Genomic DNA, 144,179 nt, shown 5'->3' with positions numbered 1-144,179 from the left:
CCAACATTTAATATTGTTGAGTACCTAACTGAGAGTGAACTAAATAAGTCATGTGGTGTTTCGTCAATATGCAACTCGTTGCATATTGAGCTCCACTTAATTTGTAGTATTGTTTGTGCACTTTGCCATGCCATGCTTCATTAAACCGGACATGCATCATACTTGGTTGTGCATCATGCCCTGTTTATGTGGTGCTTGTTTACTATGTTGTTTTCTTCTTTCCGGGTGCTTCTCTCGTTAGCTTAGGTTTCGTTACGGAGTTGTGAGGATCTGTTCGACTACATCCGTTTGTCTTCTTCTTGGACTTGTTCTTCTTCTTTGCGGGATCTCAGGCAAGATGACCATACCCTCGAAATCACCTCTATCTTTGCTTGCTAGATGCTCTCTTTTTTGCTATGCCTATGCTATGATACCTACCACTTGCTATATCATGCCTCCCATATTGCTAAGCCAAGCCTCTAACCCACCTTGTCCTAGACAACCGTTGTTTGGCTATATTACCGCTTTGCTCAGCCCCTCTTATAGCGTTGTTAGTTGCAGGTGAAAATTGGAGTTTGTTCCATGTTGGAACATGTTTATTGTTGGGATATCACAATATATCTTATTTACTTAATGCGCCTATATACTTGGTAAAGGGTGGAAGGCTCGGCCTTATGCCTGGTGTTTTGTTCCAATCTTGCCGCCCTAGTTTCCATCATACTGGTGTTATGTTCCTTGATTTTGCGTTCCTTACATGGTTGGGTTATAATGGGAACCGCTTGACAGTTCGCCTTGAATAAAACTCCTCCAGCAAGGCCCAACCTTGGTTTTACCATTTGCCACCTAAGCCTTTTTCCCTTGGGTTCTGCAGACTCAAGTGTCATCTTTATTTTAAACCCCCGGGCCAGTGCTCCTCTGAGTGTTGGTCCAAACTAGAGCACCGTGCAGGGCCATCCCTTGGCAACTTGGGTTACGTCGGCTCCTCTATGCTTAGCTTATCCGGTATGCCCTGAGAACGAGATATGTGCAGCTCCTATCGGGATTTGTCGGCATAGCGGGTGGTCTTGCTGGTCTTGTTTTACCATTGTCGAAATGTCTTGTAACCGGGATTCCGAGTCTGATCGGGTCTTCCTGGGAGAAGGAATATCCTTCGTTGACCGTGAGAGCTTGTGATGGGCTAAGTTGGGACACCCCTGCAGGGTTTTGAACTTTCGAAAGCCGTGCCCACGGTTATGGGCAGATGGGAATTTGTTAATGTCCGGTTGTAGAAAACTTGACACTTAACTTAATTAAAATACATCAATCGCGTGTGTAGCCGTGATGGTCTCTTCTCGGCGGGGTCCGGGAAGTGAACACGGTGTTGGAGTTATGCTTGAACGTTAGTAGTTTCTGGATCACTTCTTGATCACTTCTAGCTCACGACCATGCTTTGCCTTCTCTTCTCGCTCTCATTTGCGTAAGTTAGCCACCATATATGCTAGTGCTTGCTGCAGCTCCACCTCATACCTTTTACCCACCCATAAGCTTAAATAGACTTGATCGCGAGGGTGTGAGATTGCTGAGTCCCCGTGACTCACGGATTACTTCCAAAACCAGTTGCAGGTGCCGATGATACCGTGCAGGTGACGCAACCGAGATCAAGGAGGAGCTTGATGAAGATCGTGTTTGTTATGTTGTTCCGTTTCCAGTTGACTAGTAGTGGAGTCCAGTTGGGGCGATCAGGGATCTTTTGCATTAGGGGTAGTCTTCTTTTATTTTGGTTCCGTAGTCAGACCTTGTTTGTATCTGGTTGAAGTAATGTTATATTCATGTATTGTGTGAAGTGGCGATTGTAAGCCAACTCTGTACCTCTTTCTTATTCAGTACATGGGATGTGTAAAGATTACCCCTCTTGTGACATGCCTACAATGCGGTTATGCCTCTAAGTCGTGCTCCGACACGTGGGAGATATAGCCACATCGTGGGTGTTACAACATGTCACTCTCGATTCATTGCGCATCCCGGTACACCGCCGGAGACTTTCATATAGAGTTATATTTTGTTCTAAGTATCGAGTTGTAATTCTTTAGTTGTAAGTAAATAAAAGTGTGATGATCTTCATTATTAGAGCATTGTCCCATGTGAGGAAATAAAAAAAGAAAAGGACAAAAAAAGAGAAGGCTAAAAAACAAAAAAATTAGAGAAAAAGAGAGAAGGGGCAATGCTACTATCCTTTTACAACACTTGTGCTTCAAAGTAGCACCATGATCTTCATGATAGAAAGTCTCATATGTTTTCAGTTTCATATACTAGTAGGATTTTTTCATTATTGAAGTTGGTTTGTATATTCCAATGATGGGCTTCCTCAAATTGCCCTAGGTCTTCATGAGCAAGTGAGTTGGATACACACCCACTTAGTTTTCTTTTTGAGCTTTCATAAATTTATAGCTCTAGTGCATCCGTTGCATGGAAATCCCTACCCCCTCAAATTGATATCTATTGACGGGCATCTCCACAGCTCGTTGATAGGCCTAGTTGATGTGAGACTATCTCTGATGCGGAGCATCCCACGTTCATCCCCATGTACACTCCGACTACTCTCCAAGCCCCAAGAGGACATATGATGAGACCTCGAACATACGACATTGGACACAAGGTGAAATCGCTCCTCTCTGAACCTTCACTTTCTAGATGTGAGACATGGCTACTACCTCCAACGTTTGTGCTGTGCATGACCTGGAACCAAGAGGGAGAACATGGACAAGACTGTGAGTACACCAAGCGCGCGGAGCAAGAGAAGGAGCTACTCGGAAGCTTCAGCCACCGGACCACCGGACGACGCCGGACGTCCGGCGCCTGGACACTCAGCCTGCCAAAACAACTTCAGCCGAGGCAACCTACAACGCTCGGATGACCGACCGAGACCGGACGTCCGACGACCATCAGTGACCGGATGACCGACAGTCTCCGGAATCCGACGATGGCTATCCCGAGCCAAAACGCCGGACGTCCGACAAGTACCGGACGACCGGAGCCTCGCGAGCCACTGGACGTCCCGCAGTGTAGGACACTTGATGGGTTCTCACACACTTCTCTTATCTCACTTTTGGTGGCACATAGAACTAAGTTCTTCTTTTCGCTCATTGTGGAGGCACTCCATTTGGGCTTGTGGCGCTCACTCTCTTTTTGGTGGTTCGCTCTCTGACTATTCTCTCCACGATGGGTGGTTTGCTTGTCGGCGATCACTTGGCTTGGAGACATAGAGCGAAGTACATACTCCTTTCGTTTCATCTTCAAGATATAGTGGTTTGTTCAGCCATTGTCGATGACACCTCTATCAAATTGTCATGTTCGTCCGAGAAGAAGGTGGCAAACGGTGATTGGAACGACATCACACTCCAAAGTGTCTTCGTAAGCTCCAATTTTGAAGGAGACTTGCACTCTATGCTCGACTTGGATAGTGATAGAGGCAAAGGTGTCCCATCTTTCGATGAGATGGTGGCTATCGTCTGGAGGAAGTCGACTTTGATGATCCGACTACGAACGTGCGAGGACATCGTGCCTTAGCAATCGCTAAACCAACTCCGAGAGGTTATTGACCACGCCGGAGCACAATCAACCTGACCATGAAGGTCTGTTTCCTGCAGGCAAATGAAGAACAAGCAAGAAACTAAGATTGCAATATGGATTTGCGAATATAAGATGAAAGCTTTATTGATGAAGGTGGGGTTCTTTCTTTGACTCCTTTGTCTGGTCGTTGAACACAAACGAAGTACGCGAAGTTGCAGCAATGGCGAACTTTAATCTAAAAAAACCCAAAGTCTAAACGACGCCATAAGGGCTATATATATGGAGGAAGAGGGGGGAATTTCGTGGCCCTTGGCGGAGGGGTCCAAAATCAACCCTAACTCTTGTTTCCCCACACATACGGACTCTAAAAACAGCCTATACTTAAAGTATTTTGAAAATAGATGGGCCTGGCCCAATAATAAGGTGACGCAGCACCTAGAATAGCCTCTGGACAAAATTTATGAAGTGGAATCTTGTATATTTCGTCCAAGGCTTCATGCACTCCTTATGGCGGCTTCAAAGTCCTGAAATAATCACTTATAACTTTGTTCTTGATCCCCTTGCGCATGCCATCATATCCATGCTTGGTCTTTCTCCAATGTTCATCCCTCTTATCCATGCCAGGCCCTTCATTTGTAAGCAAAGCAAATGTATCCAATTTAGGCAGCATCACATTCTCATGAACATTAGAATCATTACCAAGAAATGAAAGTACCCGATAATTCAATTGGCGTGCGCGAGCTCTAGTAATTGGTCCAGTATATATAGCAACAGGGGTTGTGGGTGTAACAAAGGTATTGATGTCCTCATCATCCTCCCCTTCTTGAAATGAAGTCGTCCTGGATGAAAGATCATCTTCCTCACCCAAATAAAGCTTTAAATCTGCAATGTTAAAAGTGGGACTAACCCCAAAATCTACAGGCAGCTCAAGTTTATATGCATTATCATTTATATTCTCTAACAACTTAAAAGGACCATCAACACGTGGCATTAGCTTTGATTTGCGCAAATTAGGAAATCTATCCTTACGCAAATGTAACAAAACAAGATCTCCAGGTGCAAACACAACATGGCTTCTACCCTTATCTCCCGCAAGTTTATATTTAGCATTCATACACTCAATTTTTTCCTTAGTTAACTAATGCATTCTTAAAATCAATTCATCACGTTCTTTAGCATCAAAATTAACCTTCTCTGAAGATGGAAGGAGCAACAAATCAATAGGTGCACGAGGTAGGAAACCATACACAATTTCAAAAGGGCACATCTTAGTAGTAGAATGCAATGAACGGTTATAAGCAAATTCAATATGAGGCAAGCATTCTTCCCACATTTTCTTATTATTCTTCAAAACAGCCCTAAGCATAGTAGACAATGTTCTATTGACTACTTCAGTTTGTCCATCAGTTTGGGGGTGATAAGTAGTACTAAAAAGCAGTTTAGTCCCCAACTTAGCCCATAAACATCTCCAAAAGTGGCTAAGAAATTTAGTATCACGATCTGAAACAATAGTATTTGGCACACCATGCAAGCAAATAATTTCACGAAAGAACAAATCAACAACATTAACAACATCATCGCTTTTATGACATGGTATAAAGTGTGCCATTTTCGAGAACCTATCCACGACAACAAATATGCTATCCCTCCCCTTCTTCGTTCGAGGTAAACCTAAAACAAAGTCCATAGATATATCCTCCCAAGGAACACTAGGTACAGGCAAAGGCATATATAAACCATGAGGATTGAGTCGTGACTTAGCTTTTTGACATGTAGTGCAGCGAGCAACAAAACGCTCGACATCCCGTCTCATCTTTGACCAAAAGAAATGTGTAGCAAGTATATCCTCCCTCTTCTTGACACCAAAGTGTCCCATTAATCCTCCTCCATGCGCCTCCTGCAACAACAAAAGACGAACGGAGCTAGCTGGAATACATAGCTTGTTCGCACGAAACACAAATCCATCGTTAAGAACGAACTTGTTCCAAGTTCTCACTTCCTTGCAATTCTGCAATACATCTTTAAATTCAGCAGCATGCACATATTGATCTTTGATGGTCTCCAAACCAAATATTTTAAAGTCAAGTAGTGAAAGAATAGTATAACAACGAGACAATGCATCAGCAATAACATTTTCTTTACCCTTCTTGTTTTTATTGACATAAGGGAAAGTCTCAATGAATTTAACCCATTTAGCATGTCTACGGTTCAGTTTTGCTTGACTTTTAATGTGTTTCAAAGATTCATGATCAGAATGTATAACAAATTCCTTGGGCCATAAATAATGTTGCCATGTTTCTAAGGTCCGAACAAGAGCACATAATTCTTTATCATAAGTAGATAGTTCAGACTAGGCCCACTCAATTTTTCAGAAAAGTATGCAACAGGTTTGCCATCTTGTAATAACACACCTCCTAATCAAAGTCCACTAGCATCACATTCAAGCTCAAAAGTCTTATTAAAATCAGGAAGTTGGAGTAAAGGAGCATGTGTCAACTTATCTTTCAATACCGTGAAGTCTTCTCCCTGTGCGGTACCCCAAACAAAAGGCACATCCTTCTTTGTAAGCTCGTTGAGAGGTGCAGCGAATGGTGCTGAAATCTCTCACAAGACGCCTATAGAAACCAGCGAGGCCAAGGACACTCCTCACTTGTGAGACCGTTTTGGGCTGCGACCAACTCTCAATAGCTTCAATCTTGGCTTTATCAACTTCAATTCCCTATGGAGTAACAACATAGCCAAGAAAAGATACTCGGTGGCTGCAAAAGGTGCACTTTCCAAGGTTACCAAACAAACGTGCATCACGTAGAGCAATAAAAACATCACGTAAATGTTCCAAATGTTCCTCCAAAGATTTGATATAAATCAATATGTCATCAAAGTAAACTACCACAAATCATCCAATGAAAGCACGTAAAACTTCATTCATTAATCTATTGAAAGTACTAGGTGCATTAGTTAACCCAAAAGGCATGACTAACCACTCATATAATCCAAACTTAGTTTTAAATGTTGTTTTCATTCATCTCCCAATTTCATACAAATTTGATGGTATCCACTACGCAAATCAACTTTGGAGAATATTGTAGAGACACTCAATTCATCAAGCATATCATCTAGCCTAGGAATAGGATGACGATAACGAATAGTAAAATTATTAATGCCTCTACAATCAACGCACATACGCGACGTACCGTCCTTTTTCGGCACTAAAATGATAGGAACATCACAAGGACTAAGGGATTCGTGTATATAACCTTTATCGAGTAGTTCTTGTACTTGATGCATGATCTCCTTCATCTCCTCTGGATTGGTACGGTATGTTGCATGGTTGCGTAATGATGCACCGGGAATTAAGTCAATTTGATGCTCAATCCCTCGTATAGGTGGTAATCCCGGTGGCACGTCTTGTGGAAAGACGTCAGCGAACTCCTACAAAATGTAAGTGACAGCAGGAAGCAAAGAGGAAGGAACATCATCAAATGAAAATAATGTCTCTTTGCACACAAAAGCATAGCAAACAGATTTGCTAAAATCTAGATCTTCAATATCAGATTTGGTGGCAAGTAAACATGCACTCTTGAAGATATAGTGGTTTGTTCAGCCGTTGTGGATGACACCTCTATCAAATTGCCATGGTCGTCCGAGAAGAAGGTGGCAAACGGTCATTGGAACGACATCACACTCCAAAGTGTCTTCATAAGCTCCGATTTTGAAGGAGACTTGCACTCTATGCTCGACTTGAATAGTGATAGAGACAAAGGTGTCCCGTCTTTCGATGAGATGGTGGCTATCGTTTGGAGGAAGTCGACTTTGACGATCCGACTACGAACGTGCGAGGACGTCGCGCCTTAGCAATCGCTAAACCAACTCCGAGAGGTTATTGACCACACCGGAGCACGATCAACCTGACCACGAAGGTTTGTATTCTGCAGGCAAATGAAGAACAAGCAAGAAACTATGATTGAAATCTGGATATTGCGAATATAAGATGAAAGCTTTATTGATCTAGGTGGGGTTCTGTGACGCCTTTGTCTGGTCGTTGAACACAAACAAAGTACGCGGAGTTGCAGCTACGGCGAACTTTAATCTAAACAAAACCCAAAGTCTAAACGATGCCCTAAGGGCTGTATATATGGAGGAAGAGGGGGGAATTTCCTGGCCCTTGGAGGAGGGGTCCGAAATCAACCCTAACTCTTGTTTCCCCACACATACTGACTCTAAAAATAGCCTATACTTCAGTATTTCGAAAATACATGGTCCTGGTGCAATAATAAGGTGACGCAGCACCTAGAATAGCCTCTGGACAAAAATTATGAAGTGGCATCTTGTATATTTCGTCCAAGGCTTCATGCACTCCTTATGGTGGCTTCAAAGTTCTGAAATCATCACTTATAACTCCGTTCTTGATCCCCTTGCGCATGCCATCATCTCCATGCTTGGTCTTGCTCTAGTGTTCATCCGTCTTATCCATGCCAGGCCCTTCATTTGTAAGCAAAACAAATGTATCCAATTTAGGCAGCATCATATTCTCATGAACATTAGAATCATTGCCAAGAAATGAAAGTACCTGATAATTCAATTGGCATGCGCGAGCTCTAGTAATTGGTCCAGTATGTATAGCAACAGGGGATGTGGGTGTAACGATGGTATTGATGTCCTCATCAGATAGTGTAGGAGTCGCTTAGCCATTGAACTTTGTAGGGATGTGGGCGCTTCGTCTTGGGCAATTGGAGCTTGGAGAAAAGTTCTTCACTTGCTAAGTTATGACAACTCCCTCCATCGATGATGACCTTGACGAACCTTCCATTGATGCCGACCTTATATGGCATCTTTCGTATTCTTCTTGTTGATGTTGAAGAGTCAAGATCTTGGAGAAAACGAGAGCGGGACTGGAATCTTCGTCACAAAATACTTGTTCCTCTTCATCGTTCACTTGTCGGTGCATGGTGACTTGCTCAAGTGCTTACGTTTCTCCTTCACTCATGGAGCGTCCACCACAAAATTTTCCTTACCTTTGATGTACTTGATGATATAAGGAAAACACTCAATGAACTCACTCCATTTAGCATGACGCTTGTTCAACTTAGTTTGACCCTTAAGGTATTTAAGCGTTTCATGGTCGGTATGAATGACAAATCCATGAGGGAGAAGATAATGTTCCCATTCATGCAAAACTCGCACTAAAGCATATAACTCTTTGTCATAGATGGGGTAATTGAGTTGTGCTACAGAAAGTTTCTCACTAAAGTAAGCTATGGGACGCTTCACTTACGTTAACACACCTCCTATGCCATTACCACTAGCATCACAATGAATCTTAAAGGGTTTGTCAAGGTTGGGTAATGCAAGCACGGGAGCATGAGTAAGCAAATTCTTATGCTCATTGAAAGCGGTGTCTTGGGATGGTCCCCAAACAAAAGGCGCATTTTTCTTGCTCAAAGCATGCAAAGGTGAAGCAATCGTGCTAAAGTCCTTCAAAAATCTATGATAGAAACCGGCTAAACCAAGGAAGCTATGCACTTGATGCAAGTTGGCTGGTTGTAGCCAAGTTTTAATAGCATTGATCTTAGAGTCATCAACAAGAACACCCTTAGAGGAAACAACAAAACCCAAGAAAATGAGCTTAATAACGTCAAAAAGGAACTTCTCCATGTTAGCATATAGACGCTCTTTTCGAAGAGTTTGCAAAACGGTTCGAACATGGGTGACATGATCTTTGAGAGATTTTCTATAAACAAGGATAACATCTTAGTAGACCACAACAAACTCACCAATGTAAGGGCGAAACACATAATTCCTAACACGCATGAAAGTACCCGGTGCTTTCGATAGACCCATAGGCATGACTAACCACTCATAGAAACCAAACTTTGTTTTGAAAGAGGTTTTCCATTCATCACCCTCTTGTATGCAGATTTGATAGTAACCACTTTTAAGATCAATTTTTGAAAAGATAGTGGCACCACTAAGTTCATCAAGCATACCATCAAGTCGTGGAATGGGATACCTATAGCGAACGGTGATAGCATTGATAGGTCTACAATCGGAGCTCCATCTCGTTCTGGTACAAGAATGACAGGAACGGCACAAGGACTCAAACTTTCACGCACATGTCCATGGTCTATGAGATGCTTTACTTGCCTTTGTATTTCTTTGGTTTCTTCGGGGTTGACTCGGTAGGGAGCTTTGTTTGGAAGAGGTGCTCCGGGGATGAGGTCGATGCGGTGCTCCATGCCTCGTAGTGGAGGAAGTCCCGGAGGTAGCTCATCGGGGAAAACATCTTGGAATTCCTGCAAAAAAGAAGACAACACTAAAGGTAGAGTGTGAGAGGTGTTAGCTTGTGGTGCATCGTCCTTGCACAAAAGGATGTAGTGTATCACAATAGATGGGTTCTCACACACTTCTCTTATCTCACGTTTGGTGGCAAATAGAAATAGGTTCTTCTTTTCCCTCATCGTGGAGGCACTCGATTTGGGCTTGTGGTGCTCACTCTCTTTTTGGTGCTTCGCTCTCTCACTATTCTCTCCATGATGGACGGCTTGCTTGTCGGTGATCACTTGGCTTGGAGACATAGGGAGAAGTACGTACTCCTTTCCTTTCATCTTGAAGATGTAGTGGTTCGTACGGCCTTTGTGGATGACACCTCTATCAAATTGCCATGGGCATCCAAGAAGAAGGAAACTTGTACTCGATGCTCGACTTGGATAGTGCCAGAGTCGCTAAGCCATTGAACTTTGTAGGGATGTGGGTGCTTCGTCTTGGGCAATCGGAGCTTGGAGCAAAGTTCTTCACTTGCTAAGTTATGAAAACTCCCTCCATTGATGATGACCTTGATGGACCTTCCATTGATGTTGTCCTTGGTATGAAAGATATCGAATCTTTGGTCAAACCTTGGAGACAACAAGAGCGGGACTTGAATCTTCATCACAAAATACTTGTCCCTCTTCATCGCTCACTTGCTGATGCATGGCAACTTGCTCAAGCGCTTCCGTTTCTCCTTCACTCATGGAGTCGTATGTACCATCGTCGTTGAGGATCATGGTTCGCTTGTTGGTACACTCAAAGGACTTGTGGCCTCAGCCTCCGCATGTGAAGCATTTGAAGGAACTTGTCTTGACAGTCTCATCGGTTGGGGTAGATGCTGATGAAGCTTTTTTCTTGAAATTGCTTGAAGTAGGAAGATTACTTGAGGCTGTCGAAGTTTTCTTGTAACTCGACTTGTCGACATTGCTTGTAGAAGGCTTTGTTGAGGTAGATGGTGTTGGTATGGTTGAAACTTGGGTGTTGGAGAAACCATATGACTTGGATGAGAACTTGGCATACTTGAAGTCATCTTGCACTTGACGTTCCTCTTTGGTAGTTTGCTCATCAACTTTCGTGACATTAGCTCGTATCATGGCAATCTCCATTTCTTCGTAGTATTCTTCAACTCTCTTGGTTCCTTGGTTGAGGACTTGGAGTTTCTTGAAGAGGTCGCGGTTGTAGTAGGTTGGCACGAAGAGTGCTCTCATGACATCCTTCATTTGCGCCCAAGTAGTGATGGGTGGGTCACCTCTTGCCTCACGACACTCAATGACTTGTTCCCAACAAATGAGGACATAGTCTTGGAACTCAAGGGATGCCATCGCGATCTTCTTCTCTTATTCATAGTTATGCAAACGGAAAAAAAATTCGACCTTCAATGCCCATGAAAGGTACTCTTCGGGATCATTGCTTCCATTGAAATTGGGCATGGTGAACTTTAACTTGCCGTAGCATTGCTCCTCATTGTGTTCGGGTCGGGGATGATGACGTCCTTGATGAGGCGGATCGTCTCTCACAACTTGCTCTTGTCTTGGATGATTTCCATTGTTAACTTGTTCTTTTTGAACTTGATGTTCTTAGCAAGCTTGTGGAGGAACTTGTCATGCTTGACGATGCACGCGAGCTTGGTATATTCATTCGTGAACATCATCACGTAGCGCTTCTTGATGCTCACGAGCTTGTCAGCCTCGGTTGGCTACGGATCGACTTGATTCTTGGAGGGCTTGTTGCACCTCAAGTGCTTGAGCTTCTCGCAATTGTTGCTCTTGACGTTGTGCTTCGGCATCTTTTGCATCTTGGTGTAGGCGCACTCGCTCTTCCTCCTCGTGTTGGCGTTGGTGTTGCCGTTCTCGTGCTTGTGCAAAGGTAGCTTGGTTTTGACAATATCGTTGTTCTTGAAGTTGTTGTCGTTTAGAGGGTTCCAGTTTTCTTGACGATCTTGGTGCGCGGCACGTCAAAGAGTATTGGATGTCGGTGTACTTGAGCCAGAGATTGTGTAGTCGGAGTGTCGACTTGAGTGGCTCCGTCTTGATGAGGACGAAGTGGAAGAAGAGCGATTGAGCAACAAAGCACGAATATCGTCCATTCTCGCATCATTCTCTTGCTTGTGGTCATCGAGCTTGTGGTCAAAGTAATCTCTTATGCATTGCTCGGAGAGTCGCAAATCGGTGGCGAGGTTGTCGATGTGTTCACTCATTGCTTGTTGCTCTTGATGCAAAGCACGTTGTGCACCAAAGAGGTGGCTCTTTGTGACGTAGGAGTTCATTCTCGTCATCTTGCCCAATGAAGAGTCGGTTGTTAGAAGTACTTGGCCTATCCATCATTCCAAGGGAAATATGTGAGTGGGAGAAAGAGAACAATGTATACCAAATGTACCTTGACTGATGTTGAAGATGGATCAAAGATCAGTCCAATGTGGGACAAGGACATAGCACAATTGGTACCAATTCTTGTCGGTTTATCACACCTACACAAGTAAAATCTTATGGTGGAGCTTGGTTAGGATGGTGGCACAAAATTTGATGCAATTGTTAGTGAGCTTCAATAATGTTGGAAAAGATTCGCAAGTTTGCAATGCAACAAGTAGACCAATAGCAAAATATGGTACACGGAAACACGCACGCAAAGAGATAAGTGGGGTCATGCAACCAAGGATGAGCCAAAATGTGGAATCCACGAAAATGCTCTTGTTGCAGAACACTAGAGAGACGCTAGCATGATTGCACAATAGGTGGATACGGAGACTTGTGCACAACCTACTAAGCAAATATGCAACGACTTCTATCCCAACTATGCTCTATGTATGGTATTCCGACGATATGATCCAAGATGATCTAGTATGACAATCTTAATGTTGTATGATGCTATAGTTCTTGCTTAAATGTTTTTTTCTTATCTTTCGTCTTTTGCTTAAAAGCTTGTTTGGCTCTTTGTTGTTTGAGCTCTTTTCTCATGCAATGCTTCACGAACCAAGATAGCAATTGTGTATGCGATGACAACTTTGTGGCACAAGAGATGATACCAAGATATGCACCAATGACATGTATGTATGCTATGGGATGTATGATCACTAATGTGCACAAGTCACGTTGCCGGCAATACTCAAAAGCTAGTCTCGATGGGTAAGATACGCAAAATTGGGCTATGATGGCTATCAATGTAATGGCAAGAATGATGTATGACGATACCAAGATGAGGTTACCGATGCTTGCTTACGGTATGGTGTCAAAATGGTGGAGTGGTTGTTGTTGATGACACGCCCATGGCGAAGATGAGCGGCGGTGATGTTGATGTCGAACCATACCTAAATAGCCGAAACACAATAGGACACGGAACCGCAACTCAAATTCTCAAAACAAAACATGACAAAATTGTCAGAGTTGGTAGTGGTTAGCGATGGTGGTGTATGTGGTATATGGCGGTGCTATACGGAAGTGGTGGTGGTATGCGGAAGTGTATGTGGGCACCGGAACAAAATTTGCATGGAAAACGGGGCGATGGATGGAAGTCATGCTGCCAGGGGCTGGATGTCCGGGCTTGGCGGCCGAATGTCCGGGGCCGGCCGGATGTCCGGGCTATCGGATCCGTGGACGAACTTGATGAACTTCGCATGGAGAGGTCAAATCCGGGGCAAAATTTAGGGGAATTTGTGGATGGAAATTGGGGAAAAGGTGGGGGAAAGCTAGATCTACCTGCGACACATGAAATCCGCGGATCAAATCCAACAAAACTTCATCACACCAACAAATCAGAAAAAATTGGGGGGGCTATTTTTTGTGGGGAATTTTCGAATTAGGGACAAAATCAACAAAACAAGGCTGGAAAACACAACGGGGAGGCTTCGACGTGGCTCTAGATACCAAGATGATGTAGGGTGGAACCCTAGATGGCCGATCTTTCACGAAAGGAGTGGATCCCACCGAGGAACACGAAGAACACGAGGGGAAACACGAGGGAAAACATGAGATAATCACTCAAACCAACAACATAGGGTCACATATATGCTAGCACAAAAGGAGATACAAGATCCAAAGTCAACAAGGGACGATACATGGTAACCGGTTTTTCTCCAGAGGAGGTCTTGATGGGGCCACCGAAGAGGGGGTCTTGAATCCAAGGGGATCTTCTCCGTACAGGTGCCGTGATGAGGACATGGCTACCACAGTTACACCCATATCCCCTGCTGTTTTACCTCTTGGAACAGTTGTTAGAGCTCAGATACGCCAATTAAATTATTAGGTACTTCCGTTTCTTGGTAATGTTTCTAGTGTTCATGAAAATATGATGCTGCCCAACTTAGTCACAGTTGTGTTGCTTACAATTGAAGGGCCTAGCACGGACGAGAAGGTTGATCATTGGAGCATGGTCAAGCACGGAGTTAAAGGTGCGTGCGAAGAGAACAAGAATGAAGGTTCAAGTGGAGATTTCTGGACTTTGAAGCCACCATGATGACATACAAGAAGATGGATGGAATATACAAGATGGCCTGTCATAAATTTGGTGCATAGCTTATTATTGGTGTTGCGCCACCTTATTTTGCGCCAGTCCCATGTAATCTATTTTTAGAGTCCATATTGTAGGGGAAACGACTTAGGAGGTGTTTTTGTCCCACCTTGCCAAGGGTGGACAAAATCCCCTCTATTTTCCTTATAAATATAGCCCTTAAGGCATCGTTTAGACTTGGGTTTTATTTAGTTAAAAGTTAGCCATCGCTGCAACTTCGTGTACTTCATTTGTGTCCAACGACCGGACCAAGACCGCTTATCAAACCCCACTTTTATCAATACTTCATTCATACTCGCAATATTCAGATTGCGTAATCATATTCTTGCTTGTTCTTTGATTGCTTGCAGGAATAGACCTTCGTGGTCGGGTTGATCGTGCTCCAGCGTGGTCAATAACCTCTCGGAGTTGGTTTAGCGATTTCTAAGGCGCAACATCGTGCACGTTTTTAGTTGGATCGTCAAAGTCGTCTCCACCAAATCGATAGTTATCATCTAACCGAAAGATTGGGACACCTCGCCTCTATCAAGTGGTATCAGTTTTTAGGTTGCTCGGTGAGATTTTCCAGTTTTTCATAGTCTAGATTGCATCTGTTCTTCATACTTAGAGTCCAAGAAAAAGCCATAAAAAAGTTAGATTAGTTCATCCGTGTCCCAGATAGTCTAAGCCTTTCGCTATTATCACTTAGTTTTTGCATTGTTGAATTTTCTGTTGCATCGTGTGTCGAGTTGCTTGTTTTAGGTCTAGTCTTTTAGAGCTTCGAGTTCTGGTCATGTTTTGTTCACGTCGCGTCCGCTCACACCATCTTTCACTTTGTTGTCATCATCCATTGCCATTTTATTTCCACCGCCATTGTCGCCATCCATTCGCTCTTGTCGTGCGTCATGCTCAGCTAATTCTATTTTCCATCTTGCATCTGCTGAGTAAAGGAAAAAAACAAGGGTTCAGTACAGATCGAACAGAGATAGAAAATAAAAGGAAAGATATTGAACTAGTATTGTTTGCTTTGAGAACTGTTCAACAATGAAATAGAAGAAAACTTGAGAGGCCAAAAAAATTTGCGTGAGAACAAGTTTTGGTTGATTCTGCCACAAAGTTTCCTTGTTTTACTTTCGTTTCTTGGTAACGATTCTAATGTTCATGAGAATATGATGCTGCCTAAATTGGATACATTTGTTTTGCTTACAAATGAAGGGCCTAGTTTAGACAAGAAAGATGAACCTTGGAGCAAGTTCAACCATGGAGATGATGGCATGTGCAAGGGGATCAAGAACGGAGTTACAAGTGATGATTTCAGGACTTTGAAGCCACCATAAGGAGTGCGTGAAGTCTTGGACGAAATATACAAGATGCTGCTTCATAAATTTTGTCCAGAGGCTATTCTAGGTGCTGCATCACCTTATTATTGGGCAAGGCCCATGTATTTTCGAAATACTTAAGTACAGGCTGTTTTTAGAGTCCGTATGTGTGGGGAAACAAGAGTTAGGGTTGGTTTTGGACCCCTCCTCCAAGGGCCACGAAATCCCCCCCTCTTCCTCCATATATACAGCCCTTAGGGCGTCGTTTAGACTTTGAGTTTTGTTTAGATTAAAGTTTGCTATAGCTACAACTTCGTGTACTTCATTTGTGTTCAACGACCAGACAAAGGCGTCACAGAACCCCACCTTTGATCAATAAAGCTTTCCTCTTATATTCGCAATATCCTGATTGTAATCTTAGTTTCTTGCTTGTTCTTCGTTTGCCTGCAGGAAATAGACCTTCGTGGTCAGGTTCATCATGCTCCGGCGTGGTCAATAACCTCTCGGAGTTGGTTTAGCATTTGCCAAGGCGCGACGTCCTCGCACGTTCGTAGTCGGATCCTCAAAGTCGACTTCCTGCAAAACGATAGCCACCATCTTATCGAAAGACGGGACACCTTTGCTTCTATCATAAAGCTAATTGGGCAATTAAAGAACTCAACTATGACTTTAAACTTGCCGTTGAAAAGAGGTTATTTGATATTAGCTCATTAGATGAATGGAGAACCCAAGCTTATGAAAATGCCAAGTTATTCAAAGAAAAAGTTAAAAGATGGCATGATAAAACAATCCAGAAGCATGAGTTCAAAGTTGCAGAATCTGTTCTTTTGTACAATTTTCGTTTCAGATTCTTTGCAGGAAAACTCCTCTCCAAATGGCAAGGACCCTATGTTATCGAGGAGGTTCATCCATCTGGAGCCATCAAAATAAATAATGTTGAACGTACTAACCCGAAGGTTGTTAATGGGCGACGAATAAAACATTATATCTTATGTACGCCTATTAATGTTACAAGCAATATTATTGTAACATTTGAAAATTTCAATTTGGAATGTTATACACTAGATCATCATTGCATATCATATTTCATTGCATTTTGGTTGATCCTAGAAATTCTACGCAACTCAAGGACCCTCAGAGAGAGTTGGGGATTTCGTTATTTTCATATTTGAGTTTTCTCAAATTTTGAAAATAGGATCGTTTGATTTTATTTATTTCATCTTCAATTATTTCTATTATGAAAATTATGAGAGAGGGAATAAGATGACTTTCCCAAAATAAAGAAATATTGAGGGTTTAAATAAAAAAATCAAATAAGATTTTATTTTGGTTTTATTTGCTATTTTATTTGAATTTAGGAAAAATTGCACGTTTTCAAAATTGCATTTAGAGCCAAAAAAATGTTCATCCTGTTCTAAATATTTTATTTAGACGGAGAATTTTTTTGGCACTTTTAGAATTTTATTTATTTTTCTAGATTTTTTAGTCGCAGCGAAATTGTTTAAAAAAAAGAGACCCCGCGCTGGACTGGGCCATGGGCCCAGCCGAGCGGGCCGGCCCAGCCAGCCGCCGCCACCTCTCGCCGGGTCGGTACCGACCAGCGCCGCCGCCGCCCGAGTCCGGGCAGGACTCCGCCTCCCGAGGCCGACCCGTCCCCCAAGTCGCCTCTCCCCGCCCCTTTATAACCGCCATGCCCCCTGCAGCCCACAACACCGCCGCGGCCGCACGCCCCCAGCGCCGCCGCCGCCTGCCGCCGCCCCGTGCCGCTTGCCGCCGCTGCACGTCGCCCGGAGCCGCCGCCCTGCCGCCTCGCGCCACCCGCCGCCCTGCCGGAGTCTCGCCGGAGCGCCGCCGCCGAGGTAGCCGCTGCCCGGTTTTTGAGAAAAAGTCGTTTCGTTTTTTAAAAAAATCCCTAGTTTTCATTTTTTTATTAAATAGATCGGTTTTTCTCCGGTTTATTTATTTTAAGGAACGCGTTTTTCGTTTAGTTCCTGTTAACGAACGTTCGTTCGTTAACCTGTTCGTCGTTTTTCTTTTTCTCGGATTAAATCCGCGATTTCTCTGATCGCGATTTCTGATCCGAAGTTCGTTTTAGTTTAACTTTTCGCTCGTTTGTCGGAATCAGGCGATTCAAGCGCCTGGAGTTTCGTCTCGAAACCCTCTTTCCGTTTAACCAACCCAAACAAGTTTTTGCCTCAGTAAAATTTGCCCTAGTTTCAGATTAGTAAACGGAGCTTATTTTTTTGCCGTTTGTCTTTCGTTGCTTCGTTCGATTTGATTCTTTTTGCCAACTAGAGTTCTTAAGTTGAACTTTCTGGTTAGATCTCTTATTCGAGTTTTACCTGTGCATTAGAAGAGTACTTATTGTATGCTTGTTTGTTTGGGATATAGTACCCGAAGTGCGCCGCTTGCTACTTCGAATCGCTAGGTTTCACGGATAATCAGCAAGGCAAGTAACACTTTGATCATACTTCCTATTACCCTGTTTTATTGCATTAGATCAATCCCCACACATTGCATGATTAGGATCTAATTAAATTGTAGGTTTGGGAAGTAGTTGAGGTAGTACCTATTACCTGTCATTATCAATCCTTTGGGAGTTACTTTTACGTTTGCTTGTTATGCCATGCTATGCTAGTAGACGTGGATTGGGAGATTGTATCCATGACAGATGTGAGATTGTTAAATAAATGGTTTATCTAAGGTGGCAACTTAAATACACATCTGGGTGGATTGAGGCACCTGGGTATTCCAGCGATTGCCTGTTTTTCTTTTGGGCCGCCACCCAGGCTCAAAGGGATCATGAGATTATTCATACTAGAAACTTCCGTGTGCAGCCACAAGCTACTATGGGCTCTAGCATAGTTGACTAAGTCGTCCGAGCTCTTACAGTGGTAGACTAGCAGATGTAGGGGATGTAGGTTGGTACGGTTTACCCGTTCGTAAGGTGCTAGCGCTTCTGAAAGACTATGTCTCGGTCATCCGTTTCTCAAACACCATGTAGTGCGAGAAATCCAATGGAGGAGATCGAGTCTTGTGGGTAAAAGTGCGCAAACCTCTGCAGAGTGTATAAACTAATCATGGTTAGCCGTGTCCCCGGTTATGGACATCTTGAGTATCTAGTACCTGGATTATCATGTGAATCTCATCATGTTACTCTAAAAATTAATTTTGTTGGGTTTTGTCTTAATGATGATGCTTAATTGGGATTGAGAATGCTGTCAACCATTCTCAATGTTTAACAACTACCATGATAGTTAAATAAATTTTATTCCTTTGCAGTAGGGAAAAATTGGCTTTACGCAAAAATGTACCATAGAGCTTTCCACCAGCCAAATATGCATGTAGTATAGCCTTATTCTTTCATTGCTCTCTATGTGTTACATTGCAAGCAAATTCCATGTGCTGACCCGTTTTGGGCTGCAACGTTAATGTTGCAGACTTTTCAGACGACGATTAAGGTGCCTTTAGGTCGTGGTTCTATACTCAGTGATGCCGTTGGAGTTGATGGACTCACTTATCTTCCAAGCCTTCCGCTGTTATCGTTATTAGATGGCCTTAAGCCATATTTATTGTAATAAGTTCTCTTTTGAGACTCTCGATGTAATAAGTGTGTGATTGCTACTTTGTTATAAATCCTTCAAGTACTGTGTGGTGTCAGCATTACTGATCCAGGGATGACACCTGAGCACAGAGATTGGACCGTTTGAGGTCTGGTCGCTACAATTATCCAAACTATGACATCAGAACAGCACATAAAAGAAACCTTCCGAAACACTCCAAAATCGTTAAAAAGAGGAGGTACGTGATACGGTAAGTAAACGGACTCCAAAAATCAACAAAAATATTTTTTGTCAGTTTTGGAATATTTAAAAAATTAGGAAAATAAGAAACTACCATGAAGTTGACCCTGGTGGGCACAAGACACCAGGGCGCGTGCTCAAGTGGGTTGTGCCCACCTCAGGTACCTTTCGGACTCTGTTTTTCTTCTGTTTGCTTGTTTCCCAAGATAAAATATCTTTATATACCTCCCAACCTATTGACCACCATATCAGAGAGAAATCTCATGTCTTCTTTTCCTTGATGTTTCTGTCCGGTTACTTATCGGCCTCGGATAAGAATATCTTCAAGGATACCTATCCCTATATGTGGTACACTGACGAGGAAGATGAAGATGAACCAGTCCCTCCTCATTTCAAGAACGACAACATGGAGGCGTTATGCAGGATGATAATAAAGCTCGAGACGGAGCATGACGAGTTGAGGGTAGCTAACTCTGTCCTTCGGCGTAAGTTGGAAGAAAGGAAGGACAAACCCTCCACTTCATCACCACCACCTCCTTCTTCATCACCAAAAGAAAATTGAGTATGAATATGGGCACTCCCCTTGGCTTGCGCCAAGCTTGGGGGAGGTGCCCCGGTATCGTATCATCTCCACTATCTTTTGCCTTTAATTATCTTAGTTCGATCCATAGTTATCTTTTGTTTTAGATGAATAAAAGTTTAGATCGATCCTTTCTTTTCGAGAGTTTGCTTAGTGCTCCATCTTTGTAATCGTGTGCGAGATATATAATAAAGTTTAGTTTGAGTTTTGCTTTCTTTACTTTCATGTTCAATAAAAGAAAGGAAATAAATGAAAAAGATCATATGCTAATCTTATGGTAAGTAATAATAGCACATAAGGAAAAGTATAAGTAGAAAATTTTATTGGAGATTGACAAACATAGCATTGGTCAATGACGCAATTCATGAAAGAATTAATAAGGGAAGAGAAGATTCACATGAAAATGCACTATCATGGAAATCTTTTGTGATTGTGAGCCCCCATCATACAATTATATGCCAAAATTGTTGACGTTGCACAAGGAAGACGACGTAATGATTTATGTTTGTTCATATTCACATAGAAGTTATATTGTCATACATCCTTCAACATGTGGTGCTTTCCCCCCATCTTTGCTAGCCAAAAATTCGGCACTAAGTAGAGATACTAATTGTGCATCCAAAACCCTTAAACCCAAATCTTAATTTCAAGAGTCCACCATACCTAACTAAGGATTGAGTAAGATCCTTCAAGTAATTTGTCATCGATGCAATAAGGCAACAGAAATTGCTTCTAAAAGTGTTAGATCATTTAGTGTAAGAGAAAATTGAGTGTTGTGCGAACTTGTGATGGTGAAGAATAAAAGTGATAGACTACATAATAAAGGTCGCTATCACAAGGGGCAATATAATGTGTCATTCTTTTGCACTAAGGGATTGAGCATACAAACAAAAAGTGCATGGAAACCTTTGCTTCCCTCTGTGAAGGGCCTATCTTTTACTTTTGTATATTTACTTTTATGCAAGTGCCAAAGTTCTTCTTTCTATTCCTTTTTATTTTCTCTTTTGGCAAGCATCATGTGGTGAGGAAAGATCTAGGCACATATATGCAGTTGGATATGGGTAGCATGAGTTATTATTGTTGGCATCACCCTTGAGGTGAATACATTGGGAGGAGGAACTATAAGCCCCTATCTTTCTATGTGTCCAGTTGAAATGTTTTGCTCATGTGTATGCGGTGAGTGTTAGCAATCATAGAAGACTATATGATAGTTGAGTATGTGGGCTTGCCTAAAAGCTCCGATACGTGACCCTTCCTGAAAAGATGATGTTGTAGTTGCAAAGTTGACTGAGAACATAGTCTGTTGGTTTCCAATAGTGTTTATGCTTTATACTTCCATGTTGTGATGAATTGCTACTTATTCATGAGAAGTCTGTGATAAAGTTTTCTATTAAAGTTTTTTGCTGTTGTAAGAATTCACATTAAGCTTCTATGTCCGTACACTACTACAGGATGCTGCTAACGCAACACTACGATCAGAGACCCTTCGACGAAACTATGTGCGATGCAATAATCGCAAACGGTGGTGTAAAAAACCGTCAAAAAGGTGCAAAACGTTTGTGATGACGGATGCATTAAACACAGTTCAGATTTTAGTTGCGTGTGTGATGCAGGGCATACGGTTCAGTTCAATTAACTATTTGCGATGAGGAGGAACAAAAGAAACGGGCAGCCAGATGAAGGCGTGTGCGATATACAACATATGGTTCACTCGGATGAATTGTTTGTGATGAGGAGGAACAATAGAAACGGGCAGCTAGATAAAGGTGTGTGCGATTGAGGGCATACACTTCAGAAGGATTAACTGTTTGCGATTAGGCAACAGAACAAAAACAGTCTGCCAGATCAAAGTGTTTGCGATTGATGGCATACACTTCACACGGATGAACAGTTTGCGATTAGCCACAACAAACAAAAATAGTTAGATAGATCAACGTGTGTGCGCTAGACGGGCACACACATTCTAATTAAAAGAAGCGTGCGCGACGGTAATAACGAGCGCACACGGTTGTTGGAACAAGAGGTGTGCTGAGATTGCCTATTGCGGTGCACCCTATGGTGCAAACGCCACGTACACGGCCAAGAAAGTTGCCCATGTTACACCTTCCGGGAATAGTGCCGTACTTAGAACCGTCAATAAATTTTGAGCCTGCGTCGCGTCACATTCCAAATTACTGCCACACTATATTTAATTACAAACCTATTCACGCCGATCAAAACCTAAATGGTAACACACTTAGGAGCGTATTAATACTCATTTATAAATACTACTACTCAAAGATGACTGCACATTCCTCCTCAACTCCTCATCCACAAAAACAAACAAGTCATTCATCATCATTCCCTTGCCTCTGCCATGGTCAGCGTGAGTTCTGGGTCGAGAGATTGCCACCAGGGAGAGGCGAGCATGGAAGCAGAAGCACAAGAGATGTCCCGCCTAGCCACGAAAGCAGCCGACATGTCCCGCCACGCGACCGTAGTAGCACAGAGGTTCCGCCATGCCGTCGAAGCAGTACAGAGGTCCCGACGTGCCGTCGATGCAGCAGACTGGTTCGGCCGCGCCGCAGAAGCAGAAGAGATGTCCCGTCACGCTGCGAATGTAGCAGAGATGTCCTCCCGTGCCACGGCAGCCTGGGAAAATGTCTTGCATGTAGGCGAGGACTCTTATAGGCGCATGCATGCGATCGTCCATAGCCATATGGATCAGATCTCCGGCTGGGCGAGGATGCAGGACGACATGAAAGCCTCTTTTGAACAGGCTACCGGCGTCATCCGGCAACTAAATGAGAGCAATGTGAAGCTCCTGGCCGAGTGCAACCTGCTAAGGGCGAAGATCGTCAGAAGTGTGGAGCAGTACGAGGAGACCACTGCCTTGTTGAAGAGGACCGGCGTCATCGTCGAGAAACTTATGGACGAGAATGCCATGCTTCATATCGAGCACAAAAGGCTTGTGGAGGAATCTGTGGATGCTCTCAAGCAGCATATTGAGGACAAGAAAGAGCTCATCGCTGCTCGCCGCGAAGACTAGTTCCCGCGGCCTATAGCAACGCATCAAGAAAGTAGAGATGAGCGAGCTAGATCATTGGCTTCCTTCTTCTTTTTCCCTTGTGTATTTTGGGCGTTGCCGCATGTGCCTTTTTTTTAATTATGTTCCCAAATATGTAAGACAATTATTATCCACTATCATTGTCCTTATATTCATCATGCTTGCTATAAGTCGCAGTCGATGCTATATAGGTCCGTCGGATCTTACATCAAGATCCGTGCAAAACTATCTTTTCAGATTTTCATTTTTCTCTCTTAAACCTCAGTCTAGTGAGACATAGACACGCCATGAAATAGGGGCTCAGGCGCCATTAATGGAGACGTTGGGAGGGGGGTGTGTGGCGGATAGAGGTCAAAGGGCTCTGCTCTCGATGAGCACGCGCAGGGGTCTGATCGCACCCCTCCTGTACTCAAATAGCTACCTGAGAACCCACAAGTATAGGTGGGGTCAATTGTAGCCTCTTTCGATAAGTAAGAGTGTCGAACCAACGAGGTTCTCAAGGTAGAACACATATTCCCTCAAGTTCTATCGACCACCGATACAACTCTACGCATGCTTAACGTTCGCTTTACCTAGAACAAGTATGAAACTAGAAGTACTTTGTAGGTGTTGTTGGATAGGTTTGCAAGATATTAAAGAGTGCATAAATAAAATGTAAGGGCTGTTTAGATAAAGAAATAACTAAGTTAGTTTTAGTAGAGAGCTTGTTGTCACACAAGAAAGTTATTTGTCCCTAGGCAATCGGTAACTAAACTGGTAATCATTATTGCAATTTTATTTGAGGGAGAGGCATAAGCTAACATACTTTCTCTTCTTGGATCATAAGCACTTATGACTAGAACTCTAGCAAGTATCCGCAACTACTAAAGATCATTAAGGTAAAACCCAACCATATCATTATAAGGCATCAAGTCCTCTTTATTCCCATACGCAAACAACCTACTTACTCGGGTCTGTGTTTCTATCACTCACGCCGCCCACCATAAGAAAATCATGAACATATTGCAAACCCTACAGCGGGGATTCCGCACGCTTGCGCGACACGGAGAGCACCATAGGACAGAACCAATAATAAAACATGCAACTCAAACCAATCACGATCATTAATTAACCCATAGGACAAAACGAATCTACTCAAAGATCATAGGATAGCCATACATCAATGGGAAATAATACATACCATTGAGCACCATGTTTAAGTAGAGATTACAGCGGGTAAAAGAGGGGTTACACCGCTTCATGGAGGAAGGGGGAGAGTTGGTGATGACGGCGGTGAAGTTGTTGGTGTAGATTGCGGTGATGATGATGGCCCCGGCGGCGTTCCGGCGCCACCGGGAGAGAGGGGGGGAGAGCCCCCCTTCTTCTTGTTCTTCCTTGACCTCCTCCCTAGAGGGGAGAAGGGTTTCCCCTCTGGTCCATGGCCACCATGGCGGCGGAGGGGCGAGAGCCCCTCCGAGATTGGACTTGTCTCTCTGTCTCTCTCTATTTCTGCATTCTCGATTCTGGCCTTTCACCGTTTCTTAAATTCCCGGACATCCGTAACTCCGATTGGGCTCAAATTTTAACACAATCTCTATCCGGATATTGGCTTTCTTGAGGCGAAAGAAGGGCACCAACCGCCTTACGGGGTGGCCACGAGGGCCCAGGGCGCGCCCCCCTGCCTCGTGGCCCCCTCGGGCATCGTCTCGCATTGATTCTTCTTCCCAAAAATCACATATATTCCAAAACAAATTCCGTAAGTTTTTTATCCCATCTGGACTCCGTTTGATATGGATTTTCTGCGAAACAATAAGCATGCAACAAACAGGAACTCGCACTGGGCACTGGATCAATTTGTTAGTCCCAAAAATAGTATAAAAAGTTGCCAAAAGTATATGAAAGTTTTATAATATTGTCATGGAACAATAAAAAATTATAGATATGACGGAGACGTATCAGCATCCCCAAGCTTAATTCCTGCTCGTCCTCGAGTAGGTAAATGATAAAAAGCTATTTTTTGATGTTGAATGCTACATAGCATAATCTTGATCATGTAATCTAATCATGGCATGAATATTAAGACACGAGTGATTCAAAGCAATAGTCTATAATTTGACATTAAGACAATAATACTTCGAGCGTACTAATAAAGCAACCATGTCCTCCCAAAATAACATAGCCAAAGAAAGCTCATCCCTGCAAAATCATATAGTTTGGCCATGCTTCATTTTCGTCACACAAAATGCTCCCATCATGCACAACCCCGATGATAAGCCGAGCTATTGGTTCGTACTTTTTAATGCGCTTCAGCCATTTCAACCCTCACGCAATACATGAGCTTGAGCCATGGACGTAGCACTATAGGTGGAATAGAATATGATGATGGAGTTTGTGTGGAGAAGACAAAAAAGGAGAAATTCTCACATCGACGTGGCTAATCAACGGGCTATGGAGATGCCCATCAGTTGATGTCAATGTGAGGAGTAGGGATTGCCATGCAACGGATGCACTAGAGCTATAAGTATATGAAAGCGCAAACTGAAACTAACTGGGTGTGCATCCAACTTGCTTGCTCATGAAGACCTCGGGCATTTGAGGAAACCCATCATCGGAATATACAAGCCAAGTTCTATAATGAAAATTCCCACTAGTATATGAAAGTGATAACTCAATGAGACTCTCTTTATGAAGAACATGGTGCTACTTTGATGCACAAGTGTGGTAAAAGGATAGTAACATTGTCCCTTCTCTCTTTTTCTCTCATTTTTTTGTTTTTTTCTCTTTTTTTGGTGGGATTCTTTCGCCTCTTTTTTTATTTGGGCTTCTTTGGCCTCTTTTATTTTGCTAACCTCACATGGGACAATGTTCTAATAATGATGATAATCACACTTTTATTTACTTACAACTCGATACTAGAACAAAGATATGACTCTCTATGAATGCCACCGACGGTGTGCCGGGATGTGCAATGATCTAGCGTAGCAATGACATAAAAACGGACAAGCCATGAAAACATCATGCTAGCTATCTTACGATCATGCAAAGCAATATGACAATAAATGCTCAAGCCATGTATATGATGATGATGGAAGTTGCATGGCAATATATCTCGGAATGGCTATGGAAATGCCATGATAGGTAGGTATGGTGGATGTTTTGAGGAAGATATAAGGAGGTTTATGTGTGATAGAGCATATCATATCACAGGGTTTGGATGCACCCGCAAAGTTTGCAAAAACTCTCGAGGTGAGAAAGGGCAATTCACGGTACAGAAGAGGCTAGCAATGATGGAAGGGTGAGAGTGTGTATAATCCATGGACTCAACATTAGTCATAAAGAACTCATATTCTTATTGCAAAAATTTATTAGCCCTCGAAGCAAATTACTACTACACATGCCCCTAGGGGGATAGATTGGTAGGAAAAGACCATCGCTCGTCCCCGACCGCCACTCATAAGGAAAGCAATCAAAGAACACCCCATCGCTCGTCACACAACGCTTATCATACGTGCATGCTACGGGACTAGCATACCTCAACACAAGTATTTCTCAATTTCACAACTACCCACTAGCACGAATCTAATATCACCACCTTTATATCGCAAAACTACTGCAAGGAACCAAACATATCATATTCAGTGATCTACAAGTTTTATGTAGGATTTTATGACTAACCATGTGAATGACCAATTCATGTCATCTCTCTAAATAGATATAAGTGAAGCAAGAGAGTTTAATTCTTTCTACAAAAGATGTGCCCACGCTCTAACAAATATAAGTGAAGAAAAAGAGCATTCTATAAATGGTTGTTTTCTATGTGAAGAGAAACAAGCAATCCAAACTACAAATGATATAAGTGAAGCACATGAAGCATTTTAGAAAGCCATACTCAAAAGATATAAGTGAAGTGCAGTCAGCATTCTATAAATCAACCAAAGACTATCTCATACCAGCATGGTGCATAAAATAAAAGTGAAAACTAAATGCAAAATACGCTCCAAGATTTACACATATCGCATGAACGAAACGAATCCGAAAACATATCGATACTTTTTGAAGAAACATGGGATGCCTTCCGGGGTATCCCCAAGCTTAGACGCTTGAGTTTCCTTGAATATTTACTTGGGGTGCCTTGGGCACCCCCAAGCTTGAGCTCTTGCCTCTCCTCCTTATCCTCACATCGAGAGCTCCTCGATCTTCGAACACTTCATCCACACAAAACTCAACAGAAAACTCGCTAAGATCTGTTAGTATAATAAAGCAAATCACTACTATAATACTATTGCAAACCAATTCATATTTTCTTTTTGCACTATAGCTACTATAATATAACTTTTCCATGGCTTAATCCACTGATAGAAATCGATAGTTTCATCAAAACAAGCAAACAATGCATCAAAACAAGCAAACAATGTAGTAATATGAACATTCACCATACCTCTGGTACTCAAAAAATTCTGCACATTTAGGAAAAATAAACAATTTGTATAGAAAGACAGTGCAAAAAGTTTCCGAACCGTTTGATGTTCCAGTAAAAAAAATGTAAAATCGCACACTACAGCTGTAACGCCCTCGATGCGGCTATATCTCCTACGTGTCGCAGCACGACTTAGAGGCATAACCGCATTGAAAGAAATGTCGCAAGTGAGGTAATGTTCACACAACCCAAGTATTACATAAGGGGAAAAGATACATAGTTGGATTACAATCTCCACTTCACACAATTACATGAATAAAGCATTACAACAACCAGATACACACAAGGTCCGACTACGGAACCAAAATAATAGAAGACTACCCCAAAAGCTACACAGATCCCCGATCGACCTGACTGGGATCCACTACTGATCAACTAGAACGAAACAACACAAAGGACAAGATCTTCATCGAGCTCCTCCTTGAGCTTGGTTGCGTCACCTGCTCAGTAACATCGGCACCTACAAACTGGTTTTGGAAGTATCTGTGAGTCACGGGTACTCAGCAATCTCGCACCCTCGCGATCAAGACTATTTAAGCTTATAGGTAGGGTAAAAGGTATGAGGTGAAGCTGCAGCAAGCGACTAGCTTATTTGGCGGCTAACATACGCAAATGAGAGCGAGAAGAGAAGGCAAAAGCACGGTCGAACAACTATGATCAAGAAGTGATCCTAGAACAACCTACGCCAAGCATAACTCCAACACCGTGTTCACTTCCCGGACTCCGCCGAGAAGAGACCATCACGGTTACACACACGGTTGATGTATTTTAATTAAGGTCAACTTCAGTTTTTCTACAACCGGACATTAACAAATTCCCATCTGCCCATAATCGCGGGCATGGCTTTCGAAAGTTCAAAACCCTGCAGGGGTGTCCCAACTTAGCCCATCACAAGCTCTCACGGTCAACAAAGGATATTCCTTCTCCCAAGACATTCTGATCAGACTCGGCATCCAGGTTACAAGACATCTCGAAAATGGTAAAACAAATCCAGCAACACCGCCCGAATGTGCTGACAAATCCCGATAGGAGCTGCACATATCTCGTTCTTAGGGCACACTCAGATGAGACATCCTACGAGTAAAAACCAACCCTCAAGTTGCCCCGAGGTGGCCCCGCAGTCTACTCGGTCGGACCAACACTCAGAGGAGCAGTCCCCCGGGGGGGGGGGTTAAAATAATGATGACCCTCGGGAGCGCGACTCCCAAGGGAAAAAGAGGCTAGGTGGCAAATGGTAAAACCAATGTTGGGCATTGCTGGAGGAGTTTTATTCAAGGTGAACTGTCAAGGGGTTCCCATTATAACCCAACCGTGTAAGGAACGCAAAATCCAGGAACGTAACACCGATATGACGGAAACTAGGGCGGCAAGAGTGGAACAAAACACCAGGCATAAGGCCGAGCCTTCCACCCTTTACCAAGTATATTGATGCATTAATTAGATAAGATATATTGTGATATCCCAACAAAATATCCATGTTCCAAACATGGAACAAGCTCCAATCTTCACCTGCAACTAACAACGCTATAAGAGGGCTGAGCAAAGTGGTAACATAGCCAAACAACTGTTTGCTAGGACAAGGTGGATTAGAGGCTTGGCTTAGAATATGGGAGGCATGATAAGCAAGTGGTAGGTATCGCAACATAGGCATAGCAAAAGAGCGAGCAACTAGCAAGCAAACATAGAAGTGATTTCGAGGGTATGGTCATCTTGCCTGAAATCCCGCAAGGAAGAAGAACGAGTCCATGAAGAAGATAAACGGACAGAGCCGAACGGGTCCTCACGAACGCGACGTTATCAGAACCAACCCGAAGAAGCAACACCGGAAAGAAGCACACAACATAGTAAACAACCAACACACGAACATGGTATGATATGCGAGATGCGGTATGTGATGCATATGCATGATTTGGAAAGGAATGATTCAACCTGGCCTCAACATGGAAATCCAAGAGTGCCACTAGAAAGGTTATGTGATTTCGGCTGAAATCGATATAAAGATCACCGGAATCGGATGCACAGTTTGGAAATGGCAAGCAAAACAAATATGGCACCGGTCTTCGATAATCAGCAAGTAGTCATCTAAATGCATCAAGCTAAATATGCTACAGCACTATAACATGGCAACAAAATAAATGTCAGGTATCCACTCATGAAGCTTGACAAAAGATGAACACTGAGCTATGGCTAATTTATCCATTAACAGGTTCAAACAAGCATGGCAAAAGTGCAAACGATAACAGGTTTCAGACTTAGTGAAATAACATGTCAGGAATTTATTATCAAGAAGCATACTTTGGAGCATGAAAACTATATGCTACATGAACTTAACATGGCAAAGAAAGGCATGGCATGAAGCTACTCAAAGCACTTAACAAAAGTCCCTTAGTGACCTTGAGACAAAAGGGATCAGAGAATACAATTGCAAGCATGTGAACATGGCAAAAACATAAACAGATTCAGACTTAGTGAAAAACTGGAGCATGCAAATCAGTTAACGAGTAGGCATGTTTACGAGCTCGATGCACTCACTACAAAGCATGGCATGACAAACTAAGCATACACTCATCAAGAAGACATGGCATAGGAGCTATAGATGGCAAGAACAACATCACAGCATGCACGGATCAATAGCAACATCCTCGGCAAAATCTCTAAACATGTCAACAATCTGCCAGGATCATTTTATAGCAAAAGTAGAGCTCGATTGACTCAAGCTAGGTTGCTCCATAAATGCAAACAAAGACATGGATGGATAGAGCACCATAATATTAACAAAACATCCTTACTTATCATCCTCAAAAGAGGCACGGATCAGTAGGAAACAACATGAACATATGGCATAACAACAAAAACAGGACAAGGACTTGGTGAAATTCTAAGTCCCCGAAATCAGCATTACCGATTACGCTACTTTGCAAGCTTGTGCTAGTCAGCAAAAATATCATAAAAATATATGGAAAGCACCTCTATAAATATGGCATGGCATATAACAAAACACATGTAGAGCTCAGGGTCATAGTTTGCACACATTAACCATGGCAAAAATGATAAAATGCCATTTGCTGAAACAGATCTGACAAATTCATCACATAGCCCTCTTCCAACAGCACTTCGGGCATCAAGATGAGCTCAAATGAAAATGATGCAATGAGATGAAATGATGTACTCGTCGAGACGAATATTTGGATATGCTACACGCATGAACCGGAGCAACGGTTGATGAGTTATGATGCAATGGAAAAATCCTAAAAATACTGTGATCCGGGGACTCAGCAGATCTCCAGTGAGCATCAAATAATAAAAATCGCATGGGGGCGGAGGATAGCTGGCGCTCACCATTGGGCTGAGCCCGTCTGAGGAGGAGGGAGTTGTGCCGGCTTGCGATGGGCCAGCCCACGCGGGCGCTGCAGGGGAGATGGTTGGCGCGCGTCGTCCTCCTCCCGTGCTCCTCACGGCAGTAGGCCATGGCGGCGGCGCGGAAGAACAAGGGACGCCGGCGCCGGCCGAGGCAAGACGGGGAGGGGCCCCGGTGGATCCGGGCAGATCCGGTGAGGCCGGATACATTCCGGGCGGCGACGGCGGCGCTCATGGCGACGGAGGCACGCGGCGATGAGGAGAAGGCCGGCGGGATCTTGACAAGGCGGCGATGTTCAGCGATGGAGCGCAGGCGGCATGCAGTGGTGACAATGAAGCCACGCGGGGCGCGAGGCGGCACAGCGGCGGATGGGCGGCGTCCCACGGGCGGTGGCGCGAGGTGCGACGAACTTCGGCGGAGTTCCGGCGAGGCGGGCACGGGCGACGGTGGATCCGGGCTCGCGCGGGCCCCGGATGGGCTCCGCGGGCCGCAGAGAGAGAGAGGGCCAGTAGGGTGAGGTGGCGCGCCGTGGTTGGGCGAGGCGGCTGTGGAGCTGACGTGGTGGCGCGCGATTGGTCGGAGTGAGGTGGTAGCGGCGGCAGACATGTCCGGCGTGGGAGGAAGAAACGTCCGGCGGCGCGAGGGAAGAGATCTAGGGTTTGTACTACGCAAAAATTTCGGAGGAGAGCACATATATATAGGTAGAGGGAGCTAGGAGAGTCCAAATGAGGTGCGGTTTTCAGCCACGCGATCATGATCGAACGACCGAGATGATGGAGAGGGTTTAGGTGGGTTTTGGGCCAAATTGGAGGGGTGTTGGGCTGCAACACACACAAGGCCTTTTCGGTCCCTCGGCTAACCGTTGGAGTATCAAACGAAGTTCAAATGGCACGAAACTTGACAGGCGGTCTACCGGTAGTAAACCAAGGCTGCATGACAAGTTTCGGTCCAATCCGAAAACGTTTAACACCCGCACACAAAAAGAGGTAGAAAGGACCACCGGATGGCATAGGAGCGTCGGATTGCAAAACGGACAACGGGGAGAATGCTCGGATGCATGAGACGAACATGTATGCAAATGAAATGCACATGATGACATGATATGCAATGCATGACATGCAAGCAATGACAAGGAAACAACAGCGAATAACTGGAAGACACCTGGCACATCGGTCTCGGGGCGCTACAACACTCCACCACTATGAGGGGATCTCGTCCCGAGATCTAGAATGGCACCGGAGGGACAACGGAAAATAGAGAGAAGAGGTAAAACTAAGTTGCTTCTTTGACAAATGAGTGAAACCAAAGAACCTTGAAAAGTTGAACAACTTGAAAGGAATAATACCACGGAGGTGACCGAAGTTGTAAAACACTCCGCTAGGAATGAGGACCAAGGAAGAACAAATTCGGGCAGTACTCCGATTGAAAATTGATACAAGGCTTGATAGGATGAAAAGGACTTGAGTAGAGGACACAACACTCCGGATAAATGGATAAGCAAAGGAAAGAACATGATCTTTGATAAAAAACGAGATGATGGTTGAAGAAAGAAATATCACCATGCCTCCGGAACGAAAGAATAGAAGTTGGATCGTCGGAACAAAAGAACGGAGAAGAAAATGGCAACTTCTGCCACAAAAGAGCTTGGAAAGCATCCTTGCAATGGAAGGATTGCACGGGGTTGTTGGGAAATCAACAACGAAAAGAATAAGATTGTAGTGGGCTTATGGAGAACATATCAAAACTATGAGGTGAAATTCTGTCACTAACGGGACCAATAGGTTGGATTGATATCAACAAGGAGACGAGAAACTTATTTCACCGGGAAGATAAATAAAGACTTGGGTCCTTTATGAGCACCATAAATAGCAACAATCCTTAGGGAAGGCTTTAGGTGAAATATAACCCATGATAAATCCAATGAAGAGATTGATGGATTTAAAATACATCATTCCTAACAACATGTGACTCATGAAACATGAACTCTAATTATCAAGAATGACATAATACCACCTCCATGATATGGCAGAAAGAATTGTACTCCAGGTTGCAAGATGAAGAATGCTTGAGCTCCTCTGAAAAGAATGTTGATGAACCCTTCAAGAAGGAATTAAATCTTTTGGATGAAACAAGAATAAGAATTACATTATGCTTATCCTTCACCAATTAAATTGATGATAACCAACGGATTTTGTATACTACTTATTCTCGTAGAAAGGGTTAAGATAGATATAACGTCAACTTGAGAAAGGTCTTCAACGAACCACCAGTAGGATAGAAATAACAAATAAATTGATATGATAAACGAAGGAAGAGAATCTTGAATGAACCACCGTAAAAATTGAAAATGAACGAAGAGAAGATAAAGAAACACCTGGAAGAATTATGAAATGAACGAAGATGCTTGAGAGGATTTAGATACATGAGAACAAAGAGATGACGAACTAATTATAGATCAGTTGAACGATGCACCGGTAAGATTGGAGAATGATGACTGACAGCTGAGAATGAATAAGTCTTCTGAAAAGATGGGCTCCGGAGAATCAAATTGAAAAGAATCTTGAATTGCTCCGGATAGGTGAAAAGAAATCTCACAAATGAAAAACAATTATGAGAGGATGGCGGCAAGCTAGAATCACGAATCTTCAATAGAACGGATAAGCATTTAAGAGGAAATCTTCTTCAGTCTTCAAAGTCCAAGAATGACGACGAGAAACACCACCATGAATTATTTAGACACTCCAGAAGAATCAAAAGCGAATAGGTTGAGCCAACGATGAAAAGAAATTGAGAGATCTTGGAGAAACACATCTGACTGATGAAAAATTCATCTTTCGTCACACTTCGAAAAGAATTTCAGAGTAACTCCGGGAAGATTAGAAGAGTCAGGTAAGATCCTGGGAAAAGACCTGTGGGTTAGGGCCCACTCAAAAGATACACCGTTGAAGAAAATTTCTTGAAAAGAGAAATTGCACCGGTTGAATTAAAAGACTTGAATGAGAGAACATCCTCGAAATATCTTGAACAAATGCAGAGTGGAAACATGAATCTTCAAGATATCTTTAGCTCTCCGGAACAATAGAATAGCGAGAAATGAATGAATATGAGGAGCACCGACAAGAGAAGGTATTTGAAACGAGGAAAAAGGGATATGAGATCAACACTAATAGTTTGAATTGGTCCATCGGAGAAGGAAAGAATGAAGAATGATGAACTAGTAGAACATCTTCTTGAGAACCACCGGGTAAGAATATTGACGGAAAAGAATGGAGAGACTTCACATGAATAAAAGGATACTTCTATAAGAAATCTGAGTCTTTGAAGAAAAAAAACAAGGGAGGGTGGGCGGGAAAACAAAGGCAACTTGGAGACGGATGAAACAAACACCGTTGACGAAAAACTGATATTGGATCTTGCAAATGTTGAAATGATCGGATCCACTTGAAGAGAAACACGCCAGTTGAAAAGGATTGACATGACAATCTCGATTATCATGAAGGATTAGTATCCACATAGGAATATGAGAACACCGTTTAGGAAAGGTATCGAATCAACACTTGACTTCGAAGCAACTCGAATACCACAACTCAAAACAAAACAAAGGATTGGCTTGCAGAATAAGCCAGAACAAACATATGATAGAGATTTCGTCCAAAGTTTTCATGGTGGGGCCTACACGGGCTCGATCGTACATCACCATCATGTACAAGGCAGTGCACATGACATAGGAAGCGTCCTCGAGTCGGCATAGCCAAGGACTCTTTAAGACACAACGAGACCACTATAAAACCGACCGTGAATAGGCGGACCACTAGACGTCGAACCCCAATTTCATATCATACATACGTCAGAAAGATATCCTGAGAGCTACTTTAATTCCCACTTATAAACTCCCGAAATTTTCCGGTTATGCAATCAGGTGTTGGGGATACAGGGGAAGCATAATATCGCACCCAAACTAACAAATCCTACATCCAGCTGTATCCATCCTTCAACACATAACCAAGAAACCTCCGGAAATCATTTACCTCAACCTTCGAAAAGCATCCATTATACAAGTTATGGCAATACTCCCGAACTCCCGCCCCAGTACTGGGTGGCGTCGAGGTTATCTCACCAACAACTGCATAAAAGAGATTTTCGATGTCGGCGAAACTAATCTCAGGTATTCCAGAAATGCAACGATAAATTGTGACGACAACACCTCGGAGCTCAACTCCCCGGGACACTGCCACAACCCCTAAATGACAGGAGGCACCAAGAACAATGTTCTTGTCACAAAACCATCAGAACGATTCCAAGATACCCGCGTGATCCTAAATTTCTTTTAGTGAAATTTGAGAAGAGAAGAGTCAAAACTCTACGTCAGGATGCTTCACCAGAACGACGAAGGGACTGAGGAGTAAAAATAATTCTTAACTCTTCGATATATATATAATCCTAAATGACATAAAGCATTTTTCTAGACTCAACAACGCCAACGATTCGATCAAGCAGGGGGCTCCTAAGGTCAGGGAAGGCTCTGATACCAACTTGTAACGCCCTCGATGCGGCTATATCTCCTACGTGTCGAAGCACGACTTAGAGGCATAACCGCATTAAAAGCAATGTCGCAAGTGAGGTAACCTTCACACAACCCAAGTATTACATAAGGGGAAAAGATACATAGTTGGCTTACAATCGCCACTTCACACAAGTACATGAATAAAGCATTACAACAACCAGATACACACAAGGTCCGACTACGGAACCAAAATAAAAGAAGACTACCCCAAAAGCTACACAGATCCCCGATCGACCCGACTGGGCTCCACTACTGATCAACTAGAACGAAACAACACAAAGGACAAGATCTTCATCGAGCTCCTCCTTGTGCTTGGTTGCGACACCTGCTCGGTAACATCAGCACCTGCAAACTGGTTTTGGAAGTATCTGTGAGTCACGGGGACTCAGAAATCTCGCACCCTCGCGATCAAGACTATTTAAGCTTATAGGTAGGGTAAAAGGTATGAGGTGGAGCTGCAGCAAGCGACTAGCTTATTTGGTGGCTAACATATGCAAATGAGAGCGAGAAGAGAAGGCAAAAGCACGGTCGAACAACTATGATCAAGAAGTGATCCTAGAACAACCTACGTCAAGCAAAACTCCAACACCGTGTGCACTTCCTGGACTCCGCCGAGAAGAGACCATCACGATTACACACACGGTTGATGTATTTTAATTAAGGTCAACTTCAGGTTTTCTACAACCGGACATTAACAAATTCCCATCTGCGCATAACCACGGGCACGGCTTTCGAAAGTGCAAAACCCTGCAGGGGTGTCCCAACTTAGCCCATCACAAGCTCTCAAGGTCAACGAAGGACATTCCTTCTCCCAAGAAATTCCGATCAGACTCGGCATCCAGGTTAGAAGACATCTCGACAATGGTAAAACAAGTCCAGCAACACCGCCCGAATGTGCCGACAAATCCCGATAGGAGCTGCACATATCTCGTTCTCAGGGCACACTCAGATGAGACATCCTACGAGTAAAAACCAACCCTCAAGTTGCCCCGAGGTGGCCCCGCAGTCTACACGGTCGGACCAACACTCAGAGGACCACTGGCCTGGGAGGGGGGGTTAAAATAATGATGACCCTCGGGAGCGCGACTCCCAAGGGAAAAAGAGGCTAGGTGGTGAATGGTAAAACCAATGTTGGGCATTGCTGGAGGAGTTTTATTCAAGGCGAACTGTCAAGGGGTTCCCATTATAACCCAACCACGTAAGGAACGCAAAATCCGGGAAGATAACACCGATATGACGGAAACTAGGGCGGCAAGAGTGGAACAAAACCCCAGGCATAAGGCCGAGCCTTCCACCCTTTACCAAGTATATAGATGCATTAATTAGATAAGAGATATTGTGATATCCCAACAAAATATCCATGTTCCAAACATGGAACACGCTCCAATCTTCACCTGCAACTAACATCGCTATAAGAGGGCTGAGCAAAGCGGTAACATAGCCAAACAACGGTTTGCTAGGACAAGGTGGGTTAGATGCTTGGATTAGAATATGGGAGGCATGATAAGAAAGTGGTAGGTATGGCAACATAGGCATAGCAAAAGAGTGAGCAACTAGCAAGCAAAGATAGAAGTGATTTCGAGGGTATGGTCATCTTGCCTGAAATCCCGCAAGGAAGAAGAACGAGTCCATGAAGAAGATAAACAGACGTAGCCAAACGGGTCCTCAGGAACGCGATGTTATCAGAACCAACCTAGAGAAGCAACACCGGAAAGAAGCACACAACATAGTAAACAACCAACACACGAACATAGTATGATATGCGAGATGCGGTATGTGATGCATATGCATGATTTCGAAAGGAATGATTGAACCTGGACTCAACTTGGAAATCCAAGAGTGCCACTGTAAAGGTAAGGTGATTTCGGTTGAAATCGATATAAAGATCACCGGAATCGGATGAACTGTTTGGAAATGGCAAGCAAAATAAATATGGCACCGGTCTGCGATAATCAGCAAGTAGTCATCTAAATGCATCAAGTTAAATATGCTACAGCACTCAAACATGGCAACAAAATACATGGCAGGGATCCATCATGAAGCTTGACAAAAGATGAAAACTGAGCTACGGCTAATTCATCCATTAATAGGTTCAAACAAGCATGGCAAGAGTGCAAATGATAACATGTTTCAGACTTAGTGAAATAACATGTCAGGAATTTATCATCAGGAAGCATACTTTGGAGCATGAAAACTATATGCTACAGGAACTTAACATGGCAAAGCAAGGCATGTCATGAAGCTACTCAAAGCACTTAACAAAAGTCCCTTAGTGACCTTTAGCCAAAAGGGACCAGAGAATACAATTGCAAGCATGTGAACATGGCAAAAACATAAACAGATTCAGACTTAGCGAAAAACTGGAGCATGCAAATCAGTTAACGAGTAGGCATGTTTACGAGCTCGATGCACTCAGTACAAAGAATGGCATGAAAAACTAAGCATACACTCATCAAGAAGACATGGCATAGGAGCTATACATGGCAAGAACAACATCATAGCATGCACGGATCAATAGAAACATCCTCGGCAAAATCGCTAAACATGTCAACAATCTGCCAGGATCATTTTATAGCAAAAGTAGAGCTTGATTGACTCAAGCTAGGTTGCTCCATAAATGCAAACAAAGACATGGATGGATAGAGCACCACAATATTAACAAAACATCCTTACTGATCACCCTCTAAAGAGGCACGGATCAGTAGGAAACAATATGAACATATGGCATAACAACAAAAACAGGACAAGGACTTAGTGAAATTCTAAGTCCCGGAAATCAGCATTACCGATTACGCTACTTTGCAAGCTTGTGCTAGTCACCAAAAATATCACAAAAATACATGGCAAGCACCTCTGTAAAGATGGCATGGCATCTAACAAAACACATGTAGAGCTCAGGGTCATAGCATGCACACATTAATCATGGAAAAAATATGCCATTTGCTGAAACAGATCTGACAAATTCATCACGTAGCCCTCTTCCAACAGCACTTCGAGCATCAAGATGAGCTCAAATGAAAATGATGCAATGATATGAAATGATGTACTCGTCGAGACAAACATTTTGGTATGCTACACGCACGAATCGCACCAACGGTTGATGAGTTATGATGCGATGGAAAAAGCCTAAAAATACTATGATCCGGGGACTCAGCAGATCTCCAGTGAGCGTCAAATAATGAAAGTCGCATGGGGGCGGAGGATAGCTGGCTCCCACCATTGGGCTGAGCCCGTCTGAGTAGGAGGGAGTTGGGCCGGCTTGCGATGGGCCAGCCCACGCGGGCGCTGCAGGGGAGGCAGTTGGCGCACGTCGTCCTCCTCCCGTGCTCCTCACGGCAGTAGGCCATGGCGGCAGCGCGGAAGAACAAGGGACGCCGGCGCCGGCCGAGGCAAGACGGGGAGGGGCCTCGGTGGATCCGGGCAGATCCGGTGAGGCCGGATCCATTCCGGGCGGCGATGGCGGCGCTCATGGCAACGGAGGCACGCGACGATGAGGAGAAGGCCGGCAGGATCTTGATGAGGCGGCGATATTCAGCGATGGAGCGCGGGCGGCATGCAGTGGTGACGATGAAGCCACACGGGGCGCGAGGCGGCACAGCGGTGGATGGGCGGCGTCCCACGGGCGGTGGCGCGAGGTGGGGCGAACTCCGGTGGAGCACCGGCGAGCTCCGGCGGAGTTCCGGCGAGGCGTGCGCGGGCGGCGGTGGATCCAGGCTCGCGCGGACCCCGGATGGGCTCTGCGGGCCGCGGGGAGAGAGAGGGTCGGCAGGGTGAGATGGCGTGCCGTGGTTGGGTGAGGTGGCAGTGGAGCTGACGTGGCGGCGCACGATTGGTCGGAGTGAGGTGGCAGCGGCGGCGGACATGTCCGGCGTGGGAGGAAGAAACGTCCGGCGGTGCGAGGGAAGAGATCTAGGGTTTGTACTACGCAAAAATTTCGGAGAGCACATATATATTGGTAGGGAGGAAGAAACGACCGAGATGATGGAGAGGGTTTAGGTGGGTTTTGGGCCAGATTGGAGGGGTGTTGGGCTGCAACACACACGAGGCCTTTTCGGTCCCTCGGTTAACCATTGGAGTATCAAACGAAGTCCAAATGGCACCAAACTTGACAGGCGGTCTACCGGTAGTAAACCAAGGCCGCATGACAAGTTTCGGTCCAATCTGAAAAGGTTTAACACCCGCACACGAAAAGAGGTAGAAAGGACCACCGGATGGCATAGGAGTGCCGGATTGCAAAACGGACAACGGGGAAAATGCTCGGATGCATGAGACGAACATGTATGCAAATGAAATGCACATGATGACATGATATGCAATGCATGACCCCCAAGCAATGACAAGGCAACAACAGCGAATAACTGGAAGACACCTGACACATCGATCTCGGGGCGCTACAACAGCCAAAGTTTTTGTTCTACACCGCACAAACCAACAAGCAATGTAAACATCCTAAAGGCAAATCTTGGCACATTATTTTTATTACACAAAGGAATTGTACACGGGGATAATTATTTTTGTTGAAAAGTTTTTGTCATCAAGGGTCACAAAGTTTCCATGGGCATGAACGAAGTTCAAGGCTAGCTCCCATTTTAACAATGCTCGTCTTTCTCACTTTCGCTTTTCTTTTTGAAAAAGTTTTAGGTTCCCCTATTTATTTTTTTGTTTTTAAACTTTATAAAAGCACTCAACAGAAATAAATGACTCTCTAAAACATCCGGGTTGTCTCCCTAGCAGCGCTTTCTTTAAAGCCATTAAGCTAGGCATAAGGTGCTCAAGGAATGGATCCACCCGGATCCCAAGGTCTATCAAAGCCAAGTTTAATTAACAATGATTTGTAATTTAGTAGTGAGCACAAAGGAACATATATCATGTAATGACGAAGTCTAACTCTCTTCCTATGCATCGGCATGTCATAAAAGAACAATTCATGCACATAAAGTAAAGGCCAATGCATAGCATAAGAAGTTTCTTGTAATTTTATCATATTGGAAACATAGAGAGGCAGAGATGTAGTTCCTCTCTCATAATAATTGCAAGTAGGAGAAGCAAGCACATGCGTATTACATTCATCAAAATCATCATGTGCAATGGTAAAATGCAACCCATCAATCCTTAATAAGAGCAAACTTCTCCGATATAGTGTAGTTTGGAGAATTCAAAAAGATAATAGGACTATTATGTGTGTGGTGCAATAGCAACAATTTCATGTTTAACATAAGGAACTATAGCAAGTTCATCACCATAAGAATCATTCATATTGGCATCATAGCCACAAGCATAGCAAGCATCAAGTTCATCAAAAAGGGGTATTTCAAAAGAATCAACGGGATCATAACAATCATCATAGCAATCATCCTTCGGTAAGAACGAACGGACATTAAATAATGTATGAGTCAAAGAGTTACTCTCATTAAAAGGTGGGCACGGGTAGCTAATCTGCTCTTCCTCCTTTCGTTCTTCGCTCTCCTCATCATCTTTTTCATCCAATGAGCCCACAGTTTCATCAATTTCTTCTTCCATAGACTCCTGTAAAATATTAGTCTCTTCCTGGACAGCGGAGACTCTCTGAATAAATTCATCAATATCGGAATTTAATTCATGATTATCATAGCAATATTTAAGGATAACTAAATTTTCAGGTCTGTAAATAGCATCATAAAGATTTTCACACTCTTTAAACAAAGATTCAATTTCATAAGCACCCATAAAAGCAACGAATTCTTCTATTTGTTCCACATCATAGTAATCATATATACCATTATCATAAGAAGCCAAGTATTTATCATCATTAAATTTGCATGAAAAGGGAAGGTGTGGAGCCTTCATCCTAGAGCAACAAGTATAATCATATCTCAAGCATAGTTGCCTAGCATACCAATACAACATATAAATTTGATCCCATAATAGTTTCTCTTTTTGAGTCAAGCGATAATCCCTAAAGTATTAACGTTGATCCAATGTGTCTCCCATTACAAAGTTGAATGGGGTTTTCTCAGGATTATCAAAGTAGTACATAATATCTTTCACATAATGAGCATCGAGTGTTTTAGGAGGTTCCCCATCTCCATGTTCCATATCCATAACTAAAGATAGAGAACAACTTAAAACAGCAAATAAAAATTACTTAGTGATAAAGCAAACAAGCACACACGAGAATATTCACCCCACGCTATAACTCCCTGGCAACGGCGCCAGAAAAAGGTCTTGATAACCACAAGTATAGGGGATCAATTGCAGCCTCTTTCGATAAGTAAGAGTGTCGAGCCCAACAAGGAGCTAAATGTAGAACAAATATTCCCTCAAGTTCTATCGACCACCGATACAACTCTACGCACGATTAACGTTCGCTTTACCTAGAACAAGTATGAAACTAGAAGTACTTTGTAGGTGTAGTTGGATAGGTTCGCAAGATAATAAAGAGCGCGTAAATAAAAAGTAGGGGCTGTTTAGATAAAGAAATAACTAAGTTAGTTTTCGTAGAGAGCTTGTTGTCACACAAGAAAGTTATTTGTCTCTAGGCAATCGATAACTAGACCGGTAATCATTATTGCAATTTTATTTGAGGGAGAGGCATAAGCTAACATACTTTCTCTTCTTGGATCATATGCACTTATGATTGGAATTCTAGCAGGCATCCGCAACTACAAAAGATCATTAAGGTTGATGTAGGGTAGGAACCCTAACCGGCCGATCTTTCATGAAAGGAGCACATCCCGTGATGAACACGAAGAACACGAGGATGGAAACGAGGGGAAACACATGGAAAACACAAGATAACACTCAAACCAACAAGTATGATCACACATGCGCTAGATCCATGAACACAAAGGAAGATACAAGATCCACGATCATCTAGGGATGATACAAAGGTAGTCGGTCTTCTCCGAAGGAGGTCTTGAGGTTCTTCCTGTTAAGGGGTCTTGAATCCGCTTGGGGGCTCTTCTCCATAGGAGGCTCAATCTCCGAGGAGAAGGTAACCAAGTGGATGAGCAAAGCTCTCACATGAAATATGAGCTAATCCTTTGCTAACCCGAGCTAGGATGAATAGGGTGTCTATTTATGGTCTTAGTGCAAATGGGGGGCGAAAGGAGAGGGTACATTGCCTTCGGGCCCGAAACTGGACACACCCAGGTACCGGCCGTCCGTTGGGGGCCGGTCGCCCTGTGGCTCACGGGCGGCCAGACGTCCGGTAGTGGCCGGTTTTCTATTGGTTCTGGCTCGGATGTGGACATTGCAGATTTCTGGAAGGGGCCGATTGTCCGGTCACCGGACGTCCAGTGGCGTCAGACTTCCGCTCGTTTGGCTCGGGTGCGGTGTCGCCGGTTGTCTGGTCTGGGCTGGATGTCTGCTCGCTGTAGCTCGACTAGGGCTTCAGGCTCCGGACGTCCGGTCCCGACCGGTAGTCCGATGGCTGGGACTTCTTCTCTAGCTCTCCTTCTTCACGTCCGTCTTGCTCTTCTTCTTCTACTTGCTCCTTAGCTTCTTCATGGCCAACTCCTAGATACCTTAGTATGCACAATGTCTCCGTTTGAGGTAGTAGCCATGTCTCATGTGTATTGAAGTGGAAGTGTGAGAGGAGAGATGTCAGCTTGGTTTCGAGAGCTCTTGCACATGCTCGTGTCATGGGTCCACTAGGCACTTGGTGAGGCGATGGTAGGTCCATGGGGATGACCATGGGATGCTCCGCATCATCTCCCCTCCCTTGGGGAAGATCCATCCTCGGATCGAATTCTTCGTCACCATGGAAGGGCGAGAGGTCCTTGACATTGAAGATATCGCTCACGTTGTACTTGTCGCGGGGGAGGTCGATCTTGTAAGCGTTGTCGTTGTAGCATGCAAGCACCTTGAAGGGTCCATCCGCTCATGCTCGAAGTTTCGACTTGCGTTCTTGGGGAAAGTGGTCCCTGCGAAGGTGTAACCACACAAGATCTCCAATGTTGAATACCATGGGGTGCTTGTTGATGTTGAGCTTGGTCGCAAGTCGTTGTACTTGGTGCTCGATAGTATGTCTTGTCTCTTCATGCACCTTCTTGAGATGTGTCACACGTGCACTTGCGTACAAATTGATGCACTCTTGGAGTGGTAGAGGGAGAATGTCCAATGGGGACAAAGGATTGAATCTGTAGACGACCTCGAAGGGGGACCTGCCAATTGTGGAGTGTCTTGCTCGGTTGTAGGCGAACTCGGCGATAGGTAGGCACTCCTCCCACTCGTTGATGTTCTTGATGAGTACTCGAAGTAGAGCGGAGAGTGTGCGGTTGGTCACCTCCGTTTGGCCGTCGATTTGTGGATGATACGCCGTGGAAAAGAGTAGCTTGATTCCGAGCTTGGCGCATAGGGTCTTCCAAAAATAGCTAAGGAATTTGACGTCGCGGTCCAAGCCGATAGTCTTTGGCACTACATGTAGACACAATATTTCCCTACAAAAGAGATTAGCAACATGTGAAGCATCGTCTATCTTGTTGCAAGGAATAAAATGTGCCATCTTAGGGAAACGGTCCACAACGACAAATACCGAATCCTTTCCATTTCTAGTACTAGGAAATCCAAGTATGAAATCCATGCTAATGTCTTCCCATGGTTCATATGGAATTGGGAGAGGCATGTAAAGGCCATCAGATTGAGCTTTGGTCTTAGTTTGGCGACATGTAGAGCATCGGTTGGTGAAGCGGTTGACGTCGCGAAACATGTTGGGCCAAAAATAGTTCATGGAGAGCGTTCTGAAAGTCTTATCGCATCCAAAATGTCCCATTAAGCCTCCTCCATGAGATTCCTGTAAAAGCAACAAACGAAGAGAAGACTCGGGGATGCAAAGCTTGTTAGCTCTCATAAGATATCCATCTTTGATGTAATAGCGTTGTAACGCCCCGGACACACCCGCCGGTGGTCGTTACTCTTCGCGGGATCTAGACTGGCCCCACATATCAATACTAGTCTTTTCTGCGCACTTTGTCCTCACTCGTGCGCACCCGGGAGCAACTTCCCGGTCGATCACCCATCCTGAAACTACTCCAAGATGAGCACGCTTAACTTTGGAGTTCTTTCCGAATGGGCTCCCGGAAAAGAAGGAATTCCTTATTGATATGAGTAGTCTACCATCCCTAATAATCCAGGCTATCACATACACCCCCACTCAGAGGAACCGAGGTCCTCGTCGGGCCACAGGAACGTTCCCTCTTGGCACATACGTCTATGCATCCAGTCCGGTACATGTGCGCGGAACCCAAGGGAAAAAAGGCTTAGGTGACAAATGGTAAAACCAAGGTTGGGCCTTGCTGGAGGAGTTTTATTCAAGGCGAACTGTCAAGGGGTTCCCATTATAACCCAACCGCGTAAGGAACGCAAAATCAAGGAACATAATACCGGTATGATGGAAACTAGGACGACAAGAGTGGAACAAAACACTAGGCATAAGGCCGAGCTTTCCACCCTTTACCAAGTATATAGATGCATTAAGGTAAACAAGATATAATAATGATATCCCAACAATAAACATGTTCCAACAAGGAACAAACTCCAATCTTCACCTACAACTAACAACACTATAACAGGGGCTGAGCGGAGCGGTAACATAGCCAAACAACGGTTTTCTAGGACAAGGTGGGTTAGAGGTTTGACATGGAAATATGGGAGGCATGATATAGCAAGTGGTAGGTATCGCAACATAGCAAAAGAGCGAGCAACTAGCAAGCAAAGATAGAAGTGATTTCGAGGGTATGGTCATCTTGCCTGCAAAGTTCTCCGAGTTGACGTAAGCTTGATCCTCGTAAGCGTACTCAACGGGTTCCTCGATCATGTACTCGTCTTTCGGCTCTACCCAAGGCAAGAACACAAGCAAAGGAAAACACAATCAACCACAGTGCAATGCGCAAGCAACATGATGCAAAACATGGCATGCTATGCGGGATGTGATATGCAATGCATATGCATGCTCCAGAAGGAAAAGATTGAACTAGGCCTCAACTTGGCAAACCAAGAGTGCCCCTGGAAAGATGAGTTGATTTCGGTCGAAATTGATATAAAGATCACCGGAATCGGATGCACGGTTTGCAAATGGCAAGCAAAACAATAATGGCACTATTCTGCAATAAACAGCACGATACCATCTAGAATGCAACAAGAAACTAAGCTACTGCACTCCAACATAGCAACAAAGCACATGGCAGTGATCTACTCAAGATGCTTGACAAAATATGAACACTGAGCTACGGCTAAATCACACAATAGTAGGTTCAAACAAGCATGGCAAAAAGGCAAAAGGTATCAGGTTCACAAACTTAGTGAAAATAACAACATGCCAGGAATTAACACCAGGAAGCAATGTTTAGAGCAAGATAACAACATGCTACAGGATCAGAACATAGAAACACAAGGCACGGTATGAGAGTACTCAAAGAATATAACAAAAGTCCCTTACTGACCATAAGAAAAAAAGGATCATAAGATATGATGGCACCCACGTAAACATAGCAAGTTCTGTTAACAGATTCAGACTTAGCAGAAAACTGGACATGGCAAAACAGAATTACGTAGGCATGTTTGCAAGCTCGATGCACTCAATACAAGGCATTTCATGACAAGCTAAGCATAAACCCAGTAAGAAGACATGATCAAGCAGATAAACATGGCAAGAACAATCTCATAACATCCATGGATCAACTACAACAACCTTGGCAAAATTGATTAACATGTAAACAATCTGCCAGGAACATTTTATAGAAAAAGTAGAGCAAGATTGAGTCATGCTAGGGTACTCCATAAATGCAAACAAAGACATGGATGGATAGAGCACAACCATATGCCCAAATCATCCTTACTGAACATACTCAAAAGAGGCATGGATCTCTCTGTAGCAACATGAATACATGGCATTGAAATAACAGCAGGGAAATGACTTGGGGAAAATCCAAGTCCATGAAATCAGCAACATCACGAGAGCTACTTTGCATGCTTGTGCTAGTCACCACATTGATCACAAAAATACATGGCATACACCCCTGTAAAGATGGCATGGCATAGCCCAAAACACATGTAGGGTTTAAGTTCATAGGAGGCACACAATAATCGTGGCAAAAATAACAAAAGCTCATAATCTGATAAGAATTAGGAACTAATATTTTATAGCACTCTTGCAATAGCATTTTAGGCATCAAGATGGACTCAAACGAGCATGGTGCAATGGAACAAAGTTAAGTGGACATCCGGACGAACATTTTGATACCTCATATGCACAAAACGGACCACCGAGCAGAGAGTTATAGAATGTTGAACAAGGGAATAAAAATATGAGGATTTGGGACTTAGTAAAAAACAACCTCAGGAAAAGTGGACGCGGAGGATCGGGACAGCGCGGTGCGGGACGGGACAGCGCTTGGATCGGTGGACCCGCGGATCCAGGGTGGAGGGATCCCGACTGGGACTGTTGGAGTCATTGCCGGCAGCGCGCCGGCTCCGACGACGAGCGGGACGACAGAGCGGGGCTCCGGCGAGGTCGCGGTAGGAACAGAGGGCGGCGGCGCGCCGGGATCGACCGGATCGGGGCAAGCACGGTCGCTGGGTGGCAGATCTGGACGGAGGCGGGATGAGGCGGCGAGCTCCTCACACGGCGCCGGCGAGGAAGGATGGCGGTGGGGCGAGGTGCTCCGGCGAGGACGCGGGGCGGCGGAGCGGAGCTTGCGGCGGCGGAGACGTGGAGCCGGGCGGCGGGGCGCGCGAGGGGATGCGGGAGGCGGTGATGGGCCGGGCGGGCCCGCGGCGGGTGGCGGCGGAGGTGCCATGTGGCGCCCTCTAGTTGGCCGCGGGCCGCGGCGCGATTAAGTCCGGTCTGGGACGAACATGTCCGGTGGCGAGAGGGGAAGATCTAGGGTTTCATCTGCGCGAATTTCGGAGGGGAGACACCTATTTATACATAGAAGGAGCTAGGAGAGTCCAAATGAGGTGCGGTTTTCAGCCACGCGATCGTGATCGAACGGCCGAGAGGATGGAGGGGGTTTGGATGGGTTTTGGGACACTTTGGAGGGGTGTTGGGATGCAACACACACAAGGCCTTTACGGTTCCCCGGTTAACCGTTGGAGTAACAAACAAACTCCAAATGGCACGAAACTTGACAGGAGGTCTACCAGTGGTATATCAAGGCTGTTTGGCAAATCTCGGTCCAATCCGAGAACGTTTAGCACCCGCACACGAAAAAGAGGCAAAAGGGGACGCCGGAGGACATAGGAGTGTCGGATCGCAAAACGGACAATGGGGAAAATGCTCGGATGCATGAGACGAACACGTATGCAAATGCGATGCACATGATGACATGATATGAGATGCATGACATGGACAAAATGCAAAATGAAGACAAAACCCAACCACAAGGGAATATCATAACTTAGAGCCAAAAATGGCAAGAGTTGGAATACAAATATGGCAAGTTACATTCGGGGCGTTATAAGCGTTCCCAAGAGGTGTGCGTCAAACACTTGGCATAAGGAGTAGCAAAAGTAGGATCATGCTCATACAAGTCTTTTATATGCTCAAAGCCAATGACATCCAATTCAAGTTGAGTAACAAGCATGCATATGCGGGAAAGGGCATCCGCCACAATGTTTTCCTTACCTTTAATGTACTTGATGACATAAGGAAAAGACTCAATAAATTCACTCCATTTAGCATGACGCTTGTTCAACTTGGTTTGGCCATTAAGATACTTGAGCGTTTCATGATCGGTATGAATGATGAATTCATGAGGGTGAAGATAGTGTTCCCATTCATGCAAAACGTGGACTAAAGCATATAGCTCTTTGTCATATATGGGGTAATTGAGTTGCGCTCTGGAGAGTTTCTCACTAAAGTAAGCTATGGGGCGCTTCTCTTGCATTAACACACCTCCTATGACATTACCACTAGCATCGCAATGAATCTCAAAAGGTTTGTCAAAGTTGGGTAATGCAAGCACGGGAGCATGAGTAAGCAAATTCTTAAGCTCATTGAAAGCGGTATCTTGGGATGGTCCCAAAATAAAAGGCGCATTCTTCTTGCTCAAAGCATGCAAAGGCGAAGCAATGGTGCTAAAATCTTTCACAAAGCAACGATAGAAACCTGCAAAGCCAAGAAAGCTATGCACTTGTTGCAAGTTGGTTGGTTGTGGCCAAGTCTTAATAGCATTGATCTTGGACTCATCAACATGAACACCCTTAGAGGAAAAAACAAAACCCAGGAAAACAAGCTTGTCAATGCCAAAAAGGCATTTCTCCATATTAGCATAGAGATGCTCTTCTCGAAGAGTTTGCAAAACGGTTCGGACATGGGTGACATGCTCTTTGAGAGACTTGCTAGAAACAAGGATATCATCGAACTAGACCACAAAAAACACACCAATGTAAGGGCGAAAGAAATGATTCATAAGACACATAAAGGTACCCGGTGCTTCCAATGGACCCATAGGCATGACTAACCACTCATACAAGCCAAACATGGTTTTGAAAGCGGTTTTCCATTCATCACCCTCTTGGTATTTGATAGTAACCACTCTTAAGATCAATTTTCGAAAATATAGTGTCACCACTAAGTTCATCAAGCATATCATCAAGGCGTGGAATGGGATACCTGTAACGAATGGTGATAGCATTGATAGGTCTACAATCGGAGCATATGCGAAAGCTACCATCTCGTTTTGGCACAAGAATGACCGAGACGGCACAAGCGCTAAAACTTTGACGCACATGTCCATGGTCTATGAGATGCTTTACTTGCCTTTGTATTTCTTTGGTTTCTTCGGGGTTGACGCGGTAGGGAGCTTTGTTCAGTAGCGGTGCTCCAGGGATGAGGTCGATGCGGTGCTCGATGCCTCGTAGTGGAGGAAGTCCCGGAAGTAGCTCGTCGGGGAAAACATTGTGAAATTCCTCCAAAAGAGAAGACAACACTAGAGGAAGAGTGTGAGAGGTGTTAGCTTGTGGTGCATTGTCCTTGCATAAAAGGACGTACTGTTGGACACTAGATGGATACTCACACACTCCTCTTATCTCACTTTTGGTGGAAAATAGGACTAAGTTCTTCTTTTCGCTCATCGTGGAGGTGCTCGAGTTGGGCTTGTGGCGCTCACTCTCTTTTTGGTGGCTCGCTCTCTCACTATTATATCCACGATGGGTGGCTTGCTTGTCGGTGACAACTTGGCTTGGAGACATGGGACGAAGTACGTACTCCTTTCCCTTCATCTTGAAGATGTAGTGGTTCATTCGGCCGTTGTGGATGACTCCTCTATCAAATTGCCATGGGCGTCCAAGGAGGAGGTGGCAAACGGTCATTGGAACGATGTCGCACTCCAAAGTGTCTTCATAGGCACCAATTTTGAAGGAGACTTGTGCTCGATGCTCGACTTGGATAGTGTCGGAGTCGCTAAGCCATTTCACTTTGTATGGGTGTGGGTTCTTCGTCTTGGGCAATTGGAGCTTGGAGCAAAGTTCTTCACTTGCGAGATTATGACAACTCCCTCCATTGATGATGACCTTGACGGAGCGCCCATTGATGCCGGCCTTGGTATGAAAGATAAGGCATCTTTGGTCTTCTTCTTGATGATGTTGTAGAGTCAAGACCTTGGAGACAACACGAGCTGGACTTGAATCTTCATCACAAAATACTTGTTCTTCTTCATTGTTCACTTGCCGGTGCATGGCGACTTGCTCGATAGCATCCATTTCTCCTTCACTCGTTCGCTTGTTGGTGCACTCATAGGACTTGTTGCCTTGGCCTCCGCATGTGAAGCATTTGAAGGAACTCGTTTTGACGGTCTCATCGGTTGGAGTGGATGATGATGAAGCTCTCGGCTTGAAGTTGCTTGTAGTAGGAGGATGACTTGGGGTTGACTAAGCTTTCTTGGAACTCGACTTGTTGACGTTGCTTGTAGAAGGCTCGGTAGACGGTGTTGTAGTCATTGAAGCTTGGGTGTTGGAGAAGCCGTATGACTTGGATGAGAACTTGGCATACTTGAAATCATATTGCACTTGACGTTCCTCTTTTGTATCTTGACGCACTAGCTCGATGAGGTTCGAGTATGGTTGGAAGTCGGCAGTCTTCTTTATAGGATGGTTCAGTCCATTCAAGAAATGTGCCATAGTTTGCTCATCATCTTCTGTGACGTTGGCTCTTATCATGGCAATGTCCATCTCCTTGTGGTATTCTTCAATGCTCTTCATTCCTTGCTTGAGTAGTTGGAGTTTCTTGAAGAGGTCATGGTTCTATTAGGTAGGCACAAAGCGTGCTCTCATGACATCCTTCATTTGTGCCCAAGTAGTGACGGGTGGTTCACCTCTTGCCTATCGGTGCTCGATAACTTGTTCCCACCAAATGGGGACATAGTCTTGGAACTCAAGGGATGCCATTGCGATCTTCTTGTCTTCTTCATAGTTGTGCAAACGGAAGATTTTGTCGACCTTCAATGCCCATGAAAGGTACTCTTTGGGATCGTTGCTTCCGTTGAACTTTTGCATGGTGAACTTGAGCTTGCCATAGCATTGCTATTCATTGTGTTGGGGTTGGGGATGATGACGCCCATGTTGTCGATGATTGTCAAGCTCGTGTTGCTCTTGGTGAGGAGGGTTTTCAACATCATGTTGCTCTTGTTCTGGAGGATTTCCATTGTTGTCATGCTGTTGATCAACTTCATGTTCTTCGCGAGCTTGTGGAGGAGGTTATCGAGCTCGAGGAGGAACTTGAGGAACTTGACGATGCACGCGAGCTTGAAATCTTCGTTCTTGAACTTCTTCGCGAAGTGCTTCTTCATGTTCACGAGCTTGTCGGCCTCGGTTGGCTATGGCTCGACTGGAACCTTGGAGGGCTTGTTGCGCCTCAAGTGCTTGAGCTTCACGGAGTTGTTGTTCTTGGCATTCTGCCTTGGCATCTTGTGCATCTTAGTGTAGACGCGCGTGCTCTTCCTCTTCATGTTGGCGTTGTCGTTGCCGTTCTCATGCTAGCGCAAAAGGCTCTTGGGTTTGGCATTGTCGGTGCTCTTGAGAGTTGGTGTTGCGTAGAGGATTGAGGCTTGCTTGACGATCATTGCGCGCGACACGGCATAGAGTGTTCGATGGCGGTGTACCTGAGCCGGAGAGGGTGAAGTCTGAGTGTCGACTTGAGAGGCTCCTTCTTGAAGGGGACGAAGTGGAAGAAGAGCGGTTGAGCAACAAAGTGCGAATCTCGTCCATCCTTGCGTCATTCTCTTGCTTGTGATCATCAAGCTTGTGGTCGAAGTAGTCCCTTGTACGTTGCTTGGAGAGTCGCAAGTCGGCGGCGAGGTTGTCAACGCATTCACTCATTGCTTGTTGCTCTTGATGCAAAGCACGTTGTGCACCAAAGAGGTGGCTCTTGGTGACGTAGGAGTTCATATTGTTGTCGTGCTCAATGAAGAGTTGGTTGGTCGAAGTAGTTGGCCTATCAATCATTCCAAGATAAAAATGTGAGTGGTAGAAAGGGAAGAACTAATACCAAATGTACCTTAACCGAAGTTGAAAGTGGATCAATGATCACTCCAATGTGGACAAGGAAATTGCACAATTGGTACCAATTCTTGTCGGTTTCTCACACCTACACAAGTAAAAGCTTATGGTGGAGCTTGGTTAGGATCGTGGCACAAAATTTGATGCAATTGTAATTGAGCTTCAATAATGTTGGAGAAGATTCACAAGATTGCAATGCAACAAGGATACCAAGCAATATAATGTACACGGAAACACACATGCAAAACGATAAATGGGGTTGGGCAATCAAGGTTGAGCCAAAATGTGGAATCCACAAAAATGCTCTTGTTGCACAACACTAGAGAGACGCTTGCACGACTGCACAATAGGCGGATACAAAGACTTGTGCACAACCTACTAAGCAAAAATGAAACGACTTCTATCCCAAGTATGCTCTATGCAAGGTGTTTCTATGATATGATCCAAGATGATCTAATATGACAATCTTAATGTTGTATGATGCTATGGTTCTTGCTTAAAAGCTCTTTGCTTATCTTTTGCTTTTGCTTAAAAGCTTGTTTGGCTCTTTGATCTTTGAGCTCTTTTCTCACACAATGCTTGACGAACCAAGATAGCAACTGTGTATGCGATGACAACCTTGTGACACAAGATATGATACCAAGATATGCAACAATGATGTATGTATGCTATGGGAAGTATGATCACTAATGTGCACAAGTCTCATTGCCGGCAATACTCAATGGCTAGTCTCGATGGGTAAGCAACGCAAAGGAGTATGGCTATGATGGCTATCAATGTAATGGCAAGAGTGATATGTCCAATACCAAGGTGAGGTTACCGTTTCTTGCGGACGGCATGGTGTCAACATGGTGTCATGAATACCAAGATGTAGTCGAGGTGGTCATTGTTGATGACGTGTCCATAGCGAAGATGAGCGGCGATGATGTTGATGTCAAACCGTACCTAGATAACCGAAACACAAAAGGATACAGAACCGCAACTCAAAATACCAAAGCTTGAAGTGGCAACACGTGTCGGAGTGTGAAACGGGTAAGAAATGGTGGTGGTATGCGGAAGTGGTGAAGGTCTATAGGTGGTAGGAGTGTGTGTGCGGAAATGTGGGGCGGTGGTGGTGACTAAACTAAAAAAATCAGTTTCGTCAGGTAACTCCGGACGTCCGGTGGTGAGCGGTCGTCCGGTCGTCGGACGTCCGGTGGCGAGCGGACGTCCAGTGCCTGGGCGAAAATCGGGCACGGGATGAATCGCACGTGTACGAGGTGGATGAGGTGAAAATCGTTGAGTCCGGGCGATCTTATGGATCGAAAGGATGGGGCAAGGGGTGAAAAGCTAGATCCACTCAAAACAAAGCAACTCCAGGGATCAAATCCAACAAAATTTCAACACACCAACAAATCACAAAAAAAAAATCGGGATATTTTTGTGGGGAATTTTTGAATTAGGGACAAAAACAACAAAAACTAGGGTAGCAACACAACGGGGAGGCTCTGAAATCGTGATCAACGAGGCTCTTAATACCAAGATGATGTAGGGTAGGAGCCCTAACCGGCCGATCTTTCATGAAACGAGCGGATCCCGCGATGAACATGAAGAACACGAGGATGGAAACGAGGGAAAACACGTGGAAAACACAAGAGAACACTCAAAACAACAAGTAGGATCACACATGCGCTAGATCCATGAACACAAAGGAAGATACAAGATCCACGATCAACTAGGGACGATACAAAGGTAGCCGGTCTTCTCCGAAAGGAGGTCTTGAGGTTCTTCCCGTTAAGGGGTCTTGAATCCACTTGGGGGATCTTCTCCATAGGAGGCGCAATCTCCAAGGAGAAGGTAACCAAGTGGATGAGCAAAGCTCTCACACAAAATATGAGCTAATCCTTTGCTAACCCTAGCTAGGATGAATAGGGTGTCTATTTATAGTCTTAGTGCAAATGGGGGGTGAAAGGAGGCAGTACATGGGCTTCGGGCCCGAAACTAGACACAGCCAGGTACCGGACGTCCGCTGGGGCCGGTCGTCCGGTGGCTCACGGGCGGCCGGACGTCCGGTAGTGGATGGTCGTCCGCTGGTTCTGGCTTGGATATGGACGTTGCGGATTTCTAGAAGGGGCCGGTCGTCTGGTCGTCGGGCATCCGGTGGCGTCGGACTTCCGCTCGTTTGGCTCGGGTGCAGTGTCGCCGGTCGTCCAGTCTGGGCTGGACGTCCGGTCCCGACCGGTCGTCTGGTGGCTGGGACTTCTTCTCCAGCTCTCCTTCTTCACGTCCATCTTCCTTTTCTTCTTCTCCTTGCTACTTAGCTTCTTCATGGCCAACTCCTAGATACCTGAGTATGCACAATGTCTCCTTTTGAGGTAGTAGCCATGTCTCATGTGTATCAAAGTGGAAGTGTCAGAGGAGAGATATCGCCTCGGTTTCGGGAGCTCTTGCATGTTCTCGTGTCATGGGTCCACTAGGCACTTGGTGAGGTGATGGTAGGTCCATGGGGATGACCATGGGATGCTCCGCATGAAAGGTAAAACCAAACCATAGCATTATAAGGCATCAAGTACTCTTTATTCCCATACGCAAACAACCTACTTACTCGGGTCTGTGTTTCTATCAGTAACGCCACCCACCATAAGCTAATCATGAACATATTGCAAACCCTACAGCGGGGATCCCTCATGCTTGCGCGACACGGAGAGCACCATAGGACAACACCAATAATAAGACATGCAACTCAAACCAATCACAATCATCAATTAACCCATAGGACAAAACGGATCTACTCAAACATCATAGGGTAGCTGTCGGTGTCAAAACCGGCGGATCTCGGGTAGGGAGTCCCGAACTATGCGTCTAGGCCAGATGGTAACAGGAGGCAGGGGACACGATGTTTTACCCAGGTTCGGGCCCTCTTGATGGATGTAAAACCCTACGTCCTGCTTGATTAATATTGATGATATGGGTAGTACAAGAGTAGATCTACCACGAGATCAGAGAGGCTAAACCCTAGAAGCTAGCCTATGGTATGATTGTTGTTATGGTTGTTGTTCTATGGACTAAAACCCTTTGGTTTATATAGACATCGGAGAGGGTTAGGGTTACACAAGGTCGGTTACAAAGGAGGAGATATCCATATACGTATTGCCTAGCTTGCCTTCCACGCCAAGTAGAGTCCCATCCGGACATGAGACGAAGTCTTCAATCTTGTATCTTCATAGTCTAACAGTCCGACCAATGTAGATAGTCTGGCTATCCAGAGACCCCCTAATCCAGGACACCCTCAGTAGCCATACATCATTGGGAAATAATATATAGCATTGAGCACCATCTTTAAGTAGAGATTACAGCGGGTAAAAGAGGGGTTACACCGCTGCATGGAGGGGGGAAGAGTTGGTGATGATGGCGGTGAAGTTGTTGGTGTAGATTGCGGTGATGATGATGGCCTCGGCGGCATTCTGGCGCCACCGGGAGAGAGGGGGACAGAGCCCCCCTTCTTCTTCTTCCTTGACCTCCTCCCTAGAGGGGAGAAGGGTTTCCCCTCTTGTCCATGGCCTCCATGGCGGCGGAGGGGCGACAGCCCCTCCGAGATTGGATCTGTCTCTATCTCTCTCTGTTTCTACGTTCTCGATTCTGGCCTTTCACCGTTTCTTAAATTCCCGGAGATCCGTAACTCCGATTGGGCTCAAATTGTAACACGATCTCTATCTAGATATTGGTTTTCTTGAGGCGAAATAGGGGCACCAACCGCCTTATGGGGTGGCCACCAGGGCCCAGTAAACGCCTGATGCCCTGGGGTGCGCCCCCTGCCTCGTGGCCCCCTCGGGCATCGTCTCGCATTGATTATTCTTCCAAAACATCACATATATTCCAAAAAAATCTCCATCAGTTTTTATCCCGTTTGGACTCCGTTTGATATGGATTTTCTGCGAAACAAAAAACATGCAACAAACAGGAATTGGCACTCGGCACTTGGATCAATATGTTAGTCCCAAAAATAGTATAAAAAGTTGCCAAAATTGTATGAAAGTTGTATAATATTGGCATGGAACAATAAAAATTATAGATACAACAGAGACATATCACTACCCTGCACGGCACCTCCTAGCCAATAAAAATGGGGGAGGCGTGTTGGCACGTAATTGGTAAGTAGAATGCCCACGATTTCAATAATACTTGTGTTTTCGATTTGTAACGTGACATCACTTGTTCCAAAATGACTTTCTTGATTGTTAATGTGTGCACCTTCGCAAATCAGACAAAAAAATACCACATCATGTTGGTGCCATGTCATGACACCATGCCAAGTTTCATGATTTTTCAGGCGTGTTTTGGATTTACAGGAATTAAAAAACCAAGTTTCTCGATCTTTCCAGCCGCGCCACGGCGCCAAATTGTTTGAATTTCATTCGCATTTCTTGCATGAAACCTAGAAATTCACCCAATGACACACATGTGATTTTTCAACGAACTTTGGTGCACTGGACCATGTGCTTGTAGTTCAAATTTGAATTATGCACATTAAATGCCCAAAAATTCGATTAATGTATAGAAAGGCCAAACGAACCTGGAATAATTCCAAAATTTAGCACAATACTTCTTTTTTGGTCTAATCTGCCTTTGTAAAAAAATTAAGGCGAGAGAAGGTAGTGTACGTATGTCGTTTCACACACGGAGGTGACACGTTCCCTGTCGGAACCACGAGCCTTCTTGAGAGAAGCTCCAGTTTGCAAGAAGCTTATACCAAAGCTTGTCCCAATTCGTCCAAAAAAATTAACGCAGCATGTTGGTGCCATGTCAAGACACCATGCCAAGTTTCATGATTTTCAGGCGTGTTTTCGATTTACATGAATAAAAAAACCAAGTTTCTCAATCTTTCCGGCCGAGCCACGACGCCCGGATGTTTGAATTTCATTCCCATTTCTTGCATGGGACCTAGAAATTCTCCCAAGGACACACATGTGATTTTTCAACCAACTTTGGTGCACTAGAGCATGTGCTTGTAGTTCAAATTTGAATTATGCACATTAAATGCCCAGAAATTCAATTATTATATAAAAAAGGCCAAACGAACCCGGAATAATTCCAAAATTTAGCACGATACTTCTATTTGGTCTAATATGCGTGTGTAAAAAAATTAAGGCGGGAGAAGGTAATGTACATATGTCGTTTCGCACATGGAGGTGACACGTTCCCTCTTGGAACTACAAGCCTTCTTGAGAGAAGCTCTGATTTGCAAGAAGCTTATACCAAAGCTTGTCTCAATTCGGCCAAAAATATTAACGCAGCATGTTGGTGCCATGTCATGACACCATGCCAAGTTTCATTATTTTTAGGCGTGTTTTGGATTTACATGAATTAAAAAACCAAGTTTCTCTATCTTTCAGGGCGAGCCACGACGCCCAGATGTTTGAATTTCATTCTCATTTCTTGCATGGGACCTATAAATTCACCCACAGACACACATGTGATTTTTCAACAAACTTTGGTGCACTAGAGCATGTGCTTGTTGTTCAAATTGGAATTATGCACATTAAATGCTGAGAAACGGGGACTATGGCGACTCCCATCCTCTCCTCCCACCAGCGCCCATGGCCACTCCCATGATCCCACCCTCCCCACCCAAATCCAACCAGCCAAATCTGTTTCCCCTCCAATGGATCCTTTCAATGATCCACTCTCCATTGCTCATCAACTGGATTTTTCTTTTGGACATCATTTCAGATCTCAGGTTCATGATCTATTTGCCTCGGCAGTCAACCCGGTCTCCCCTTCATCTAGTTTCATCTTGGTGGCTTCTTTTGGAAGATCAAGGTTTAGACTTGATCCATTGAATGTAAGTCTTTCTATCTCATCATGTACCGGTGCTCCCTACGATGCTATCAACGTCACACACATCATTGGCAACGTATTTAGTTTCAAGGTTTGTTCAAAGGAAGTAGGGTTTCATCTTGTCCGTTTGAGATATTTCTGATGCAATATGTTCACATGTTTCTTTCATCTATGGAGCGGTGGAGGCCCTAATTGGATTTATGAAGAGAAAGTCTGGATCAAAGAATAAGAGGCAGAATGGACTCGTGTGACTTATAAAAGGAGGCCTCCTTCTAGACACGTCTTCGTCAACAAAGTTTATCGAAGAATTCTTAATGACATATCATCTGTGCCTCAGCCGAATCAAGGTATCATATCCAATGGCATCAATATTGTTTGGCCTCTTACCGGTGCGAACTCCACCCCGATTGGCAATCTTCAGAAGTCATCAGCGGTATTGGATGATCGTAACAATCGGCCGATCGAGGTACGTAGCTCAACCAACCAAATGCATAGCGGATCATTGGTTGCTGGGACCAACTTAATTTCAAATTGCCACACTGACTTGGGCCCTAATGATCCAACTATGGAGCCCAATGGCGCCAACGCAATCCAGCCCACTTGTGAGCCCGTAAGGGAGTCGTTACACATTCCAAATATTTCACCTGGACTTATATTCTGCATGTAATGCTTGGGATATGGTCATTATCCATTGGGTTGTTGTAACAGTATCAGATGCAAAAAATGTTTTAGTTATAATCACATCACCAGATTTTGTCTCAACAAGAAAAACCGCATGCTGATATATCGGATAAAAAAGTCTGCACCTGTTGAGCACAATAAATCCCAGGAGACCCCCCCCCCCGCCTCCTCGCATTCTACTCCCCTGCCTAGCCTCCACGCTCCACTAGTCACCATCTCCGCCGCCGACAACGCCATGGCCTGCTACCCATGCGACCCATACCCTCACCTCCCCGATGGCACCACATCATTGCTCCGGGTCCTGAACGCATGCAGCGAGGCTATGTCGTCCTCGGCGGTGAGCTTCCTATGGTCTGCGATGAGTGGGCAATCGCTACTCTGGTTCCTGCTATCCCCACTGAAGATTTCCCTGCCGCCAATGCAATGATCACTGAGTATCTTGAAGCCAATGTATGGAGGATTAACTACACCTCTAGATGTGGTATGGGTACTGCTCTGATCCAATTTACAATTGCCTGTTCGAGAGATTTTGCTATCAGTAATAGTCCTTATGATATTGGGGATTCTGTTCTTCGCATCACCAGGCATGATAGGAGTCTGAACTACCGTAGCATCACTTTTACCCATGATGTTTGGCTCATGTTGATCAATTACCCACTTGAATGTTGGGATGTAGGAGTTGTTAGCCGCACCGTCTCTCAATATGGTAGATTTCTGATCTGGAACAAGGACCCGAGAGATAAAACTAGGATTATTGTTAAGGTCAGAGTTATGAATGTGGATACTTTACCTGTCGGCATTGTTGTTCTGTGCAATCTCGACGATGTTGGTATGGTGATTCATGGACTTGTCCCACCTATATACTGTCTCATGAGCTCATTGGCCAACTTGGTGGTGATGAGGATCCTCTACCCCCAATGGAGGAAATGCACATCCTCTCCCGCATGTACATGAGGGTTTTTGGCACGACGAAGTGCTTGGTAACATCCCCATGGAGCAGGTTGTTATCAACCCACACAATGAGCATCTTGGAGCTCCTTATGTGGATGTTCATGTACCTGCTGCTGTTGGCAATGCCGACAATGATCAGAATGAGGAAATTCCCACTGCTGTCATGCCTATTCTTATGCAGGTTGATTCTGCAGCACAAACACTCAATGCCGAGGTGCAGGAGGATCAGATGGATTTCATTCCTCTACCTGATGATGACCCTCAGGATATCCAAGCCAACAACCCAGCTTTTGTGCCTACTAATGTATCTATGGACTATGAGGATGCTCATATCACTGGGAATGTTGAGCCAAACAGCTATATGTCTGACAACATCTCTATTCTTCAGGGCCTCATTGGCAACATTGTGTCCAATGCCCATGACATCTTAGCCAAACTGGGTGGCTCCAAAATTGTCAATGCTAAATGTAACATTGTGGATGTTGAAGGCACTCAGGGTTTCAGCAAGAAGTGTTATCTGCAAACCATCTGTAACATTGTGGATGTTGAGATCACTGAAGAGACATTTGCTGAGGTTTGCAAACCATCTGGGAACAACAAGAGAAATAAGAAAGCAATTGTTGATGAGGCATTTTGGAGAAGGAGCAATAGAATTTCATAAATCAAGATGGGCTTCAAAGACAAATATGTTGCTGTAGTTGCCATACGCAAGGCTGGCACCTCCTATATGCAGCAAACCAAGCAGAGCAAAGTATCTAAGGAAAAGGGGAAAAAAGAAAATGTTGCTATCAATCTTGGGCCAAGATTTGAGGCTGTTGTGATGGACAAAAATGGACCTCCACCTCTTGTGCTACCACTGGAAACTATCCAGGCTATTGGGACAGGTCCTTGCAAGATGGCACCTCATGAAGTGTCATCCTCAGCCCTGAACTACGACAGCTCTAATGATTAGTATGCCTACTCTGCTATGGGGTTTTGACATCTCCCCTAACTGTTGTGTTCTTTGGTTTAATTCCAGTTATCATCAAACTCCCTACTTTATGGTTTATTATGGTATGTGCCTGTGTGCACCTTTGCTTATTTTGGGCTGTAATAAGTACTATGGCATGTGGTTATGTACCACTTCTGATAGACCTTCTTATGTGATCTGTAATGCCAGTTATGCTTGCTGTTACGTTGTCTCTTGCCTCACCTGCCTGTTGATATATATGCCACCTCATATATGTTATTACCTCCCAATGAAGATATCAAAGGAAGTAATCCCTACATGTCATGCTAGCCATGCCATGTTTTACAACTCCTTACACATGTATAATGAGTAGAAGCTGGAATATTCTTAATTGGAATGTTAGAGGGATTAACTCAAATGATAGATGGGATGATATCAGGCTGAAAATTGATGAAAGCTCATGTTGTGTTATGACTTTCCAAGAAACCAAGAGAGAACAATTTGACCTGGCATATATTAGGAATTTTTGCCCTAAAAGGTTTAACCAATACAGTTTCATGCCCTCGGCTGGTAACTCAGATGGTCTGATTACCATCTGGAATGGTAATCTTTTCAAAGGTAGAGAAATATCCAAAGATTTCTTTCAGATTACTATTGAGCTCACATCAAAACTTGATAACACTGTTTACTTCATAACTAATGTTTATGGGCAAACTCTGTTGACGGCAAAACTGAATTTTCCAATTGGCCACTGAATATTAATATCCAACCTATGCAATTGTGGCTCATTGTTGGAGATTTTAATTATATCAGAGGACCTGAGAACAAGAATAAAGGAGGAGGTGACCACAATGATATGATGCACTTCAACAACATCACTATCAATCTTGATCTAGATGAGATCCCACTAAAAGGCAGGCAGTTCACCTGGAGTAATATGCAGGATACTCCTCTTTTGGAAAAGCTTGATTGGATTTTCACCAGTGCTAATTGGACTAGAAAGTTCCCAAATACTCTTGCCACCCCCATGGCAAAACTTTCTCTGATCGTGTCCCTATAAATATTCAGATTGATAGCATGATCCGCAAGTGCCACATATTCAGGTTTGAGGAATTTTGGCTAGACTTTGAAGGTTTTATTGACACTGTCTCTAATTACTGGAATAATTGCATTTTCTATGCTGACCCGACAAAGAACTTGGTGGCTAGGTTTAAGTCCATTAGAAAAGGACTGAAGATTTGGAGAAAACAACTATCACATCTCAATAAAACCATTGAAAACTGTCGCTTCTATGTTAAGCTCCTAGATGGCATTGAAGATCAAAGAGATCTCTTTCAACATGAGAAGAACTTCAGGAAGTTATTGATCAAGCACACTAATAAACCTCTTGAGGCTAAAATAAAATATTGGAGAATTAGAGCCAATATTAGATGGGCTCAGCTGGGTGATGAAAACACCAAATTCTTCCATGCTATTGCCACACATGTTTTCAGAAGTAATTATATTACTTTCCTACTTAACACTGATAACATGATTGTTAATGATCATGAGCAGAAAGCAGCTATTTTGTGGAACTCATTCAAAAACAGGATTGGCACTACTGGCACATCCCAGATGAACTTCAACATTGATCATCTATCTAGATCAATTAATCAAGAGGAGGTGGAACAACCTTTCTGTATCAGAGAAGTGGATGATGTCATTAACTCTATGCCTAATGACAAATCACCTGGACCTGATGGTTTTAATGGCATTTTCATGAAGAAATGCTGGCATATTATTAAAGAGAGTATCTATAAATTTCTTTAGGATTTCCAATCAGGGAGTGTGGATCTTGCTCCAGTTAACACTACTTATATTGCCCTGATCCCTAAGAAAGAAAACCCAGAAACTCCCAATGACTTCAGGCCCATCTCCTTGTTAAGTATGCCTATCAAAATCCTTACTAAGCTACTTGCAAACAAAGTCCAAAAATACATCATTCCTGTGATAAGCAATAATCAATATGGTTTGATCAAAACCAGGAATATTCAGGATTGTCTTGCATGGTCTTTTGAGTACATCCATATGTGCCACAAATCTAAGAAAGAAATTGTCATTTTCAAAGTGGACTTTGAGAAAGCATTTGACAAAATCAACTATGAGGCCATCCTTTTCGTGCTCAAACACCCGGGGTTTGGAGACAAATGGATTAGATGGATCAATAACATCCTGCAGACTGCCTCTGCTTCTGTAATTTTAAATGGTGTACGAGGGAAGAAAATCAAATGCAAATGTAGAGTAAGACAAGGGGACCCTCTCTCACCTCTTTTATTTGTTATTGCTGCTGAATTGCTACAGATCCTGATTAACCAAGCTTGGCACAATGGCCACATCAATACTCCCATTGAGCAACCTGCTTCCATGGCATACCCTATTGTTCAATATGCTGATGACACCTTAATTATTATGGCAGTTGTGCCTCATCAGATTTCACATGTTATGGAGATTTAAAGACATTTTCAGATTTCACTGGCCTACAGGTGAATTTCCACAAATCCTATCTTGTACCCATTAATATCTCTAATGAAAAAGCCAATCAACTTGCCAATATTTTGGGATGTAAAAAAGAAAGAATGCCTTTCACTTATCTGGGGCTGCCAATGGGGTCCACCAGACCAAAAGTTGATGAGTTTATGCCAATGGTTTCAAGATTGGATAAAAGATTATCTGGGATTGCAACAATGATGTCATACTCAGGTAGACTCACTCGCCTCAAGGCTATCATCACTGCACTACCTATATTTGCCATGTGTTGTACCAGGGTGCCCTTCACCATCTTGGATCATTTTGAAAAATCTGGCAGAAGTTTTCTTTGGTATGGTAAGGACATCAATAAATTTGGCAAATGCCTTATCAAATGCGAACAAGTTTGCTTACCCAAAGTTGCTGGTGGTCTTGGTGTTCTAGATCTTAGAGCACACAACAAACCACACTTGACTAAATTCTTACACAAGTTCTTCAATAAAACGGATATCCCATGGGTGCAGCTTATTTGGAGCAAATACTATGGAAATGGTGAGCTACCACAATTCCCAACTAGGATTGGCTCATTTGGGTGGAGAGATTGCTGGTCTATTCTTGACAAATACAAAGACCTCACAATTTGTATTGCTGGCTTTGGTGACACCATTTCTTTATGGCATGACAAATGGAATGACAACCCACTGAAAGGCAGCTTCCCACACCTTACTCCTATGCCATAAACAAACACATCTCTCTCTGGAAGGCTTGCATTGAAACTGAGAATGACTTCTATAACATGTTCCACCTACCTGTATCTTCTGTGGTTGTTCAACAGAGCACTGAGCTCATGGCCCTCATTAATGGTGTGATGAGTAACAATGAACCTGAAATCTGGAAGTTTAAATGGGCCTCTGGACATTACAATGCTAAGAAGGTCTACCATGAATATTTGGGATGCCCTGAGAAAGCTCCTAAACTTTTCCAATGGATTTGGAAGTCTGGTTGCCTTCCTAAACAAAAATTCTTTTTCTGGCTCCTTCTTCTGGACAGATTAAATACCAGAGATCTTCTCACCAGGAAAAACTTCTACATTGAGAGCTCCATATGTGTTTTATGTGATGATGAGCCTAATGAATACATGAAACATCTCTTCTTCTCATGTGACTTTAGCAAAAACTTTGGGTTATCACTTGGCAATCAATGGAACACTGATCTAAACTGCAATGATATGCTCATTGAAACCAGAAACAAAACTCAGATTCAGCCCTTCAAAGAATGCCAAATTGCTGGCTGTTGGACAATCTGGAAACACAGAAACAACATCATTTTTTATAACAAGGAAAGGGACCTGAGTTATTGTATTTCCTGCTTCAAGGAACATTTTGGCACCATCATGAAAAGAGTCAAACCTAGTTTAAAGGAGGGAATGCAAAGCTGGTTGGATTATTTGTGAACATTTCTTCTTTTATGCCCCCTCCTTTGTTGTAATCCATTTGTGTATAACACCCCTCCCCCATATTAATGAGAAAATAGAGTTACAGTAGGGTTTTTACCCTACTGTGTTTGCTCAAAAAAATGCCGAGAAATGAAATTAATGCATAAAAATGCCAAACGTACCAGAAATAATTCCAAATTTAAATACGACACTCATGTACTAAATGTTCACTGTACGTAAATATTCTAGCAATTCAAACACCATCCTTTCCCTCTGTAACACCATTTTGTATTTCAAAACATAATGAAAAAATCAGGTATACCACAAACCATTTACTAGAAAGAATCATGTGGGATGCGATATAAATATCTTGGCGCACTGTCTTGTCTGGTTTATGTAGGAATCTTCCTCGCCTACAGTCCACCGCCCCCGCTTGAACCACACTTGTGCGCCAGTTTCTCGCAGCACCGATCAAAATGTTTTTGCCACCGCGGAAATATCTATCTCCCCGCCCCGCCCTCCCACTAAAATCCACATTTCCACTGTTCCTCCTTGATTTCAAAGCTCGAACCTTCATTGCTACTTACTGGTAGCTCAGCCTCCTCGCCGGCGACCCTTCTTCTTGCAGCCCCGCCTCTTCGCTGGCTACCCTTCTTCTTGCAGCGCCGCCTCCTCGCCGGTGACCCTTCTTCTTGAAGTACTGCCTCCTCGCCGGCGACCCTTCTTCTTGCTGCGCGGCCTCCTCGCCACCGACCCTTCTTCTTGCTACGCGGCCTTCTCGTCACCGATCCTTCTTCTTGCTGCGCGGCCTCGTCAATATGGTTAGGTAATCCACACCACACCGACACCATCCTCCTCCTTTCTCGTCCCACATGCCCCGACCAACGGCGCGACACCTTCTGCCGAAATCATTGTCCCCCTCCTCAAATTAAGCACCGTCCACAACCATTTTGCAGGCAGTATAACGTGGAGCTTAGTAGCATGTGGCCGCACACGCGCACGAGGTCGCTATGGCTGCCATGCGTGCCGACCGCCAGATCTTGGAGGAGCACCCCGTCTTCGAGGCCACCGTCGACACCGCCACGTAGATGTCTACATTAAAATACAACTCATTATGTTTTCTCAAGGCCACCGCCAGGGCCATCTAGTGATTTGTCCTCTATAATGTTAATATGCAAACTTATGTTCAGTTAATAGTTTGGTCCTCTAAAATGTAATGTTCAGTTAACACTTTGGTCCTCTGAAATGTAAAGTTCAATTAATTGGTTGGTCCAACAATTGCTACATTTCATAGTACTGTTCTCAAGCATTCTTTGTGTTGTTAACTGTCTTATCTTCTAGTACATGTTTCTATTCTTTAATGTCGTGCTCAGTTAACTATTTTGGTTCATTTCGTCTCCTGTCCATTTAACTGTTTGGTTCAGTTCTGCAATTTCTTTTTCATTCGTTGTGGGTACAATTTTGTATTGTTATGCATGCGAAATAAATCGAATTTGGGTGTACTCAATACATATTCTACTAATAGTATGGCAAATCTCAGTTAACCTGATCAAGATCTTCCTTATGTATGTTGCAGGGAAACAATGGGAGACACTGCGGTTTACCATCGAGTTTTGTTCAAGCATGGTCCTTTGTCTAATAGCACATTATTTTGTAGTTGCAGGAATCATTCTAATATTTAGGTTTCTTATAGTTTGGTCTTGCACATGTAGGTCCTCCTGAGAGGCTTAGACCCACTGTTCGACCCATTTTGCATATGGGGAAATGAGATGTCCATGAATACCAGTAAAGACAAGAAACTCAGAAAGATTGTTAGGATGAAGAAACTTGCGACGAATAACAGCAAGATCTTTGTTTGCACAATGAAGAAGACATCAGTCAACTATAGGATGGTGCTAACTCTTTTACCTTGTTTTTAGCCCTTGCGCCATTTCAAAATTTATAACAGCGATTTATGCATATCTTTGTTTTCAGTACTTTTCAAAGCAGTTCACCGATGATTACCTCTCAAATCACCTGCATGGTCAAGAGGTGAGGAAGGTATTCATTCAACACCCATGGTCCAATATTGAAGTCTTGCTGAAGAGGACGAAGGTTGGGCGGGCAATTATCCATAGCCACTGGCCTTAAGTTTCAAGGACATTCAACATCACTGAAGGCTCAATATTTGCCATCTACTTCTGCAGTTTCCCAGATGAGATTCATCTATCTATTTACCGTGTATGGTGCTACTTTCCAAAGGTTTTTGATGTTGCATGTGAAACTTGGTGCTATTGTGTAATGACATAACTGAGTGCCAAAGCTATCTGATGTAATTCGATTATAAAATCCTGGTTGCTGTTATATGGATATGAAATATCTGGTGTGTTTTACAAGAAATATCAATTTGATTAGTACATGGATTATCAATAATAGGCTAATTACCCTACTTATTGGGGTTTTCCATTGCAAAAGGTTACTCAGACAACACCGTGGGCGATGAACTCAAACAACCTGCACGGTTTCAAGAAAGTAGGCGTGTTCGATCAACTAACAATCACACACGGCTTCCGATAGAGAACTATTTGCGTTACGCCACCCCGCACAAACGTTTCCACACAAAAAACTGTGTGTGATATACATACGAATGGAAATGATTTTCTGGGATTCACCGTGTGGAATGTACATACGAACGAAAACAATTGGGTTTTGATGCCCCGCCAGATCGCACATGAGCTCATTTTCCCCCAGCCTGTGTCCCAGGAGGGCCTATCCTCGACGGTTTCTGGGTCGTATGGGAAAGACCCCCCTATCGCCCACACTCACTTGGCGACGGTTCCAAACGTCGTCGCGGAAAGGGGTTAAAAACCGTTTTTATAGCATGTCGCTGTACTAGTGGTATTTTGTTTTTATCGACACCTCTCTCTCTCTAAGCATGTGGACATGTTTTTCGATTTTGGTTTTTGCTTGAGGACAAGCGAGGTCTATGCTTGGGGGAGTTGATACGTCCATTTTGCATCATGTTTACCTACTGTTATTTATAATGTTTTTATGCATAATAATGCTTTTCGGAGTAATTCTAATGCCTTTTCTATCATAATATGCAAGGTACACACAAAGAGTAAGAATTCCGGCAACTGGAAATCTGGACCTGAAAAAGCTACGTCAGGCTACCTATTCTGCACAACTCCAAATGAGCTAAAATTCACAAGGAATTTTTATGGAATAAATAAGAAATACTAGAGAAAATAACTACCGGAGGGGGGCCACCTGGTGAGCACAAGACACCAGGGCGCGTCTGGGCCCCCAGGCGCGCCCTGGTGGCTTGTGCTCAGCCCAGCCCACCTCTGGTGCCCATCTTCTGGTATATAAGTGAGTTTGACCTAGAAAAGATAAGAGGATGACTTTTGGGATGAAGCACCGCCGTCTCGAGGTGGAACTGGGGCAGGAGCACTTTTGCCCTCTGGCGGAGCGATTCCTCTAGGGGAACTTCCCTCCCGGAGGGGTAAATCATCGTCATCATCATCACCAACAACTCTCCCATCTTGGGGAGGGCAATCTCCATCAACATCTTCAACAACACCATCTCCTCTCAAACCCTAGTTCATCTCTTGTGTTCAATCTTTGTACCGAAACTATAGATTGGTACTTGTGGGTGACTAGTAGTGTTGATTACTATATGGTTTATTTGTTGGAAGATTATATGTTCGGATCCAATATGCTATTTAATACCCCTCTGATCTTGAGCATGATTATCATTTGTGAGTAGTTACTTTTGTTCTTGAGGTCACGGGAGAAATCTTGTTGCAAGTAATCATGTGAACTTGATATGTGTTCGATATTTTGATGGTATGTATGTTGTGATTCCCTTAGTTGTGTCATGTGAACGTAGACTACATGACACTTCACCATATTTTGGCCTAAGGGAAGGCAATGTGGAGTAGTTATTACATGATGGGTTGCGAGAGTAACAGAAGCTTAAACCCTAGTTTATGCTCTATTCCATAAGGGATCGATTCGATCCAAAAGTTTAATGTTATGGTTAGAATTTATTCTTAATAATTTTCTCATAGTTGCGGATGCTTGCGAGGGGGCTAATCATAAGTAGGAGTTTTGTTCAAGTAATAACAACACCTAAGCACCGATCCACCCACATATCAAATTATGAAAGTAGTGAACACAAATCAAACCAACATGATGAAAGTGACTAAATGAAATTCCCGTGTATCCTCAGGAACACTTTGCTTATCATAAGAGACAGTTTTTGGCTTGTCCTTTGCCTCAAGGATTGGGCGACCTTGCTACACTTTTGTTGCTATTATCATTATTTGCTCATCACAAATTATCTTGCTATCAAACTACTCGTTACTTATAATTTCAGTGCTTGGAGAGAATACCTTGCTGAAAACCACTTGTCATTTCCTTCTTCTCCTCGTTGGGTTCGACACTCTTAGTTATCGAAAGGATTATGATTGATCCCCTATACTTGTGGGTCATCAGTGATCTGACTGGTTGAATGTGATAGGAGTCTTTGACCACTTGAGGTACGTCATAGTTGCCGGAGCAACCATGTCGACTATTGCTCTCAACATCAGCAAAAATCACCAAAGTAGCATTGACCTTCAGGTAATCTTCTGCCTTTTATTCATCATCCTTGTCGGAGCCCTTTTCACTTGTCTAACCATCACGGAACTATTGAATGAGGAGTCCGCACTGTCTAGTGTTGTGCTTGGTAAAATCAGGTTACCATCCTCATCTTTCTTCATGTGGATGGTACACGGTAGATCCAAGACATCTTGACCAAACTGATCTCTTTTCTTCTTAGAAACCCACTGCTCTTTGGCTTTCCCTTTGTACTTGCATTTAGGAGCTACCACTTCGGCTTCTGCTTGACCTGCGGCTTCGAATTTATGTTTTTGCTTCCAACTAGGATTCCCGCCTCGAGTGTCAGGATCTATAGCCTTGCCTTTGGCACTATGGAGTCGGTCCTATTCTTCGCCATTTGCATACTGAGTGGCTATTTCCATCGGTTTAGAGTCATGCCCCGGAGCGGCCAACTTTCAATATGAGCTCCCTATACCAGGCGCCTTCCTTGAAAGCACAAACTGCTTGGTGTTCTGAAACATTCTCCACCACATTGTGAAGCATGGTCCAATGCTTGATATAATCTCTCAAAGTTTCACTCGGCTTCTGGACACAATGTTGCAACTCAGTCAGCCCAGCGAGTCACTTGCAAGTGCCTTCAAAGGTTTAGATAAACACTCGGGCCATGTCTTCCCAACAGTATATGCTAGCAGGAGCCAACTGGTTTAATCGCGCCCTAGCCGAGCCCTCAAGCATCAAGGGCAAGTGCTTCATGGCCACTTCATCATTGCCTCCACCAATCTGCACAGCCACTCGGTAATCCTCTAACCACGTGTCTGGGTTTGACTCACCAGTAAACTTGCTCACTCCTGCAGCCAACCTAAAGTTGGGACGAATCTCAGCAGCTCGAATGGCTCTATTGAAGCACACAGGCCCAGAGACGAACGCTCTGCTTCCACTCGGACGATCTATGTCCAAACCTTCTCGGTTAGCTCTGCCTCTATCAACTAGGCCCTGCACTAGGAATGATGTTGCGTCAAACCCAGGCTCTCGGGGGTCGCCTGGGATCCTCCGCTCGTCACCGTACAAGCACCTATCATCATACCATCGGGATGCGTATGAACCAACCCTCGGAGGGGGTGTAGGCACTCGACAGCGATGGTCATGGTGATATCGAGGACCAAACTGTCCGTGGACTCGATCCAGGTACTGGTCCTGATGATAACCACGATCTTCACCCCGCGGAGGTGATCTTGGGCTGTGAGCAGACTGAACTGTGTCTATCATGACGGACCTGTTGTGAATCCTATTGCACGACTGAGGAACAACCAAATTCTGCTCCCCGTCTGCCCTGAGAAGTGTCCGAATCTGCTCTAGGCCTCTCCCAGCCTCAGAACGGGACGGTTGGATCTAATCTGCGGTACGCGCCGCCGCTGCAACATTCTGGATTGGAGTGCGGTATACCCGATATTCATCGCAAGACCTAGTCAGGAACAATTGCCGCTGCCATTGGCTGGAACTTGGGAGTCGTCTACGAGTGCGCTCGTCGAGTGACTTCTGAAGATTCTCCACGCATGCACGTTCATCGAGGGTGGCTACATGAGCAGCCTCCAAAGCCCGAGCCCAGGCAGTCTCCCCAATGATGGGAGTCTGAAGAGGCTGTTCATCCCTGTGTCGTAGTTCTTCTCTTTGTTCCGCAGTGAGAGCTTGCGGGTAGTACTCGACGTTGCGATGCGACGGGCCATCGCTTTCGCTCCCATTGCAGCTTGGAAATCCTAGTGGGCTACGCCGGGAGCCAACAATGAGGACCTCCGCCGCGGGGTCATTGCTTTCGTAGTCGGAAAGCGTATCCGAGTGGCCAGTCAGCAGATAAAACAAACCATAAAGGTACTCATCGGACTTGATTGCCGCGTTCTGAGGAGTGGCCGACTGATGGGCCACCGTGTGCTTCACCCACCGCTAGAGCCACGAGGTACCAGATCACTTGCGACAACGAGCAAAGGGAAGGGAAGATGCCACCGGAGCCGACCGATACTGAGTGATGGCTGCCGCAAGAGGACACCGCATGCACTTGCATGGAAGTGGGCCGCCCCACGAATGGGAGTGCTTTGATGTCGAGGGGGACTTCCTGGAGCCATGCCGAATCATTGCGATGAAGGTGAGCGTGCCAAGACGAATCTCACGGCCCAAAAACAGTCCACCGCCGAAAACCATGTCAATGTAGATAGACGATCGCAACCTCGTCGGAAGTCGCTTAGATGCCTTGATGTAGGGTAGAACCCTAATCGGCCGATCTTTCACGAAAGGAGCGGATCCCGCGATGAACACGAAGAACACGAGGGGAAAAAGAGGGAAAACACAAGGGAAACACTAGAGAATCACTAAACCGACACAAGAAAGTCACACACGTGCTAGATCCTCGGATACATAAGAGTTCACACGGTACACGGTCAACTACGGACGATACAAGGGTAGCCGGTCTTCTCCATGAGGAGGTCTTGATGTTCTCTCCACGAGGAGGTCTTGAATCCAAAACGATCTTCTCCGAAGAGGCCGCGGTCTCTTACGAGGAGTAGATCCGATGTGGATGAGCAATGTTCTATCTCTCAAATGAGCTAAACCAATGCTAACCCTAGAAAGTTGGACGAGATGGAGTATATATAGTCTTAGTGCAAAAGAGGGGGCGAAGGGGTATATGGTCTGCGGCCCAACATGAAACAACGCACAGGCGTCGGACGTCCGGAGGATCGCGAGGGTCCGGACGTCCGGTGCCTATCGGACGTCCGTAGATTCGGCTCGGGAGGTCTTCGGTCGATCATCCGGTCGGGGTTGGTCGTCCGTGGGGCGTCGGATGTCCGTCTGTTTTGGCTCGGGTGTGGAAGTGTCGGTCGTCCGAAGGAGGCCAGACGTCCGCAGCCTGGAGGTCGTCGTACGTCCGGGGTTCGTCGGTCGTCCGGAGCCTGGAGACTTTGAGCAGCTCTTCTTCTTCATCTCCGTCTTCACATCCATCTTTCTCTTCTTCTTCTCCTTGCTCCTTAGCTTCTCCATGATACCTGAGTATGCACAGTGTGTTCATATGAGGTAGTAGCCATGTCTCATGTGCATCGAAGTGGAAATCTGAGAGGAGTGATGTCACCTCGGTTTCGAGAGCTCTTGCACGTGCTCATGTCATGGGTCCGCTAGGCACTTGGTGAGGCGATGGTAGGTCCATGGGGATGACCTTGGGATGCTCCACATCATCTCCCCTCCCTTGGGGAAGATCCGTCCTCGGATCAAATTCTACATCACCATGGAAGGGAGAGAGATCTTTGACGTTGAAGATGTCGCTCACGGAGTACTTGTCGTGTGGAATGTCGATCTTGTAGGTGTTGTTGTTGTAGTGTGCAAGAACCTTGAAGGGTCCATCTGCTTGTGGTCGAAGCTTGGACTTGAGTTCTTGTGGAAATCGGTCCTTGCGAAGGTGTAGCCACACGAGATCACAAGTGTTGAAGACCATAGGTTGCTTGTTGAAGTTGAGCTTGGTCGCAAGGCATTTAACTTGTTGCTCGATGGTGTTTCTTGTATCTTCATGCACTGTCGGTGTACAAAAAGAGGGGTACACTTTTTGTACCCCTATAACTGTGCACGGGCAGTCTGAGCCACGAGCACCACCACACTGAGCAAGGCAAGGGAGGTGAGCCAAGGTAAGGCCGAAGCTCAGAAGAAGCAGAACTACGCCAAGATCAAGACCACAAAGAGCAAAGGGGACGAAGCAGACCCCCCGGCAAGATCCTTGCCGGGAGGCAGTTTTAGCAAAACCGCAAGACCCTTGCCGTGGCAGCTCGCCCCACACCTACGGGGCAAGGATTTGGGAGGCATCCTCGTGGTGGCTTGGAGATCTTTGTGAAGACATTCAAGATCAGATACACCCTTTAGAAGATGATGATCCCTGACGGGATCCCAGCCAAGCAGGACCACAAGGCCCCCGGCAAGAGCCTTGCCGGGGAAAACAGCAGGCGCCACGGCAAGACGCTTGCCGGGGCCCCGGCAAGGCCCTTGACAAGAACACCTGTAGGGCCACCATCAGGCCCACGCCAGTCAAACCTCTACCGCCGTTCGCATGCAGCTGCCGACCCAACCAGCTGGGCAGGCACCTGCGTGGCGGCATGCAGATCTTTGTGGAGACCCACCACTGCGCCACCTCAGCTGCCTGCCTGCCTACATGGCACTGCGAGCGCCGCTAGCCAGGGCGCGTATCGACACGAGAGGGAGCGGCGACGGACGAGACGGGTCTCTCCCCCGTCCTCGATAAAGCAAGGACACCTGGGCAAGACGCATTAAATGCGCCTTGTCATGTAATGCGAGGGATAACCTCACATCACTGTACCCTTTTTCCACCTCATGTGTGCCACTGTGGCAACCCTTTCCTATAAAAGGAGGCCCGAGGCGACCAGGAGGAGGATTCGGCTTTTTGGAGCTCCTCACACCCCATAGCTAGCTCAAGAACACAGATATACAATCCACCAAAGCAGGAGTAGGGTTTTACACATCTCCGCGACCCGAACATGGATAAACAAACCGTGTGCTATCTATTTGATCCGCTCTTCTCACGATCCCGCGCCCCGCAACCGTAGTAGGGATTCTTGTGATCCCATAGGTGTCGTTCCCACCGACATCTTTGGCACGCCAGGTAGGGGGCGCAGTTGTGAGAATCGGCTTTAGCAGTTAGTTTGACGCTTCTTCATCGTCATGGCGCCCAAGAAGAAGACGACGGTGGCGGTTGGCCCGTCGGAAGCCGGACATCCCGTCCCGACGCGGGCGAGCAGCGGACCGGTCGCAGAAAGGACCTGGGGCGCCGTTCGCGAACACCAACACCGTCCCAGCAGCCGGAGTTTGGGAGGCGGCGATGTTCGTGCGCCTGGTAACGGGCCGCACGCTGCCAAATCCAAAGACGGAGCCAGGCCCACCGCGGGTGGCGCGGGGCCTTCCAAGATCGCTGCCACCCCGCCCGAAGGCGATGCGAGGGCCTCCAAGACTCCCACGCCGGCGCCGACGGCGCGCTCCTCTCAAGAGGCGCGCGACGAACGGCGTAATGACGCCAAAGACCCCGGGCGTCGCCGCAGGAAGAGCCCCGAGCGCCACTCCCGGGAGGTAGAAGACCTGCCCGCTCGCCGAGGCGCTGGTGTAGATGGCATGTGACTGCGGGGTCGTGATAGAGCTCCTTCTGACATGGTCAGAAGTCGAAGCGCGTCGCGATCCGTGCAAGTTTCACTGCCACCAACGCCAGCAGAAGCCCTGGCGCACGCGTAGTTGCTCCTCGATTTTCCTCCCACTACGGGGAAACTCGACAAATGGAGAGCCACTATCCAAAGCCTTGTTGTGGTGGCCAACAAAGACGAACCAAGTCCGGTGGAGCCCCCGGGTCGATGCTCCGACAGAGTCCCACGCACCAGTGGCAGGAAAGCCGGCGGCGCCGCGACCACGGTGCACTCGCCTCCTCCTCGCCCGGTACCGCGGACGCCAGCCCGTCGCGATGTTACGGGTGACGAAATCTCCATAGCGTCATCCGACCCGTGGACCCACTGTGACCAGCGCCAAGTCCTTCGAGAACGAGAACATGAAGACGCTCGAACCACTATCGAGCGCCGGCGCGGAGCGCGCCACCAGTCAGACAGGCGAGCAGGGCCTGCTGTGAACCACCCAGCACAGGAGAGCCCTGGAGGCCTACCTTACGAGGTAGGATGTCCGGCTTTTACCCGTGAGCTGCGGCAGTTCCAGTGGCCCACTCACCGCACATTCAAACCTGACGTGGGCGAAAAGTACAGCGGCAAGACCCACCCGTCCGAGTTCCTCAGCATCTACACCATTGCGTTGCAAGCTGCCGGAGCCCGCGACGATAAGGTGCTTGCGAATTACTTTCCGTTGGCTCTTAAACCCAACGCCATGTCGTGGTTGATGCACTTGCCGGTAGACTCTATTTCCTCCTGGTCGGATTTGTGCCATGAGTTTGTGGGCGCCTTTACTGGAGGCCACCAAGCCCATGGCCAAGCGAGCGACCTGCACGTCATTCCCCAGAAGGGAGGCGAGAGTCTCCGCAAGTATATACAGAGGTTTAGCCGGATACAGTACAATATCCCTGATGTTGACCCTACCGCCATCATCAGCGCGTTCCATCAGAACGTTCGTAACCGCAAGATGCGTGAAGAGCTGGCAATGAACAAGTTGAAAGATGTAGCAGAACTCTATGTTCTTGCTGACAGATGTACCCGGGCTGAAGAGGGAAGGAAGTACCCCGGCGAAGACACCGGCTTGGAAACCGACTCCTCAGATGAAGACACTGCCGCCCCGACGAAGAAGGGCCGGCGCCGCAACAGAAAGCGCAAAGGTAAAGCCGTGCTTGCCGTCGAGGGATCTGGTGACACCGGCTCCACCAAGAAAACCAAGGCAGATGATCCCGGCAAGGAAATTGCCGGATGTGTCGCCTGCCGGGCCTTGGCGGTTGCCGAGAAGCCAGGAAACTCTGACAAGAGATACTGCAAGATCCATCGCACCAAAGGCCATGCTCTCCAAGACTGCCGACAGGTTGAGCTCCTCGCTGAGAAGCAGAGGGCTGAATATGAGAGGCGGGACAAGGAGAAGGGCCAAGATGGTGCTGAGGGGTCCGGCAAGAAGCGTGACGGCCAGGCAGGCCGTCGCGGCAAGGATAAACAAGAGGAGAGGCCCGCCCGGGGCCGTGACAAAAAGCCGGAAGACGACGATCACGAAGAGGACGGCGAATCGGGCGACCAAGAGTTTCAGAAAGCTAGAAAGGCCATGTGCGTCGACGGCGGCGCCTCGCTGCATACTTCTCACCGCCAGCTTAAACAGTGGGCACGAGAGATTACAGCAGTAGAGCCATTGTTTGATGCCCAAAGGCCGCTAAAGTGGTCCAGCACACCTATCATTTTTGACACTAAGGATCACCATGATTGCACTACTGCAGTCGGGTGCTTGCCATTGTTGGTTTCACCAACAATATGCAACCTCAAGGTGACGAAGATGCTAGTCGATGGCGGGGCCGGTCTGAACCTGATCTCGCCTGCCGTGATCGAGAAACTGCAGATTCCTGATGGAGACCTCGAAGAGACGAGCATGTTTCAGGGGGTCAACCCGGGAAGAAGCCAACCTAATGGAAAGGTCACGCTGCCCGTGACTTTTGGAAGCAATCTGAACTACAGGACGGAGAGGATCGTGTTTGATTTTGCCAAGATCCCCTTGCCTTACAACGGGATCCTTGGCCGCCCAGCGCTAGCCAAGTTCATGGCGGCGTCACACTACGCCTACAACACCCTGAAGATGCCAGGACCTGTGACGATTATCACCATCCCCTCTGATAAGAAAGTTGTGCTAATTTGCGCTGACCAACTATACCAGCAAACAGTTGCAGCAGCTGCTGCCACTAGGGCACTTACTCCTGCCACTGGGACCCCGGGAGGGAAGAAGAAGAAGAAGACCGGTGAGACCTCGGACACCCACTCCGGCAAGCGCACCTCTTCGGAGTGTAGCGCTCCCGTCGAGGACGTGCCAAAGAGCTCCACCGGCGGAAACAAGAAGCCCAGGGCCATACCGCTGGGAACCATGAAAGTTTCTGTCAATGAGGACAGCACGGGAGGGGCTTTCACCATAAGCTCCACCCTTGACAACAAATAGGAAGATGCGCTCGTCACCTTCTTGCGGGAGAATGTCGATGTGTTTGCATGGCAACCTTCCGACATCCCCAGCGTTCCTAGGGAGGTGATTGAGCACCACCTTGCTATCTGTCCTCATGCGCGGCCCGTCAAGCAGAAGGTCAGAAAGCAAGCTTTGGAACGACAAGAGTTCATCCAGAGGAGATCCGGAAGCTGGAAGCAGCGGGTTTGGTAAGAGGAGTGCTCCATCCAGCGTGGTTGGCCAATCCGGTCGTAGTGCGCAAGGCTAATGGGAAGTGCAGGCTGTGTATTGATTACACAGATATCAATAAGGCTTGTCCTAAGGACCCCTTCCCATTGCCGCACATCGACCAGATTGTTGAATCCACAGCTGGGTGTGATCTGTTGTCATTCCTCGATGCCTACTCCGGCTACCACCAGATCTTCATGACAAGAGAAGACGAAGAGAAAACAAGATTCATCACCCCATGTGGTACGTATTGTTTCATGTGAATGCCTTTCGGGCTGAAGATTGCTGGTTCGACGTATGCAAGGGCAGTCCAGATTGGTTTTGAACCCCGGCTCCATAGAAATATGGAAGCTTATATGGATGACATAGTGGTCAAAACCAAGGACAGGGCAACCCTCATACCGGATTTGCAAGAAACATTTGCAAACCTACGCAAGATCAACCTCAAGCTGAACCCTGAGAAGTGCATCTTTGGCGTCCCGTCCGGCAAGCTTCTCTGGTTCTTTGTATCACAACGTGGGATAGAGGCCAATCCGGATAAGATCAAAGCTATAGAGCATATTGAAGCACCCAAGCGAATCAAGGATGTGCGTCGGCTTGCTGGTTGCTTCGCCGCCATGGGCAGATTCATTTCCAAGTCTGCCGAGCGCGCCCTTCCCTTTTTCAAGATCCTGAAAAGGCGGGCCCGATGGAGTGGACGCCAAAAGCCGAAGCAGCATTGCAAGATTTGAAGAAGTACCTCTCCTCCGCGCCAACACTAGTTGCGCCTAGACCACAGGAGCCGTTGCTACTATACCTGGCGGCAATGAACCAGGTGGTCAGCACCGCACTAGTGGCGCAGAGAGAGGATGACGATGAGGTAATGGCAGCGACAGAGCCCGACACCACCAATGCAGAGACAACACAGCCAGTTGAAGTGCCGCGGAAGAAGAAAATGATGCAGCACCCGGTCTACTTTGTTAGTTCCCTCCTGCGGGGAGCTAGATCAAGGTACTCCGGCGTGCAAAAACTGCTCTTCGGCCTTCTTATGGCCTCAAGGAAGCTGCGTCCCTACTTCCAGGCACACGAGATCACTGTCGTCACTCGCCTCCCTCTGCAACAGATATTGCACAATCCAGATGCAACGGGAAGAATTGTGGAATGGGCACTGGAGCTGTCCAGCTTTGGCCTCAAGTTTGAAAGTACTTCGACGATTCAGAGCCGAGTCCTGGCGGAGTTCATTGCAGAGTGGACCGCAACCCCTGACGAATAAGCCCAAGAGACTGCTCTCCCTGGCAAGGAGGCAAGTTGCAGTTGGATCATGTACTTTGATGGAGCTTTCTCCTTACACGGCGCCGGGGCTGGCGTACTGCTTGTCGCGCCCACCGGAGAGCACCTCAAGTACGTGATCCAGATGCACTTCCCCAGGGAGGTGTCAACAAACAATACGGCAGAGTACGAAGGGCTGCTTGCCGGTCTTAGGATCACGGCGGACCTTGGAATCAAGAAGCTCGTCGTCACGGGTGACTCGCAGCTCGTCGTCAAGCAAGTCAACAAGGACTACCAGAGCCCGTTGATGAAGGCCTACGTTGATGAAGTGAGAAAGCTGGAAGAGCGTTTCGACGGTATACAGGCTGAATACGTTCCCCGAGCGGAGACCGATATCGCTGATTACCTGTCAAAATGCATTGCTCTCAAGCTACTTGTGGAACCTGGTACCTTTGTGCTCCAGCTAACTCAGCCATCCGTTGATCCATCAACAGAGCAGAACAAGGGGAGGAAATTAGGACCCGGCAAGTACTTTCCCGCCGAGCTCCCCGGAGCCGCCGGCAAGGATGTTGCCGGGGACACTGAGCCCGCCATGGGACGGCTAGCTCCAGCGGAGCGTCAAGCTCTTGCCGTCGAGACAGCCGCCCCGATAGCAGAGGAAATGCCTTTAATCCTCGCCGTCGAGCCTCAGGCTCCAGCGTGGGCACATCATACCGTCTGATTCCTCCAAACAGGGGAACTTCCTGAAGAGCAGGAAGAAGCGGAAAAAGTAGCCCGTCGCTCTACCATGTACTAGTTCGTCGATGACGTCCTGTACAGGAAGAGGCCGAACGGTGTGAAATTGAAGTGTATCCCTCAGGAGGAAGGACTGGAGATGTTGGCAGAGATACACGGAGGCATATGTGGATCCCACATCGGGTCAAGAGCCCTTGCCGGCAAGGCATTTCGGCAGGGCTTCTTCTGGCCCACCGCCCTCCAGGATGCGACGACACTAGTCACCAGGTGTGAAGCGTGTCAGTTTCATTCAAAGAAGCTTCATCAGCCAGCTCAAGCCCTTCAAACCATTCCTCTCTCCTGGCCCTTCTCGGTCTGGGGGCTCGACATACTGGGCCCTTTCCCCTGCGCTGTTGGGGGCTTTGAGTACTTGCACGTTGCAATCGACAAGTTCACAAAGTGGCCGGAGGTGGAGGCAGTGAGGAAGGTCACAACTCAATCAGCCGTCAAGTTCTTCAAGGAACTAGTGTGCCGTTTTGGTGTACCCAACAGGGTCATCACCGACAACGGCACACAGTTCACAAGCCGCACCTTCATGCAATATATCCAAGACCTCGGCAGCAAAGTCTGTTTCGCTTCCGTTGCTCACCCACGAAGCAATGGTCAAGCTAAGAGGGCAAGCGCTGAAGTACTGCGAGGCTTAAGGACCCAGACCTTTGACAGGCTGCACAAGAGTGGAAGGCGCTACATTGATGAGCTGCCGACGGTTCTTTGGTCGATCAAGACGACGCCAAATCGAGCCACCGGCCAGACACCCTTTGCCCTGGTATACGGGGCAGAAGCAGTTCTCCCCACTGAACTCATATACGGGTCACCTCGAGTGCTCGCTTATGATGAGCTTGAGCAAGAGCAACTGCGTCAAGATGACGCAATGCTCCTTGAGGAAGATCGTCTTCGGGCGGCTGTGAGAGCAGCATGCTACCAGCAAGCCTTGCACCGCTACCATAGCCGCAAGGTTCATTCCCGAAGCCTGGAGGAAGGCGACCTTGTTCTTTGGCGCGTTCAATTGGCCAAGAGTTCCAACAAGTTGACGCCAAAGTGGGAAGGCCCTTATCGGGTAATACGAGTCACCAGGCCCAGCGCAGTCCGCCTGGAGACCGAAGATGCCGTTCCGGTGAGTAACTCCTGGAATATTGAGCATCTTCGCAAGTTTTACCCGGGAGGCGCGGCTTGCCGGCCCCCCGACAAGCCACCTTTTGTACAAGCATTGCCGATGATGCATGTAACCCTTTGTACAAAGCCAGGCGCAGACCCTGAGCACAAATAAATGAAGCGCTGGCGCCCTAAGTTATAGCATACATGCTAGGTCGAGTCTCGTCCTTGGTTAGGGTTGATAGTGCTTAGCGGCGACTAACCCCTAGCTTAGAGGTCAAGTGTGCGTCTCTTTGTCTTTCTTTTGTCTTCTTTGGTTCACAGGACACACGGATATCCGTGCCGGACCACTTGGGGAGGAAAAGAAGATGAACAGACCAGCATCTAGCCCCCGGCAAGCCAGCATTGCCGGGGGCTGCACGAGCAAAGATTCACCCATGGCGAACCAGAGTTGCCGGGGGCTGCATCTTCAGATAAGTTCTTCATCCCTTATCATGCATTCCATTATGGACTGAGGTATGTGAAACCTCGTTTTCCCCCAAGCTACCGTGCTCCCATAACTCTAGGCCCTAGGGCTCGTTCTTGGGGCCAAGTTTGGTCGTAGTCGCGGCAGCAAAAGGATGAAACAAGGAGCCAGAACCCGCCTCATCCCTGCCTCCGCCAAAGGCGTGAGGGAGGTCGAGCGAAGTGGTGAGACGGCAAGGCCTGTTGCCGGGCAAGGAAATGTTTATCTTAAAAATATCAAGGATTTACTCCTTGTCGTGGGTTCTACCCACAAACAAATGACCCAGCAAGCATCCCTTTTTCATTAAAAACATTCCACTCAGGTACAGTCCATAGGGAATGAAAAACATGAATGACGGGATTACAAATTTTAAATTCAGCTAAGGCCCGAAGGCTTACAAACTAAAAAGAGATAAGGTGCCCGTAATCCCTTTCTTGTCCCTCTCCTCAGGAGGCAGGTCAAGGAGGCGAAAAGGGAAAAAGGGGCACCTAGGCGAGCTTCGGTGGCAGAAGACACCAAGAGAACATCTCGGTGGCCGTCCGAAGGCTGGATGGTGATGGCGGCGCCGGAAGCAGAGCTCGAAGACGAGGCGGCAGGACGTCAGCACGCGTCGATGGCGTCGGTGCCCGCGTACTCCGACTTGATAGCCTTGCTGCCCGCCCTCTTCCTCTTCCGCAGCCTCCCAACGCCAGCCGCCCAAGGAGACGAGCCCAGGAAGTTCAGGGAGCCAGCAACGCAGATGAGGGGGTCGCCGGTGTCGCACGGAGCGGCACCCGACACCTAATCGGACCCGTCATCCTGCCGCGCACCACCCTCGTCGTCGCTGCTGCTATCCTCCTCGTCACTCCCGCCCGAGGAGGAGTGTTCACTATCAGAAGAGCTCTCCACGCAGCACCTTGCACGGGTCCCGAAGCACCCGAAGAAGTTGACGGAGAGAAGGCCACCCTCCATCAGCTTAAAATGGAGAGTGAGCCCCTCCGTCAAGCGGTGGATATGGGCCAATGTCTTCCATCCCCGACGAAGATACATCACATGAGGGGCGGGGAAATCGACGCGGGCCCGCGTGCCACTGATCACGCAGCCCCTCATGTGCAGCCATAACGACTCCGGCGGATCCAGCTCCATCTCCCGCGCGAATGGAGTCGGGAGACGAAGGCGACGGCGAGGCGGCCGGCGTAGCCTGACGAAGAACTCGCAAGGGTCATCCCCAAAGTGGCCCTCCACGGGGGGAGGAACTGCTGGCGGAGGCGAGGCCGGTGGGCCGCCCCATCCTCCTCTTCCCCGAGCGCCTCGGCCTCGCCCCCTCCCCCTTCCCCTCGCGGCTGGCTCTGCCACCGCGGGTGTGGGAGAAGGAGGGACGCGTTGTCGAGCGGTGACCCTCGCCGCCACCGTTGAAGGACCAGGATTCCCTCTCTCCATGACGGATGGAAGGGGGGAGCAAAAGCTGAAGGAAGGAGGAGATGAAGGAATGCGGGATGCCATCCCCCCTCCCACTCTTTATAAAGGAACGGGGTGGGGGCTCGGCCGCCCCGCTCAGCCAATCAAGACGCGGAAGGCGCAGGGAACTGGGACCGACCCGCCGCCCCAGCCCGCGGCGGCCCAGTTTCCCGCCTCCACCGTTCACCACCCCAAGCGCATGAGAGCCACGTGGCAGGCGTGCAGGACCGAGGCGACGGGTGAGGCGACCTCTCCCCACCCCATGATCGTGGGGAGTGGACGCCTTGAAGACCACACCTTCGCCCCGTTCAGTAAATGGGCCGCGCCTCCAGGCCTCCCTCCGTTTATGGGGAAGCCGCGAACCGCCCCCTTTACTATGACATGACGCATGCATGCAGAGCTCAGCCCCACGCATGCCGCCCACGTCACACATGCCTCCCCACGCCGCGCCATGCGCGGGAAGCATGGGAAGCGCAGCGCGCGAAGAGACTTACCGCGGTAAAAACCGCCTTGCTTGCCCACGCACCGTTTTTGGGCCTAGCCCAACGACGCGGTTGCGCTTACGTGTGGCCCAGGCCCGGGGGCTCCTGTCGGTGTACAAAAAGAGGAGTACACTTTTTGTACCCCTATAACTGTGCACGGGCAGTCTGAGCCATGGGCACCATCACCCTGAGCAAGGCAAGGGAGGTGAGCCAAGGTAAGGCCGAAGCTCAGAAGAAGCAGAACGACACCAAGATCAATACCACAAAGAGAAAAGGGGACGAAGCGGACCCCCGCCCGGCAAGATCCTTGCCTGGAGGCGGTTTTAGCAAACCCGGCAAGACCCTTGCCGTGGCAGCTCGCCCCACACCTACGGAGTGAGTCACCCTTGAGTCCACTGCCCCCATGGGGCAAGGATTCGGGAGACATCCCCGTGGTGGCTTGCAGATCTTTGTGAAAAAATTCAAGATCAGATACACCCTTTAGAAGATGATGATCCCTGGTGGGATCCCAGCCAAGGAGGACCACAAGGCCCCCGGCAAAAGCCTTGCCGGGTAAGACAGCAGGCGCCACGGCAAGACCCTTGCCGGGGCCCCGGCAAGGCCCTTGCGAAGAACACCCGTAGGGCCACCATCAGGCCCACTCCAGTCAAACCTCTACCACCTTTCGCATGCAGCTGCCGACCCAACCATCTGGGCAGGCACCTGCGTGGCGGCATGCAGATCTTTGTGGAGACCGACCACTGCGCCACCGCAGCTGCCTGCCTGCCTACATGGCACCGCGGGCGCCGCTAGCCAGGGCGCGTGTCGACACGAGAAGGAGCGGTGATGGACGAGACGGGTCTCTCCCCCGTCCCCGATAAAGCAAGGACACCTGGGCAAGACACATTAAATGCGCCTTGTCATGTAATGTGAGGGATAACCTCACATCACTGTACCCTTTTTCCACCTCCTGTGTGCCACTGTGGCAACCCCTTTCCTATAAAAGGAGGCCCGAGGGGACCAGGAGGAGGATTCGGCTTTTTGGAGCTCCTCACACCCCATAGCTAGCTCAAGAACACAGATATACAACCCACCAAAGCAGGAGTAGGGTTTTACGCATCCCCACGGCCCGAACCTGGATAAACGAACCGTGTGCTATCTGTTTGATCCGCTCTTCTCACGACCCCGCGCCACACAACCGTAGTAGGGATTCTTGTGATCCCATAGGTGTCGTTCCTATCGATATGCACCTTCTTGAGATGTGTCACACGTGCACTTGCATCCAAATTGATGCGCTCTTGGAGTGGTAGAGGGAGAATGTCCAAAGGGGACAAAGGGTTGAATCCGTAGACGACCTCAAAGGGGGACTTGCCGGTTGTTGATTGTCGTGCTCGGTTGTAGGCGAACTCGGCGATAGGTAGGCACTCCTCCGACTCCTTGATGTTCTTATTGATGAGTACTCGAAGTAGAGCAGAGAGTGTGCGGTTGGTAACTTCTGTTTGGCCGTCGGTTTGTGGATGATACGCCATGGAGAAAAGTAGCTTGATTCCAATCTTGGCGCATAGGGTCTTCCAAAAGTAACTAAGGAACTTGACGTCGCGGTCCGAGACGATCGTCTTTGGCACTCTGTGTAGACACAATATTTCCCTACAAAAGAGAGTAGCAACATGTGAAGCATCGTCTATCTTGTTGCAAGGAATGAAATGTGCCATTTTTGATAAACATTGCACAACGAAAAATATCCAATCCTTCCCATTTCGAGTCCTAGGCAAACCAAGTACAAATTCCATGCTAATGTCTTCCCATGGTTGATATGGAATTGGTAGAGGCATATTAAGGCCATGGGATTGAGCTTTGGACTTAGCTTTGTGACATGTAGAGCATCGGTTGGTGAATCGGTTGACATCGTGAAACATCTTGGGCCAAAAGTAGTTCTTTGAGAGTGTGGCGAACGTCTTGTCTTGTCCAAAATGTCCCATTAAGCCTCCTCCATGAGATTCCTGCAAAAGCAACAAACGAAGAGAAGACTCGGGGATGCAAAGCTTGTTAGCTCCCATAAGATATCCATCTTTGATGTAATAGCGTTCCCAAGAGATATGCGTCAAACACTTGGCATAAGGAGTAGGAAAGGAAGGATCGTGCTCATACAAGTCTTTTATATGCCCAAAGCCAATGACATCCAAATCAAGTTGAGTAACAAGCATGCATATGCGGGAAAGGGCATCCGCCACAATGTTTTCTTTACCTTTAATGTACTTGATGACATAAGGAAAAGACTCAATAAATTCACACCATTTAGCATGACGCTTGTTCAACTTGGTTTGGCCGTTAAGATACTTGAGTGTTTCATGATCGTTATGAATGATAAAATCATGAGGGTGAAGATACTATTCCCATTCATGCAAAACACGGACTAAAGCATATAGCTCTTTGTCATAGATGTGGTAATTGAGTTGCACGCCACAGAGTTTCTCACTAAAGTAAGCTATGGGGCACTTCTCTTGCGTTAACACACCTCCTATGCCATTACCACTAGCATCGCAATGAATCTCAAAGGGTTTGTCAGTTGGGTAATGCAAGCACGGGAGCATGAGTAAGCAAATTCTTAAGCTCATTGAAAGCGGTATCTTGCGATGGTCCCCAAACAAAAGGCGCATTCTTCGGGCTCAAAGCATGCAAAGGCGAAGCAATGGTTCTAAAATCTTTCACAAAGCGTCGATAGAAACCCGCAAGGCCAAGAAAGCTACGCACTTGTTGCAAATTAGTTGGTTGTGGCCAAGCCCTAATAGCATTGATCTTGGACTCATCAACATGAACACCCTTAGAAGAAACAACAAAACCCAAGAAAATGAGCTTGTCAACGCCAAAAAGGCATTTCTCCATATTAGCAAAGAGGTGCTCTTTTCGAAGAGTTTGCAAAACGGTTCGAACATTGGTGACATGATCTCTAAGAGATTTGCTATAAACAAGGATATCATCAAAGTAGACCACAACAAATATACCAATGTAAGGTCAAAAGACATGATTCATAAGATGCATGAAAGTACCCGGTGCTTCCGAAAGACCCATAGGAATGAATAACCACTCATATAACCCAAACTTGGTTTTGAAAGTGGTTTTCCATTCATCACCCTCATGTATGCGGATTTGATAGTAACCACTCTTAAGATCAATTTTGGAAAATATAGTGGCACCACTAAGTTCATCAAGCATATCGTCAAGGCATGGAATGGGATACCTATAAAAAACAGTGATAGCATTGATAGGTCTACAATCGAAGCACATGCGAAAGCTACCGTCTCGTTTTGGCACAAGAACGATCGGGACGGCACAAGGGCTCAAACTTTCACGCACATGTCCATGGTCTATGAGATGCTTTACTTGCCTTTGTATTTCTTTGGTTTCTTCGGGGTTGACACGGTAAGGAGCTTTGTTCGGAAGCGGTGCTCCAGGGATGAGGTCGATGCGGTGCTCAATGCCTCGTAGTGGAGGTAGTCCCGGAGGTAGCTCATCGGGGAAAACATCGTGAAATTCCTGCAAAAGAGAAGACAACACTAGAGGAAGAGTGTGAGAAGTGTTAGTTTGTGGGGCATTGTCCTTGCACACAAGGACGTAGTGTAGGACACTGGATGGGTTCTCACACACTCCTCTTATCTCACTTTTGGTGACAAAAGGACTAAGTTCTTCTTTTCGCTCATCGTGGAGGTGTTCGATTTGGGCTTGTGGCACTCACTCTCTTTTTGGTGGCTCTCTCTCTCACTATGATCTCCGCGATGTGGGCATGTGTTGAGTGCTCCATGCAAGTGGTGAGTGTTTATAGCCGTAGGCTCGGGATTATTAACCAGGTGAATGCATCACTGGCAGAGCGCTTTATTATCCCTAGAGAATGCGCCATTGACAGAGCACACTTGAGGCTAGGTTTAGTTTTTGGAACTTAAATCAGGTGAATGCGTCCTTGATAGAGCGCTCTCTTGTTCCTAGAGAATGCGCCACTGACAGAGCGCACTTGAGAGACTTCTGAAGTTCTTGTCCTGTTTATTTAGAATCTTTGGGTTATCTCGGGCGAGTAAATTAGAAACGGTTGTGAGTTCAGGTAGTGGAGGTAGGTGAAGACTTTCTTCTCCAAATTAACTTGAGTGTTTTGTTTTTCATACTTTACTTGTGGATGTAGGCTTGCTATATCGTATTGTGTGATTTTCCAATACATCCAATGTATTGACCCGTTGTGGCTGTAACTTACCATTTTGCGGGATTTTCAGATGATCAGTGAGATATAGTAGGGTCGTGAGTCTTCACTCAACATTTTCTCGGGTGGGCATTGATGGGACTCATCGTTTGTTTATGCTACATTTCCGCTGTTATTATTGAATAAAGCTAGCTATGCGTTGCTCAGTTTGTAATACTTTATAAATTCTGGATCATTCATTATAGTAAGTGATGCACTTGTTATTTGATATTCGTATGTACTGTGTGTGCTAGCGAGTCGATCCAGGGACTAGCACGGTAAGCATAAAGACATCGAATCTTAATAGGTTCGGGTCATTATAGAGCATGTGCATGTAGTTCAAATTTGAATCATGCACATGAATGCATTGAAAACTCAGTTAATGCATAAAAATGTCCAAAAAAACCCCAAAAAATCACAAAAATTGACACAACACTCCTGTTGTTCTACGTTGACACGAGAAAAATTTGAAAGCAATAAGAGGCAATGGATATCGTTTCGTCCCCAAAGGTGGGACGTTCCCTACCGAAACCATCATGCTTGTTGTGAGAAGCTCTGGTTTGTGAGAAGCATATACCCAAACCTGCCTCAAATGGGACAAATTTTTTAGCACGGCATGTTGATGCCGCTCCATGATAGCATGCCACGTTTCAAGAATTTCAGATGAGTTTTGGATTTACTACAATTTAAAAACAAGGTATCTCAATATTTGCGGTCGAGTGACGGTGGCAGGGTGTTTGACATGCATTCCCGTTTCTTACATGGGACCTAAGCATGCAACCAAGGACACATATTTGAATTGTCAACCAATTTATATGCATTAGAGCATGCACATGTACTTCAAATTTGAATTATGAACATAAATGCATTGAAAACTCAATTAATGCATAAAAATGTCCAAACAAACCCTGAAAAATCCCAAAAATTGACACAACACACATGTTGTTCTAAGTTGACACTAGGAAAAAAATTGAAATCGATAAGAGGCAATGGATATCATTTCGTCCAAAAAGGTGAAATGTTTGTCGACGTCTAGGGAACAGGGGTACCCAGACTTGCCTTCCTATGGCCTAGGGCGTGGCTCCACTAGCGGCCTGGTACGGTCCATCTTCATCAGCAACCATTAAAGACACTTGCGAGGGGCCAAGCCTCGCGAGGCAGACGACGCAAGACCTCCTCAGGGGCAGCCTCCCTAGGCTGGCTCCCGAGGGGCGGAGATATCTATACAAGGGGAACCTTGCGAGCAGTGCATGACGTGAGCCATGACAACCAAGGCCAGGCGGGCGCCAGCGGGCGCATAGTACTTGTTGCTTCTTTGGTGCTAAAGGGGCAAGCCCGGGAGAGGAGTCCCGAGGCATCAGGCAAATGTTTTCATATCTGTGCAACAAGACCAAGACCAGTAGGACGGCAGGACGGAGGTCACCTCAGAGCCCACGACGGCGTCACCAACTGAGCCTTTGGCAGGCGAAGACCACCTTTTGTCAGGATAGCTTGTACTAGTTGCCTCCCTTCAAATTGGCCGTTGTGGGATCCCTTCCCGCCTAATATTTGGGAAGAGGACCAAGGCCTCTATAAATAGGACTAGCCACCACCATAGAATGAGAGAGGATCCAGACCATCCACACACACATGAGCTCATCGAGATCAAGAATAACTCTCCTCAGGAGGTTGTTCATCCCTTGTACTTGTTCATCCTCGGCGTACAAGGCAATCCACCACACCACACTGGAGTAGGATATTACACCACGACGGTGGCCCGAGCCAGTATAAACCCTTGCGTCCCTTGTTCTTCGGGTTCGACGAGTTAGGCATAGAGATCATTGCGAGAGTGGGCTCGCGGGGGAGACAGATCTTCATGCGCACCCAAGTGTTCGAACCTCCAAGGTTTGCCGGAACCCGTAATCTAACATTTGGCGCGTCAGGTAGGGGTGTGCCGAAGTATCGCCCCTCCACCGGCTCAACCTCTCCGTTCTGTCCCCATGGCTAGCGCTGCTCCTCCAACTAGACCGATGGACGCCCGCGATGGTGTCAGGGGTCTTAGGGCCTTTACCCCCGCCTTGTGGCGGCTGCGGTGGCCACTCAAGTTCAGGCCCGAGGTGCCGCCTCGCTACGACGGCACGGCAAATCCGTCGGCCTTCCTGCTGGCATACGGGGAGGCTGTCCTGGAAGCTGGAGCCGACGACAAGGTCATGGCCAACTGGTTCCCCATGGTCCTCGCTGGCACGCCGCGCATCTAATTGCTCAACCTGCTAGAATCCATTGCGGCTTCTTGGGAAGAGCTGTGCGGCATTTTTGTCGCACTCTTCGCGGCACCAGCGCCTGTCGCCGTCGTGGCCCTCCTCGACGGCTCGCAAGTACCACCCGCAGACCGCCACACCAAGCAGTTCTTCCACCAGATCGGCACCGCCTCTATGCAGCCTGGAGCCCCTCCAGGATGGGCGGCGCCCAAGGCCGACCTCACCTTTGACTCAGGGGATCACCCTGCTACCACTACCGGCTCGGGCGCTTTCCCAATGCTCTGCACGCCCACCATCTGCAACGTCGCCATGACCAACACTCTCATCGACAGCGGAGCGGGCCTCAACATGCTCTCCGTGGAAGCTTTCGGCTTGCTTCACGTACCGTACAGCCGGCTCCGCCCCACCAAGCCTTTCTCCAGAGTCGGCAGCGGGTCCACCAGCCCCTGGGGCAAATACACCTTCCGGTCACCTTCGGTACCCGGGACAACTACCGCACCGAGCTCATCGACTTCGACATCGCCCACATCTGCCTCCTGTACAACGCCATCCTTGGGTACCCTGCCTTAGCTCAGTTCATGGCGGTGACTCATCCGGCCTACAACCTCATGAAGATGCCGGGCAGCAGCGGCGTCCTCATCATGGCTGGAGACACCAAGGAAGCTCCGGCGGCCCTCAAGCTTGCCTTCAGGGCCGCGGCGGCGGCGCACCCAGCCGATGAAGCCGCCCCAGGGGCTAAGGAGGCCGCGCTGGCGAAGAAGAAGCAGTTGTTCACTCAACATCGGGCCAAAACGAAGCAAGTGCTGGTCGAGGAAGACGGATCCTCGGGGGCCACCTTCACCATAGGCGCCAACCTCGACCCAGATCAAGAGGAGGCGTTGGTAAAGTTCTTGCGCGCGGACAGGGAGGTATTCGCCTGGGAACCCAAGCAGCTGGTAGGGGTCCCAAGGGGAGTAATCGAGCATGACTTAAGGGTGTGCCCCAATGTGCGCCCTGTGAAGCGGAAGGCGCGACGGCAGTCCACGGAGAAGCAGTCCTTCATCGTCTAGGAAACTTGTAAGCTGGAGGCGGTAGGTGTCATTCACGAGGTTCGATACTCGAAGTGGCTGGCAAATCCCGTCGTTGTGCCCAAGAAGGAAGGGAAGGAACACATGTGTGTCCACTTCACCAACCTCAACAATGCCTGCACCCAAGACCCGTTCACGCTCCCGCACATCGACCAAATCATCGACTCCACCGCCGAGTGCGACCTGTTGTGCTTCCTAGACAAATTCTCGGGCTACCACCAGATCAATATGGCAGTGGAGGACGTGGAGAAGACGACCTTCTTGACCCTGTACGGGGTGTATAGCTACCCATGCATGTCGTTCCGACTACGCACCGCAGGGGCGACCTTCCAGCGGCTGATGCACATCGCCCTGGGCTAGCAGCTTGGGAGGAACGCAGAAGCCTATGTTGATGACATCATGGTAAAATCTAGGGAAGCAAGAACCCTCATTCAGGACTTGGAGGAGACTTTCACCGGCCTGCGCTAGGCGGACCTGCGGCTCTGAAGGTGCTAGTGATCGACTAGAGGGGGGGTGAATAGGCGATTTTTATGAAAGTCTTCAAAACATGGAAGTTTCGAAGACAAACGATAGAAACAAACCTATTACCATGCAGCGGAAGGTAGACTACACTAAGCAAGCCATAGTCAAGTATTCAATGAGATGTAAACACAAAGACTAATAGCAGCTAGGCAGTATAGATCGGGATGGAGAATAGTATGAAGCCAAACAGAACAAGCAGTCACACAGTGAAGACAAATAGATAATGCAAACAGGCAATGACTTCACAAGGACCAATCTGCAAATAAAGAGATGGGAAGAATGGAACCACTGACTCGTTGAAGACAATGATTTGTTGGACCAGTTCCAGTTGCTGTGACAACTGTACGTCTGGTTAGGGAGGCTGAGATTCAACTCAGAAGACCGCGTCTTCACCTTATTCCCCTTGAGCTAAGGACACCTAGTCCTCGCCCAATCACCCTGGTAAGTCTTCAAGGTAGACTTCCAAACCCTCATAGACTTTGTTCACCGGCGATCCACAATGACTCTTGGATGCTCAGAACTCGACGCCTAACCGGCTGGAGGATTCACAGTCCTCAAGTGTAATAAGTCTTCAGATCACACAGACAGGAAGACTTCAGTGATGCCTAACACTCTTTGGCTCTGGGTGTTTAGGGCTTTGTCCTCGCAAGGAATAATCTCTCAAAGGCTTCGAGGTGGGTTGCTCTCAAACGACAAAAGACGTACACTAACTCTAAGCAGCCAACCGTTTATGGTTGTAGGGGTGGGCTATTTATAGCCACTAGGCAACCCAACCTGATTTGTCCGAAATGACCCAGGGTCACTAAGGAACTGACACGTGTTCCAACTGTCAGATTTCAAACACACACAACAACTTTACTTGGCTACAAGCAAAGCTGACTTATCCAGCTCTGGATAAGATTTGCTCTCATTGTCTTCGCTCGAAGACATAGGATTTTGGTTAAGCATCACTTCAGTCATTCTGACTAGTTCACTTGGACCCCACTTAACAGTACGGTGGTTCCTATGACCCAACAAAGAAGAAAAAGAACGACGAAACAACTAAGTCTTCGCGCTCCATAGTCTTCACGCGATGTCTTCTTTTGTCATAGTCTTCAATGTGAATATCTTCACATACCACCTTTGACTTCAATGTCTTCATACAGTTTTAGGGGTCATCTCTGGTAGGAAAACCGAATCAATGAGGGACTTCTACCTGTGTTATCCTGCAGTTCTCACAAACACATTAGTCCCTCAACCAGGTTTGTCGTCAATACTCCAAAACCAACTAGGGGTGGCACTAGATGCACTTACAATCTCCCCCTTTTTGGTGATTGATGACAAACTGGTTGATGTTTTCAACGGGGAATAAAATATGTGAAATTGTAACGGATAGTGTATTGTCTTCATAAGTGGAAAAGGCTCCCCCTGAAGATGTGCATATAAGTAATTTGCTTTTGGAATGCAAATGCACATGGCAGGTTGTACTTGTGGAGATCCTCTTCAACTTATGATGACAATTCATCATGCATGATTTGATATAACGAAGATAATGACATGCATAATGAAAAATGGATGTCTGCAAATATGAACTAAGTGCGGATGTTATCATCACACATGCGGAATTTATCATCGCATCACAGAATAGCAAATAAGTAGCAGACGACCATCGAGTTTAAGTGTTACAACTCAAAGAACCAAATGTATCAAAAAGCGAGAGTTGTAAGCACTTGGCAAAAGTAGCAAAAAGTAAAGCAACCACCCATATGGACCTGCTTGAAGACTATCAACTCATAGGCTTCTCCCCCTTTTGTCAGTAAGGATCAAAAAGGTTTGAAGACATAGAGCGCCTACTCGTTCCCATGAGGTGCAGGCGAGGCAGCAGGGTCATTCTTGAGGTCCGCTGGTGTAGAAGAACTTGGTGCAGTGTCGACACGCGCTGAAGTTAGAGGAGATGAAGTTGCATCATCTTGGTCATCGATGACACTAGCATTCACTGTCGCAGCTGAGGACGAATAGTCAGATTCTTCAAGTCAGGGAGTCCGACGCAAGTGAGCATTCCTTGGAGTAGTTGAGTCAAACTTGAATCTTTCGGTGAAGCCATCGTCCTGCAGATCAGCTTCAACACTAAGCAATGTCAAACCCTTCCAAGACCTCCGACAGGTTTCATGAGTAACAAAGGCATTTTTGGTGGCAAGATTGCGAATGTGATTGACATCCACCAAGAGGCTTTGCATCTGACGCTTAGGACAGTTGTGATGCTTGTCCTGTTTCTGGTGTAGCGCGATGAGAACCTCTCGGTCATTGAGAACACGAGATCGCCTCCGAGGCCTTTGGGCAATGGTGCTTTTAGTGGCGTCAGTTTGAGCGCGAGGGGCACATGTGTTACCAGCCAAGGGATAAACATGAGATACTGCCTGAACTCCTTCAATGGGCTGGGTGAAGCTTTGACGATCAGCATTGTGAAGATAAATGGGATCCTTAGCAGGCTCTGGGTAAATAGCTTCAACAGACAGATCAACCTCTGGCAAGAATACAAGATGATTGCACATAGACGGCTGATAGTTGAAGGCAGAGTGAAGCTTGATAAGACGCATGACCCATGGAGCATAGAACTTCAACCCAAAAATGTCGGAGCCAGATGCATCCAATTTTCTGATGAAAAAGTCTTGAGCATTGAAGCTAATGCCATTGAAGATATAGAAAACCAAAGTCTTCATTGCTCCTTCAAGCTTCGCTGCAGATGAATGTCCTTTGACAGGCCATAGAGTTTTTCTGATGATATGATAAATGGTGTGATGCAAATACTATAGGCTTCAACAAAGAATTCAGGTGGGTAGTCAGTGTCGTGAGGCAAAGGCTTCATCATGCTCAACATTTGGCTCATGTTGGTTTCTGGCTTCTGAAAAATGCTCTCCAAAGAATTCTGGTGTTGTTGACAACCTGGTTCATAATATTCACCAGGAGTGGGCAGGCCTGCGAGCTCAATGATATCAAGAGCTTTGGCTTCATGATGGACATTGCATGCCATCCACTCAAGGACCCAAGTATTTTGATCCCTGTTGTAGCCTCGGATGTGAAGAGTTGCATAGAACTGTAACAGAAGCTCTTCATTCTAGTGTTCCTTGTCTGTGACAAATTGCAGGAGTCTAGTGTCTCTGAAGCAATCCAACGCTTCTTCTAGACAGGGCAGGCCAGCTAGAGCTTCAGTGTAAAGACGCATATGGGGAAATATGCGCCCTTGATTGTATAAGACGCAGGAATAGTACCTGCGCTGCTGATAGCTCTAGAACCGATCCGATGAAATGTGAGGTTTGGTGTAAGGGTTCTTGGCGCTGTTGAAGAAGGTGTTGTGTGCCACGAAGCCATTCACATTGAAGACCCCAGCTGAAGTTGCAGTGCCTGGGAATCTTGGAAGTCTTGGCTTGGGCTTCTGTACTTGAGGTCTATGCTTGACATGATAGTCAAATTGTGGACCCGCAGCAAGTGGAGGAACCAGAATGGGCCATCGGACCATAACAGGCTGACCATGATCAAATGCGAGCTCAATTGTATGAGGTCTTGGAGGGGGTACAGGGGCATTGGCATTGTCGTTGACATGGGCTTCAGGGGCCACATTGGCTTCAGGTGCTTCAATATTGGCTTCGGGCGCTGCACTGGCTTCAGGTGCATGCACTTCTGGCACCGCATTAGCTTCAGGTGCCACATTAACTTCAGCCATGACAACGTCATTGGCTTTAGTGTTGATGTTGGTGGCCACCTCAGTATTGTTAACCTCCACTTCAGGAGCTGGAGGGTCGGACACGTTTTCCTCGAGAACAACATCTTGGTGGGACAGTGGTGTAGCAACTCTTTCTACTTAAACTCTTGGTTCTTCTTCTTCTTCATCGGCTGATGCAGCCAGAATATCTTCAGTCGTTTTGGCTTCAGACTCAAAGACGTTCACAGTTGGAGGGACTTGGGGCCTTGATCCTTTGCGAAGCCTGCGAAATGCTGGCGACGCTTGTGGAGATGGAGTCGGCTAGGCCTCAAAGTCATCGTCATCTCGTGGTTGGGGAGCACTTGGGGTGTCTTGTTGTTGTGGGTGATCAGCCCATGATGCATCCTAAGTAGTTGGCGTCAGAGGACAACCAATGCTGATGAGCTCGCTGTGCGTGAGCACATGCAATGATACCAAATTGTGCTCGATCTGAGGAAGGACTTCATCATCTTCAACATTATCATGAGGACCAATGTCTTCAGCTGCGGTGGGGTCAACAGCTGGATTGTCTTCAGCTTTAGGAGCCTCTCTTGAAGCAGGCTCATGAACTATCAACTAGCGCTCTTGATGTTCGGACGCAGGACGAGCCACAGAGATTGGCTCGACATCAAGGGGCTTTGTGGGAGCATCCCGGTCTCTCTTCTTGGTTTTCCGTTTCTTGGTTGGGGGAGCATCATCAGTGGTGGCTTTGGTCTTGCATTTTCTGGCTTCGGCTTCAGCTGCCCTTATTTTCTTGAGTTTGGAAGCCACTGTGGGGTCCTTAGGCTTCGAGCCTATCATACTGGCTGGGAAGACAATGCAAGGTTCTTCCTGCCTTGATGCTTCTGGTTCTGTCATAGCTGGCTTCTTCTTCTTCTTGGCAGCCATTCTAGGGTCGATGCCTGGTCGCCCCAAAGCCTTGCGCTTTTCAGCTTCATTGTATCCTTGAACACATTTGGCAGCAAGATCCTTCATGCGCTCACGAGAACCTTTGGCTTCTTCGCGTTTCTTGTGGAATGCTTCCTTGAGCTCATGCATCATGACATTGAAGTTTTTAATGTCTTCAACATTTAGCTTGGCCATGTGCTTCTTGAACTGAGCCTTTTCATAATCGATCTTATGCTTCAGCTCAAAAATTTTCTGAGCTAGAGCCAGCTCAGGAGCAATGGCTCCGTGGAAGGCGACGCTGAGGCCAATAGGAAGCTGAAGATCATCAAAGCTGACATTTGGGCTGGCAAACCACTCATCAATAAACTTGTTTAAGATTTCCACATCAAAGAGAGGGAGGTCATTGAAGATTTCCGCCTCTTACATGCCCTTGATCAACTGCTCAAGAGCGTCATCGCCAAGATCATTGTCACTGGACAGATCAATGGCGTCATTTTCATTTCGCAAAACAGCAGCAGAGGTCAGTGCTTGCCAGTGGGTCGTATGGGCTTCTTCACTTTGGCGGGCTTGGAGATGCGTGAAAGATCTTCAGAATGCACACTGTCTTCAGGAGGTGCAGTGGCCAGAGGCTTCACCCGTGAAACCTTTGGTGCAGGGGAAGGCTTCGAAGCTTTAGGTTTCTTTAGCTTCTTTGGCTTCGGTGGTGCAGGCGCTTCGTCAGAATCAGCGTCGTCTGCAGGTTGATCCACGACTGCCCCTTGAACCTTTATGTGAGTGATGACACTTTCTAAGTTATAGAAGGGCCCAACCAGATTGGGTTCAGCTTCGCGTGTGCCGTCAGCACGAGGAGCAAAGGGGCCTGGATTGAAGTCTAATCCCCATGACTTCTTGTTTTCTTTGGCCGAGTTCTTGGCAAACTGGAAGTTGAGCTTGAATAGATTGTCGTCACGGCACCATAGTAATGAAGATGGGTCTGCATCTGCAGGCTGTGGTCTATGGACCATTCAAGGATAGAAGCCTTGTTCAATGGCTTCAGCTCTGGACCTAGGTTGAAGGTTTTTGTACAAGATGTCTCCCCAGGGTCGCTTGATGGCATTCTTCTCAGCATATTCCTGGGTGACGAACCTGTACCTCTACCATTGTTCTGCCCAATATCTTCCAATCCATTGGATTTGGGTTTTCCGCTGATTGAAGTCCTCCTCTGGATCTGTCTTGTACAGCTCATAGAGGTCAGGAGGCAAATCTCTTGAGGTGTTTCCACGACGCTGTCTGCCACCCTTCCTTGCAGACTTCTCTGTTGCCATGAAGTTCAGACTGAAAGGCTTCAACACTATCAAAGTCTTCCGTCTACTAGTCAGACAAGAACTGGCTTCATGAGAATTTATATGATGCTGTAAGAACTCTGCAAATGAATGCAGACTATGAGAACCAAGGGATTCACCCACGGACATGTACCTGTGATAGCATTAAAGGTGCGAGGGAATGGGAAGAGGTCATATGCATTCTCAAAAGATTTTGAAGATAAATCAGTTTAGAAGACATTGACCTCATAGTGCGAAGACATTCACTCATATGTAGAGAGTTGGTTCCAGATTTGTATGAATCCACGAATAAGTACAAGTGAGGAATCTAACTACTTTGTGAAGCATAAGTGAACATACTAGGCATGCTATGAGATGCAGAATGAGATAGATCCAACTTGTGGGAATAGAAACCACTTGTGGTTGAAAAGGATGAATCTATCGGATCAAAAAGACTGTAAAAAGGAGGTTTTATTTACCACATGAGGAACTGCTAGACGGAGTGGGAGAGGAGGCTGAGCAGTTCGATCTTCCGTGCCCTAACTTGGCGATGGAGGACACCTACGGCGACGGCGGAGAAGACGATGTCTGTGGCCGGCGTGAGGACGGCGTCGGTGAGGCCGCGGCAGCTAAGCGCTTCGTCACCGGCATCGTTGAGTGTGAGCGGTGGCGCTAGGGTTTGTGCGAGATTGGAAGAAGAGATAATGACTGGGGTGAGGTGTGTATTTATAGAGACAGGGATGGCACAACGTTATTACGCAGGTGCCCCTGGTGTGGTTCACATCTGAAGGACACGTGGCGATCATGCAACACATTAGAGGTTGTTCCACGTTCCCACGCACGCCTGGATTATCGAGTGGTCGTTCCCACTTCTCCGGGTTTCAGGCAAAAGGATTGAGCATTTAAAAACGGATTTAATGTTTGTCTCTGTATCACCTGCTGACAAGGACACAGCGAAGAGATTCGACAGTTTCAATAGAATGCATATGATTTGGATCGATAGACTTGAGACAGGAGAATAGAATGGTTAGGGTCCGATCACATTCACTTAGTTCAAAAGATTCAAGTGAAGACATAGCTATAAGTGAATGATGTAGAGGACAAAAACTAAATTGAAGATAAACATGAGGACATGTTAACATTGAAGACAAACAAAATGCGAAGACTTTGCAAATGTAACGCCATATGAAAAACACTTCTGAGGGAAGAATTTGGTGGTGGCGTTACCCACCGTATAGGAAGTATTAGACCCAGACACGGCGCACAATTATCATGGCGCTCCGAAGTCAAATTCCACGTTAATGTATTCACACTCAGAATGTAAGTCTTCATTGATTGAAGACATACTTTACTTCGTGTGTTGCACATCTAAGTCATCAACATGCATAAGTGTTAGGATGTGTGCCTGATCGCACGACATTTGAGGATTCCAAGATATTTAGCTCACACCGTAACTTGCAAAACCTCTTCTCATCCAAGTGCTTTGTGAAGATATCTGCCAGTTGCTCTTCAGTGATGACGTGTATGATATCAATATCTTCCTTCATGACATGATCTCTGAGAAAGTGATGACGAATTTCAATGTGCTTTGTCTTCGAGTGCTGAATTGGGTTGTTTGCAATCTTGATGGTGCTTTCGTTGTCGTAGTAGAGTGGAACGTGCTTCAGATGAATGCCATAGTCTTTGAGTGTTTGCTTCATCCATAGAAGCTGAGCGCAACAAGATCCAGCAGCAATGTATTCAGATTTAGCACTAGAGAGAGATACACAGTTCTGCTTCTTTGAAGATCAACATACAAGTGATTGTCCGAGAAAGTGACATGTGCCTGATGTAGACTTGCGATCCACCTTGTCACCAACATAATCAGCATCCGAGAATCCAACTAGATCAAACTCTGAGCCCTTTGGATACCATAATCCTAGTGTTGTGGTGTGAGCCAAATATCAAAGAATTCTCTTCACAGCTAAGTGATGCGATTCCTTTGGTGCCGCTTGGAATCGGGCACACATGCAAACACTAAGCATGGTATGTGGCCTAGATGCACAGAAATAAAGCAAAGAACCAATCATGGAGTGGTATACCTTTTGATCGAACTCTTTACCATTGTCGTCGGGACCCAGATGGTGTTTAGCTGGCATTGGTGTCGTGTAACCTTTGTAGTCTTGCATTCCAAACTTCTTCAGGAAGTCTTTGAGGTATTTCTCTTAAGATATGAAGATGTCATTGCGTTGCTGTCGTATTTGAAGGCCAAGGAAGAACTTCAGTTCACCCATCATGGACATCTGATATTGCTCTTGCATCATATATCCAAACTCATCACTGTATTTCTGGTTGGTGCAGCCGAAGATAATGTCATCCACATATATTTGGCACACAAACAGTTCACCATCATATGTCTTTGTGAAGAGTGCGAGATCCAAAGAACCAAGTTTGAAGCCTTTGCTCTTCAGGAAGTCCTTTAGTCTATCATACCAAGCACGACGGGCTTGTTTGAGGCCATACAGTGCCTTGTTGAGCTTGTAAACCATGTCAGGATGTTTTGGATCTTCAAAGCCAGGCGGTTGTGCAACATACACTTCTTTTTCAATCTTGCCATTGAGAAAAGCGCTCTTCACATCCATTTGATACAGAAGAATGTTATGATGATTTGCATAGGCCAGCAGTATGCGTATAGCTTCAAGCCTAGCCACAGGAGCAAATGTTTCATCGAAGTCAATTCCTTCAACTTGAGTGTATCCTTGAGGAATGAGACGAGCTTTGTTTCTGACAACTTGACCATGCTCATCTTGCTTGTTGCGATATATCCATATAGTGCCTATGATATTGTGCTTACGAGGATTATTCAGCTCAAATTGTTGAAGCTCTTCTTGCATTGCTTGAATCCATTCAGGCTCCATGAAGGCTTCATCAACTTTCTTGGGTTCAGATATTGAGACGAATGCGAAGTGTCTATAGAAATTTGCTAGTTGTGTTGCCCTTGAACGAGTGAGTGGACCAGGTGCATTGATGCTGTCAATTATTCTCTCAATCTGTACTTCATTTGCAACACGAGGATGAACAGGACGAAGATTTTGCTCTTGCTGACCATTGTCATCGTTAGAAGGATTGTCTTCAGGCTGAGCATTGTCTTCAGGTTGATAAGGTGCAGAGATGATGAGTTCCTCTTCAGGCCGAGCTTCAGACGGTATGATTTCTCCAGTTCCCATAAGCTTGATTGATTCACTGGATGGAACTTCATCTAGCACATTTGGCAGGTGCTCTCTTTGCGAGCCGTTAGTCTCATCGAACGACACATCCACATTTTCAACCACTTTATAGTGAAAGAGGTTGAAGACTCTGTAGGAGTGCGAATCCTTTCCGTATCCAAGCATAAAACCTTCATGTGCTTTCGGTGCAAATTTTGAAGTGTGATGTGGATCCTTCATCCAGCACCTGGCACCAAATACTCTGAAGTAACTGACATTTGGCTTCTTACCAGTGAGGAGCTCATAGGATGTTTTGTTCAGAAGCTTGTGAAGATAAACATGGTTGATAATATGGCATGCAGTATCAATGGCTTCAGGACATAACTTTATTGGAGTCTTGTATTCATCGAGCATCGTCCGGGCCATCTCAATAAGTGTTCTGTTCTTGCGTTCCACGATGCCATTCTGCTGCGGTGTGTACGGAGCTAAGAACTCATGAGTGATGCCCAAAATATCAAGATAAGTGTCGAGGCCAGTGTTCTTGAATTCAATGTCATTGTCACTTCTGATGTGCTTGATCTTGACGCCATAGTTGTTCATGGCTCGATTGGAGAAGCGTCTGAAGACATCCTGCACTTCAGTCTTGTAGAGGATTATATGCACCCATGTATATCTTGAATAATCATCAACGACGACGAAGCCATAGAGTCAAGCACTGGTAGTAAGAGTTGAGTAGTGAGTGTGACCGAAGAGGTCCATGTGTAGCAGTTCGAAGGGTTGAGTCGTTGTCAACATTGTCTTAGAGGGATGCTTGGCCCTCGTCATCTTTCAAGCTTCACAGGCACCGCATAGGTGATCCTTCTTGAACTTGATGCCCTCGATGCCTATGACATGCTTCTTGTTTGCAAGAGTGTGCAAGTTCCTCATGCCAGCATGCCCTAGCCTCCGATGACAGAGCCAGCATTATGCAGCTTTTGCTAGAAGACATACGGCAAGCTGTGGTCCTGCTGAGAAATCTACCACGTACAAATCATCTTTCCGATACCCTTCAAAGACTAGAGACTTGTCAGATTCCATTAGAACAAGGCAATGATATTTTCCAAATATCACAATCATGTTTAAATCGCAAAGCATTGAGACAGACATTAAGTTGAAACCAAGGGATTCAACAAGAATCACTTTATCCATGTGTTGATCCCTTGAGATTGCAACTCTACCTAGACCCAATACCTTTCTTTTACCAGTATCAGCAAATGTGTTGTGACTCTTGTCAGATGGATGTAAAGTTGAGTCCATGAGAAGACTTCGCTTGCCAGTCATGTGATTAGTACACCCACTATCAATAATCCATTCTGAAGCAGCTGGTGTCATACCCTACAGTGCAGCTAGGGGGATAGGCTTCACGAAGAGAATTGTGAAGCATAAACATTTGACAGGCAAGTGGATTATGAAAGCTTAGATCGAGGTTAGGACTGATAGGGAAAGTAGCAAGCGACTCTGGAAAAAAATACATAATAAGACCATTTGGGCATTTGATCTTGTGCCCTACAAGATGTTTAAGGTCCCTAGCAATAGCTTCAGATGAATTTGATTTTCAGCTGGAGACCCTTCCCTGCAAAAGAGAGTTAAGATTTCTTAGCCACCCACATCTTCAAGGGTGGCTTCGAAGCAATGAGTCTAAGTGCAGCATCTGAGAAGTTTGGCTTTCAAGCAGAGTAGTTCTTGCAGGAGGGCAATAGTCTTGCAGGAGGGCAATAGTACTCATAAGAATAAGCAGAGTAGTTCTTGGTCTTATGAACATGGCGGTTTCATGAAAAATGCTCATATTCATAGGCCTGAGTATGGTTTCCCTGCAAAATATTTGCGTTAGTGCAACTCAGGTGAGTCCTCTGTCTGTATGAAGCCTTTCGACCATATGAAGCCTGTGGTCTGGGGTTTGTCTTCTTGACTTGTGGTGTCTTGATGACATTCACAGGAACATTCTCCAGACACCTTTTCAGCACCCAGACTTTCTTCATAGGTGGCCCATTCCTGTAGTTAGTACCAATATACTTGGCAAACACTTCACCATTCTGATTCTTAAACAGTTTATGGTTTGCATCAAAGGATTCATCAATAACAATGGGATTAGCACAAGTGAAGCCAGATAGGGTGGATGGATCCACTGAAGGTTCCTTTGCAGCAACCCATGTGGTTTTGGGGTACTGCTCAGGTTTCCAGTAAGATCCATCAGCATTCATTTTCCTTTCGAACCCAACACCCTCTTTCCTAGGGTTTCGGTTCAGGATCTGCCTTTTGAGGACATCACATAGTGTCTGATGCCCTTTGAGACTTTTGTACATCCCTATTTCAAGCAATGTCTTCAACCTAGCATTTTCATCAGCAATAGCAGTGGCATCCTCAGCAGAGGTGTTAGTTACCACATCAATAGTGGAAGATATTGCAATGGTAGCAGCAGTAGAACATCCAACAATAGAAGTAGCGTTGTCACGCTCAATGCATTTAAAACATGGTGGTTCAAATCCTTCCTGAGCAGAACTGATCTGTTTTGTGCGAAGTGACTCGTTTTCCTTTTGAAGATCTTCATGAGCCGCTCTCAATTTCTCAAGATCTTTCTTCCTTTGAAGATAATCATAGGAAAGCTTCTGATGAGTTGTTGAGAGCATTTCATGACAACTTTCAAGTTCCTCATACTTAACGTGAAGATTTTTTATGTCTTCAATTAAGGACTGAGATCGAGTCATTTCAGTGTCTAACAGGTCATCGCTTTTGTCTAACAGTTTTTGAATATGTTCCATAGCTTTATGTTGTTCAGTTGCAATTTTAGCAAGTGTTTTGTAGCTGGGTTTGGAACCACAATCAGAGTCATCTTCACTTGATGTTTGATAGTGAGTAGTGCGTGAGTTTACCTTGGCACCGCGTGCCATGCAGCAGTAGGTGGAAGCGGAGTCGTCCTGGTCATTAGCATCGGCGTCGGTGATGGATTCATTGTCTTCAATGTTGAAGATGGACTTGGCAACGTAGGCTGTAGCCAGACTTGCAATGCCAGAATCAGACTCCTCCTCAGACTCCACCTCCGCCTCCTCAGAAGCAGACTCCTCCTCTGAATCCATTTCCTTGCCAACAAACGCATGAGCCTTGTTAGATGAGCTCTTCTTGTGTGATGAAAACTTGGAAGAAGACTTTGAGTATTTCTTCTTCTTCTTGTCGTCAGAATCATATTCCTTGCTCTTCTTATTCTTCTTCTTCTTCTTCTTCTTCTTGTTCTCATTGTCCCACTGCGGACACTCACAGATGTAGTGGCCAGGTTTCTTGCACTTGTGGCATGTTCTCTTCTTGTAGTCATGAGAAGAAGCTTCATCATTCCTTGAGCTAGATCGTGAGGACTTTCTGAAGCCTTTCTTCTTGGTGAATTTCTAGAACTTCTTCACAAGCATAGCAAGCTCCTTCCCAATGTCTTCAGGATCATCAAAACTACAATCAGAGTCTTCTTCAGATGAGGAAACAGCTTTTGCCTTCAAAGCACGAGTTCACCCATAGATGGGACCGTAGATATCTCTTTTCTTAGAAAGCTGAAACTCATGTGTGTTGAGCCTTTCAAGTATGTCAGACGGATCGAGTGTCTTGAAGTTAGGGCGTTCTTGAATCATCAGGGCTAGGGTGTCAAACGAGCTGTCAAGTGATCTCAGGAGTGTCTTGACGACTTCATGCTTGGTGCTCTCAGTAGCACCGAGGGCTTGAAGCTCATTTGTGATGTCAGTGAGTCGATCAAACGTGAGCTGAACATTCTCATTGTCGTTTCTCTTGAAGCGGTTGAAGAGGTTGCGAAGGACACTAATTCTTTGATCTCTCTGGGTTGAGACGCCTTCGTTGACCTTGGAGAGCCAGTCCCAGACTAGGTTCGATGTTTCCAGAGCACTCACACGGCCATACTGTCCTTTGGTCAGATGACCACAGATGATGTTCTTGGCAGTGGAATCCAGTTGAACAAACTTCTTGACATCAGAAGTGGTCACACCTTCACCAGCCTTGGGGACGCCATTCTTGACGACTTACCGGAGATCGACATCAATGGCTTCAAGATGCATGCGCATCTTATTCTTCCAGTAGGGATATTCAGTTCCACGCAACGGAGACTTTGATTATCCCTGCAGTCGACATAGCTAAAACTCCAGGTGGTTAAACCGAATCACACAGAACAAGGGAGTACCTTGCTCTGATACCAATTTAAAGTGCTAGTGATCAACTAGAGGGGGTGAATAGGCGATTTTATGAAAGTCTTCAAAACATGGAAGTTTCGAAGACAAACGATAGAAACAAACCTATTACCATGCAGCGGAAGGTAGACTACACTAAGCAAGCCATAGTCAAGTATTCAATGAGAAGAAAGCACAAAGACTAATAGCAGCTAGGCAGTATAGATCAGGATGGAGAATAGTACGAAGCCAAAAAAGAACAAGCAGTCACACAGTGAAGACAAATAGATAATGCAAATAGGCAATGACTTCACAAGGAACAATCTGCAAATAAAGAGATGGGAAGAATGGAACCAGTGACTCGTTGAAGACAATGATTTGTTGGACCAGTTCCAGTTGCTGTGACAACTGTACGTCTGGTTAGGGAGGCCGAGATTCAACTCAGAAGACCGCGTCTTCACCTTATTCCCCTTGAGCTAAGGACACCCAGTCCTCGCCCAATCACTCTGGTAAGTCTTCAAGGTAAACTTTCAAACCTTCACAGACTTCGTTCACCGGCGATCCACAATGACTCTTGGATGCTCAGAACTCGACGCCTAACTGGTTGGAGGATTCACAGTCCTCAAGTGTAAGAAGTCTTCAAATCACACAGACAGGAAGACTTCAGTGATGCCTAACATTCTTTGGCTCTGGGTGTTTAGGGGTTTGTCCTCGCAAGGAATTCTCTCTCAAAGGCTTCGAGGTGGGTTGCTCTCAAACGACAAAAGCCGTACACTTACTCTGAGCAGCCAACTGTTTATGGTTGTAGGGGGTGGTCTATTTATAGACACTAGGAAACCCGACCTGATTTGCCCGAAATGACCCTGGGTCACTAAGGAACTGACACGTTTTCCAACGGTCAGATTTCAAACACACACGGCAACTTTACTTGGGCTACAAGCAAAGCTGACTTATCCAGCTCTAGATAAGATTTGCTCTCATTGTCTTCGCTCGAAGACATAGGATTTTGGTTAAGCATCACTTCATTCATTCTGACTAGTTCACTTGGACCCGACTTAACGGTACGGTGGTTCCTATGACCCAACAAAGAAGAAAAAGAACGACAAAACAACTAAGTCTTCGCGCTCCATAGTCTTCACGCGATGTCTTCTTTTGTCATAGTCTTCAATGTGAATGTCTTCACATACCACCTTTGACTTCAATGTCTTCATAAAGTTTTAGGGGTCATCTCTGGTAGGAAAACAGAATCAATGAGGGACTTCTACCTGTGTTATCCTGCAGTTCTCACAAATGCATTAGTCCCTCAACCAGGTTGGTAGTCAATACTCCAAAACCAACTAGGGGTGGCACTAGATGCACTTATAGGCTCAACCCAGAGAAGTGTGTGTTTGGTTTCCCTTCCGGCAAGCTACTGGGCTTCCTCGTGTCGCACCGCGGGTTCGAGGCCAATTCAGAGAAGGTCAAGGCAGTAGAAGACATGAGCCCGCCGCAAACCCTAAAGGAAATGCAGAAGCTCACGGGCCGTGTGACCTCATTGGGGCGCTTCATTTCCAAGTTGGGGGAGCGCCCTGCCATTCTTCAAGATGATGAAGAGGAAGGGCCCGTTCGAATGGACCCCAGAGGCCAACCTGGCATTTCAAGACCTCAAGAGATACTTGACCAGCCCACCAGTGATGGTCGCGCCTCGTCCCCTCGAGCCCCTGGTGCTCTACATGGCTGCCACACCCCACTCTGCCAGCGCGGTGCCTGTGGCTGTCCGGGTGGAGCGCCAGGCCAAGAGCCCGGTGAGCAACGCTGCACCTTCGGTGGGTATGATACGGCACCAAGGCGGCGCCACTGAAGCCACGATGGCATTAGCTAATGATCGGGCCTTGCAAGATGGCACTCCCTGGCCTAAGGAGGCCCCAATGGGCGACTGGGCTCCTGAGGTCCCCCCACCTCAGGAGGCACCACAACGTCAGGAGGACACAGGCTCCATCGACGCTCCCGCCCTCATCCAACACCCAGTATAGTTCATTAGGACTGTGCTACGGGACGCGACAGCACGGTATCCCATGCCGCAGAAGCTCTTACTCACGCTCTTGGTGGCCTCGCGCAAGCTACGCTGTTATTTCCATGGCCACCCAATCAAGGTCGTCTCAGCCTACCCCTTGAGAGGGTGCTCCAGAGCCCCAATGCCGCCGAGAGATTTGCCGAATGGAACATTTAACTACAAGCGTTTCAGTTGGAATTCAGCATGACCAGGGTCATCAAGGGAGCCGCACTCCCCGACTTCGTTGCGAAATGGACCGGCGCTGCGGAGCCCAAAGCGGGCGAGAGCCGATCCCTCTCGCCAGGAGATGAAGCACCGAATTGCTAGGTCATGTACTTTGATGGCACTTTCGCACGGCAAGGAACAAGGGCTGGTGCTGTGCTCATCTCGCCCACCCAAGACAAGTTATACTATGTCGTGCAGCTTTGCTTCCAGCGGGGTGAGAAGGTCTCCGACAACATCGCGAAATATGAGGGGTTGATCGCCGGCCTCAAGGCCGCCGCAGCCTTGGGGGTGAGGTTTCTCACCATCAAGGGTGACTCGTAGCTCCTCGTCAACTTCTCCAACAAGGTGTACGAACCAAGGGACAAGCATATGGAGGCGTACCTCGCGGAGGTGCGCAAGATGGAGAAGCAATTCTAGGGCCTAGAGCTACAACATGTGCCACGCGACACCAACGAGGAGGCTGACAAGATCACCAAGAGGGCGTCAAGGCGTCTACCCCAAGAACATGTTGTCTTCAAAGAGCGACTTTTCAAGCCTTCGGCGACCCCCGTGGCCATGGAGACTACATCATCTCGAGAGGAACTACCCCAGCCACCAGCCTCAGGGGCCCCCGCTTGCAATCCGACCTCGGGAGCACGTCTTCTCCTGACGCTCGAGCCTCAGGAGGGGTGCTGGACCGAGGAGTTCAAGGCATACTTGGTGCAAGGGACGCTGCCGGAGAAGGAGGAGGACGCAGAGTGATAGAGGCGAAGGTGTCCCGATGTTTCGATGAGATAGATATTGTTTTTTGTGGGAGTCGACTTTGACGATCCGACTACGAATGTGCAAAGACATCGCGCCTTAGCAATCGCTAAACCAACTTCTGAGGGTTATTGACCACGCCGGAGCACGATCAACCTGACCACGAGGGTCTATTTCCTGCGAGCAAACGAAGCACAAGCAAGAAACTGAGAATGCAATCAGGATATTGCAAATAAAAGAGGAAAGCTTTATTAATGAAGGTGGGGTTCGACGTCTTGGTCTGGTCATTGGACACAAACGAAGTACGCGAAGTTGCAGCTATGGCAAACTTTTAATCTAAACAAAACCCAAAGTCTAAACGATGCCCTAAGTGATGTATATATGGAGAAGAGAGGGGGGGGGGATTTCGTTGCCCTTGGAGGAGGGGTCCGAAACCAACCCTAACTTTTGTTTCCCCACATATACGGACTCTAAAAACTGCCTATAATCAAGTATTTCGAAATTACATGGGCCTGGCCCAAAAATAAGGTGACGCAGCACCTAGAATAGCCTCTAGAAGAAATTTATGAAGTGGCATCTTGTATATTTTGTCTAAGGCTTCATGCACTCCTTATGTTGCCTTCAAAGTCCTGAAATCATCACTTGTAACTCCGTTCTTGATCCCCTTGTGAATGCCATCATCTCCATGCTTGAACTTGCTCCAAGGTTCATCTTTCTTTTCCAAGCTAGGCCCTTCATTTGTAAGAAAAACAAATGTATCCAATTTAGGTAGCATCATATTCTCATGAACATTAGAATCGTTACCAAGAAACGAAAGTACCTGATACTTCAATTGGCATGCGCGAGCTCTAGTAATTGGTCCAGTATGTATAGTAGTAGGGGCTGTGGGTGTAACAATGATATTGATGTCCTCATCATCCTCCCCTTCTTGAAATGAAGTCGTCCTCGACGAAAGTTGATCATCCTCACCCAAATAAGGCTTCAAATCTGCAATGTTAAAAGTGGGACTAACCCCAAAATCTGCAGGCAGCTCAAGTTTATATGCATTATCATTTATTTTCTCTAACACCTTAAAAGGACCATCAGCACATGGCATTAGCTTTGATTTGCACAAATTAGGAAATCTATCGTTACGCAAATGTAACCAAACAAGATCTCCAGGTGCAAACACAACATGTTTTCTACCCTTATCTCTAGCAAGTTTATATTTAGCATTCATACGGTCAATGTTTTCCTTAGTGAACTCATGCATTTTTAAAATCAATTCAGCATGTTCTTTCGCATCAAAATTAACCTTCTCCGAAGATGGAAGAGGCAACAAATCAATAGGTGCACGAGGTAGGAAACCATACACAATTTCAAAAGGGCACATCTTAGTAGTAGAATGCAATGAACGATTATAAGTAAATTCAATATGATGCAAGCATTCTTCCCACATTTTCTTATTATTCTTCAAAACAGCACTAAGCATAGTAGACAATGTTCTATTGACTACTTCATTTTGTCCATCAGTTTGGGGGTGACAAGTAGTACTAAAAAGCAATTTAGTCCCCAACTTAGCCCATAAACATCTCCAAAAGTGGCTAAGAAATTTAGTATCACGATATGAAACAATAGTATTTGACACACCATGCAAGCGAATAATTTCACAAAAGAATAAATCAGCAACATTAACATCATCATCGCTTTTATGACATGGTATAAAGTGTGCCATTTTCGAGAACCTATCCATGACAACAAATATGCTATCCCTCCACTTCTTTGTTCGAGGTAAACTAAAAAAAGTCCATAGATATATCCTCCCAAGGAACACTAGGTACAGGCAAAGGCATATATAAACCATGAGGATTGAGTCGTGACTTAGCTTTTTGACATGTAGTGCAGCGTGCAACAAAACGCTCAACATCCCATCTCATCTTTGGCCAAAAGAAATGTGTAGCAAGTATATCCTCCATCTTCTTGACGCCAAAGTGTCTCATTAATACTCCTCCATGCGCCTCTTGCAACAACGAAAGACGAACGGAGCTAGCTGGAATGCATAGCTTGTTAGCACGAAACACAAATCCATCTTTAAGAACGAACTTGTTCCAAGTTCTCCCTTCCTTACAATTCTGCAATACATCTTTAAATTCAGCATCATGCACATATTGATCTTTGATGGTCTCCAAACCAAATATTTTAAAGTCAAGTTGTTAAAGCATAGTATAACGACGAGACAATGCATCCGCAATAACATTTTCTTTACCCTTCTTGTGTTTAATGACATAAGGGAAAGTCTCAATGAATTCAACCCATTTAGCATGTCGATGGTTCAGTTTTTCTTGACTTTTAATGTGTTTCAAAGATTCATGATCAGAATGTATAACAAATTCCTTGGGCCATAAATAATGTTGCCATGTTTCTAAGGTCCGAACAAGAGCATATAATTCTTTATCATAAGTAGAATAGTTCAGACTAGGCCCACTCAATTTTTCAGAAAAGTATGCAACAGGTTTGTCGTCTTGTAATAACACACCTCCTAATCCAATTCCACCAGCATCACCTTCAAGCTCAAAAGTCTTATTAAAATCAGGAAGTTGGAGTAAAGGAGCATGTGTCAACTTATCTTTCAATACCGTGAAGGCTTCTTCCTGTGCGGTACCCCAAACAAAAGGCACATCCTTCTTTGTAAGCTTGTTGAGAGGTGCAGCAATGGTGCTGAAATCTCTCACAAAACGCCTATAGAAACCAGCGAGGCCAAGAAAACTCCTCACTTGTGTGACCGTTTTGGGCTGCGGCCAACTCTCAATAGCTTCAATCTTGGCTTTATCAACTTCAATTCCCTGTGGAGTAACAACATAGCCAAGAAAAGATACTCGGTCGGTGCAAAAGGTGCACTTTCCAAGGTTACCAAACAAACGTGCATCACGTAGAGCAATAAAAACCGCACGTAAATGTTCCAAATGTTCCTCCAAAGATTTGCTCAATATGTCATCAAAGTAAACTACTACAAATCATCCAATGAAAGCACATAAAACTTCGTTCATTAATCTCATGAAAGTACTAGGTGCATTAGTTAACCGAAAAGGCTGACTAACCACTCATATAATCCAAACTTAGTTTTAAATGATGTTTTCCATTCATCTCCCAATTTCATACGAATTTGATGGTATCCACTACGCAAATCAACTTTGGAGAATATTATAGAGCCACTCAATTCATCAAGCATATCATCTAGCCTAGGAATAGGATGACGATAACGAAGGTGTCCCGATGTTTCGATGAAATAGATATCGTTTTTTGGGAGTCGACTTTGACGATCTGACTACGAATGTGCGAAGACATCGTGCCTTAGCAATCGCTAAAACAACTTCCAAGTGTTATTGACCATGCCGGAGCACGATCAACCTGGCCACGAGGGTCTATTTCCTGCGAGCAAATGAAGAACAAGCAAGAAACTGAGATTGCAATTAGGATATTGCTAATAAAATAGGAAATCTTTATTAATGAGGCTGGGGTTCTGTGATGTCTTGTTCTGGTCGTTGGACACAAACGAAGTACGCGAATTTGCAGCTATGGCAAACTTTTAATCTAAACAAAACCCAAAGTCCAAACAATGCCCTAAGGGCTGTATATATGGCGAAGAGAGGGGGGGGTCTGTGGCCCTTGGAGGAGGGGTCGGAAACCAACCCTAACTCTTGTTTCCCCACACATACGGACTCTAAACACTGCCGATAATCAAGTCTTTCGAATTACATGGGCCTGGCCCAAAAGTAAGGTGATGCAGCACCTAAAATAGCCTTTGGACGAAATTTATGAAGTGGCATCTTGTATATTTCGTCCAAGGCTTCATCCACTCCTTATGGTGGCTTCAAAGTCCTGAAATCATCACTTGTAACTCCGTTCTTAATCCCCTTGTGCATGCCATCATCTCCATGCTTGAACTTGCTCCAAGGTTCATCTTTCTTGCCCAAGCTAGGCCCTTCATTTGTAAGCAAAACAAATGTATCCAATTTAGGCAGCATCATATTCTGATGAACATTAGAATCGTTACCAAGAAACGAAATTACCTAATAATTCAATTGGCATGCGCAAGCTCTAGTAATTGGTCCAGTATGTATAGCAGCAGGGGCTGTGGGTGTAACAATGGTATTTATATCCTCATCATGGAGCGTGTGGCCCGACGGGCTACGGCATACTGCATACAGGATGGTGAGCTATACAAAAAGCGACCAAATGATGTTTCCTTGCGATGCATCTCCAGGGAGCAAAGGAACGAGCTGCTAGCTAACATACACGGCAGAGTCTGCGGGCACCACTCGTCATCACGTACCTTGGTCGGCAAGGTGTTCCGCAGCGGGTTCTACTGGCCCACGACACTCAAAGACGCGACCGAGCTGGTGAGGTCCTGTGAGGCCTGCCAATTCTATGCCAAGCAAATCCACCAGCCGGCACAGGGCCTCCAGACTATCCCGCTCTCGTGTCCATTCGCGGTCTGGGGGCTACATATCATGGGTCCGTTCTCGCGAGCACCTAGGGGCTACCGCTACCCCCACGTCTCCATCGACAAGTTCACCAAATGGGCAGAGGTGGGGGACGTCCGCAGCATCCAAGCCAGGTCAGCAGTTAAGTTCATCAAGGGCCTCGTGAGCCGGTTCGGCTCACAGTTCACTAGCAATCTCTATAGGACCTATTGTGCTAACATTGGACCTATTGTGGGCACTCCCCTTGTCTTCGCGAGGCGTCCTCGTTTGAGCTCAGGATTCGTGCATCCCCTTTTTAGTCCGTGCCCCACGGGTATCACGACGCGGTGCGTTTGGCCATGACCAACCCATGCCTCAGGCCTCACGCAAGAAGGGATAAGGATTTCTTAACGAGTTTTTGCAGCTTCACGATATCGCTCAAGCCGGCAGCGGGGAAGCACCACGAGGTGCCCAGAGGTCCCCGCCCTCACGAGGTCAAGTCTACCCTAGATACATCAAGCTAAGTTACCCCTCTACACCCGCATAAGGCACATATTTCACAACACTACCTAGAAACAATAAACACACCACAAAAGCAAGATAAACACCATGGTTCATTACGCGCCCTCGCAGGGCCCCATATTCGTTTTTGATGATGCAAGGGGAAAATGAAGGAGGGGACAAGCAAAAGCGGCTCCTACGAAGGGGCTCCTCACGAGGATCGGACCCTCGGACTCAGACAGAGCCCTCCTCGTGCTTCACCGGGGCGCGACAACGGGATGACACGCCACCATCCTTGAAGCGAGCCCGACGGCGTGGCGGCTGGTCGTAGCCGCCACTGCTGGAGCTCTCACCGGAGGAGGAGCAGCCGCAGCTGGGCGAGCCATGGCCGCCACCGAGGGCGAGTTCACCCTCATGCTCACCACGGCCATCGCCAAGGCCAAGCACCTCGCCACCAATGTCATCATCTTCAGGGCCACATCCGGCGCGGCGACCGTTTTCCCTGAACACCCACACGAAAAGGGTCACTACCCCATCAAAGTTGAAGTGGAGCGTGCACCGCCTGCCCAGGCCGCATGCGCAGGCGAACGTCTACCAGTCACGGTCCAGGGCTACGTTGCCCGCAGCGAAGATCTCCACCGTGGCCCATGAAGCCTTGCTGCAGCAGTCGTCGGCCTGCAGCCAGAGGCCGTCGGGACCTGGGGCCGGCAGTTCGCCGGTGAAGGAGCGCGAAGTTGAAGCCAAGTGCCGGCCGGGTTCTCCAACCACATGACAAATTCTGGCAGCACCTCCGCCGAGTGGAAGCGCGGCCGGGGAGGCCGAGCGACCATGGAACGCCTTCCTTCATTGATGGGGCTGCCGCGCCCTAGGCGGCTCCCGCTGCACGAAGAGGCGCCGCCGCGGCCGCCAGCAACGGTGCCAGACCCCGGGGAAGTTTGCCCACGCCCACGAGGGACCACAGTCGGGGTTGCGGCATGCTTGCGGGGGCGACCACGCCCCCTCTTAGGCGGTGGCGAGCCAGGCCCCTCCTGGCGAGCTTTCCCCTTCTTGACGGCCGATAACCTCTTCACCGGGGCCATGAGTATCGCTGCCGGGCGGCGGAGCAAGAAGGAAGAAGAAGAAGTGGGCGGAATGGAGCAAGAGATGAGCGACGGGGGCTCTGCCCCTCTCCTCATTTATAGCCAGAGGGAGGCCAACCGCCGGCCTCCATGATCTATGTTAATGATGACTTTCTTCTGCATGCAACAGGGTCTCGTCAAGTCAGGAGCAGTTGCCGAGGCAGCATGGGGAAGCGGAGACACCCACGTCCAGTCAATCGCCATGCGTCAATCGAGGCCACGTGCTATTGGGGCCCGCGGCGCTCCTTGAAGCCAAGTTCGAGCGCGCCTTGGGCCCGGGGGCTACTATCCGTGTCCTGGGAATGGGGGTACCCAGACTTGCCTGCCTGCGGCCTGCCTGGTACGACCCATCTTCATCAGCAACCATTCAAGACCCTCGCGAGGTGGATGACGCAAGACCTCCTCAGGGGCAGCCTCCCTAGGCTGGCTCCCGAGGGGCGGAGATAGCTGTGCAATAGGCACCTCGCGAGGAGTGCATGAAGTGAGCCATGATGACCAAGGCCAGGCAGAAGCCAGCGGGCGCAACATACTCGTTGCCTCTTTGGTGCTAAAGGGGCAAGCGCAGGCGAGGAGTCCCGACGCACTACGCAAAGGTTTCCATATCAGTGCAAGAGACAAAGATCAGCATGATGGCAGGACGGAGGTCACCGCGGAGCCCACGATGGCGTCACCACCAAAGCCTTTGGCAGGCGAAGACCACCTTTTGTCAGGATAACTTGTACTAATTGTCCCACTTCAAATAGGCCGTCGTGCAATCCCTTCCCGCCTAATATTTGGCAAGAGGACCAGGGCCTCTATAAATAGGACTAGCCACCACCATAGAATGAGAGGATCCAGACCATCCACACACACACGAGCTCATCAAGCTCAAGAACACCTCTCCTCAGGAGGTTGTTCATCCCTTGTACTTGTTCATCCTCAGCCTACAAGGCAATCCACCACACCACACTGGAGTAGGGTATTACACCATGACGGTGGCCCGAACCAGTATAAATCCTTGTGTCCCTTGTTTGTTCGGGTTCGGCGAGCTAGGCTTAGAGAACTTTGCAAGAGTGGGCTCGCAGGGGAGAGAGATCTTCGTGCGCACCCTAGTATTCGAACCTCATGGGTTTGCCGGAACCCGTAATCCGACAACGTTCCCTACCGAAACGCTTGTTTTGAGAAGCTCTGGTTTGTGAGAAGCATATCCCCAAACCTGCCCCAAATTGGACAAAAAATTTACCACTGCATGCTGATGCCGCTCCATGACAGCCTGCCAAGTTTCATGAATTTCAGACGAGCTTTGGATTTACTAGAATTTAATGTGTAAGATGTTGAAACGAACCATGAATAATTCTAGTTCCTTTAGAACATACATATAGTTGCATGTTCACTACAGATAAAAGGTCTAGCAATTCAAAACCGTCCATTGCCGCTGTGACCCCATTATGTAATTCAAATCAAGATGAAAAATCAAGTAGATCCCACACAGTTTATTATCACCTACCATGTGAGATGCAGCACAAAATATCCTAGAGCACCGTCGGTGTATAGTACGCCTATGGCTACAGTCCACAGCCGGCGTCTCAAGCACATTAGCTCGCTCCCCAAATATCATTTCACTGTTCAATCGTCGCCGGTGAAAGATGGGCATGTGGACCCGCATCGTGAGGGCAACTTCGGTGGCCCAATCCGGCGAGAGCATGGTCGCGGCCACCATGCGCGTGCTAACAAGGTGCATGGGTGCGGCGCAATCTATGATCGGGCGGCCAAGGAAGCCCAAACAGTCGTTGTTGCTTCTTAGGTGGTGGCAGCAACATCTGCCTCGGGGATAACAATTGGCGAGAGCGGCACAACCATTGTCCGTTCTGAAGCGGCGGCCTTAGCCCTGATGGAGGCCACCCACAACCATGTTGAGGCCGCCCACGCCCAGCTCGTGGTGGTCATGGCAAAAATCGAAGGAAGCTTCTCCGACAATGGTCGGCAACCCACGGCCGAAGAGTTGGCAATTACCGAGAGCGTTCGAGAAGCCATTCGGTCCTCCGCCACATACCTTGTGACGATGGAGCCCGCCCAAGCCCAGATCATGGCTGCCCATGCCCAGCTCGTGGCAGCCCTTTCCAAAGAGATGGCGGACGCGGATGGCGAGATACTTGCCGAGTATGGTGCGATGGATGCCATGGAGCTCCTCCCCAGGAGACCGTCGGGCGCAAGCGGGACATGGAGGTGGCGGCGGAGATCGACGAGCACCAGCCATAGTAGTACTCTTTATTTTGTTTAATTAAGAGCGTATATCTTTAATTTGTTAGAGTAATGTTTAGGTCAGCTAGCTTTGTTTAATTGCTAAACTTGCTCGATTAAGAAGTGTGGGTGTGCTGTAGTCTCCTTTGTGTACCCAAATTATGCAATGACGTGGATGACCATTGTAACCAGGGAAATTCGAACCAAAATTTTTGACGTTCAAATTCATCACACACGGGTTAAGCTATCTGAATCGTTTGTGATGTTCACATATCCTACACAGCTCCAATTAAGGGACCGTGTCTGATGACAGTTTGTGCGCCAGTTTTTTCACTGAAGCGATTCCAAATTTCCGGCTTCCGCGGAAATATCTACCTCCCCGCTCCTCGCCCTTACCAAAAGCCACATTTCCCCTGTTTCCACCTTCCTTTCCAAGTTGAAACCTTCACTCCTTGCTTGCAGCATCGCCTCCTCGCCGGCGGCCCTCCTTCACGCTGCTTGGCCTCGTCTATCCAGGCAGGTAATCCACACCCGACCCCCATCCTTCCACATCCCGCATGCCCCGACCGCCGGCATGACACCTTCCACCCAAATCACCGACCCGTCCACCAAATAAGCGCCGCCCTAAGCCATGGTGCATGTAGTATAGCCAGGATCTCAAGGAGCATTTGGCAGCGGAGAAGCAAATCACGGCCGCACGCGCGGATGAGGTCGCGATGGCTGCCATTCGTGCCGACCCCCAGGTCTTGGAGGATCACCTTGCCATTTAATAGCTACGCCGGTTAAGCATGCTCGGTTTACCCCTTGCGTGTGTTGTTCCTGCCTTTCCTTCACAAATTCTAGTGAATTGTGCTATCTAATTTTACCATGCAATCTGTTGCTCTAGTGTATATGTTCTATATGTCGTGCAGTGTGGTGGTCACTTATTAACTGTTTTGTTAATTAGTTGTCGTATTCAGTTAACTGTTTGGTTCAATTCTACAAATGTGATGTTCAATTCTTTAGGCTGCAATTTTGTATTGTCTTCCATGTGAGAAATAAATCGAATTTATCTTTACAAAATACTCCCTCCGTTCCTGAATATAGGGTGTATAGTTTTTGGCATGGAAATTAAAGAACGCATGTGGAGGGAAAATTTCACAAGTTTTGGGCAAGATTACACCTGACTAATTGGTGTGAGAAAATAGAGAAGCTTGCCTAATATAAGGAAATGTAATCAAATCCCTAAAAAAAATTATCCAAACGAGTGGTGCAACGCAATACACCTTATATTTCGGGGTTTTTCTCAAAAATCTATACACCTTATATCAAGGAACGAAGGGAGTACATGAGAAATGAATACAATAGCTATATTTCCAAGTTGTCAGGCATGCTTGGTTTGGTTATACATTGTGCAATGTGGTGCTCAGTTAACGTTTGGTTCATTTGTGTTGTGGTGTTTAGTTAATTGTTTGGTTCAATTATGCAATGCGATGTTCAATAGTTGTGGGCGCATTCTGTTATTGTATACCATGTGAGGAATAAATTGAATTTGCTTGTAGTAAATACATGAGAAACAAATATAATTGCTATATTTCTAGGTTGTTAAGCATGCTTGGCTTGGTTAACTGTCTGATCTTCTATTAGGAGTATGTTATATTGTACAATGTGGTGCTCAGTTAATGTTTGGTTCATTTGTTGTGGTGTTCAGTTAACTGCTTGGTTCAATTCTCCAATGCGATGTCCAATTGTCATTGGTAGAATTTTGTATTATTGTGCATGTGAGGAATAAATCGAATTTGGCTTCACTTAATACATGAGAAACATATACAAGTGCTATATTTCCTAGTTCTTAATCCTGCTTGGTTTGGATAAATGGGTTTTCCATGTGGCTTGAATTAATCTGATGAATCTGCAATGTGCTTATTTTTCATAAACATATTTTACTAATAGCATGCGAACCCTTACTTAACCTGATCACTAACTACCTTATATGTGTTGCAGGGAAACAACGGGAAGCATTGAGGTTTACAATCGAGGATAGCACGTGCATGGTCCGTTGTCTAATAGCACATTATTGTGCAATTGCAGGAACCATTCTAATATTTAGGTTTTTAACAATTTGGTCTTGCACATGTAGGTCCTGCTATCCGAGGTTTTGACCCACTGTTCAACCCTTTTTGCATATGGGGAAATGAATTGTCCATGAATATCAATCGAGTCAAGAAACTCAGAAAGATTATTAGGATAAAGAAATAAGCGACAAAAAACAACAAGATCTTTGTCTGCACAATGAAGAAGACATCAGTTCACTACAAGATGGTACTAACTATTATACCTTGCCTTTTTTATTCCTTCACCCCATTTCCAATATAGAGAAGATATTTATGCACATCCTTGTTTTCAGGCCTTTCCAAAGCAGTTCACTGATGATTACCTCTCAAACCACCTCTATGGCCAGGAGGCAAGGAAGGTTTTCATACAACACCCACAGTTCAATATTGAAGTGTTTCTAAAGAGGACGAAGGACGAACGGTCAATCATCCACAAGAACTGGCCTAAAGTTGCAAAGACCTTCAACATGAATGAAGGATCAATATTCGCCTTCCGCTTCAGCAGTTTTCCAGATGAGATGCATCTGCCTATATAACGTCTATGATGCTAATTTCGAAAGGTTCTACATGTTGCATGTGAAACTTGGTGCTGGTGTAGTTGTGTAACGGGGTAGCTGAGTGCTGAAGATATATCATGTTGTACTCTGATGTATTTCAATTATGAAATCCTGCTTCCTTAATATGGAAATGAAATATATTATGTGTTTAATATGAATGTCAATTAGATTAATAAATGGATTATTAATAATAGGACAATTAGCCTGCTAATGGCAAATTAGCCTGCTAAATGGGTTTTGCTATTGCAAACGGTTATTGTGAAAATACCATGGGCGATGACCTCAGGCAACGCGCACAGTTTCTAGGAATAAACCGTGTTGGATCAATGAACAATAACACACGACCTTCTCTTGAAAACTATTTGTGTTAGGCCACCTTGCGCAAACGTTTACGACATAAAAACTGTGTGTGATGGACAACCTTTGCCACATAGTTTCTTCTACGCACCGTGTATGATGCATTCAATAACGCAAACGATAAAATTGTTAATATCGTGTGCAATGGCAACACTAACACGAATGATTTAAGGGGGAAAATTGTGTGTCATGTACCTATGAATGGAAACGTTTTCCTTGGAGCGAGTATGTGGGATGTACATATGAAAGGAAATGTTTAGCGGGGACTGACTGTGTGGGACATACTTGTGACCGGAAACAATTTCGCGTGTATAATAGTATTTTTAGCTCTACTATATGTATTTCCGTATTTGAGCGCTCGATGGTCGCACACGACCTCATTTTGCCAAGTGTGTGTGCCAGGAGGGCATATCCCCGATGGTTTCTGGGTCGTGTGGGAAGGACCCCCTATCACCGTCACTCACTAGGCGATGGTTCCAAATGCCATCGCAGAAAGGGGTTAAAAACTGTTTGTATAGCACCAACGCATACCAGTGAGGCGTCTTTTTTTTTCGTTCAAACAGGCAATAAGCTGGAGAGCTGGAGAGTGTCTCTAATGGGTTGCCTCTGTGTTAAGGCCCTCCATTATGACACACAGGATGCAGATTGGGCTGATACAAAATCCTATCCATCTTAAAGCCCATTTGTTTTTGTTTTTTGCGATGAAAAGCCCATATTTCTTGAAGAGGGAGCGATCCCAAAAAAACCCTCCCTCCTCCTCGCTTCCACTTATACTGCAGCTCGCTAGACTATCCTGCTTCCGTCGCCCCCCAATCCCCCACTCCTCATCTTCCTCACTCGTATAGGAAACTCCCGCTCACCTTCTTCCTCAGTCATACAGAAAACATGATGTAGGGTGGAACCCTAGATGGCCGATCTTCCACGAAAGGAGCGGATCCCGCAATGAACACGAAGAACACGAGGATAAAACACGAAGGGAAACATGAGAGAATCACTCAAACCAACAAGATACGGTCATACATATGCTAGATCCTCGAAACACAAAAGGAGATACAAGATCCACGATCAATAAGGGACGATACAAAGGTAGCCGGTTCTTCTCCATGAGGAGGTCTTGAGGGGGGTTCTTCCTGTAAAGGGGTCTTGAATCCGCTTGGGGGATCTTCTCCGAAGAGGTTGTGGACTACAAAGGAGAAGTAACCAAGTGGATGAGCACAACTCTATCTCTAATATGAGCTATCACATTGCTAACCCCAGAAAGAGGGAGGAGTACATATAGTCTAGGTGGTCGAAGGGGTACATGGGCCTCGGCCCTTCACTGTGCGCACACAGGCAGAGCCGGATGTCTAGGCGTTGGGCCGGATGTCCGGGCCTTTGTGAGGAGCCGGATGTCCGGGCTTGCGGGTCGGATGTCCGGGCTAGCGGGGCTGGTCTCGGTGCTCTATTGATAGCCTGCGTTGGATTTCCAGGCAGGTGCCGGATGTTCGGCCCGTCGCGGGGCACCGGATGGCCGGGGGTCGGTCGGATGTCCGGCCGCTGTAGAGTCGCATGGCGCCCGTCTATCTCTAGTCTTCTTCTGGTTGGTGGCGCCGGATGTCTGGGCTCCAGCCGGATGTCCGGCCGCTGTAGCTATGTTGGGACTCCACTTGAGGCACTTCTTGATCTGCTTCCGTGTGGACTTGTCCTATGCTTCGAGCATCTCCATGGTATGAGGAATCTGATCTTGTAGTCACGGGATGAGGAATCTAATCTCATGTCATCACCTCTTGAGGATTTACCAAAGCACCCACGCCTTGAGAATTTTTGAATTTCCTCATGAGCATTGCTAGCTCCTGGCTTAGTTCTTCAGGATCACCAAGGCTGCTACCAGAATCCTCACCTTCGGATTCAGAGACTGCCTTGGCCTTTAGTGCAAATGATCTGCCATAGCTCGGTACATAGAGATCTCTCTTCTCAGCAAGTTGGAACTCATGAGTGTTTAGCCTCTTGAGGATATCAGCGGGATCAAGTGACTTGTAGTCTCCACGTTCTTGTATCATCAGTGCCAGAGTGTCAAATGAGGAATCAAGCGATCTCAGCAATTTCTACACGACCTCATGGTCAGTGATGTCAGTGGCACCAAGTGCTAGAAGCTCATTTGAAATGTCAGTGAGGTGATCGAAAGTTCGCTGAACATTTTCATTGTCGAGTATTTTGAAGCGGTTGAAGAGATTGCGAAGCACGTCAACTCAAGAGTCACGCTGAGTTGAGACTCCTTCGTTGACCTTGGACAGCTTGTCCCAGATAAGCTTCACTGTCTCCGAAGCACTCACTTCGCCATACTGCCCTTTGCTCAGATGGCCACACATGTTGTTCTTCGCTTGAGAGTTGAGTTGCTTGAATCTCTACACATCAGCAACGTTGATGGTAGGAGTGACAGAGGGAACGCCATTTTACAGAACGTACCAGAGATCGTTGTCAATTGCCTCAAGATGCATTCGCATCTTGTTCTTCTAGTAGGGGTAGTCGGTCCCATTGAAGGTAGGGCACCCAACAGAGACCTTGATCATACCTGTAGTTGACATAACTAAAACTCTAGGCAGCTAAACCAAAATCACACAGAACAAGTGTGTTATATCGACTAGAGGGGGGGTGAAAAGGCGATTTTTATAAATTCGTCACTGAGGAATTTCAGCTTGAGGAAATTCCTCAACAACGAACTACTTAGCAGCGGAATAAAACTGAGATGCATGTATAAAAGAGTGGTAGCACAGTCATCATGATGAAATTAAAACAAGCACATAGTACAATTAGCGTAAACACAGGATAAGCAGGCTGAAGACAAACTGAGTGAAGAAATAGGATTGAGGAAATTGACAAAGTCTTCAGTCAAAGTTTACAAACAGTAATGATCAAGTACTTCTACATAGGAAGGAGGAAATGAATGAGTTGAGGAAATAGAACCAGTAGCTTGGTGAAGACGATGATTTGGTAGACCAGTTCCAACTGTTATGACAGTCGTATGTCTGGTTGGAGCGGCTAGGTATTTAAACATGAGGACACACAGTCCTGGACACACAGTCCTCACCGTATTCTCCTTGATCTAAGGTCACACAGACCTTGCCCAATCACTCGTGGTAAGTCTTTACGTGACTTCCAAACCTTCACAGACTAGGTCACTCAGCGATCCACAATTTCCTCTTGGATGCTCTAGACCATGACACCTAACCATCTGGAGGATGCACAATCCTCAAAGGTAACAAGCGTTGGTTACACACAGGAACAATTTCTTCAGTGATGCTCAATCACTTTGGGTTTGTAGGTGTTGGGTTTGGGTTTTCCTCACTTGATGATTTTTGCTCAAAGTCCTCGGAGGATGGGATGCTCTGAATGAAAAGTGTCAGTTTCTCGCGGAGCAGCCAACAAGCTAGTGGTTGTAGGGGGCGGCTATTTATAGCCTAGGGAGCAGCCCGACATGATAAGACATAGATACCCTTCAATGATATGTCCGTTAGCTGGGTAGATATTTTCGGATAGCTGGCGCATAGCACAGCAATGGTCAGAAATTTGAGCTCTCAAATTCCTTAGGGCTATCATGTTCCTCACTTGTAGGCAATCCGCACTTGTGAATTCCTAACTCCTCGGTCAGAAAAAATTCCTTAGAGACTAGAAGATCTTTGTCTCTGTCAATGAAGAAATTGACTGAACTGTATGAGATTTCCAATGGCTTCACTCGAAAGGATTGGTAGGTGTAGGATTTTGAGATGAGGATCACTCTGAAAATTTTCCTTAGTTTTACCTCGACCCCCTTTAACAGTACGGTGTTTCCTATGACTCAAGAATGATAAAATGAAACTACGAAATCAAAAGTCTGCATGCTTCATATTCCTTGCATGAATATCAAGTCTTCGGGATCACACAAATTTCTTCTCTTTCAAAGTCTTCAGAAAGCCAAAGTCTTCAGTTGAAGACATTCATTTTTAGGGGTCGACTTTCTCTGTAAATATCAAACTCCTCATAGACTTATAGACCTGTGTACACTCACAAATGCATTAGTCTCTTAACCTATAAGTCTTCAATACACCAAAATCACTAAGGGGCACTAGATGCACTTACAATCTCCCCTTTTTCGTGATTGATGACAATATAGGTTAAATTTTCAATGGGGATAAACATATGAAGTGTAAATACCTATATTGAGGAATTTGATTGCATGATATAGAAGAACTCCCCCAGAAGATGTGCATATGTGAGGAATTTTCCTTGAAGAGCAAATGCACATTGTAGAATAGAATTATGGAGGTCTCCCCCTATATCTTGTAGTTCATACACGCGTTTAACATATGATATGAAGAATTTGAAATGCATGATGAAATGTGGTGACTGATGAAATTCAGCATGCGTGTATTAACAGATATGAGGAAATAGCATGCAGAAAAAATAGTAAAAGTATCAGACCACCATCGGACTTAAGTTTACAACTCGATCCAACAAATGCTTCAAAAGAACGAGAGTTGTAACTTCGCAAAAAATGCCCATATATATAGACCCGCTTGAAGACTAACTCAAATTTCTCCCCCTTTGTCATCGAATGACCAAAAGGGATGAAAAATGAGGACTAACGCCCCTGAAGAATATCATCATGATGTTGATGGAGGAGCGCCAACATTGTTGGGGTCGCCCGTTGATGTAGGGCCTACCGCAGTGTCGTTCAAGTCTTCATGTTGATCAGTCTCGCGCGATGAAGAATATGAACTGGCCACAAGCTGAGGAACTTTGACCTTCTTGAATTTCTTCGAATGTGGCTGTGCCCAGTCAAAGTCCTGTTGAAATTCCATCTTCTTGAGATCTTTAGCACTTTAGAGGTTAGACAGAATAGCCCAGGTGCGGTCAAAGACTTCATGCAGATAGTAGTGATTCTTCATAGTATTTTGAGTGATTGTCATGTTCTGAAGAATAGCACGAAACTGACGTTCGACCCACTTGTGGTTGCGATCAACCTTGTGATGAACACTGGGGAGAAGCTCACGATCAATCATCACCCTTAGAGCAGTGGCTTGAGGAAATTGCCTTGAAGCATTTGCGACAGAGTCATCATTGGTGGAGTAGGATGCAGCTTTGCAAAACTGGCCACCCAATGGATGAATGCCTTCATCAATAACAGCAGCCTTGCCCTTCTCATCAGCTGAGGAAATATTCCGTTTGAGTACTTCAATTGGGGGCAAGTAGTTGACATGATTTTGCAAATCAGCCTTGTAATGAATGGAAGACCTTGTTCTGATGAATCTCATGATCCAGGGAGCGTAAGGCTTCAATTCAAATGGTAACAAAGCGGCATTAGCCAAAGTCCTCATGAAGAAATCGTGGTAGTTGATAGGAATACCATGTATGATGTTGAAAAGCAGATTCTTCATGATGCCAACAACTTCTTCATCATCAGAGTTGTGGCCCTTAATTGGACTAAGGGTTTTGGTCAATATCCTGTATATGGTCCTTGGCACATACGACAGTTCCTTGATGAGGAATTGGGTCCTTGGAGCTTGGCCAGGCTTTAAAGGCTTCATCAGCACTTGCATCAAATGATTTGATTGCTCAAGTTCATCGTAGATGCACCTTGCACCTTCAGTGGGAGGACTGACTGGGACAGTGTGAAGTAAGTCAGATGCCGGTGCATTGTAGTGAGTATTTTCAGTCATACAGTCCAGTACCCATGAATTGACGTCTTCAACATTGCCAGTGATGTGCAACATGGCATATAACTGAAGAATGAGTTCTTCATTCCAGTTGCAGATGTCGGTGCAGAGGTTGAGCAGCCCAGCATCATGAAGAACACTAAGGACTGGGGTGAAGTAGGGCAGCGACTCCATGTCCACATGAGGAATTTTCTCATGGTCAAAGATCTTGTCCTTATCGAATAGACGTAAAGAATAGAAGTTCATTTGACTTGTTGTCCAAAAGTGCTTGCGTCTAAGTCTTGCGGAGTCATATGGATTGTAATCCGTGAAGAATATGTGCTCAGCAAAGAAGTCATCAGCATTGAACTTCTGCTTCTTGGAGTAAGGATTCCGAGGCTTGGGCTGAAGATTTGCAGTTGTTGCCATCATACCCTCTTGAATCACAGTCTCATGAGCCACATGCTAAGGAAGTTCAGTGGGAATCTCTTCAGCAGCCTTGCCCTCCATCTCAATAGCAACATTTTGATCAGCGCTAGTGGCTGGAACTTCTTCAGGTATAGTGAGGAGAGATGTCTGGTGTTCTTCAGAGCCCATGTGAATTTCTTCGGTCTGGACAGGGGACTGAGGAATCTGTTGCAGAGGTGTGTACAATGGTGAATTGGGGTGATGACTTTCCCAGTAGTTATCATTCAGAATAGGAGTGGTGCACGCAATGTCCACGTCTTCCCCTTCCTCATCTATTTCTTCAATGCCGGCCTCTTCAGTAGTAAACTGAGGCATGGGCGATGAAACCAATGGAGTTGAAGGGATGTTATCCACTTCAATTTCTTCATCCAATTTCTCTGTCGAAGCAGCAGAAGATCTTCTTCATCGTATTCAGTTGGAATAACATAATCCTCACCAAAGGGAACAATCTCCTTTGGTGGCATGCTTGATAGAGGAACAACATCTATAGGATTTTCATAGGAGCTTGTCAAAGTCTTCGCCTTCTTTGGAGCGGAAGACTCTGAGGAAGCATATGCTTTCCTTTTCTTCGGAGCTGCTCGCTCTACAGCCTTGGTTTTCTTCGCTTCTGATGCAGAAGGAAGGTTGATGCTTGTTATTTGTGCAGGAGTAGAGGAAATTGGTTCGGTTTCTTCAGGCACAACTGATGCAGTTGTCCTGGCTTGGTCAATCTCTTCAGGCCCTGTAGTAGATGCTTCAACAGGCCTGGCTTGTTCTTTAGGCGCAACACCAGAGGTTGCCCTGGCAGTTTCGTTAGTGGTTGGAATGTCTTCATCAGCCCTGGTGCTTTCAGCTTCTTCAGTAGCCTGATTTTCATCAGCAGTGCTGGCATATTCTTTAGTGGGCTAAGCAGATGCTTCATCCTGAGGAATTTCATGTTGCATTGGGGCTGCAACATTTGAGGTGAATCCCTTCGCCATGTTGACGAATCTGACCTTGGCTCCCAGCCAATTTGCATGGTATATGTCAAATTCATCACTGAGTGCTTTGATCTCAGCTTGTATGCTCACAAGTTCATTAGTTGACATTTTTACAATGTTCTTCTTCAGAAGATGCTCTTTCTTGTACTGATCTTTCTTTAGCTTCCTGGCCTTCTCAAACTTCCATTTTTCTTCGCCTATGAAGGCTGTCAGCATGTGGTTCTGGTCAGGTGTGAGATTGAAATCAGGCATAGGAGTGTTTGGGTCCTTGTGCCAGAGATCAATGAAGTCTAGGATCACCTTGGGATCCAGAAGAAGAGGCACATTGGTGCCTTTGGCTCTAGCGGCCCGTTGTTGTCTGTCTCTGATGATTCCTTCTAATTCCTCATCATCAGCTTCGTCTTCACTTGACGGTACATGGAAGGAAATCTGCTTCTTGTGAGGACTTGGCCTTGTGCCTCGTCCAGTAGTGGCCTTTGTCTTCAGCAAAGTATGGCCTATTGAGGATTGAGGAGGAGATAACGAACTTACAGATGCTCCTGAAGCAATTGAAATGCCAGTAGTCCTTTGGCACGAGGCGAGGTGCACAGGTGCTGAGGACTTTCTCGCAGCAGCTGAAGCTTTTGCAACAGTGGGAACTAGAGCTGCTTGAGAAATTTGCCATGAGGGCTTTGACGAGCTTGCCCGTGAGGGCATTTTAGCTGAGGAACTAGGCTTGTGCATAGGCTTCTTGGACATAGCCTTCTTAGGCTTGCTAGCAGAGGCCTCAGCAACAGCAGTAGAGTCTTCATTTAATTTCCTCGCTGCTTCCTTGGCCAACTTGGCTTGCCGCTTGGCCCATTCATTAGGGTAGTCCTCACCACGCTTGAGGCTAGTGGGATCAACAATTTGGCCAGGCACCAACGGAGGTCTTGGGCAAGAAGGGTGTAGAGCGAAGTTCTTCATGTACTTAGAAGTGACATATCTGTACTCCCTCCATTCCCATGCACATCTCCTCTCTATCCTCTGTATGCGCACCTTGTGCTCATTCTTCGTTTGTTCAGCTGGTGTGTAGTACCCTGCATAGATGTCATCAGGGATCTCAAACGCTATGTTGACTACCAATCTCTTCCCTCCCTTCTAAGGTTTCTTGCCATCTGCCATTTTTTCAGCTGAGGAATTTGAACAACATAATTCTCTGAAGAGGTATGCAATTTCTCTTCGAGGAACGCTGCAAATGAGTTAAGTTGATGAGAACCTATTGATTCAGCAGCAGTCGTGAGTACCTGTGAACAGAGTATAGTTGAGAAGATTTTGAAGAGGTCACATGCATTCTTAGAAGTTTTTCAAAAAGAACAAGTTTGAGGAATTTGACCAGGAGTGTCTTGAGGAATTTCACTAAGTGGTCTTTGACTTATGTTCCAGAGTTGTATAGATTGAAAATCCACACAATTGAGGAATATTTAAGAAAACCATAGCTTATAGAAATAGATCAAGAACAGATGCATCTGAGGTGTTTAACTAGTGGGGAAGTTGAGGAATAAACACCTTTTGAAGATTTTGTGAAAATCATCAGAATCAACATGGGCAGTAAAAATTGATTTTAATTACCCTTGACGAAGAACACGACGAACTGGGAAGTGTAGATGGGAAGTTCGTTCATTCAGATCTTCCACGCCCTAACTCGGCGGCGGAAGACAGCTACGACAATGGCGGAGTGAAGATTTCCGCGGCTGGCGCGAGTACGACGGTGACAAGGTCGAGGCAGTGAAGATCTTCCTCACTGGCGGCGATGGAAGTAGTGGCGGCGCTAGGTCTGAGAGCTCGAGCGAGGGGAGTGAGGTCGAGTGGGGTAAATGAAGTCTGAGGAGGGTGAGGGGTATTTATAGCCGAGGTGAAAAACCACTCGCCCGAAGAAATTGGACAAACGTGCCCCCGACCCTTCTCATCCTAGCGACATGTGTCACCCACGTACAGTGAGGTGGAGATCGTGTGAGATCGTGGGTGAACAGAATAACCATATCATGGGACGTGAAATGGTTTGAGCGGCAAAAGCCGAAAATTGAGATATGAAAATTTTAATGTTTCGTTCGCAAATTCTTCAGCTGACAAGGACACGGTGAAGATTTTGAACGTGTTTCAAATAGAATGCACATGAAGAATTTGTGAACAGACTGGGTTGAGTATAGTATAGAGGGGGAAGGGTCCGATCACATTCACTTAGCAGAAAAAGTCAACTTGAAGAAATAGCAATAAGTGGATGCTGTAGAGGACTAAAACTCATATATATAGCCAATGAAGAATACAATCAGAAAGAATGAAGACTATGCAAAGTTGAAGAATTTGAACAACTAAGGAATTTCACAACAGAAGAAATACTCAAATTGAAGATTTTCAACTTTGTTGGTGGCGTGATCCACCGTATAAGAATGATGATTTCAGATGCCGCATACAATTGTTGTAGGGCTCTAAGAATCAAATTCTTCATTAATTTCTTCACACTTAGAGGGTTAGTCTTCATTGATTGAAGAAAAACGTTACTCCATGTGTTGCACATCTAATTCATCAATTTTGCATAAGTGTTAGGATGTGTGTCCTTATCAAAGAACATTCGAAGATTCTAAGATATTTAGCTCACAACACAACTTGCTAAATCTCTTCTCATCCAAGGGCTTAGTGAAGATATCGGCTAGCTATTCTTCAGTCTTCACATGCTCGATAGAGATGTCGCCCTTCAACACATGATCTCGAAGAAAATGATGACGCATATGGATGTGCTTTGTCTTCAAGTGCTGAACTAGGTTATGAGCAATCTTGATGGCACTCTCGTTGTCACAATAGAGTGTCACATTCATCACATTGATGTCGTAGTCCTTGAGGGTTTGCATCATCCATAGCAATTGAGCACATCACGAACCAGCAGCAATGTACTTAGCTTCAGCAGTAGAGACTAATACGCAGTTCTACTTCTTCGAGGACCAACATACTAAGGAACATCCGAGGAGATGACATGTGCCTGATGTTGACTTGCGGTCCACGCGATCACCAGCATAGTCAGAGTCAGAATATCCAATGAGATCAAAAGCCGAGCCCTTGGGATACCATAATCCAAGTGTTGGTGTGTGAGCTAGATATGGAAGAATATGCTTCACAACCTTATGGTGTGATTCCTTCGGTGTAGCTTGAAATCGGGCACACATGCAAACACTAAGCATAATATCTGGCCTAGATGCACATATATACAATAAAGAGCCAATCATGGAGCGGTATACCTTTTAATCGAAATCCATACCATTTTCATCAGTGCATAGATGGCCATTTATGGGCATAGGGATTTTAACGCCTTTGCAATCTTGCATGCCGAATTTCCTCAAAACATCCTTGAGGTATTTCTCCTGAGATATGAAGATGTCGTTGCGTTGTTGACAGATTTGAAGACCTAAGAAGAATTTCAGTTCTCCCATTATAGACATTTCATATTCCGCACTCATCATATAGGCAAATTTGTCAGCGTAACATTGGTTAGTACTGCCAAAGATAATATCATCAACATAGATTTGGCCCACGAATAATTCATCATCATACGTTTTGGTGAAAAGAGTTGGGTCAAGAGAACCGGGTTTGAAGCATTTCTTCATGAGGAATTCCTTCAAAGTATCATACCATGCCCGAGGGGCCTGCTTGAGGCCATAGAAGGCCTTATTGAGTCTGAAGACTTTGTTAGGATGCTTTGGATCTTAAAAACCTAGGGGTTGAGCAACATATACTTCTTCCTCAAGCTTACCATTGAGGAATTCACTTTTCACATCCATTTGATATAAGATGATATTATGATGGTTAGCATAAGCAAGCAATATGCGAATAGCCTCAAGTCTAGCAACAACTGCAAAAGTTTCATCGAAATCAATTCCTTCAACCTGTGTGTAGCCTTGAGCTACAAGCCGTGCCTTATTCCTCACCACAAGGCGATTTTTCATCTTTCTTGTTGTGATAGATCCATTTTGTGCCGATGATATTGTGCTTGCATGGGTCTGGTTGCTTCACAAGTTCCGAGACATTGTTGAGCTCGAATTGATGTAATTCCTCTTGCATCGCTTGAATCCACTCAGGCTCTAGAAATGCCTCATCTACTATGGTGGGCTCTGTGATAGAGACAAAAGCAAAGTTCCCACAAAAGTTAGACAAATGTGAAGCTTTTGAGCGTGAGAGAGGACCTGGTGCTTTGATGTCGTTGATGATTCTCTCAATCTGCACTTCATTAGCAACACGAGGATGAGCGAGTTGACGACGTTGAGTGGGCTCAGCATTTTCTTCAGAGCCATTTTTCTCAGGTGCACTAGCATGATGTTCTTCACGTTCTGGATTGACTTCTTCAGCAGATTCTTCGGTAGGAATGACATCCTCAGTGCCCTTGAACTTAGTGGATTCCTTAGGTGGTATTTCATCTAGCACAGGAGGTAGGTGGTCTCTTTGTGAGCCATTTCATCGAACCGCACATCTACAGTTTCAACAACCCTGTGGTCATAGGTGTTGAAGACTCTATAGGTGTGCGAGTCCTTTCCACAACCAAGCATAAGACCTTCATGTGCTTTCGGTGCAAAATTAGAATTGTGATGAGGTTCTCTAATCCAACATTTAGCACCAAAGACTTTGAAATAACTCACATTGGGTTTCTTGTCAGTGAGGAGTTCATATGAGGTCTTTCTTGAAGAATTTGTGAAGATATACCCTGTTGATGATGTGGCACACAGTATCAATTGCCTCAGGCCAGAAGCGAGGTGGTGTCTTGTATTCATCAATCATAGTCCGAGCCATCTCAACAAGAGTCCTATTCTTACACTCCACGATGCCATTCTGCTGAGGAGTATAAGGAGCAGATAACTCTTGAGTGATACAAAGTTCATCAAGATAGTCATCAAGACCAATATTCTTAAACTCGGTCCCACTGTCAATTCTGATGTGCTTGATCTTCACACCAAAGTTGGTTGAAGCCCTCGAGGAAAATCATTTGAAGACTTCCTGCACTTCAGTTTTGTAAGTGATGATATGGACCCATGTGTAACGAGAATAGTCATCAACAATGAAAAAGCCATATAAAGATGCAACATTAGTGAATGTGGCATAATGAGTAGGGCCAAAGAGATCCATGTGAAGCAATTCAAATGGATGAGTGGTAGTCATGATGGTCTTTGAGGGATGCTTGGCCTTGGTCATATTTCCAGCTTCACAAGCTCCACACAGATGATCCTTGAGGAATTTGACACCCCCGATGCCAATGACATGCTTCTTCTTCGCGAGCGTGTGCAAGTTCCTCATGCTAGCATGACCAAATCATCGATGCCATAGCTAGCCTTCTGAAGCTTTTGCAAGTAGACATGTAGCAGGTTGTGGTCCCATAGAGAAATGAACAATATACAAGTCTCCTATCATAAAGCCTTCGAAGACTTTGGAATTGTCAGCTTCCATGATCACAACACAATGATACTTCCCAAAGACAACAACCATATCAAGATCACAAAGCATTGAGACAGACATGAGGTTGAACCCTAAGGACTCAACAAGCATGACGTTGTCCATGTGTAGATACTTTGAGATCGCAACCTTACCTAGACCCAATACCTTGATTTTTCCTTTTGCCGCATAGGTGATATGCTTCAGATGCGATGGAGATAAAGCAGTGTCCATCAATAAGTTCTTGTCACCAGTCATGTGATTTGTACATCCACTACCGAGGACCCACTCAGTGGCTTTGGGTTGATCATCCTGCAGATGAATTAGTGCATGTTACGAACTCATATACTTCAGCAGTGAAGAATATGACACAAATTCATCAGATCAATGTCATCAAGCAATAGAACAGATATAACAGTATGAGGACATGAGGACGTGAGAAATGAAAATTCATTTCATCATGCTTAGCTTGCGTCATTTCAAGCGCATTCAGGTCTCTAGCAAATTCTTCAGACGTTTAAGTCTGTCTAGAGACCTGACCGTGCATAAGAGATTAGTTCTTTTTCTTCACCACCCACATCTGGAGGGGTGGCAAAGAGTTCATCATTCTGCGAGCTCCATAAGAGAAAGGTGGCATAGAAGCCAGTCGACTTCGTTTCATGGAAGATGGGTTAGAGTAAGCATATGAATAAGTAGAGAAATTCTTCGAGGACTTATGAACATAATGATTTGAAGAATAATGCACATATTCATAACCCTTAGATCTTCCCTATGAAACAGAAGTTTTAGCACAATGATGTTCATATGAAGATCTGGATCCATATGAAGAATTTGATCCACGTGAGGAATTTAGTCCATACGAGGACTTGGATCCACATCAAGACTTTGATCTGGGGTTCCTATTCTTCACAGGTGGTGTCATGATGACATTTACCTGAAGACTTTCAAGGCACCTTTTGGGAACCCATATTTTCTTCATAGGGGGGCCGTTCCTGCAATTAGTGCCAACATATCTAGCAAATAATTCACTATTCTAATTCTTGAATAGTTTATAGTTGGAGTCAAATGACTCATCAGAAGAATATGAAGATTCACATGTAAAGCCAAATAAAGTGGATGGATCTATGGGAGGTCCCTTTGCAGCAACCCATGAGGTTTTGGGATACTGCTCAGGTTTCAGTAGGTCCCATCAGCATTGAGTTTCCTCTCAAAAGCAATACCCTCTTTCCTAGGATTCCTGTTGAGGATCTGATTTTTAAGCACATCACAAAGAGCCTGATGCCCTTTGAGGCTTTTGTACATGCCTGTCACATACAATTCCTTCAGCCCTGCATGGTCAGTGATACTAGTAGCATCCTCAGATGAGGAATTTGTGATAGCATAGATAGTTGAAGAATTCGCAGCAATTGAAGCATTTGAACATTCAGGTGAAGAATTAGCAGATTCACGTTCAATGCATTTCAAACATGGTGGAATGAATTCAACCTAAGGTGAACTGACCTGCTGAGCAAGTAATGAATCGTGTTCCTTCTGAAAATCTTCATAACTCACCCTTAGCTGCTCAAGATCTTGCTTTCTTTGAAGAAATTCATAAGAAAGCTTGTCATGATCAGATAAGAGAGTGTTATGATGACTTTAAAGGTTGTCAAACTTAGTCTGAAGTCTCTGAAGAATATCAGTCAGAGTTTGAGTTCGATCCATTTCTTAACCCAACAGGTCATCGCTTTTGTCTAGCATATTTTGAACCTTTTCAAAAGCCTTTTGTTGTTTCACAACAACCTTAGCAAGTTTAGAGTAGCTTGGCTTGAGATTTTCATCAGATTCATCCTCACTTGATTCAGAGGAGGGGTATTTGAGTACCTTGGCACCCTTTGCCATGAAGCAATAGGTGGGAGCATAGTCATCATCACCATCGTCAGCAGTGTTGGGGAAGTCATTTTCCTCAGAGTTGAAGATGGACTTGCTGACGAAAGCAGTAACGAGGGCTGGGCTTGCCACACCAGAGTTTGACTCCTCAGATGCCTCCTCTTCCTCATTTTCCTCAGATTCAGCTTTAGCGTCCATTTCCTTGCCAATGAATGCCCGAGCCTTTTTGGAGCTGCTCTTCTTGTGAGATGAAGACTTTGACGATTTTGATGATGAGGACTTTGAAGATTTCATCTTTTTCTTTGAGTCATCAGAATTGTAATCCTTGTATTTCTTCTTCTTTGATTCCTTCTCCCACTGAGGACAATCGGTGATGTAGTGACTGGGCTTCTTGCATTTGTGGCAAGTTCTTTTCTTGTAGTCACGGGATGAGGAATCTGATCTCATGTCATCAGCTCTTGAGGATTTACCAAAGAGACCACATCTTGAGAATTTATGGAATTTCCTCACGAGCATTGCTAGCTCCTGGCTTAGTTCTTCAGGATCACCAAGGCTGCTACAAGAATCCTCACCTTCGGATTCAGAGATTGCCTTGGCGTTTAGTGCACGTGATCTGCCATAGCTCGGTCCATAGAGATCTCTCTTCTCAGTAAGTTGGAACTCATGAGTGTTTAGCCTCTCGAGGATATCAGGGGGATCAAGTGACTTGTAGTCTCCACGTTCTTGTATCATGAGTGCTAGAGTGTCAAATGAGGAATCAAGCGATCTCAGCAATTTCTTCACCACCTCATGGTCGGTGATGTCAGTAGCAACAAGTGCTTGAAGCTCATTTGAAATGTCAGTTAAGCGATCAAAGGTTTGTTGAACATTTTCATTCTCGAGTCTTTTGAAGCGGTTGAAGAGATTGTGAAGAATGTCAACTCGAGAGTCACGCTGACTTTGGACTCCTTTGTTGACCTTGGACAACCTGTCCTAGATAAGCTTCACTGTCTCTAAAGCACTCACTCTGCCATACTGCCCTTTGCTCAGATGGCCACATATGGTGTTCTTCGCTTGAGAGTCGAGTTGCTTGAATCTCTTCACATCAGCAGCGTTGATTGTAGGAGTGACAGAGGGAACGTCATTTTCCAGAAAGTACCAGAGATCATTGTCAATTGCCTCAAGATGCATTCACATCTTGTTCTTCCAGTAGGGGTAGTCCATCGCATCGAAGGTAGGACACCCATCAGAGACCTTGATCATACCTGCATTCGACATAACTAAAACTCCTGGCGGTTAAACCAAAATCACACAGAACAAAGGAGTACCTTGCTTTGATACCAATAGAAAGTGTGTTATATCTACTAGAGGGGGGTGAATAGGCGATTTTTACAAATTCATCACTGAGGAATTTCAGGGTGAGGAAATTCCTAAGCAACGAACTACTTAATAGCGGAATAAATACTCAGATGCAAGTATAACAGAGTAGTAGCACAATCATCATGACGAAATGAAAACAAGCACAGAGTACAAGTAGTGTAAACACAGGATAAGCAGGCTGAAGACAAACTGATTGAAGAAATAGGATTGAGGAAATTGAGAATGTCTTCAGTCAAAGTCTTCAAACAGTTCGATCAAGTACTTCCACACAGAAATGAGGAACTAAAAGAGTTGAGAAAATAGAACTGGTAGCTTGGCGAAGACAATGATTTGGTAGACCAGTTCCAACTGTTGTGACAATCGTACGTCTGGTTGGAGTAGCAAGGTATTTAAACCTGAGGACATACCATCCCGGACACATAGTCCTCACCGTATTCTCCTTGAGCTAAGGTCACATAGACCTCACCCAATCACTTGTGGTAAGTCTTGAGGTGACTTCCGAACCTTCACAGACTCGGTCACTCGGTGATCCACAATTTCCTCTTGGATGATCTAGACCATGACGCCTAACCGTCTGGAGGATGCACAGTCCTCAAAGGTAATAGGCGTTGGTTCCACACATGAACAGTTTCTTCAGTGATGCTCAATCACTTTGGTTTGTAGGTGTTGGGTTTGGGTTTTCCTCACTTGATGATTTTCGCTCAAAGTCCTCGGAGGATGGGATGCTCTGAATGACAAGTGTCAGTTTCTCATGGAGTAGCCAACAAGCTAGTGGTTGTAGGGGGGCGGCTATTTATAGCCTAGGAAGCAGCCTGACATGATAAGATATAAATGCCCTTCAATCATATGACCGTTTGGTGGGTAGATATTTTGGGACAGCTGGTGCATAACACATCAATGGTCAGAAATTTGAGCTCTCAAATTCCTCAGGGCTATCATGTTCTTCACTTGTAGGCTATCCGCACTGGCGAATTCCTAACTCCTCAGTCATAACAAATTACCTAGAGACCAGAAGATCTTTGTCTCTATCACTGAAGAAATTGACTGAACTGTATTAGATTTCCAATGGCTTCACTCGATAGGATTGGTAGGTCTAGGATTTTGAGATGAGCATCACTTGGAAACTTTTCCTTAGTTTTACCTCAACCCCCTTTAACAGTACGGTGTTTCCTATGACTCAAGATGGAGAAAATGAAACTACGAAAATAGAAGTCTTCATGCTTCATATTCCTTGCATGAATATCAAGTCTTCAGGATCACACCAATTTCTTCACTTTCAAAGTCTTCAGAAAGCCAAAGTCTTTAGTTGAAGACATTCATTTTTAGGGGTCGACTTTCTCTGTAAATATCAAACTCCTCATAGACTTATAGACCTGTGTACTAATAACCCACAAGTATATGGGATCGCAACAGTTTTCGAGGATAGAGTATTCAACCCAAATTTATTGATTCGACACAAGGGGTGCCAAAGAATATTCTCAAGTATTAGCAGTTGAGTTGTCAATTCAACCACACCTGTGTCTATCTCACAAGGGGATTTAAAAAACCCCGTGAATTAACTTGGGTCACAGGTGTGGTTTTGGCTGTTTTGACTGCATCAAAAGACTTAATATCTACAGCAAAGTATTTAGTAGCAAAGTAGTACAGAAGTAACGGTAATGGTGGCAAAAGTAACAGTAGTACTTTTGTAGCAATCATAACAGTGGCAACGGAAAAGTAAATAAGCAAAGATCAATATGTGAAAAGCTCGTAGGAAATGGATCAATCATGGATAATTATGTCGGATGCGATTCCTCATGCAATAGTTATAACATAGGGTGACGCAGAACTAGCTCCAGTTCATCAATGTAATGTAGGCATGTATTCCCAATATAGTCATACGTGTTTTGGAAAAGAACTTGCATGCCATCTTTTGTCCTACCCTCCTGTGGCAGCGGGGTCCTATTGGAGACTAAGGGATATAAAGCCTCCTTTTAATAGAGTACCGGACCAAAGCATTAACACTTAGTGAATACATGAAGTCCTCAAACTACGGTCATCACTGGGAGTGGTCCCAATTATTGTCACTTCAGGGTTACCGGATCATAACACATAGTAGGTGACTATTGACTTGCAAGATAGGATCAAGAACTCACATATATTCATGAAAACATAATAGGTTCAGATCTGAAATCATGGCACTTGGGCCCTAGTGACAAGCATTAAGCATGGCAAAGTCATAGCAACATCAATTTTAGAACATAATGGATAGTAGGGATCAAACCCTAACAAAACTAACTCGACTACATGGTAAATCTCATCCAACCCATCATCGTCCAGCAAGCCTATGATGGGATTACTCATGCACGGCGGTGAGCATCATGAAATTGGTGATGGAGGAAGGTTGATGATGACGATGGCGACAGATTCCCCTCTCCGGAGCCCCAAACGGACTCCAGATCAGCCCTCCTGATGAAGATTAGGGCTTGGCAGTGGCTTTGTATCGTAAAACGCGATGAATCCTTCTCTTTGATTTTTTTTCCCTGAACGTGAATATATAGTGTTGGAGTTGAGGTCGGTGGAGTCTCAGGGGGCCCTCGAGGCAGAGGGGCGCGCCCCAAGGGGGCGCCCTGCACCCTCGTGGACAGGGTGTGGGCCCCCTTATGCTAATTCTAGAACACATCTCCGTGGATTTTCAGGTCATTCTGAGAACTTTTATTTCTGCACAAAAATAACACCATGGCAACTCTGCTGAAAACAGCCTCAGTCCGGGTTAGTTCCATTCAAATCATACAAGTTAGATTCAAAAACAAGGGAAAATGTGTTTTGAAAAGTAGATACGTTGGAGACGTATGAACTCCCCCAAGCTTAAACCTTTGCTTTTCCTCAAGCAATTCAGTTGACAAACTGAAAGTGATAAATAAAAACTTTTACAAACTCTGTTTGATCTTGTTGTTGCAAATATGTAAAGCCAACATTCAAGTTTTCAGCAAGATTATGAAGTAACCATATTCACAATAACATTTAGGTCTCATGTTTACTCATATCAATGGCATAATCAACTAACGAGCAATAATAATAAATATCGGATGACAACACTTTCTCAAAACAATCATAACATGATATAACAAGATGGTATCTCGCCGGCCCTTTCTGAGACCACAAAACATAAATGCAGAGCACCCCTGAAGATCAAGGACTGACTAGAAATTTTAGTTCATGGTAAAAGAGATCCAGTCATAGTCATACTCAATGTAAATTAATAGCAATGCATGCAAATGACAGTGGTGCTCTCCAACTTGTGCTTTTTAATAAGAGGATGATGACTCAACATAAAAGTAAATAGATAGGGCCTTCGCAGAGGGAAGCATGGATTTGCAGAGGTGCCAGAGCTCGGGTTTTGAAATAGAGATAACTAATATTTTGAGTGCTATACTTTCATTGTCAACATAACAACCAAGAGATCTCGATATCTTCCATGCTACACACATTATAGGCAGTTTCCAAACAGAATGGTAAAGATTATACTCCCGGACCACCAACAAACATCAATCCATGGCTTGTCCGAAACAACGGGTGCCTCCAACTAACAACAATCCCGGGGGAGTTTTGTTTGCAATTATTTTGATTTGAGCATGGGACTGGGCATCCTGGTTACCAGCCATTTTCTCGTGAGTGATGAGCGGAGTCCACTCATCGTGAGAATAACCCACCTAGCATGGAAGATATAGACAACCCTAGTTGATACATGAGCTATTCGAGCATACAAAACAGAATCTCATTTGAAGGTTTAGAGTTTGGCACATACATATTTACTTGGAACGACAGGTAGATACTGCTTATAGGAAGGTATGGTGGACTCATGTGGAATAACTTTGGGGTTTTATGGAAATGGATGCACAAGCAATATTCCCGCTTAGTACAAGTGAAGGCTAGAAAGAGACTGGGAAGTGACCAATGAGAGAGCGACAACAGTCATGAACATGCATTAAGATTAATCAACAATGAGTACAAGCATGAGTAGGATCTAAATCACCATGAACATAAATATTGTGGAGGCTATGTTGATTTTGTTTCAACTACATGCGTGAACATATGCCAAGTCAAGCCACTCGAATCGTTCAAAGGATGATACCACCCTACCATACCACACCACAAACATTTTAATAGCATGTTGGCACGCAAGGTAAACTATTATAAACTCCTAGCTAATTAAGCATGGCATGGGCAACTATAATCTCTAATTGTCATTGCAAACATGTTTCATTCATAATAGGCTGAATCAGGAATGATGAACTAATCATATTTACAAAAACAAGATAGGTCAAGTTCATACCAGCTTCTCTCATCTCAATCAATCCATCATATATCGTCATTATTGCCATTCACTCGCACGACCAAACGGTGTAGATAATAATAATAGTGCACATGCATTGGACTAAGCTGGAATCTGCAAGCATTTAATCAAAGGGAGAAGACAAGGTAATATGGGCTCTTGGTTAAATCAACAATAATGCATATGAGAGCCACTCAACATTTTCATCATGGTCTTCTCCTCTCGACCCCCAAAGAATAAGAAAAGAAACAAAACTATTTACATGGGAAAGCTCCCAACAAGCAAAAGAAGAACGAGAAATCTTTTTGGGTTTTCTTTTAATTACTACTACTACGGGCATGGAAAGTAAAACTAGCTAAAAGCTACAACTAATATTTTTGGTTTTTCTTAAGGTTTTTCAAACACACAAGAAGAAGGCTTAGAAAAGAAAATAAACTAGCATGGATAGTACAATGGAAGCGCACCGACAACTGGCATGAGTGTGTGAACATGAATGTAATGTCGGTGAGAAATACGTACTCCCCCAAGTTTAGGCTTTTGGCCTAAGTTGGTCTATGGCCACTGCTGGCCTGGTGGATATCGAAAGTTGTAGCTGGGGTCGTACTGAGATGTAGCAGCTATTGCTTGAAAAGCTGCAGCTTGGAGGCGAGCTACCTCTGTCCTCCTCTCGTACTCACTCGCATCCTCCCTACTTATAACATATCTCCTTTTTGCCTGAAAATTAAAGAAAGTATGAGCAAGGAGGGAAACATGGACAATGCGGTGTCTGTCAAAGATTAGTCGATACTGGAGGAACTATTCGTTCCTCTCAAGAAACTAATGGCGAACCATAGCATTATAATCTAGGTAAGCAGGAGGTAGCTTTATATCATTTCCATGTATGGTTACATTAAGATAATTAGCTACACGAGTTGCATAAATTCCACCAAACAAATCTCCACTTATATTGTTAAGATGCAACCTTTGTGCCACAATGGCCCCGAAGTTATATTGTTTATCTCCTAATACCGCACTTTTGAGGACACAAAGATCTGTAACACACATGTGAGAAGCCTCATCTTTACCGTTAATGCATCTACCTATAAAGAGAGCAAAATAATGTATGGAAGGGAAATGAATGCTCCCTATGGTGGCTTGTGTGTTTTCCCTAGATTCCCCCACAGTGATACTAGCAAGAAAGTCTTTATATTCAGATTTGTGAGGTTTACTAACATTGCCGCACTGCGGGAGTTTACAAGCAGTATGAAAATCTTCTAGGTCCATGGTATATGATTTATCATAAAGATCAAATAAGACAGTGTGAGAATTGCGCGAGGATGTAAATTTAAACCTCCTCACAAAGGAATCAGTTAGATAGTGGTACTACAGGCACTTATCTGATACGAAGTCCTCAAGATCAGTATTACGCATATACGCGTCAAATTCATCCTTGATGCCGGCCTGGACCATAAACTCCTCTGACGACCATTCACAAGGCCGCACTTGAGCTTCCCTCGGTGGTTCATCGTCCGACTCACGTATCGCGAGCCTTGTTCCTTGCTTCCTTGATGAACCACCTTTGTACATTTTCCTAAACATTTTCTTTCTTTGAAAAAACTCAACAAGATTGATAGCAACTACTCCCACAAGTGCCTAGAGGCTATATCATGCATTAAAACTACTTTTGACCATATAAATTTGACATGCAAGCTCAAGGAAAGGGTCACCTTAGCAACAAAAATTTGCAATAAATAAAGCAGTAGAACAAAAACTAATTAGACCATTGGAGGAGTCACATACTGATGAACAATCTCCCCCAAACAGTTTTGTGAATGGAGCTTTGAGCAAGGAGATCGAAAATGGCAGCAAGATGAGATAGAACACGGGTTTGAGCTATGGGATGATTTTTTCTGGAGGAAGACGAAGTGAGTGGGTGTTGGAATAAGTGGAGGGGGTCCACAAGGAAGGGGCGCGCCCAAGGGGGGGCCTTGGTGTGTTCTCAGTGCCAGAAATTCTTAAATATTCTACAAAAAATAATATTTCATTTTCAGGACATTTGGAGAACTTCTATTTTTGGGGTATTTTTATTGCAAGGATAATTCAGAAAACAGACAAAAAATACTATCTTTGCTTTATTTAATCTAAATAATAGAAAGTAAAAGGAGGGTACAGAGAGTTGTGCTTTCTAACTTCATCCATCTCATGTTCATCAAAAGGAATCCACTGACAAGGTTGGTCAAGTCTTGGTAACAAACTCTTTTCGAATTGCATGAAACCGGAGAATTTTCGAATAACACTAGGTTACCTCAATGGGGATATGCATATACCAAACAATAAGAATATCATATTTCTTCTTGACAATAGGAAGAGGGAATTCAAAACCTCCCATAGCAATCGTTGAAATTTTTCCAATAGAATTGATACTGTGGACTTGAGATTGTTTCCTCGGAAAGTGTACCGTATGCTCATTACCATTAACATGAAAAGTGACATTGCCTTTGTTGCAATCAATAATAGCGCACGGCTCGCTCGTCGAGGGCTATTTCACGACATGGAGGTAGTCGTCGTCGTCGTTGTTGTTGTTGTAGAGGTGCGGCAGGTGCAGCTGGTGGTGGTTGTGGAAGACGCGCAAGCAGTTCATTAAATTTTTTATCGATCTTTGTTTCGAACGTATTCTCAAAGCATGTTATCTTATCCATGGCCTCTTCAAAATTGTTCAGCACATCTTGCACCTGTTCAGTCATCATTTTCTGAAATTTATCATGCAACTCCTTATTCGTCATGTTCTCCCAGTTAGTCTCATAGACTTGTGATCCTGCCATGGTTAGCAGCAATAGAAACACACAGGAATATGTTCCTACATAGTACTATAAAATGGTGGTGGTGGGTGTCAAAAATCCGTCAAGAAAATCTCAAATTGTTACCAGTTCTTACCCAGTAGCATGTGGTGATCGACAACCGTTGTAGTCAAAAATCTCAGAGCTTGGATAGAGCGATTACCAGGGAGAGTCAAACGCACGACGTAGATATATGTGGACCTAGGAAGGCTTATAATATGGTAGCAAAAAGGTTCAGCGATAATCAATTCAGAGATGCAAAGTTGAATAAACGCTCAACGACTGTACTATGCTCGTCCTATGCTAGACCGTCCTAGAGGCGCGAGCCTAGAACACGAACAAAATCACGGCGTGACACGTAAACAAGGGAATAACACACTCTAGAAAAAAATCGCTCTCTTTTTTTGCGTTCTTTTTTTGCGCTCCTCTTTTTTTGCGAAAAATCACAATAATGGGGAGTGTCTCAAAACTCTTCCCAAGTCAAACTGATAGGATGGGCATGAAAAAAATTGACTATTTTCTTTTCGGAAATCAGGGCAGCGACGACAAAAAAGTGCGACAAAAAATCACTATGATGGCATGTGGCTCAAAAGACTCAGAAAAGCCTAAAAACAGCCCGGGGGTCTCCAGACTTGTTTTCCGAAACCTACTCAGCCAAGGAAACATGAATCGGAAATTAGATGGATCTCGAAAAGAAACCTAATATGAAAAGAACTTGGATTGGTGGTGGATATATGATGGTAAGATATGGCAGCATGGTGGTATATGGATACAGATTGGTGGTGGTATATGGATACGGATTAGTGGTGGTATATGGATACGGATTGGTGATGGTATATGGAGACGGATCGGTGGCGGATAAGCGGTGGTGGTAGATGGCCGGGGCGATGTAGATGGTGCGGCGACGGCGTGACAAATTATGACCAGAACTCGAAACTCTAAAAGACTAGACTCTAAGACCAGCAACTAGGCACGACGATGCAACCGCAAATTCAACAAAGCAAAATACTGAAAAGACTATGCAAAGGCTTAGACTGGTTCGGATATGATGAACTAACCCTAATTTTTTTTGGCTTTTTCGTGGACTATAGGTATGAAGAACAGACTTGATCTAAACTACGAAAAACTGTAAAATCTCACCGAGCAACCTGGAAATCTGATACCACTTGATAGAGGCAAAGTGTCCCGTCTTTCGATGAGATGGTGGCTATCGTTTTGGAGGAAGTCGACTTTGATGATCCGACTACGGACGTGCGAGGACGTCGCGGCTTAGCAATCACTAAACCAACTCCGAGAGGTTATTGACCATGCCAGAGCATGATAAACCTGACCACGAAGGGATGTTTCCTACAGGCAAACGAATAACAAACAAGAAACTAAGATTGCGATCTAGATATTGCGAATATAAGAGGAAAGCTTTATTGATCAAGGTGGGGTTCTGTGACGCCTTTGTCTGGTCATTGAACACAAACGAAGTACGCGAAGTTGCAGCTATGGCGAAATTTAATCTAAACAAAACCCGAAGTCTAAACGATGCACTAAGGGCTGTATATATGGAGGAGAGAGGGGGAATTTAGTGTCCCTTGGAGGAGGGGTCCGAAACCAACCCTAACTCTTGTTTCCCCACACAAACGGACTCTAAAAACAGCCTATAATCAAGTATTTCGAAATTACATTGTCCTGGCCCAAAAATAAGGTGAGGCAGCACCTGGAATAGGCTCTGGACGAAATTTATGAAGTGGCATCTCGTATATTTCGTCCAAGGCTTCATGCACTCATTATGGTTGCTTCAAAGTCCTGGAATCATCACTTGTAACTCCGTTCTTGTTCCCCTTGCACATGCCATCATCTCCATGCTTGAACTTTCTCCAAGGTTCATCTGTCTTGTCCAAGCTAGGCCCTTCATGTGTAAGCAAAACAAACGTATCAAATTTAGGCAGCATCATATTCTCATGAACATTAGAATCGTTACCACGAAACGAAAATACCTGGTAATTCAATTGGTGTGCACGATCTCTAGTAATTGGTCCGGTATGTATAGCAGTAGGGGATGTGGGTGTAAGAATGGTATTGATGTCCTCATCAAGCAATGATATTCTGTTGTTGCTCAACTAATACACAGAGCTCCTTTGCCTTAGGGGAATAAAAGCCTTCTAGATTAGTTGATTTACTGGAGTCATCTAGAAAGGCGACAAAAAGAGAAAGAGTCAAGAAAGCATAAAAAGAAAATTCATGCAAAGGTGGCGGGGGTACTATACACGTATCGCAAGCAGACGGCCTTGGCTTGTTTGCAGTTATCCCAACATCCTTGTCAATGATAGCTCCCGATGACCGCTTTTTGTCCACTTCGGGGGTGCCGGTTGATGTGGTTAAAGAAGCGGGCCTTGTCACCAGGGAGGCGGGTTTTACGACAAGATCACTCCGTGCCACAATTGAAGAATTCGCAGCTGGATCACTCGCTGCCGAGGGCGTGTGCTTTCACCACGAAACTGAACTTGGGCGGAGGTGAGGATTTGGTGGCCAGCTCATCTTGGTCCATGTTTTCCATCACCTCATCTAAGAGTTGCTCCATACCGTGGCTCATAGGCACGAATGGCAACACGTCGTCAAGCTTGTCCTGCATGTGTACAGGATATACATAGAAGTAAGTAGAGAATACATTCATGCGAGCTCTATTGCTTTATTATTTTGTTTACCTCCAGGTTCCCTAGTGGTGGAGGGTCGGCATCAAGGGAGATGGATGTCTCGTCAGAATTCTTTGAGTTGCAGTTCGGGTAGCTACGCGTAGTCCGTGGCGCTGTTCTATGCGACTTCAGTACAAGCGACGGGGCACTAGGCAACGACTGGGACTGGCGTGTCTACTCCACACCCTTGGAATGGTTTCCCGACTTGCTTGGAGGTGGTGGACGAGTTGAGCCGCCTTTGTCGTTCCTGTTGCCGCTCGTTGAGCCTTCAACATCTCTCGATCCATACTTCTTGAACTTGTCGCCCCGTCCCATGGTGTTCTGATGATACGCGAGAAACAAAAATATAAAGTTAGCAGGAGACAAAAGATGCAAGTGTATCTACTAGGAATGCACACAGAACACACAAAGTCAAGGCGAGGCATTACCTTCAGAGAAGAGGTAACGAAGGCGTACTTTTTTCTCTTCGGACCGGATGTGTCGTGGGCGATGGTCAAACTTGTGTGCTCTTGGACGCCACCGAGGGTCTCATCTTTATAGTAGCTTGCATGACACATACATGACAAGACCTGTGTAAGAGTCTTGATCTGACCGACCGGGAGCTCTAGATTACGTCGAGGATGTTGCTTCCTTATATGAAAAGTTGAAGTAAATTGCTTTGTATGGATCCGTTTGAGGTGCCTAAGATTGAATACTTCACGGACAATTTAACGATTATCTTTGAGATTGTTTTTTCTAGCACAGGTAATGTACTTAAGATTGGGCTTATTATCA

This window comes from Triticum urartu, chromosome 4 (genome assembly GCF_003073215.2).
Source record: "Triticum urartu cultivar G1812 chromosome 4, Tu2.1, whole genome shotgun sequence".
Taxonomy (NCBI): Eukaryota; Viridiplantae; Streptophyta; class Magnoliopsida; order Poales; family Poaceae; genus Triticum; species Triticum urartu.
The sequence above is the reverse complement of the archived record's forward strand: the minus strand, read 5'-3'. Positions refer to the sequence as shown.